Source organism: Camelus dromedarius, chromosome 11, assembly GCF_036321535.1.
Source record: "Camelus dromedarius isolate mCamDro1 chromosome 11, mCamDro1.pat, whole genome shotgun sequence".
NCBI lineage: Eukaryota > Metazoa > Chordata > Mammalia > Artiodactyla > Camelidae > Camelus > Camelus dromedarius.
The window spans coordinates 55213742-55351331 of NC_087446.1; the positions used below are offsets into that span (position 1 = coordinate 55213742).

The following is a 137590-nucleotide window of genomic DNA, read 5'->3' on the forward strand; positions in this document are numbered from 1 at the left end:
AACTGTGAGCAGAGGATGATTTAGTAGATTCCCCTACCATGGCAGGCCTGGGCTTTGTCTTTGGTCCCCTGTATCCTGCTCACCTTCAGAACACCAAAGTTCAAGTTCTCAAGGTGAAAGCCAGCTTTGGCACTCCATTTTCCTCTCTCCGTTCCCTAGTTTTTGAGTTGAGTATTCACTTTCTTGCTGGATTACTGAGCATTTTGAGTTGTTTCTTTAGCAGCAGATCTGTTCAGGGAACCTGGCCTATCATTCTGAAGGAAATCCCAACCCATCCTCCTCCCATCACAGTCAAGTTCATTTAAAGAATAGGTGGCAGGCTTTCTAAGCCTTCACCTCCCATTCATTTTTTGGCCCCTGAAGTTAGACCACCACCTCATCTTCCATTGAACCTGCTTGAGTAAATGTCACCACTGGGCTTCAAGTTATCAAATCCTAGACATTCTTTGTTCCTTAGCTTACTTGTCTCCTTCTCCACATTAGAAACTACTGATCTCTTGAAATCCTCTCCTGCCCTGGTTTTCATGATTCTATTTTTTCCAGGTTCTTTTCCTATTTCTCAGACAGTTCCTTCTCTGTCCGTTTCCTGACAGTGTTATTGTCATACCCCTGATCTGTTTGAACAACTATGATAAACTACTGACTTCCAAATCCATATCTCTGTGACTCCAGGTACCTACAGGAGGCCCTTTAAACTCACAATGCCCAATGGGGAGCTCATTATCTTTCTCCTAGACTGGCTCTTGCTCATCTGCTGAATGAAGCCACCAAGCAGCCAGTCACCCAAGTTAGATTATACTGGAAATATCTGGGCCTCTCCCCATTTCCTCCTCATTTCCCACATCCCATCAGTCTTACAGTTTTTACCTCTTTAAAATCTTTTGAATGTAATTTTCTTTCTCATCTCCATAGCTGCTGCCTAGGGTCAGGTCCTCCAGCTTTGTCTTAGCTACTAGAATTGCCTTTTCTTTGGTTTTCTTACCACCAATCTTGCCTTCCTTCAACCATCTGCATAAAGTTCAAGTTCATTTGGTTGAACAAAGTAGTCCTTCTAAAGCACAAATATGATCAGTTTACCCCCTGCTTAGAACCCTTCTAAGAGTACCAGAGAAAAGGACACTGCCAAGCGGATTTCTGTCTATCTCTCCAAAATCACCTTTCAGCTCCACCACCAGCCCCCTTCACCCTGCACCCTCTGGGTGTGCTGCCATGCCTAAACGCCGGGCAATTTCACCTCAGTGTCTTGCTCATACTGCTCCCTCTGCCAGAAACAATCTCCTTCCTTCCCCTGCCCACACGAGCCTATCTAAGGAACATTCTTAGATCTCCCAGGAGTCAGCTGGAGCCTGGCCTCTTCGTGAAGGCCTCCCCACCTCCTTAGCCCTGCAGAGCTGAATCATCCATGCCCTCCTGAGTGTCCCCGCTGACCCTTTACAGAAGTGTTAGATAACATGTTGTTGCTTTTTTTTTTTTTTTAATGCTTCTCTCTACTAGAGTGTAAGTTCCTTGATGGCAAGGACTATGACTTATCCTTGTTTATATGTTGTGCCAGGTACACTGCAGGTGCTCAGTATGCCCTTGCAGAGTGGATGAAGATGAGCTATTGCCTTCTTGGCATTAATGAGCTTGCTACTTACAGAGGCAGATTGTGCTGAATCCCTTAGGAAGAGGGGTGTCTTGGTGCATTGTGACCAAGACGGCAGCTGTAATACTGGGTGGTCTAGTCAGTGGAGCCTGAGGAGTAAGACTTTTTTCTGGAGAAGTGAATCCTGGTAGCTCTGGGAAATTTCATGACAAGGGGACCAAGCAGGATGGACGAGTAATTCAGATTGTGATGCGGGTCCTGTCCTAAGATTTAGGAGGCTTATAGAAATGGATACTTTGCTGAGGACTTCAGGGATGGTAGGAGAGCCAGGCTGCCACAGGGAGTGTAGGGAGACTGTGTGGTCTGTCTCTGTGCAGCTCGGGGCCTAAAAGGGAAGGTACATGCATCATCTGGTAGAGCTCTGACTTGAGGAGATGCCTTAAACTCTCCGGAATAGGGTGTGAGGACTATAACTCACCCCTGCCCCACCCCATCAAGTCTAATTTCCCACCTTCAGGTGACTGTTGAAGACAAGCCCCTAGAAAAGCATGAGATGCTGTGATGTTGACGAAGCACAGGACCGGTAGGCTGTGGCTTCAGCACTTAATTAGATGTGAGCTTGGACGAGTAGCTTACCTTCCTTAGGTCTCAACTGCTTCACCTGTAAATTGCACACACCCTGACATGCCTCAACCACTTCATAGGATTGTAGCAAAAGTCAAAATCATCATCATCATCATAAGAGCTATTCTTTTTATATCACTTCCCATGTGTCAGGGACTGTGCCAAGTTCTTTCTAGACAATATCTTCATCCATCCCCACATCTCTGAGATAGAACTATTATCAGCTCCATTTTACAGATGAAGGAATTGAGGTTTAGGGAGGCAAAATATCTTGCCCAAAGTCAAATGCTATCAAGTGAGCTAATGGAGCTGGCATTTGGTCGGTGGACCCAGTGTTCTGGTTCCCTGGGCTGCACCTTCAGGTTCGTGACTGCCCTTGCAATCTAGGAGTAAAGCAACCACAGGTCTCCTCCGAGACTCCTGGTCTTGTGGTCACAGCAGCAGCACTTAGCAAGGTATAGGGAAGGACAGACACTCCCCCTCAGCCTCAGTGATGTGCTCTTGAATGGTCAGTTTTTCTTTCCAATGGAAAGGGTTGATGAATGTACTGTATTGAATAACGCTCTCCCCCGAGTAGTTATATCCACTTGGACTCTGTGAATGTGATCTTGTTTGGAACTAGGATCTTTGCAGATGTAATCAAGCTAAAATGACTTGAACTCGTACTGGATTAGGGTGGGCCCTAAGCCAATGATTGATGTCTTTATAAGAAGAGAGAAATTTGGATACAGAGGGAAGATGGCCACCTGAAGACGGAGGCAGAGACTGAAATTATGCTTCCACAAGCCAAGAAACATCAAGAATTCTGGGAACCAGCAGAAACCAGAAGAGACAAGGAAGGATTCTTCCCTAGAGCCGTCAGAGAGAGGATGGGGCTGCTAACACCTCAGTTTCAGATTTCTAGCCTTCAGAACGGTGAGAGAATAAATTTCTCTCCTTTAAAGCCACCCAGTTCATGGTACTTTGTTAAGGCAGCCCCAGGAAACCAACGCAGTAACCAGCACTGTGTCCACTGTGGCCAGGCACTCATAAGGGTGGATGGAGCAGAGTCTGGGAGGCCAGTTAGATGGAATGAGGGGGGATGCCCATTTTGGGAGAATAAGGCAGAGCAGTATAAAAATAAAGTGTCTCATTATCCAGCTACTAACAAATGTGTAGATGGTGCCTCTGCAAGACTTTGCCCATGTGTGTTTGTGTGTAAGTTGTGTTCGGAGAGTGTGTCTGCAGTCCAGCTTTTTTGCTGGATATGAGGAGGGACGTTCTTCAAGTTGGTGATAATTTCTAAGGTGAGGATTCCATTTGAAAAGCTCTTCCCACTCCCACCTTTGGTCATCCTCTCTATCCCTAGATCTCAGATGATGAAACTGTGCTTACAGAGGTTAACAAACTTGCCCAAGTTTTCATGCCAAACAGTAAGAAAAGGAGACTTCAGATCCAGAACTCTGGGTTCCAAACCCTAACCTTTTCATGATCTCAAGCTCTTTTTCAAGCTTTTGAAAGTGAACTTTTTTCAAAAAGATGTGGGTGATTCAGTTGACCTTTTATAAGCATCTTCCCCCTAAATTTGTAAGTACAACTTACTTATTGGTAAATATTTAGAAAATACTGAAATGTTTAAAGAAAAATTATTCTGGTGATAATTACTGATAATATCGAGGGTTTTTTTCCAGTCTTCTTCCTATACAGAGACATAGTATCAACAAAATTAGAGTAATACTGTAAGCAGTTCTGTATCTTGCTTTTTCATTTAACATTATCTCATGAACATTTTCTCACGTCGTTATTTTTATTAATATAATTTTTAATTACTAAATAACTCTCCATCATATGGATGGACCATAATTTGTCTTCTGTCTTGCGTCCTTAAGTTTCCAGCTTTTTACAATAATAAACATGCAACAGTTATCATTTCTCATAAATGTTTGTCCTCATTTCTAACATTTCTTGACAGATAGGGGATAATACCGGGTCAGTGGGTATGAATATCTTAAGACATTTGATACACAATGCCAAATTGTTTACCAAGAGGGTTCTACCTATCAGCAGAATGGGAGTGCCTCACACCGCACCCTCACCAAGATCGAGTACTGGCGTTAAAAAGCCCTGGTATGTTCCGAAAAGGGTCATCCCATGATTCGATCGCACAGGTGGCTGTGCGTCCACGCGGATCACGGGGCCACACGGGGCTGGGAGACCAGTTAGGAGGCGGCTGCTACGATCCCGATGAGACGTGACGGGGGGCCTGAGGCTAAGCAGTAGAGATGAAGGGAACGGGAACACGCACGGGACTCGTAGAACATTCGATGCGGGGAGTGAGGGTCGGTGCCGATAAGATCACGCTGCGCTGCAGGGGGTGCAGGACAGGGCGGAGGCCGTGCGTCCGGTCCGGCCACCTCCGCGCGGCCCTCGGCACCCACCCGTGAGATTGGCGGAGGCGCGAACCCCTCCCACTCCTTTAACAGGGACACTCCCCTTTAAGGCGGGCGCCCGCGCGCACCCGGCCCCGCCCTTCGGGGGCGCGCGCGGCGGCCGCGGCGCCGGCTCCGCCGGGAGCGCACGTGCCGGCGCCGGGCGGAGTAGAGGGAGGCGGGAGCGGGGCGGCGGGAGGAGGGGAGGCGCCGGGGGCGCGCGCGCGCGCGCTGGGCGCTGCTGGGCTGCGGCGGCGGCGGCGGCGGCGGCGGCGGCGGCGGCGGCGGCGGCGGCGGCGGCGGCGGCGGCGGTGGTGGTGGTTACTATGGCGGAGTCGGCCGGAGCCTCCTCCTTCTTCCCCCTTGTTGTCCTCCTGCTCGCGGGCAGCAGCGGGTCCGGGCCCCGAGGGATCCAGGGTGAGTCCCGGGGGCGGGGGCCAGGATGGAGAGGGCCGGGCGAGGGCGAGGCCTCGCGCCGCGGCCCCTGGCTACAGCGCGCCCCCTCCCCACGCGCACAATATGGCCGGGCGGGGGGCCCGGGGGAGTCGCGGTGGCCCCCAGTCGGCTTCTCCCGACCCCGGAGGCGCGGCCGCCCAGCTGGGACCGAGCTCACGGCGGGCCCCTGGGGACGCGAGCCCTGTTCCAGGCGGAACTGGATTCGGGGAGCTCTCAGGGGTCGCGCTCCCAGCACCCCCATGTTCCATAGAGGAGAGTGCGGGCTTCCTTCTCCAAGATTTGGAGATCCACGTTTCTGTCTCTTAGCATGTTAAGGGGCGGGGGTCTTCATTCTCTCCCTCCAGATGCTCCTGGGGGGCGCCTTTTCTCCCGCCAAGATTGTGGGGCTCGGGCGATGGGGTCTTTGCCGCTCCGAGGTATCCTGATGTTGAGAGTCCTTGAGCACCTCAGATGAAAGGGGGAGTCTCAAACCTTTCCTTCAGATCTTGCACTTGGGGTGCCTCTTTCCCTCCCTCTCCTTCCTCCCTAATATTCTGGGAAAGCGAGTCACGTTTCCCCTCGCGCAGTGCCTAGAGTTCAGTGAGGCCAAACCCCCCACCTCGAATACACATGCCCCGCCGAAGCTCTGTGGAGGAAGTGAGACGAACAGGCCTCTAAACCCTTTTGGAGCTTGGCTTTGGAACCTCTCTAACCCTAGGAAACCCAGTTCCAGAACGGTTAATCTGCATCTAGGTGTATTTGCTTTCCACCTCGCCTCTCCTACCCCGCCCCAGGGGGCCCATTCAGTTCACCACTTAGTAGATGCCTTTCAGGTGACATCCTCCAACCTGTCTCCAACCCCCAAGATTATTTACAGACCCCACCAGTGGACCGGCTCCGGCCCTTGGTCAGGATCTATTTATCTTCCCACACAATCCCTCTTCCCAGCCCTTCCCCCCACACACTCCCCCACCCTCACACACCCCTTACCTTCCAACCCCCACAGCCTTCTGCTCCCTGATACCACCCCCACCCTTTCTGCTACAGAGGTGGTACCTTTCAGTGGGACACTCAGCTAGGTGTGTTGTTTATGAGGCTTTGGGGGCTGAGGACAGCAGATGAAATCCTATAATATTTAATTTAAGGGAGTCGTCTAAAATGTGTGTTGGCATTGGGGTAGCAGATGAAGGTTATATTTGGCCAGTTATATTGAAGTAATTATTGACCCACAGATGGATCTGGGAGAGACGATCAGGATTGTATTCACTCCCTATGTACAAAGCCTGCTGCTTTGACTTCTCAGCAGCCCCTAACCTTCCAGCAGTGGGAGATCAAGTGTGTGTTCTGTGGCTCTCTTCTCTGCACTAAAAATAATGGTTCTCAGGTGGGTTCAGTCTTCTTTAATAAACCAGACAATCAGCAGAAGACATCATCCCACTTTGGAGTCTCAAAAACAAGTTCATTATGTCCATCCAGCCTTGATATTTGTTCCCAGTGGTGCAGCCTGTGCGATGGGGTCTTTGTTCACTGGCTAATGCTTCTGTTAAGCACCTCATGTCTGTCCCTGGGTCTCACTGCTCTGTGCATAGGTAATATGCTGGGGGCAAGGGGGTCTGATAGACATGGTCAGGTGTATGAACACAGCCTGACATTGGTGGTAAGTTAATGGTTTTTGTGAATAGTGTTTGCTAGGCCTTATGGGCCATGTTTTTGGAATGTGTAACATGATGTTATTTCTCTAGTAGGATAGTAGATAAGGAGGCAGCCTCTGGGTTTGTCATTTTACATGTGTATGAATAAATCTTCAAATTCCTTCCATAGGAATTTTTATCCTGTCCCTAGTATATCTAAGATTTTTAACAGCCCTTTCCCTGTTGGTTTAGTATACTGTCTGGTGGGATTTTTCTTGTTGTGAGCCCAGTTAAGAACATTTAATTGATAATCCAGCTGGTTCTGAATGGGACAGAGTTCATTTTTTTAACCTTCTGAAAATGGGTGTTGGGGTGAGGATGGGTGGGCTTCCTAGGGAGTTGGTTTCTTTTTTTGGTGAATGGGAAATTAGGTTGTGTATCCAGCAAACAGTCTCGGAGGCCTTTAAACTTGGCCAGACACTACAGTTTTTTCCGGGACACATCTAGTTGCCAATAGTGCATGCTACAGAGACCACTGTTGCAAAAGGCTTAAAGTAAAACGTCAGTTCTGGGAAAATAGAGGCTGTGGGAGAACAAGAAGTTGATTGCTGTCCTCCCCTGCACTTCCTCTATTGCGCTCCCCTAGGTGGGCTGGAGGAGTGGCAGAGCCAAGCAGCCCTGATGCCTGGTCTTTGGTCAGGACATGAGGGCAGCAGGGGAGAGGTACTTTGTTAAATAGTGAGCTAACAGCGGCTTAGTAAAAGTCCAGTGATAAGGAGAGTGAGTTCCAGGTTATAAACAGCATCCATTTAATAGGTATACCATGTTTTAAGGCCTACCTTTGGAATTTTCTCTCTAGTATTTAAAAATGTAACATTGGATTCTTAGCAGGAGAACATGACATTCATTTCTTAAGACAAAAGTAACAAGAGAGACATTTGAGGTTCTGATAGGAATATTTTGAATTTCTGTGAATAGACTAAAAATTTAATTTCAGGCCAAGTCTTGTAATTTTGTTGAATGGACATGGATTTGAAGTACAGTGAAAGTGAACTCTTGTAGAGAAGAAGAGTCTCTGATTAGTTTTGTTAAGAGCTCCTGGAACAGATGTGATGAAAACAATAAACTGGCTACTCCGGTTAAAGGTTAGAGACAGATGAAGGGAGGAGGCTGGTTTGCAGCCCCAGAACTTTGCTCCCTTACAGGTTGTCCTTGGATAAGGCACTTAACCTTTCTGTGACTGCCTCAGTTTTGCCTCTGTAAAGTAAGGAAATAGTCCGTGTCGCTCTTATTGGGCCATTTGTGAGACTGACTTACTGATAACCAGTTGGCTGGGAGGTATTTTTAGACACAGTTTCTGACTTCAGTGAACAGGCAGTGTTGGGCTACTTTTTATCTTATGGGGCAGAATAACTCTTGGGATTGATAGAAGCACCACACATCACAGTGTGGTTAATTTCTTCTTTTTTGTGCATTTTTGTGGACCGGGTTCAGATTTCCTCGAGTTAATTTCTGTCTCTTGACAGGCCCTGACACCATAGATCAGGCAGCCTACCTGTGCTAATCAGAGACAGTCTGGAGGGAGCGACCTGCTTTAGGCTTTATTGGTTTGGCAATGTTTTAATTCTTACGCAACTCTGGGTATGTTTATGGCACTATGTAAATGTTACATAAGAACATGGAGGCTGAGAGGTGGCCGGAATGGCGCCTGTGAACACAGGAGGGTTAGACCGAGGACTTCATCCGAAAGGACCTTGGGAGTCTGCAGTCAGTGCAGGAAGAGGCCCCACTTCATTTTCCTCTGAAAACCTGTTTAGATGATCCTGTCTTTCAGGTGGACTGCTGTGTTATAAATAGGTTTGTTCTGCACCGGTGAGCTAATTGTAACCTTGCTACCAAAATATGAATCAGTAAACGAGGAGACGATGAGGCATGCTGCTGCTTCCAGCATGTCCTGTTGAAGCTGCTTGTTGCATTGGGGAACATGAGTTGAATTGCGTCGCATTCTGTTCTCATAATAACTCAGGAGTACAGAGTGTTGAGGTGGAATGGAATTCTCAGTTCATGGTGCTTGAGATCTTTATTTTTGAGGGTTGGATTAGAATACTGAAGTGGCTGTTTTGTTTTTATTTTGAAATCCTTATTGCTTATTGTTCGATTTTTGCTCAGAGCAGCTGTGAACATTAATTCTGGGATTCCCGCCTCTTTGTCTTGAGTTCTTGTGTTACTTGTCTGTTACACTAGGAGTTGATGTAAGAGGGTCTTATCTCATTTTCCTCTCTGTATTCGTAAGAAGAAAATCCTGGAGTCCTCTTGCTCCTCAGTCCCCCTGATGCTGCAAGTGCTGTAGGCATCCGGAGCCCATCAGTTCCGCCTGGACCGGGAGGGAGTGCTGAAACCTTTGAAGGGATCGGCTCCTCAAAGCCGGCAGTCCCTGCAGCCTCAGCTACCTTGCGGTCACTCTGCAGGCACAGCCTCGTGGCCAGGTTCGAGTCCTGCTCTTGGCTTTTGCTCTCCTCAGCCTCTCTCTCTCACACGTGGTATAGCCTGCGCCTAGGCCTCTGAGGCACCGGCTCTGCTCTTGTCTGTTTGCTGGCCCCTCCATCATGGGTGAACGCTCTTCCAGAGCGGAGCTGTCTTCCTTCCTGTGTGGACCTGCTCTCTAGGTTTCAGAGACAGTGCCGCCTCAGGTGTTCTTTTTGGTTTTCTTCTCTTTCCACTTAGTCTGAAGCCTGCAGTTGTCTTGCTAAATGTTTTGAATTTAACATCATGAAAGTAACTGCCTGTCCCTTTAATGTCTCACTCGTCCCTAATATTTGCGCAATTACATATAGGAGGTTTCTTTATTCATGCGATTGGGTGTGTGCCTGGAATGATTCTTGGCACGGGGAGGTAACAGGGAACAAGATGGACAAAAATCCCCAACTCATGGAACTTACGATTGCAGTGGCTCAGACTGGAAATAGATAAGTAAACACAGTTATCAGTCATGAGTGCTCTGAAGGAAATAAAATGGGATGGTGTGCTGGAGTGCACTGGGAGCTGCCACTTCACATCTCTGTCAGCTTCATTGTTTTATCTGTAATATGGGGCTAATATGGTCAGGTCTCAGTATTTGTGGTAATTATGTTCTGTGAGGCCCACTCGAAGACTGAGTTAGCAAATACTGTACCATTGCTTCTGGGAGAGACACAGGGTTTGGTTCCTGAGAGCTGCTGGTCACATTTTCATCAGCTGATCAGTACATAATCTTGTTTTGTCTGTGTTTCTACTTAAAGACACCTTATTTAATATATATTGTTGATTCCTTAACATTGAACTTAGGACCAACAGCACATGCCTGAGCGAAGCTTATTCAATATATGTATTTTCCCTGCAAGGCACGTTACTGTGTTCTTGAGCTTACAACACTAGACAGCGTTTCAGCACTACTCTTGGGGGCCATTTTAAACAGTGAAATCACCAACAAAAAAACACAAAAAGATGAAAAGCATAGTACTGAATATACCATGAGAAGGACTCATATTTACAGCCTGGGAGCTCAAACAAGAAGGCAGAGCATTGCCTTGTTCAGCTGGGATCGTGTGCAGTGGGTGGCTCAGATTTTTCACTACTCTGCACATGTCTGCAAGTGACCATGAAAGCACTGAGAGTATTGATTTGGGGGTTACAAATAAATTTTAGCAAGTAGGAAGATTCACAAATATGAATCCATGAATAATGAGGATCAACTATCTTGTTAAAGCTGTGCAAATGATTGTGGCAGAGAGAAAATTGTATCATGTGGAATTCCAAGGACTCCTAATTGGTTTCACTGAACCAGAATTTTAATGTATACAGTTAGACGTCCCGTTTCCAGCCTGTAGTAGACTAAACGTATATGTATATTGAGTACTGCTATGGTGATTTAAAGGTTCCTCTCACACACGGCTGTTGAGCACATGCCATACGCCAGGCACTGTTGTAGTGTGGGGATACAGCAGTAAACAAGAGAGACAAGATGCTTGCCTTTATGAAGCTTGCCTTCTGGCAGGTGAAACAGTACAGAAATAAAATATAAGGTGATTCTGTCTACCACAGTCCTCCCCTCAAGATTCCTAACCTTTGGTATACACACATCTTTTCCCACTTACTCAGTCAAACATGAATCTAGGTAGTACAGTTGACCCTTGAGCAACATGGGTTTGAACTGCGTGGGTCCACTTATACTCATATTTTTTCATTAAATACCTACTACAGTACTATATGATCCAAAGCTGATTGAATCTGTGGACATGGAACCACAGCTACAGAGGGAACATTGTAGTTGTCTGCGGAGTTTTGACTCTGTGGCAGTTGGTGCCCCTGAGTTGTTCAGGGGTCAACAGTATGGTGAAGGGATTAAATCAGTTGACCTTTGGATAGGGAGGCTGATGTGGTGGACCTGGCCTAATCAAGCTAGCCCTTGAAAGCAGAGAGTTGTCTCAGCTGATTGCAGAAGAGGAAGGCAGAGATGCTGCAATGGGAAGAAAGTAAACATCCATGTGTGAGCTGCCTGTGGGAGCCACGTGGCCAGGAACTGCAGGCCAGCTGGGAGCTGAGAGGCCCTGGCCATCAGTGAGGAGGGAAGCAGGGGTCCCAGTCCTTCATGCACAAGACACTGGAGTTTGCCAACAACGAGCAAGCTCGAAAGAGATCCCAGCCCTAGAGGAGGAAGCAGCCCCGGCTAACATCAGTCATGCTGTGCCTGGACTTCTGACCTACAGAAACTGTGAAATAGTAAATAGGTGTTGTTTTAGAAAGTGTGTATATGTATGGTGTGTTTATGGTGAGTCAGATGGTGATGTGAGGAGAAGGAAAGCAGGAGAGAGGAATGAGAGAAATCCCTAGATAGGCTTGACGGTGCTGGAGGCCTGGTACCCAGCCATCCTGTGGATGGACCTTGCCTGTGGAAGGCAGTCCTTTGACCACATGTGGCTTTCACCTTCTGCCTGTTACCTTTTCCTAGACATTTGTGAGTGAGTGGTGGAGAGAGGAGATTGTGGGTGCTTTGTAGATAAATTTTTTAGATGATAGTGACATTTTGAGTTGAGGAATCTGTGAATTGAAGTATATTTGTTTTAGTAAGTATTTATGTTGAACCCGCCTTGCCCTACATCTTCATGTATTGCCTTGGTGTGCATTTGTATGTTATGTTCTACACTTGTAATAGATAAGGTTGCATCAAATTCAACCAGGGCTCATTTCTAATATCCAGGAGCAAGCTGAACATTGAGAGGGATACTGAGGAAAGAATCTGTCCTTGCCAATGAGAAGTTTACTCACAAACTGACTACTTCTGCTTGTTGAAACAACCATAAAACTGCAGAGAACTCAGAGCTTTCCCATTCACTAGGATGACAGCAGTGATGAAAGCATCTGATTCACGGAATGTGTACTGTACTCAGGGATACACTGAGCACCTGTGCTACATCGCTTACTCTACTTACAACTGTTCTCTGAGGCACTCTTATCCCCATTTTACAGAAGAGAAAACTGGGGCATAGAGAGGTTAAGCAGTGGGCCTGAAGCCTGCCTGACTCCAAAGCATGTGCTCTAAGTGCTGTACTGTGTACTGTGATAACGGTAACGGTCATTTTTCTGACCAGTCTCTGACTCCAGTCTCTCACTTGTCCTCCGTCTTTCCACTGGATTCGACTTTGGAAAGTGCACTACTTTTATGTGACCTCCAAGATTGACTCCAGACCCCTTAGCCTGGCATCACAGTCCATCCACTCTGGCCTGGACTTCCTTCCTGGAACCTTGGCATTGTTGTTGCATCTGTCCGTTTACTGTGAACGTAACATGCCTTGTGCTTTTCTTGGTCTTGGCCTTCTCTTCTTAGCCAGATCCAGCATCCTCCAGTGTGGGACACCCTTTGTCCTCCTGCCATTCCCCCAGCCATTGGTTCCATCCTCTCTGCTTTTCTCTTTGGTTCATATCTGTAATGTAGAGGTTCATACTGGTTTATAGTTGTCTGCTCCTCCCACTCTCCCACCTTCTGCCCCCTAAAAATTGATGATAGGAACTGCCTTATTCTTCTTTGCATGTCCTATCACAGCCTTGCGTATTTTAAGCACTTAATAAGTTTAATTGAATTCATTCATTCCTCTCAGCAAAATCCTAGGTAAATAATTCCAATTCTGTCCTGCTGTGATTTTATTATCTCCCATATATACAGTTTTTATCCCAGTCTCTCAAAAATGCTACAAACCATTTGTGAGTTACTTGGAACATCATCATCTCAATTCCTAACTCACCTCTTCCATCTCTGTTTATTCCACTCTGTTTATTTTACCACCTACCCATTTTATTCCAGCCAGATGAACTTGGTCTCAACCTCATTATTTTTATTCTAAGTCCTGGCTGATTTTTTTTTTCCTTTCATTGTCCCAGTTGCCTGAAACAACCACTCCTATCCCTCTTCTCACTCAAAACTGGGATGTACACTGTCGCCTCTCCACACGTCCATAGTACAGTAAGTAGGTCAGGCAGCAAACACAAAATACCGCTGGTAAATACCCTTCCCTGCTCTAACGAGCCACGAGTGTGTCTGTTTAAATACAATGAAGCACGAAAACAGAATGGTTTTACATGTCAGTATAAACTGTCAGTACAGGAGAAACACCAAGTTACTGGTAGACAGTCTAGATATGACGGCTGAGTCTGTACACTTAGGTCCTGGGAACACTAGACCTGCTCCATCGTAATGATGCCACTCCTTCCAGTTTTACCGTGACCTTCTGGGCCACAGGTGGGCCCTTTCTAGATGTTCGGGTGTTTACAGTCAGCCGTAAATTAAGTCGCAATGACAGGTCTCCTTAGCATAAACATCAAACGTCTCTTTTGAGTGAGAACAAAGCTTTCATTCTCTAGACCTGAGGCTTAAGGGTGAACTTGTCTAAACAGCTCTCTGGGGTTGGGTTTGTCTCCAAATAGAATGTCAGAAAGGCAGTTTGTAGAATAGATATAGTGTGGAGCTGCCTTTTCAGACACCTTTCTCTTATGCAAACCCCACTCCGAGACCTTTTCACAGATTGGAATTAAATACCAAGCTTATCAAATGTCTTATTGTTAATTCTGTGCGGTTTTTTTTCCCCTCCTCATACAAATAGCTTCCTTTATTAAGTCAGTTATATTTTTTTCGTAAGTACTTTTTACCAGTACATTTTGGGGTTTTTTAGGTTCCACCAACTACACATGTAAAATTTGACTTTATTATGGCTCTTGGGTACTTGAGAGGTTTTGTTTTGCTTTATTTTAGTGTATTTTTACAGTCTGATTTTGATGATTGTGAAAGGTGGAAATATAATTCAAGTCTTTTGTTGCCAATGGCGTCTGATTGCTTTACTTTAATGCAGCAGGGCTTTCTGCCTGGTGCAGTGTCAGTTCCCCGACCCCACCCCCACCTTCTCCCTTCCCCGAAGAAACAAACATTGCATCTACTTTGTGATAGCTTAGTGCCAGACACCTCCATTTTTAAACCCAATTCAGAATTTTCATAAACATTTTGGCAGTTGTCTAGATCAGTAGTTACTGAACGACTTTTTTTTTTCTTTTTTCTTTCTATCTTTTCAAAGCAGTAGAACCCTTTTAAAAATGAAAATGTAGAAAGGTACATAAAGCAGATAAGAGCAGAGCCACTCTGGCAGCCCCCTTCCCGCTCAGCTTATTAAGCTGAGATCTGTTGAATAAGATTTATTAAGCATGGTGCTATTTACCGGGAGTTGTGCTAGACACCAGTGAGAAGGTGAAGAAAAGAAAGACACTGGTTCCCTCCGTGAGGAGTTCAGAGGTTCCCAGGACATCTTGGAGAGCCGAGGGACTCAGGAAGAACGCTGTACCTCCTTTTTTTGGCATGCATACATTAGGTTTTTGGTGTTTCTGTTTTATAATTGAGATTATATTATAAATGCTGTTTTACCAAAATTTGCGGTATTTTTTAAATTGTGATAAAACACATATGACAGACAATTTACCATTTTTAACCATTTTAAAGCGTATAAATCAGTGTTAAGTACATAATGTTATGTAAACCATCGCCACTATCTAGTTCCAGAACTTTTTCTTTATCCTCAAGGTAACCCAGTAACCCAGTAAGCAAGTCTTTCCTACCCCAACTCATACCCCACTAGCCCCGACAACCACTGTTATGCTTTCTGGATATTTAGTATAAATGGGATCATACAGTATATGGCTTCTTTCAATTAACATATGTTTTCAGAGTTCATCCACACTGTGGCAGTAGTTTATTCTTTTTTATAGCTGAATAATACCCTATCGTATGAATATACCACATTTTTTAAAACTTAAAAAAAAATATTTTTTTACAATTAAGAATTTATTTTAATTTTCATTTGGGGGGGAGGTAATTAGGTTTACTTATTTATTTTAATTCTTTTCTTTTTTAATGAAAGTACTGGGAGTTGAACCCCGGACCTCATGCATGCTAAGCACACGCTCTGCCACTGAGCTGCACCCTCCCCCCATCACATTATGTTTATCCAGTCTTTGCTTGGTGGACATTTGGGTTGTTTCCACCTTTTGACTGTTGTGAACAGTGCTGTTATGAACATTCCTGTCCAAGTTTTTGTTTGAACACTTGTTTTCAATCTTTTGGACATATACCTCGGAGTAGAATTGCTGGGTTATATGGTAATTCAATGTTTAACTTTTCAAGGAACCATCAAACTTTGCCACGGTGGCTGCACCATTTTATGATCCTACTGGCAGTGTGTGAGGGTTCCAGTTTCCTCTGAGTTTCCACCAACACTTTTTTATGGCCTTCCTAGTGGGTGTAAAGTGGGATCTCATTGTGGTTTTAAGTTACATTTGAATTTGAAATTCATTTGCATTTGAGGTGATGTTGAACATCTTTTTATGTACTTGTTGGCCATTTGTGTATCTTTGGAGAACCATCTACTCAAGTCCTTTGCCCATTTTAAAATTATTTTTTATTATTGTTGAGTTTTAAGAGTTCTTTACATATTCTGGCTACAAGGCCATTATTAGATACAAGATTTGCGAATATTTTCTCCCATTCTGTAGGTTGTCTTTTCATTCTCTTAATTTTGTCCTTTGAGGCTCCAAGTTTTTGATTTTGATGAAGGCCAGTTCATCTGTTTTTCCTTTGCTGCTTGTGTTTTGGGTGTGGTATTTAGGAGACTTGCCAAATCCAAGGTCATGAAGATTTGTCCCTATTTTCATTTAAAAAGTTTTAGAATATAAGCTTAAGCTCTTATATTTAGGCCTTTGAGTCATTTTGAGTTAATTTTTGTACATGGTGTGAAGTAAGGGTCCAACTTCATTCTTTTGCAGGTGTATTTCCATTGTCTGGCACTGTTTGTTGAAGACTAGTCTTCCTCCCAACCCAAATGTTCTAGACAGGCTTGTGGAAAATCAGTTGATGATAGATGTATGGATTTATTTCTGGACTTTCAATTCTATTCCATTGATTTATACGTCTGTACTTACGCCAGCGCCATACTGTTTTGATAACTGTAGCTTTGTAGTCTTGAAATCAGGAAGTGTGGGTCCTCTGACTTTATTGTCTTTCTCTCCCTTCTCCACCCCTGCACCAGGATCATCTTGGCTATTCAGGATCACAGAGTTGTGTAGAGTTGTGGTCTTTGTTCTATCCTAAAGCTGTAGGGAGTTTGGATAAGGTCCAAGGAAGAATAATTAAAATAACCATGTGTTGCAATAGGCTATTCTTATTAGTTTGGCCCATCTGATGTCATCTGAAAGGATGAGGGCTCAGAGGGACCTTCTGATCAGGTTGTAAAATCATGAAGAGCAAGGGTGGCACAGGCTGGTTTGGGCACCAAATCTTAGATCCTGTAGAACTAGAAGATTGCCCAGTGAAGTTTGGAAGAGGCAAGTTTAGTGTAACCTGAACACGACAGTCGATGTTCCACACTCATCCCAAATTAACGAAACTTCTTATCCCCTGGGAGGAATTAATATAAGCTAATAATCATAAATACTTTAGCTTTAAAACATCTGTGGACCTTAATCCCCCAGGACGTAGGGGGATGTTTTGCAGCATGTTTCCTACCTGTTGAGGTTCATGCCCCGACCCTGTGCTCTCCCATACCTTGTCCCTGATGATGTGAGCTGAGTGGCAGTGAGTCTAGCCCTGTTTGATGGTTCTTGGGAGTTTCCAGTGAGCAACAGCCTTGCAGAATGTCCTCCCAGAGTGTGCCGGTGGGCAGGAGAGAGGTGCCCCAACCCTGTGCCCGGCCCGTTGGAGGGGTCATCTTTGCTCAGACCCAGCCTGTTAGTGCCTCCCTAACACGCAGCTGGACAGAGCCCGCCCACTGCGGGACTTGTCAGCCTTCCTTTAGGCACAGCCTTGCTCTCAAATCAAATTTGCTTTGCCATCCTACCACAGACCACCTTCTAGTCATACTTTGGAAACATGTTCAAATCCTGTCAAAATGTCTTTGGTTCAGGTTTGACTAGCTTGTTCTTAGCAAAATGCTATGCTAGTGGTAATGTTATTCTCACCACTTTTCACCTTGCCTTTGTGTAGATGGGTTTTGTCCCTCTTCTGTGGTTGGCTTGTCTAGTAGTGTTATTCTATGACGTAACTCTTTGGTCATGGAACTCGGAGAGTTTTAGGTGTGTGTTGTTTATGTACACGTGTGAAGGCTGATTTAACCTGATGAGTCAATATGAACCACATCACAAAGGGCTGTTATCATTAGTCCAGATTTAATTTTTTAAGAAATCAAAGTTAGGTTTGTGATTTAGTGTCCTAGTAAAGTTTAGTAAATTCAGATGTTTTTATAATTTTATTGTCACTTTGTTTCAATGGAAAAATGAATAGCAACAGAAGACAATTTGAAGACTAGTCTGTCTTTAAAGTTCAGGAAAAGGTATATGAAATTAAAGTAGAACTTCCCTGTGTTGGATCAGTGATCCAAACAGTATGAATTTAAAAACATACCAGATTCAGATTTCAGCCGGAGGATTTTAGAGGTCATCTGGTTCAGTCCCTTCTTCCTGGTTAATCGTGAGGTAATCGAGATTCAGGAAGGTTAAATGACTTGCCCAAAACCACTCAGCTGGTTACTGGCAGAGCTAAGAGTCAAATAGCAGTTTCTTGCTGTGGTCTTGCTGTAACTTGGCACTTCCTAATTAGTTGTTAAAGAGACACATTGTGCGCGTGTGTGTTTACTTGAGTTTTACATTGAAAAGAGGGATTAAAATTGAGGGGTTGAAATTTATTCAGCATCTGTTTGCTAAACATTTTTAAAATCTACCATTGCGTGTGATTCTTACATAGTCCTATGAAGTAATTATTAACAGTCCCACTTTACAGATTAGGAAACCAGGCTGCAGGAAGATTACTAACTTGCTCAAGGTCATGTGACTGACTAGCACTGGTATTTGAGCCTTGGGTCTGTGTGACCTGTTCCTGCCATGATACCCTGCTGTGGCTCTGGTGATGGTAACCGAAACCTTCTCTGGGGTGTGGGCAGTTGTGATGGTTATCTCAAAAATACCTCTTTTGCAGACTTCTCACCCACTCTGTAAAAGTATAGACATACACAGACGTGTGCAGAGAGTGTCCTTCTGGGAGAACCCACAGCCCTTAGCAGATGTGGGCTAATCTCCATACCATCTCTGTAGCATAGATGGCTTTTTCTGGTTGGGTGGCCGAGCCCAGAGAAATTCAGGGACTTGCCCAGCCCCTTATCACAAAGCCGCATGGCCCCGCTCCCAGTTCCGTTCTTTGGCCCGTCTAGCATAGATTTCACCACTTTTGTTCTTTCCTGTCTTGCACCAAGATTGTTTAAGTACTTCCCAAAAATAATGAGCCACGTGTGGGTGTGCTCATTCTCCAGAATGAATCACTGTGAAAGAGGCCGTGAACCAGTGCAGGGAGAGTGAGGATCTGGGCTCGGAGGCTCCCGGGTCCCCTGGCTGTTAATTGACGGGCTCTGAAGTGAGCTTCTTTTCAGAAGGCGGCTGTGGGTCTGGCCCGCGCGTCCCACTGTGCTCAGAATAGCCCTCTGGGAGTTGTTCGTTTTCCCTCCTTGCTTCCCGGAATAGCCCCGAGGCTGTTCTCGGTACTGGACGTCAGGGCCGGTGTACTGAGAGGTGTGCTCGCCACGGGACCCCTTTTGTGCCTGAATGTCCCCACTGTCACGGAGAGGAATGGGTGTCAGCGGCGTTCCTGGATGAGTAGTCAGGACTCCAACCTCAGTCAAAGAGATTTGGGTCGAGTGTTCTGAGAGCTGCAGAAGTAAATTTGAGTTAGCAGGAGGAATGAAAAGAGAGGGCAAATAAGGTTATTTGGGAGGAAAAAAGTGAGGAGGTTCCTTAGTCTTTCCTTGTGTCCAAAGGGTTGGAATTGAAATTTAGGAGGAATTTACTTTTATAATTGGGATGCTAGTCTAAAGGGTACCTGCTTTAAACTTCCTGCCTTTAAAATGTAACACTACCCAAGCCCTTCAGCAGGTAGCTGCGTGTTTTGGAATTTCTCCCAGAAGAAAGGGCTCTGATCGAACGTGAAAAACTCCCACAGGCCATGTGGTGAAGATTCGTGCTGTCCAGTTACCTGTCCGTGCTCGCCCTCCCTGGCTTATGGAAAGCCTCCTTATGGAAGGAGGGGCTGGACCCTGAGATATTTAGAATGTGTCTTTAGATTTGAAAAGCCAAGAGATGCCTTCAGTGTTTTGGAGGAAGAGACAAAGATAGACTGTTAACAGCCCAAAGGGGTGAGTTACCACGGGCTAGTTTTTCATAGGACTGGTCATAAATGTCTCTTCTCTGGGGGCCATAGTTTGAATATGTTCCCTGTCAGTATCTGGATAGTGTTCACTTAGTGTCCAGTCAGGGACTCGGTGGGCCTGTCACCGCCATCTCCTGTTGGGTGAGTGCTTCGTTCAGCACCGAAAGTCCCATCCTCAGTGTTCTCGTGGCTCAGGCCACCCTCCGGCCCATCCAAGGGGTCAGGGCTGGGTTAGGCTGGTGGGAGACAGTGCTGGGGAGAACCAACTGCTGCTGTCTGTGCTATTCTTGTTGGTCGGATAAATAAAGGAGTTCAGATTCCAGGGCTGCTGAACCGGCTTCCAGAGGCACCAGATTCATTTACAGTAATTTCCTGTCAACAGTGCACATTTAGGGATAATACATACCCAGCCAGACTCATTAGTCCCAGAGGTGATTGCGTACACTACCTACTTGAAAAAAGTCTATGTATTATACTTTTTAAAGTGACATCCATGGGCCTTTCAGAGTGGGTTAGATTTATTGAGCACATTTGATGCATTAGCTCGTTTAACCCTCACAATGACTGAATGAGGTTGGCACTAATATTATCTTCTTTGGAGGGTGTTCTTTTTGCCTCTCATGAGAGGGGCACCTGCTGGGGAATGAAACGGAGAGGTGGATGTTGGACAAGTGCAGGGAAGCTTTTCAAAGGAAGTGACGTTTAAGCTGAATTTTAAAGAACTTGCAAGAATTAGCCAGGGGGATAAAGCACTGCAGCAAAAGCCTGCGTGAGAGCATGCACACTGCGTTCAGGAAACTGTGGGCATGTCTGGTGTGGAGAAAGATGGGGTTGGTGGCCCCATGGAGCCCTGGGTGGTGTTGGATGGAGTATCCGGGGGAGGATCCTCTGGTCTCCACAGAGAAGGGGCTTTCCTCTCGTCCTCAGGCTTCTAAATTTACAGGAAAACCTCTTTCCCAGCCACAAAACAATTTTTAATAAGTCTAAGGCAAAATTAAAAGGGTAGTTTCTGTTTCTTGTAGGCACAAACTAGAGCACTTAGAGGAAAATGATGGGTCCCTGAGAGCCTTGTTTGTGGGCTGAATAGACAGGTGGAAAGTTTGGGCCCCCATTGATGATACCACCTTTTTGGCCCCATCTCTATACAAGCGCCTTATTTTGGAACATCAGGAATGCTGAGGGGTTGTATTCTAAGTCTGGAGAAGGACCTAGGGTAATATCTCACCATTAATGTCAACGTCCACTCCCAAATTTCCTGCAGCTCTGCTGTGTGCATGCACCAGCTGCCTACAGACCAACTACACGTGTGAGACAGATGGGGCCTGCATGGTTTCCATTTTCAATCTGGATGGGATGGAGCACCACGTGCGCACCTGCATCCCCAAAGTGGAGCTGGTCCCCGCTGGGAAGCCCTTCTACTGCCTGAGCTCCGAGGATCTGCGCAACACGCACTGCTGCTACACCGACTTCTGCAACAAGATCGACCTGAGGGTGCCCAGCGGTGAGTGGACACCCTTGTTGGACTATTGGCTCATCGTGGAGGTAGGGCACCCCTGTCGTTTCATCCTTCTCTACTCTGCCCCAATCCCTTTGTTTGGTGATAGGTAAAGGTACCTTTTTGATGCCCCCCCACGAGGTGACATGGGATGGGATTCCTCCCAAGTCCAGTTTGTTTATGTCAAGGATGAGGGAGACATTGTCCAGTGGGTCGCAGACACAAAAGCTGCGTTTGGGGTGTGGCTGAGCAGCTGTCGCAGCCAGGGAAGAGCCAGGCAGGGGTCCCCGCGGGAGGGTCTGGGGCTGATCCCGAAGGGGGCAGCCCCATAGTGGTGAGAGGGGAGCTTCTGACGTGATGGTGACGGCAAAATGGGAAGAGGAACTAGAACTGGGAAAGAAGGACGGTAATCAAGGCCTGAAAGTATTCTGTACCACCCTTCGCAAATCTGCCATTTAGGAGGTGTGACTGGGGAAGTCAGAGGAGAAGGGGCCGTACTTGAAGAGGCCATCACACACGTGGGAGAGTAGAATCCGGCTTGTGCCTGTGGCGCTGCGGTGGGAACAGCACCACGAAGTGCTGAGAAATTATGAAGCAGGTTATGGGTTTGACAGTTGAAAAGGGCTCCTTCACTAGAGAGATTTGCATTTGAGAGCATCCAGGCAGACACTAGCCAGTCAGACCTGCAAGGTCAAAGACACCTTGAATACAGAGGGAGGAGCTGGGGGTCAGCGAGGCTGCAGCGTTCCCTTGTTTTTACTCTCTCTTCTTCCCCTCTCCTCTCTCACCTGACCCAGGTCACCTCAAGGAGCCCGAGCACCCCTCCATGTGGGGCCCCGTGGAGCTGGTGGGCATTATTGCTGGCCCGGTGTTCCTCCTGTTTCTCATCATCGTCATTGTTTTCCTTGTCATTAACTATCATCAGCGCGTCTATCACAACCGCCAGAGGCTGGACATGGAGGACCCCTCGTGTGAGATGTGTCTCTCCAAAGACAAGACGCTCCAGGACCTCGTCTACGACCTCTCCACGTCAGGGTCTGGCTCAGGTACTGCCTCCTTCAGGCCTCGTGTCTGTTGTTAGCCTTCATCCCTGTCTCCCAGCAGGATGGAGCCTGCAGGAGGAAGGCTGGCCATTTGGTTTCATGATTCCCCTTCTTTTGGAGTCTGACACGTAATAAGATAAGGTAATGGATTCACAGAAAATCTTTCCTTCTCTGGAATTCCAAAGGTCAGGTGCAGAACCCTCCATTCTACAATCCTTGCTCTCTCTGAGTCTTGTAACCGTACAGTTATTAAAATTCACCTGGTTCCACCTGAGCAGTGGCGTGCTCAGTTTCAGGGCCCCTTTGGAGAAACAGGAGTGTGCCGGGTTCCTGTGAGGTGGTGGCAGCTAATCATTGATCTGCGAGCAACCGCAAAGGGAGTTTAAGGACACAGAGTAAACCCGAGAGCCAGGGCTGGGTGAATCATTGACCTGCACCAGTTGCCCGGGGGTTTTCTGGTGGCGGTTAAAATGAAGGCAACTGGGCCTTCCAGCGTGCCATCAGCACCACTTCCGGGGCTGCCTGTTGGTACTGAGTCTTTCTTAGGTGGCGGAATTGAACAAAACACTGGACCTTGATGTGAGACTAGAATTTAGGATAAAGGGAGTTGGGTCATTCCAGTCTCAGGGTAGAGCTCAGCTGGCTGTTAGGTGTGGCTCTGGCTGCAAGAGGGTCTCTTTATGAAGATAAACAATTAGTGACAGTGAGATTTCTGTTCTTGTAGAAAAAACTCATCCACCAAGGTCATTCTTGCCACTCTAGCTAAAAGAAACAATCGTATTTGTGAGAATTTTGTGTGTGTTTGTGTATGTTTTCTTGCCAGGTGGCAAGACTATTCTGTAGGGAAATTATGCCATCAGTCATGGCCAGACATCCCTCCTTGAGCACAGGAATACTTTGAGCTCTGACATCTCCTGAATTTCCGTGGTTTTGCCTTTATTAAGCTCTGCAGTAGAGAGTGCCAAAATGATGGATATATTTAAAAGCTGCATATTTTTAGGAAGAGAGCAAATATATGGCTCGTTCTTTGCTGAAAGAGGGTAGGGCAGTGGTTAGAACTGACTGGCTCTGTGACTTGACTTGCTGCCAGAGGAGGGTAACTCAGATTTTTCAGAGTCTTTTTTAAGGTCAGGACTAGCTGAGACTAGGGAAGGCCCAGGGCAGTTGCCTAGTCATCTGGAGTAATGTGATTAATGACTCGTTCTCTCTGGATGGTTTCATCCATTCTTAATTCAGAATATGCAGAGTTTCCAAGGTGTTGGGGCTTTAATTCTGTGGACTTGCTGCTTATGTGACTTTCAGTTCACACTAATAAGTGTGAACCCTCTGGGTGATGGAGGGTAAACAAGATGGGAAAGAGGCCAAGCCAGGGTCGGATAGAAGGGGCGGGGACTGTGGGAAGGGTCTTCCAGAGGAGGTCGTGTCTCAAGGGGTCTTGAAGACTGAGTTGGAAGTTTTGAGAGCGGTAAAAGGGCAGGGAACATTCCAGGCCAAGGAAAAAACCTCAAGCAAAAGAAGGACAGAAAGGCGTGAGCGTTCACCAAGTGTTTAGCGACCAATCCTGACACCACCGAGTGTTAGGGACATGTGGTGCCCACACTGGGGGTGGGAGCCAGGGGCCCGGGTGGGAAGCACTCAGGTGCCTGCTTTACCTGGTGAGGTGAGAGGCATCTACCAAAGGTTTTCGTGTGAGACAGTGCATGTCCATGTTTTCCTGTGGAAGGAATTCTGGCGTGATATGGAGGGTGAACTCATTCATTTACCAACCTCCTGATGGGGAGAGTGGGATGAGGTGGGGCTGTGCGTGAGTGTGCAGGGCTGAAGCCCCATGAGGTAGGGTCAGAAAGAGCAGTTGGAAGTCTTCTAAAGAAGGGCTGGAGCAAGGACAGGCATGGAGGGCATGGAGGGGAGGGGGCTAATTTGAGAAACTTTGTGGTGGTTCTATGCTGTTGTAGTTAAAAGCATGAATTTAGGAGTCAGTCCTAGATTTTGATCCCGACCTTGCCATTTACCGCTTGTATGAATGAGAATGAGTTACTTGACCTTCCCCTTTGAGCCTTAGTCGTCTCATTTGTAAAATGGGGATAATAACAGTACCTACCTTTATGGGTGGTTGTGAGGAAATGAGGTAATTTATGCAGTGCCCTTAGCAGGGTGCCCAGTGCACAGTAAGCACACAGTCAGCAACTTAGGGAGTAATAACACAGTTATCTGTTTGGTCAAGGGGAGTGAGGGAGTTAAGAGCCCGTCATGATGGTGTGGGTGACCGGTTAGATAGGGAGACACTCACTGCGTGAGTCAGAGGCAGTAAATGGGTCCTATAAAGACAGTGAAATTAATCTTAGAATAAGCATGAGTAGTCCCGAGTTCTACGTCTGGAGCTCCCTCCCTGGAGCTTCCTCCTGTGTGAACAGAACTTTGATCTTTTTGGAGAGAGGTAGGAACCTTGGGTGCCCCACCAGTTTGGCTTTCATGGGCCACGCAGCACTGCCCTCTAGTGGCCAATGAGCAGAGCGGCTTCCCCATAAAGCAGATGTGGGTGGATTGGCCCACAAGAAGCTGGCTGAAGAGCTGATAAATCCTGTCAGACATTTACATTCAATCTACCATTCATACTAAATGAGAGGAGAAATTGCTTAGATGAGGACCAGCTAATTGTGTACATTTCCCTTTCTGTGTTCACTCACTGTCAGTGTTGCCCGGCTTAGTCCTCTGGTGGGTTACCTGGACATGGTACAGGGACAGCCGCAGCTTTCCGTGGTCAGTGGACCAGTGTAGAATGGAGGCACTGTGATGAGGGCTTTTCCAGTGTGGCAGTGAGAGTGGGAGTTGCAAAGTTCAGCAAATACACAATGTCAGCTTTCTTTCCATTCTTTTATCCACAGGGTTGCCCCTTTTTGTCCAACGCACAGTGGCCCGAACCATCGTTTTACAGGAGATTATTGGCAAGGGCCGGTTTGGAGAAGTGTGGCGCGGCCGCTGGAGGGGTGGTGATGTGGCCGTGAAAATATTCTCTTCTCGTGAAGAACGGTCTTGGTTCCGGGAAGCAGAGATATACCAGACAGTCATGCTGCGCCATGAAAACATCCTTGGGTTTATTGCCGCTGACAATAAAGGTAAAGGGCTAGGTCTGGATACGGGGTGTCCCTGAGTCAGCAGTTGTCCCAGATGGAGGGGTGACTGGGGAGACTAAAGAGCTGTGGGACAGCACAGCTCTGTTTGCCTTCATAGTTATCCCCCATTGAAAGAGACTCTGAATATAAGACAGTGACTGTCAAACTCTTCTGCTGCGAAAGGTTATACAGAAACCCAGGTTATTAAGCAAGTAAATAAGCAGTTATTAGATAAATAAGATAAACCCTCAGCCTACCTGCTCACTTTCCCTTTGGTGATACTCCCAAACCCACCCCTGGGGTAGTCCCTGTAGGGGCTCCAGTAAATTTACCTTGAAAACAACTGGAATGAAGAAATGCAACTTCAGGCCCTGCCAAGAAAGGCGAGCCCCAGAAAAGCATGTGGTCCTCGCTCTGCGATTGACCAGTGTCATACACACTATTGCAGTGGAGCAGGCCCTGCAGAGCAACAGCCTGCCTCCCGCCAAGGGCTCCCCCGTGGCCTTCAAGTTCAGCTTTTGGTCCTCTTGTAGCTGAGTTTCCTTCTTTCCTCCTCCCTTGCTCTGCTGACTTTGCTTTAGTTTTTGAATCACTCTTGTATGCTCGGGCATGTGCTCATTTGTCAGGACCTCGCTGACTAGCAAAGAGACGAGCAAACTGATGGTTGATTATAGGAAGTAAACAACAGCTGTTCTAGTGAACAGACTTGGGGTGAGACGGGGGTCATGGAGGTCATACCTGAGCTTGATTGAGGAGAAGGTGGCAGGAGCTGGTCAGAAAGAAAAACCAGTGAGAAGGGCACTCTGGAAACGTGCAGAGGTGAAGCGTCCTTGGGAACCTGCAAGTGCCAAAGACGTGGGTGGGGAGGCGGTGGAGGCCAGATTCGGAAGGGCCTTTTTGAGAGGATTGTTTAATTCTGAGTGAGTGAGTAGCTGAAATTTCATTCATTGGTTCAGTAATATTTATTGACTACTGCCTGGATCGTCACATGTAAGAACAAGACACGGTCCCTGCCTTACAGCACCTGGGAAGAGGGGACAGCAGACGCATGGGCAGGTAGCATACTTGAAGTCAAAAAGACTGCAAGGTGATGGCATTTACATTTTAGAAGAGTGTCTCTGGCAGTCATGACACAATTTGCTCCATGGTCCAGCGATTTTTAGAAGTTAGTGCTGATGAAGCCTGTGGACGATGCTAAGTGTTTATTTTTCCTTCCTAAAACAACAGCAGACTGTTGTTGTGGGGGTTTGTAGTGGCCTCAGCTGCCCCCAAGCTGAAGAGTCTTGGACTTTCATGCAAGGGAAGAAGGGGAAGAGAGCAGTCATTACTCCTCCTGAGTAGGCTGTTCCTTTTTAAAACAGCATCACCTTTTGATAACATTTAAATCTTAGATATGTTTTAAAGGCTCAAAAGATGTCTCCCCTTTTAACTTACTGGCAGGGTCCTCAAGACTTCAGGGCTGATTGAGTGTAAGGGGGTGTGTTTGGTGGACCCCTCATTGGTAATCAAAGAATCCAAGGTTGGTGCTGTTCCAGGAGCCACTCCCTGTGTTGATTCTGGCAGCTTGTGTGAGCAGGATCTGGCTGTTGAAACCCACATCAGGGCCAAGGAAGAGAAAGATCAGACTCCTTTGTTCTTGCCTTTTTAAAATATAGTATAGTGTCCTGGAACTAGGGCCAGCCTGGAATTTGGGAGATCTCAATCCAGTTCCCAATCTTCTTACTGCCAACAGCATAACATAATTAGATTACCAGCTTTTGGTTTTTCTTTTTCTCCCTCTCTTCCTCCCAACCTTCCTTCCCAGTGTACACGGCACCCCCCGCCTTGTACAAGAGTGTAGGCTCGCCACCTTCCGTTGCTCTTCTGGGGTAAGATGACCTCTCTGGAATATTTGGAAGTGTGGTCTTTGTGCATTGGAAAGCATTTTTGGCCTGGAATATGGTAATGCATGAAGGAGCTCCTTTCTCCTCTCACAGAGAGCCTGATAAGAGCAGTGAACTTAAATGAAACACGACACATGAGACTAGGGCTGGGCCTGGGCCCTGTTCGAAGGGGCCTGGAGCCCAGAGGCCGACCTGCCTGCAAAGCCTTCCTTCTGGGCGGGGGTGGATGCCGCCAGTCATGGTTTTGATGAGCAAGTCTTGTCAGGATCAGAAGCAGTGTTGCAGTTGAAACAGATGATTTTTGTTCCTTTCCCTAAGCACATGCTTCCTCTTCTTCTGCCTCGCATTTTAAATTTGGTGTAATAAGGGGGCGCTGTTCAGAGTCCTGCAGCCACCTACGAGAAATAAGGGAGCAGGTCTAAGAAAGAAAGGCTGTCCTCTGTCCTTTCTGGAGTCTGAAACTGTAGACAACTGTGGATAGGACAGCGCAGAGGGGTGTCAGGAGGTGTCGGGGGGAGTGTGCGAGGACCCGGATTCGGGGGTCTGACTGGGGTTTGCATCGTACAGACTCTTACTTTCCCACCTTGACCTTTTTGCTGGTGGCTGTGCCTTTCTGGAGCTTCTCTGTGGTTCTCTGCAGATAACGGCACCTGGACACAGCTGTGGCTCGTCTCGGACTATCATGAGCACGGCTCTCTGTTCGATTATCTGAACCGGTACACGGTGACGATTGAGGGGATGATTAAGCTGGCCCTGTCTGCCGCGAGTGGGCTGGCACACCTGCACATGGAGATCGTGGGGACCCAAGGTGAGTGAGCCAGCTGAGGGCTGGTCCCATCCCCAGCGAGCTCCCAGAGCTCCTCACTGAGAAAGCTGGAGCTGGGCCTCAGGAACTGTGGTCTTGTCTGGAAGAGAGGGGTTCGAGGGGAGGGTGTGGCTCAAGTGGTAGAGCACATACTTAGCATGCACGAGGTCCTGGGTTCAATCCCCAGTACCTCCTCTAAAAATAAATAAACCTAATTACCTCCCCCCCCCAGCCAAAATAAAATAATTAAATAATACAATAATAAATAAAATATTTTTAAGAAAAAGAAAAAAATGAGGAGAGGTGTTCGAGCTCCATTCGAGCAAGAACAAGAGGGGCCTATGCCTTCAGAGCTCTCCTGGGGGTGCTCTATAGTGGAAATGTTGGTTGGTTGTCCCCGATGGCCTGGTGTGGTTATTGGTTGGGGAGCTGGTGTTAACTGAGTGATCATCTCAGACGCCCAAGGTTGCAGGTAAAGAAAGGAGACTGAGAAGACTAAATAAGCTACTGTACGAGCATCAGCTTTCGGCTTAGTGACCTCACATGCTCCTCACTAGGGGCAGCCTGGGGGATTAGACACTGGGCTCCCCTGAGCTAGGAGGGTCTCCTGGGGGAAAAAGACCTTGAGCGTCCCTACTTGTTGACTGACATCAGCTCTCTGAGAGCTCCTGGCTCTTGGCACAGCGGCACGTTACTCCCTGCTGCCGGCTCAGCCAGGGCACAGCTCTTCTTGCTGTGACAGAAAACCAGCCATGCAAGGTGGACCCTGTTCCTAGGCTCTGCGGTGATAGTAGCCATCCTTACCTCCCTTGTTTGGTTCTGAGAACCTAGTCAGTGCTGGGGCTTTTCTCTGAAGGCCTCAGCAATCCCTCATGGACCGTGTTAGCTCAGGGAAGGCGAGCAGCAGTGCTAATATCGTACTGTTAGCTAATACCCAGGGCCTTCTAAGCGCCTGACTTACCTACATTAATGCATTTAATCTTCACAACATTCTCATGAAGTGAGTGCTGGTGTTTAATCTCATTTTATGGATGAGAAGACCAGTATATAGATGGGTTAAGTTGCATTTCCAGGATTACTGGGTTAGTGGGAGGCAAAGCCAGGACTCGAACCCACACAGTCTGGCTGCGGAGTCCTTGCTTTTAATGCTTCTACTGTCTTTCTTTAAAGATCCACATTTGTTTGTTTGTGTGTTTGTTTTTTCTCTCTCTCTTCCAGGGAAGCCTGGAATTGCTCATCGAGACTTAAAGTCAAAGAACATCCTGGTGAAGAAAAATGGCATGTGTGCCATCGCAGACCTGGGCCTGGCTGTCCGTCATGATGCTGTCACCGACACCATTGACATCGCCCCCAACCAGAGGGTGGGAACCAAACGGTAGGGAGGCCTTGGGCCTCTGTCCTTGCCTCACCCGTGTACGGAGTGGCCCACGTGTGCCCTTACCCATCTGCACAGGGGTGGGAGGTGTAGTCCTGGCACTCAGACAGCCAGAAGTTGAACTGAAGCCCTGCTCCCCACATTGGAAGGCCACACAGGTTGTATCGAGCAGATGTAAGAGCCAGGAGCACAGCTCCCTAGAACCACATACCCAGAAGTGTTGGTGCATTGGGCGGGGAAGGCAGTGGACGAAGAGAACTGGGAGCAAGATTTGGAGAAGGAACGGGCACCAGGCTTGGCTCGAGGAGAAGGGAAAACATTGTGGTCTGAAGGAGCAGCCTGTACAGGACCCCTGAGGAGGCAGGGGGCGTATTTTTGCTTGGGGTTTAGAGAGCAGATTTGCCAAGCTAGAGCAGAGCTAGTCCAGGATGGAGGTTAGAGGCACCCTGCAGGATCACTTCAGACAGAAGGGAAGTAAGAAGTGAGGAACAGTGGTTACAGCTTGACTTCACGAGTTGGAAATGGAACTTTTCATTGGCTGGAAGAGGAGGTCTGTTTACCTGCTGAGTCTCTGCAAATGTAATTAAAATGGTACTGCTGCTTTTTTCCCTTCCTTTTCACCGGAATGATTGCAGTTACCCAGGCCTCAGAGTGTGGGGTCTGAGGTGATCTGATTTGCCTTCCGGGGGGGAGTGGGGCGTGGCTCGGGCAGTACTAGCGAACTAACTGAGGGGGATGTTGATGACTGCCTAGAATGAGTTTTCACTTCTCTGCACAGGTAAGATAACTGAAGAGGTTCAGACTGAAATTTAAACTCAGCCCATCACTGTGGCTGCATTCAGTAAAGTCCAAGAGCCTAGTAGCAACCAGATATCATGTGCTGTTCCTGCTCTGTGAGGACACATGCCTCTGCCAAGAAATCAAAACATGCTTAAAATAAACCTTGACGGTTGAAAAACAGAGACAGAGATAAGAGTGGCCTAGTATCACCAAACCTGTGCTGTTCACATTTAGATTTGAATCCAAAACTTGGGAGTTTGCAATAACAAGGATTAACCACTTCCTTCTTCCCAAGGGGCTCTCTTGGGGTGATGCTCTCCCACATTCAGGGGGCCCTTGAATCAGCACTTTTGACTCGAGAGAAATCGTCATTTTCTGTGTGTGATCGCGTTTCCTTTGCTGCTGCAGATACATGGCCCCCGAAGTACTGGACGAAACTATCAACATGAAGCACTTCGATTCCTTTAAGTGTGCGGATATCTATGCCCTCGGGCTCGTGTACTGGGAGATTGCTCGAAGATGCAACTCTGGAGGTACCTTTCTTCTTGCGTCCTCTTGCTCCTGCCTCCCAGCCCAGCGTGCAGGACCACCCGAGGGTGCTAGTGTATTCCTGCCCCACTTCTTCTCACAGCCTGTCAGAGGCCTAGTGCCAGAGCCCGTGACACTCTGAGTTCTCATCAAAGCGGGTCAGCAGTGGGGCCTGGAGCAGCCTTGCTGAGGGTGTGTGTTTACTCTTGGGACCAGCTTGTTGAATAGTGTTTTATGTTGTGACCATTCCAGAGGCTCATTTAGCTTTTTTTTTTTTTTTTTAAACACATTGTCTGTATTGGTCTGTGGAGACTGGGAAAGCCCTGGGCAGGAATAGCACAGGACTAATACAAGGGTCTCCTTTGCACAGGAGGCAGGGTATTCTAACACTGGCTCTCAAGCTCTCTCAGAACATGGTGTCTCATAGATAAAATAGTAGTGGTAGTTTTGCAGTTTGTGGGAGAAAGCTTACTAATGCATGGAATTTTCTCATGACATGATGAATTTTTTCCTCTGTAGTTTTTTCCTTAACTCTTTGGCTTTTGCAACTGCTCAACCATGTCAGAACCCCATGAAAGGTAGTATCCGATTTAGCAGAAAACATTTTTTTATCATTAGCTTAGTACATCAGAATTTAACAGTGACTTTCCAAGTGTTCTGCCACGTGATTGAGTTCTCGCTACCCTAGAACCCTGCCTTCAGCCACTTGTCTCTGATGTCACAGATTCCAGGTCAGTGGAAGCGAATTAAATTTAATTAATTAATTAAGAAGAGCTGGTGAGCGCTCCCGCAGAGCCCTTTCCTGTGCTGCTGCCTTTCTCCATCTCTGGTGTGTCTTGTAAGATCCAAAGTATGGAGGAGCAGCCAGGTACTTTCCATGGAATTGTACATCTTAAATTTTGATCATTGTATACAGATAAGACAGATCAAGATCAACCTGGCCACACAGGTCTTAAACTGTGAGCAAGTTAATTTTTTCTTTCTCTGTGCTATCTAGAAATTGGGGCTGAGTGCATACTAATAGTACTAATATTTATTCACCACTTGCCATGTATAAACTCATTTAATCTTTACTGCAAAGCTATGAAGTGGGTCCTCTTATTGTCACCATTTTGCAGATGAAGAAAAAGAATCACAGAGAGAATGAGTGATTTGTCCAAGGTCACACAGCTAATGAACTAGGATTGAGACTCTGGCAGACTGAGGCCAGAGTTTAAGCTAACTACTCCTTAGATAATTACCAAGTTCGACTCTATTTAAAAATTTGTCCCAAAAAAGTCCTGAGAAAGTTACATTGGATTTTTTAAATTAACTTTTTATTGTGGAAAATATTTCAGTTTGTAGCTCCAAAAGATAAGGACTTCAAAAATATCCTTTTATCACACTTTTAAAAAGGGACAATAATTTTTAATGTCGTTTAATATTAGCCAGCGTCTCCTAATTTGTTTAAAAACAGCTTGTTAAATCAGCGTTCAGATAATATCCACCCACTGCAGCTGATTGATAGACCTCTTAAGTCTCTTATAATCTACCGGTTCCCCCTCCATTGTGTTTTATCTTCAGCATTTTTTTGGTTTGTTTGTTTGTTTGTTCATTTTTTAATTGGAGAATCCAGGTTCTTTGTCCTGTAAGGTTCTCCTGTCTGGATTTCCTGAGTGCCTCTTCGTGGAGTTCACATGTCCTACTGTTTTGTGAATTTCTTATATAAGAGTTACATCTGAAGACTAGAATCATATTCCCCCCTCCCCCCAGATCCTTATGTTACAAGGCACATGTAAATGCAGTTGTCTCTTTTTGTGATGTTAGCAGCCATCGCTGGTCATTGTCTAAATCCAAATTTATTAGAGGTTGGAAAATGCTAATGTTCCAATTCTGTCAGATTTTATGTACTTGCTAGATTTCTTCTTTAAAGAGGAATTTCCCCTAATTGTTTGGTTACCAAGATGTGTAGTTTGAATAGGAAAGGCAGGAAAAATATTTCATTCTTTCTATGTATTTACCATTATTTAAAATAATGAGTTTATTCTGTATCATCCTACAGAAGTGGCTGAGGTTTTGGCTTATTTGTTTTCAGTGTCTTCATGAACTGGTGGACTTAAAATACTTGTTTCCACTGAAGTTATGTTTTCCTGTTGCTTAAATGTTCTCATCCTTGGTCAGTCGGGAGTTTTTCAGGTTGCTGCTTTCTGACATGACTGCAGTAGTCATTGATGGTTTCCTTGTTTTTTGGTGTGAGGAAGATTCCTGGCTAATCTTGGGTGTCTCTGGTCCCATACCTGGAGTTGCCCAAGCTCCGCCGGGAGCCCTCGTTCCTCTTACTGGGAAGCGGTACTTACAGATCACAACATGGGTGTTGTCGCTGGCTTTTGAGTAATCTCTTCCTTCTCTCAGTAACTCCGGTGGGTATTCTCTGTTCTCCCAGGAGTCCACGAAGAATATCAGCTCCCATATTATGATTTAGTGCCCTCTGACCCTTCCATCGAGGAGATGCGGAAGGTCGTGTGTGACCAGAAGCTACGTCCCAACATCCCCAACTGGTGGCAGAGTTATGAGGTAAGGAGCGCCCTCTCTCCTGTGGCTTTCCCACCTGCCTGATTTCTCTACCTTGGAAAAACATTTCCTGACCATGGGGCCAACCCCCAGGGGCCTCCCTGAGTGTGTCAATTACTACATACTGTTATGTGCTGTTGTGTTACATACGGATCCCCGAGGGACTGCAGCCCTTCTCTTGGACACTGTAGGATCCCCTTTGGAATTGACAGCCTAAAAAAAGAAAATGGCTTGGTCCCGGGACACAGATGATGAGAGGCAAAACAAAAAGAGACAGACTAATGCTGGGCATTGGTGGTTCAGTGGTAGAATTTCTCTCCTGTCAGAAAGAGACAGACTGAGTGGGAGCCGTTAAACCTGTCCAACTAGAAAAACAGCCCTGGAGCCACAGGGGTGAGCTGAGCTCTGTGGAAGAGTTACAGAGATGTCCACAGAGTGCGTGGAAGAATGAGGGTGGGACTCAGTGAAAAGATGGCTGTGAGGGAACTGGTCTTTCTGGAAACTCAGAAGTGAGGTGGGTATGGAGAATTTGGATTCGGGAGCCATGGCAGATGAAGTGGGGAGGGGGCGACATTCAGTGGAAGTAAGAGAAATAAGGACACATTTCTGATGTAGAATCCTAATAAACATGGAGTTGCAGGTGCTGGGGACGGGCCATCCCGCTTGCAGAGAAGGACCCCCCACCTCTGCAGGCTGCGGAATCTGGTGGGGGCGGGCAGGGAACAGGGTTTGCTTAAACTGGTGTGCGTGGGCCTCCTTTTCACTCATGGCTCTGCTTTAAGGAGTGTAACCACTAGGGGGCAGGTCTGCATTGAAGAACAAAACTACTTAGCTCGCATTTTAGCGATGCCTTCTCTTTGCATAACAGAGCAGCATTTTTCAAAATGTTGCTTGGAACCCTCAGTTAGAGTTTATTTACTTCAGAGGGTGAAAGAGGCCGAAAGAGCCGCCCCCGCCCCACTCCCTCTTCAGTCAGTTTGAATGTTGGGACTCTGCTTAGGAAAATGTGGGCCCACTGCTGAAAGGAATCTGGAAATACTGGCCTGAGGCAGCTGTCAGGGGACTTGTAACCCACAGTAACCAGTAGCATCCACAGGTGACCGTCCAGGTCAGCCGCCTGGCCTGCCACGGTGGTGGCCTGTGCACTCAGGCCGTGGCGGTGAGCTGCTGCCTCTGGTGGGCCTGCCTCTCGGGGTCCACCCCTCCTCCCTCAGCGCCCTTCCTGCCACTGGGCCACAGCCGCCTGCACAGCCCCAGTGCGCCCCTGCTGGTCCTGGTTCATTGGCTGCTTTTGAAAATAGTCAGTAAACAGTCATAAACGTGGGTACTCCAACCTTACTGAAAGGATTTTCTGGTCACAAGTGGTTGCGGGGGTCTCTCAGGATTTCCCAGGCACTGGGGACCGCCGCCTGCTTGCAGAGAAGCCCCCCTGAAGGGAGGGAGAGACAAGGGGAGGGGGAGGCTCGCAGTGTTTCCCTGGGATCCGGAGTAGGGCGGGTAGGGGGTGCGTTATGACAGACTTCACACCAAGAAATAAAGAGGGGCCTGGGGTCTGACAGGCAGGCTGCATTGACACCCCCATCTGGTCTGTGTGTGCAGGCGTTGCGGGTGATGGGGAAGATGATGCGGGAGTGTTGGTACGCCAACGGCGCGGCCCGCCTGACTGCGCTGCGCATTAAGAAGACCCTGTCCCAGCTCAGCGTGCAGGAGGACGTGAAGATCTAGCTGCCCCGTCCTCGACACGTGGCCCTGGGCAGCGGGAACTGCGCGCCAAGCTGCCGTGCTCGCGTACGATGGAGGCCTACCTCTCGTTCCTGCCCAGCCCTCTGTGGCCAGGAGCCTGGCCCGCAAGAGGGACAGAGCCCGGGAGACTCGCTCGCTCCCACGTTGGGTTTGAGACCCAGACCTTTTATATTTACCTCCTAGTGGCACGGAGCCTCTGAGAGCGAATGGTGTGGAGAACTCAGTGCCACAACTCGGACCGGCTGTGGTGGGAAGCCCCGCAAAGCCCGGTGCCCCTGGCGAGTAGCCGAGTAGCCAGGCGTGGTGGCGGGTGGGCGGCCTGGGAGGGCCGGGAGGAGCTGGGCGCTGGTGCTAGGGCTTTCCTCCGGGACCAAGCCCGGCGCAGCGAGGCGGCCCAGAGGAACCAGAGGACGGCCCCTCCTCCCGCGCGACATCTGGAGGGACTGCCAGCAGAGGCAGAGTGCCGCCCGTCTGTCCAGCCCTGTGTGCATGTGCCGAGGTGCGTCCCCTGTCGTGCCTGGTCTGTGCCACGCCCTTACACATACGTGTGTGTGTGTGTGTGTCTGTAGGTGCGCACTTACCTGCTTGAGCTTTCTGTGCATGTGCAGGTCGGGGGTGTGGTCGTCATGCCGTCTCTGCGTGCTGGTGCCTCTGTTCAGTAGTGAGCAGTGTCTAGTTTCCCTGGTGCCCTTCCCAGAGGTCTCCCTTCCCTCCCCTCCTTCCGGAACCCCCACACCGCGGTGGTACTCCCTCCCCGGCAGGCTGCTCCACCCGCCCCTGTGTCAGCCCGGCCCTCCTCCATTTCAGACTGTGGAACCAAAGCTGGCCCAGTTGTCCGTGGCAGGCGAGGCTTTTGGGTCCAGATGTGAGGGAGGCGGGTGGGATGGGCAGGGCAAGAATCTGGGTGGAAGTCTCGGGTGTTGTGGTCAGCGGCCACCGTGGGAAATGAGCCAGCCTAAGGGCATCGTCCTCAGCAGCGTCAAGGAAGGGCCAAGGTATTTGAAGCCCAGATCTTGGGACTTGGATTGGAATGTCACAACTGTCTTTCATATCCCAGATTCTGGAAACAGCAGTGTATATTTTTGGTGGTGGTGGGTTTAGGGTGGGGAAGGGAAGGGAGGACAAGGAGTGGGGAGGGAGTCTGGGGCGGGAGGGAGGCATCTGCATGGGTCTTTTACTGGATTATCTGATCACGGTGGAGGGAAGATGTGAGACTTGCATCTACTTCAGGGGCTTTACTAAAGGGAACAGCCCGAGCTGAACCTGTTATTTAACCTGAGTGTAGTATTTAACGACGTCTAGAAGCAAGGTTGTGGGTGGTGGTTTGGTCAGCATATCTTAGGTGTATAATAACTTTGAAGCCATAACTTAACTGGAGTGGTTTGGTTTTCTTTTTTTTCTTTCTTTTTTTTTTTTTAATTTTATTGGGAGGGTCTGGATTTTAACTTTTTTTTAAATATTGTTAAGTTTTTATAAAAGGAAAACCATCTCTATGTGATTATTACCTCTCAGTCTATTTGTTTTTAAGGAAATCCCTGAAAAAATAACCACAAAAAAAAAATACTACAATCGAACGCACATAGCTCAATCACACTGGAAACGTCTGTCTCTGTACCTGAGCCTGTTCCCCCTACTCAGCATCACAAGTTCCTCTGCCCTGGGGGTTAGTCTCTCTTGCATTCTGCCTCCCCTCCCAGTTCCGTAAGTGGGTTTGCACTGGGGCCCTAGCCTTTTGTGCGTGGTCCAGTGGGCTGCACCTTCTCCAGGCATTGATTCAACAAACATTTGTTGGGTACCTGCTGGGAGATGGGAGCTGCCCTGGGCGTTGGGAATGCATTTATGAACAAGATAGGCTTGGGTCTGACTCTTGGAGCACTGACGATGGAACTGATGCGAGTTAGTGGGTGCTTATTTTGAGACCAGCAGTTTTGTAGTTGGTTCTGAGAGCCTTTTGAGCCTGGAGTGATTGCTCTTACTAGACCACTGAGGAACAAGGAAGCCCCTCTGTACCCAACCAAAGAGGCTGGTGATGGCAGTGAGACACCCCCCCCACCGAGTCACCGCATTCATCCTGAGCCCCTTCTCACCCCCAGGGGAGGCACAGTATATGTGCAGCCTCAGAGCATCCCTGCCTCGTGCCCAGCGATTCTCTGCCAAAGCTTTTGGAGGAGGGGGAGAGCCCTCTCCCCGCTTACATCGGTCTCCCCGGTACTCATGACCTTCCTATTTATTTTCCTGATGCATTGCTTCTTTCCTTGCATTAGAGATCTTTCCCTAACTCTTTGGGCCAATTTACTGGCTACTGACGAAATTTCCCTCGAATACCAATTGTGTAGTTAGGGGGACTTTCTTCCCCACCCCTGCTGACGCCCACCTGTCCGCCCTGCAGCAGAACTTGGCGGGTTATAGGAGACAATGGAACTCAGACTCCTCTCCCCCAGCCACAGCCAGCCTCTGGGATCTGCCAACACTCCTCAACCCGGGACTCCCAAGCCACTCTCCCACTCTCCCACTCCCCAGGTGGCCCTGCTGTCCCCACCACACACTCCTCCTCCACCTCTGGGGAAGACTGAGCAGCGTTTTGGGAAGCTCCCAGCCCCACCACCGCCACTCTTAACCTAAAAGTTAGGAATTAAGAGAGTTGGGGAGAACCTGAAGCTGTGGTTTTGGCCCCCTGAGGCTAACCCTGATCCATAGGGCTACCTGCACCTCTGGATTCTGGATTCACAGACCAAGTCCAAGCCCGTTCTTATGTCGCCATTAAGGCCCCCGAACGGCATTCTCGGTACTTCTGTTTGTTTTTGTACATTTTATTAGAAAGGACTGTAAAATAGCCACTTAGACACTTTACCTCTTCAGTATGCAAATGTAAATACGTTGTAATATAGGAAATCTTTTGTTTTAATATAAGAATGAGCCTGTCCAATTTCTGCTGTACATTATTAAAGTTTTATTCACAGAGCTTTCCTGGTGCTGTCTGTTTTACATCTGTACACTAACTGCCCATCCTCGTCAGGGGAGTTGGGCACGGGCTGATGTTCTGAGGTAGCCTCTCTCCCCGCCACTGGCCAGGGTTCGATGTTAACACCAGCTGCGGCAGATCACATCAGGAGAGGACCAGGTCGGAACATCTGGGGTCTTCCTGAGGCTGTTCCTCTGTGCTTCACAGAGGGAGGGCCTGCCGTGTGAGGGAGCAGAAGACAAACTCAGCGCCTTTTCTTGGGCTTTGTCTTTGTCTTTGAGCGTTTTTCTCTTTATTCAAAAGAGGGTCTTGATCTTGGTTAAGTCACAAACCACCTCTTCTCAAAGGCAGTCTGAGCTCAGTTTTAAGCTTTCCCTTCCTAAATGGGAGTAGAAATGAGTTTGGGTAAGCTGAGGCAACTGAGATGGAGTCTCCAGTGCTTACTCTGGGACTTCCAGTGTGTGGGTGGCTGTGAATGTTCTTATGTCTCTAGGCCAAGGAACCCAAAAGAGAAAGTCCTAGAGTCATAGACTCTCTCAAGTTTAGATGGGACTCCAGAGGTCGCTTGATCCACGACCCATCAGGCACTTGACTCCTGCACAGCATCCCTGCCGAGTGGTCTGGGGCCTCATGCCGTGACACTCTGGACCACGACCTCCACCTGCAGGCCATCTACTCAGTGGACAGCTCTTCCTTACGTAGAACTGGGCAGCCTCCCTGTGACCTCCATCCATAGGTGGTTCAGAGCACTTATTCTGTTTTCTGTATAAGATCCCTTAAAATACTTAAAGGCAGCTGTCATGTTATCATGAATCTGGCAAAGCTTAGAGTTTCTTCAGTTAATATTAGCAAATACTTATTAAAAACTTGCTGTGTGCTAAGCAATGTGCCAGAATAATTGGCTGTACATACATGAACTGCTTTTATCCTCAAAACAACACATGAGGTGGCCATTATTATCCTCTCTTTATGGATTAGATGATTAGAGAAGACAAATAAATTGCCCATGTAACTCACAAGGGTGGAAAAAATCTGGGGTCCAGGATGTCTGAGCACAGACAGCAGCCTCTCAGCCTCTGCACCTCCTGCCTGCATCGTGCCGTGTTCTTCCCCGATGCAGGCTGCTCTCTGCAGAACCTGGCTCAAACCTGGGGCCACAAAGGGCATGTAACATTCCATCCTGGCGTTCACTGACAGCACAGACTGAAATGAGAGTCCTAGACTGTTTGACACCTTCAGGTCACATCCCAGGACTGCACCTCTTGTCTTGGGTTGAGTAAAATCCAGCCCCCTTCCTCCATCCTGTATATGAGAAGTTGGTATTTTGAACTCAAGTGTGGGACTTCATATATTCACCCAGTTAAATTTTACCACAGAATTTGCCCATTGCTCTAGCCCATCAATATTTTAAAATTCTGATTGACCCAGAGTTTTCCATTGTCCTCCCATCTGAGACTGTTGGGCTGGAGAAAATCAAGTAACTCACCTCTAGAAGTTGTCTTTTAAGTTTGGCAAATATCCAAGTAACCCCAATTAGCTGCTAATTAAGTTGTCCTTGTACCCTGCCACAATTCTGTTTTGGACAAAGATAACAGAAGTTCAAGTACCTTGCTGAAGTGGCAAGGTTTCCTTGTGGCTGCTGCATCTCTGATCTGTCTGTGGGAAGGAAAGGTAAAGTGACTTGTAGTGGATTCCAACCCAGCTCAAAAGCCATCCTCTGAATAACCAGTCATCTTGCCAGATGTGGACCTAAAATTGACTAGGCTATGGATTACAGATTTAGCTTTAACATTCTGAAAATCAGAAAGGCAACTGTTCTGGGACCTCTTCGTGTGCCCTTGAAGGCTACTAACAACATTTCATCTTTGTAAGGCCCATGACACAGGTGACCTGAATTCCTTTGAATGGTGTATCACTGGGCGGTTTGTTTCACACGTTTTAAATTTCTGTCCCCCTCCTCAGGCCATGTCTTCTTATCTTTACAGTCTGGAGAACATGCTTGCTAAATACAACCAAAACAAAATGAGGGGTAGAGGAGGAGAGTCCAAGAGACTTGCAGGAACATATGAGGGTTACATCATGAAGGTGGGAGGAGGGGAGAAAGCTTTGGATCAAGACAGGAGTGATTTATCAGGGTTCACCAGAGAAATGGAACTAATAGGGTGGATGGATAGATGAGATAGATATATTTTAAGGAGTCGACTCACACGACTGTGGGGACTGGCAGGTCTGAAATTTACAGGGCAGGCTGACAGGCTGGAGATCTGGGGAAGAACTGATGTTGCAGTCTTGAGTCAGAGGGCAGTCTGGAAGCAGACCTTCCTCTTCTTCAGGAGACCTCAGTCTTTTAAGGCCTTCAGCTGATTAGATGAAGCCCACTACTCTATGGAGGGTACTCTGCTTTACTCCAAGTCTACTGATTTAAGTGTTAATCACCTCTAAAGCGTACCTTCACAGTAACATCCAGACTGGTTTGGCCAAAGCACTGGCACCATACTCTGAAAGGTGTTGGCCATCCCATGGCCAGACAGGATGGGACTCAAGGAATACGGCAGATAGGCCTGGGTCCACCCAGGAATGCTCCTTGGAGGCCAAGGATGGGGGCTCACTGGGATAAGAAGGTTTAAGGAACAATTGGATGGACTGGGCTCTAAATAGATTATCATTAAATAATAAGCATTTGTTAAGCAACCTTAGTGTGTAAAGCAGTAGGCAGAATACAAAGACGAGCAATCTGTGGTCCCTGCCTTTCAAGATGGAGAGAAAGGATTTGTACAGACAACATTAGGGCCGATTTTAGCAAGTCCCATTAGAGAGAGGTACCTAATGTGTCACGAAAGCGCAGGTGAGGTGCCTGGAGGAACAATGCCCTCCAGGGCTCCCTTGCTGGTGGGATGGACGAGTTAGTGAACAGATAATTACAGTGAAGTAAGTGCTGTGATAGGGGTAGACACAGAATGCTCTGGAAACACAGGACAGACAGGTGGAGGGGGCAAGAGAGGTGACATCTATTTTGGGGTAGGCCCTGGCCTGCTGACTGGGGAGGGAGGGGGTTTTGGTCAAAAAGAATGTGTCGCTATTTGAGAACCACAGGAGTTCCCAGGCTAGAGTGAGGGAGCCGGGGGTGCACAGAGGAAATCTCTTAGACCTGTCATGTGCTGAGAAGTCAAGACTGTCCTGGGGGCCACCAGTGCCATCACTTCCCCTGTGACAGCTACCTCAGACTGTGCTAATCAGTAATTTTTCCTCTTGGGTCTGAACTTGATCTCCAGGTTTTCCCCAAGAGCATCCTTATGTGGAGTTGTCCCGTAAGTGAGCCCCTCTTTGCCCTTCCTGATGCAGGGAATGGGCCGTTGACAGGTTTCGAGAAGGGGAGTGATGTGATCTTACCTGTGTTTGGGGAAGAACACAGTGCTGACTTGAGAAGGCGATTGCCGAGGTGGGAGAGCAGGAAAAGCTGGAGGAAAGGGAGAGACAGTGGGCAGGGTGCACAGGTTTGGGGCATGGACAGGTGCAAACAGTGAGGGAAAGAGAGCCACGACTTCAGTTTGGAGTGAACGGGAGAATCTTGGCCTGGTGCAAGTCCCCTGGGAGAAGGAGCCAGAGCAGCTGTGTTTGCCAAGAGGGAGGAGATCTGGGGAGTCTGGGGCCCTAAAAGCTGTCATTTTCTGTCCTAGCTCATCTGGACCTGTCTGAAATGAGGTGGGGTAAAATAATACATGCCCTGTGTCCTAGGAGTGGTGTGTGGATTCTGTAAGGAAAACTAGATAGCGAACCCTTTCTCCCTTCTGCCAGTCTCACCTGTTCAAGCTGGGGATACCTTCCTATCCCACCCAGGAGGCAAGATGGTCCCTGGCTTCTGGCTGGGACTAGGCTCAGAGGCCACCCATATCCAACACAAACTGCCATATCCACCTTGCCCCTACTCTCAGACCCCCCAGAATTAGGTCTTTGGGCTGTGATGGACCCCCCCCCCACCCTTGCTGGGCCCCAGTGCCACACACAGACACTACCCTGTGGAAACTGTCGGGCAATAGGAACCATTAAGGAAAACAACCACTCCCTGCCCCATCAGCTGCCCACCAGCTGCCCAGGCCTGCCTCCGCGTCACGCAGCTGGGGCCCAGCCCCTCATTCCTGCCCAGAGAGCCAGCTGAGTTCCAGGCCCTCGCCCTCCCCCCTCCCACTCAGAAGCAGTGGCAACCCCAGAGAGGAGCCCCAGGGAACCGGTTAACCCCTACCCCCTGCAACCCCTAGTCCTGGGATGAAATGACTGAGCTAGAACTCTGACATTGACTTAGTTACCAGAGGGGCCTGGGCTTCCGGACCTCCTGCCCCAGGCGCGCCCCTACCTCCTGATGGAAGCCCAGAGCTTGAGCAGCTGGGTGAGGACAGGACTCAGGGGACCAGTGACTTAGGTATCTGGGCAAGGGCTTGTCTGAAAGCAAGGGGATCTTACCAGGCCTTGTCCATTAGTCGAGCACCCCCTGTCTGTGCCCCCGCCACTGGCCAAGCCCTGCCTACCCTGAGAGCTAGGAACCAGGGCAGCTGGAATAAAAGGAATCAGAGTCTGGGGAGCTCATTCTGAAAGCTGGGGACTTGCTCAGGAATAAGGCACAGATTGAGTGCAGATGTCTGAGGAGCCAGAGTGATGGGGCTTTTGCAAGGAGGCTTCCGGGGGGAGGAGAACAGAGGGGGAGGTGTCCCAGTCTGAGACTGCAGGCAGCGTGCAGCATGCTTCCCCTACCGCCTGAGCCTGAAGAAGCTACAGAAGATGGGATGAGGAGAACAGATGCTAGACAGGAGACTCGGGCTAGGGAGGAAGTCGTGGAGGGTTGGAAAAGGCAAAGCTTCAGGGGCCTTGTGTACTGTCAGGCTTGTGAAGGTTCCTGCATGGAGGAAGCCCACCAGCTGTCTGCCGTCTCCCTGAGTTTCACCTGCAGCAAGGCCGCACCGGCTTAGATCAAAAATACAACTTCCAAACAGGCATGAAGTTCCAGAACTCAGTGACCGAAGTGGAGCTTGGTGTCTCAGCTGAACACAGACCCTCTCGGGCAGGAGAGGAGCTCTAGGAGGGGGTCTTTAAACCCAGCTGGGATTCCAGATGGAGTCTGACACCAGCCAGACAGCCCTTCAGAGTCTGGTCTGAAGATTTTCTGAGAAACTCCCGGCCACCAGAGGGCATCCCCACCCCACAGTGTGGTGTCCCAGGCTCCCCATCACCTCCCTGGAGAAACTAGGGACATTGAGGGGAGGAAGCAGACACGGATTTCTGAGCTCTCAGGGGAGCTACCAGCAGCTGAACTAGTCTCCAGAGCCAGGAGACCTGGGCTTTAGGGGGTTCTAGTGGGTTCTAGCGCCTGTTCTGCCATCGTCTTTCCCTTCCTGGCTGGCCTCATTTGACCTCCTCTGTTAAATGAGGGCTTGGACCACACGGTGTCCTTTCCGGACCACAGGCTCTTTCTGGCTCTGAAATTCTAGGATTTGAGGAAACCGTGCAATAAGCCTGACAGAAATTGCATCTCCTGGGCCCACCTTTACTCTGGGGTTCTCTAGGGCTCCCTCCCTGGCAGGAGGAGGAAACGTGTGCGGACTTCAGCTCTTTGGGGCTGTTCTCTCCTTTGGAGGCGGGGAGGCAGGCCAGCCTGGATACTGAGGGGAAGCCTCTCTCTCCACATCAGCCTGAAGGAGGAATGTCTCAACAGGGCTGGCAGACACAGGTGCTGGGACACCCTGGAGGATTACCTAAGGGACACCTTAGGTAACTCTCTGGGATAGGTGGGGTGGTGGTACAGAAGAGGCTGTACATGATGCCCTTTGGAGGGTCCCTTCAGGGAAAAATAAGCATTGGAGAGAAGAGAAGAGAAGAGAAGAGAAGAGAAGAGAAGAGAAGAGAAGAGAAGAGAAGAGAAGAGAAGAGAAACCATTGCCTCTCCTTCATTTGCTCATCTCCCCATCCCCACCCCCACCACAGATGCCGTCTGTCAGGAACAGGCAGCAGACGGTCCAGGGGTCCATCTGTGCTAATGCTTCACAATAGAGTCCCATGTTTCCCCACCAACACCCCCTCGGCCCCTCAGCTGATGGCCACTTGGTGGTGCCAAGGGAAAAGGTGGGAGGAGGGAGAGGAAGGCACTAAGGGAGCCAGCAGTCTGTTCCTGGCCGTCCCCAACCACCCCCTGTCCCCCACCTGACAGGCATCCTGCAATCTGGACTTGGTGTAATCACTGCGGGGTAGAGAAGCACCCCCTCCCACCCACACCTCCTGTAGGGGCTGAGGCTCCAAGGGTCTGGGGGTGGGGAAGAGACAGAGTCAAGGGGACAGGGAAGAAAGGAGACGGAGACAGACCCATGGACTAAGAGAGGCAGGAGACAGAAAGCCTTTCCTGGCCTCCTCCCCAGGTTGATGGGCCACTAGCCCCTCTGTACTCTGCAGGCCACACATCTAACACAGTACATGTATGTGCACCACTCCCTACCTACCATGAGCCTCTGTAACCCAGTGAGTACCTGGCCCAGAGCAGGGCTTAAACGTAGGGTGAATGAAGAAGGGCATCACAGTGGTTAGATTGCAGGCTCTGCGCCCGGGCTGCTCAGATTTGAATTAGCTCTGCCACTGAGTGGCCTGGAGTAAGTTACTTAACTTCTCTGGGCCTCAGTTTCCTCTTCTGTAGGGGTGATAATGGTACCTGTTTCATAGCATTGTTAGGAAAACCAAATAAGCTCATTTATGTACGTAAGAGCACACATAGAGCAGTGTGCATCACATGGTAAATGCTCAATAAATGTCAGCTATGAAGGCATAACACAGATTTGGGAACACTGGAGGAGGGGACAGATGAGGACAGTGCATTCCTGGCTTCTGTTCAGTGGCAGACAACAGGATGTGGAGCCCCCAGCTTGTGCTGACGCCCTGTGGTGGCTGGACCATCTTTAGACGCCAGGCCTGGCTTTCCACTTCCTCCTCTTACTTCTTATTCAGGTGCCACTGACGACAGAGACTTCAGCTGGGCCATTCCCACCTCTCCCATGGCCTGGCAGCCACGGACACCATCCCCCAACTCTGACTACCCACTCAGCGTAGTCACATCCCCTTGTCATGAGTCAACCCCATAGTGAGGATCTGTCTGCTGGGAAAAGGGTACCTGAGCCCCGAACATCAGGAGCTGAGGAAAGGTTTACCCAGGAGAGACCATTCCTGACCTTCTGAGGGGACAGGCCAGAATTGTCCACTACTTTCTGGGTTTCCACCTCTTCTCTTTCCTCTTGACATGGGAAAGGGAGGCATGTCAAGCCTCTTCAAGTCTTCTGGGACAGCTTTGTGAAGGGGAAATCCTGGGCCCTTTCACTCCCTAGTGGCTTCTGCCCAGTCAGTTAAGACCATCTCTTCCCTCCCATCAGGGACCTCAAGCCTCTCCCTGCCTCCCTCTCCTTGCCTAAAGTCTCCTGTAGCCCCCTGGATCTCCTAGAATCTTACTCTAGGCCCTCAACCCTCCTTACAAGGACTCCTTACTGCCAGACTCCATGAATTTCCAAAGCCATCTATCCCTAAATCTTCTAATCTTGTGCACCAGCCCCTTCACAAGTATCGCCCCTCACGCCCGCCCTCAGGTATCACGGAGACACCTATCCTGCCCGGTGATGCCCTGGGCCCCCCTCCCCTCTGCAGCTAGCTTTTTCCCCTATTGAGTGCTGGGTGTCCAAGAGTTTCCTCAGCCTGGCCAGGCGTCCGGAGCTGTGGGCGGGACTCCAGGGCATTGGCCACCCCCCAGGGGGCGGGGCCTGCCGCGCTGGGGGCGAGTCCCTGAGAGGCCGCTCCCCTCCCGCCCCCAGAGCCCGCCCGGCTCTCCGAGCCTATAAAGGGAGGGGACCCACCACCCGCCCGGCTGGGATCCTCCCGCAGGCGCCAGATCTGCCGCGTGGAGCGAGCGCCGCCTTCGAGGGGCGCCGGACGCAGGAGTCATGACCCTCCGCCGACTCAGGAAGCTGCAGCAGAAAGAGGAGGCGGCGGCCGCCCCGGACCCCGCCGCCCGGGCTCCCGACTCGGAAGCCGCTCCGATTCCGACCCCGACCGCGGCCCCCCCTGCTGCAGCCGCCAGCCCTGGGACCTCCGGGGACGAGCTGTACGCGGCGCTGGAGGACTATCACCCGGCCGAGCTGTATCGCGCGCTCGCCGTGTCCGGGGGCACTCTGCCCCGCCGAAAGGTGCGTCCCCCCATCTCCCGGGGGCCCTGGCCCTCGGTACCCTCCGGTGTCTCTTCCTCAGGACCCGCGTAACCCGCAACAGCCCCCATCCCTGCCTGCCGACCCCTATACCATTCTCCTGGGGTCTCATGCCTTCTCGCCTGGGAAGTGCGTGAGGAGCCGCGGACTCCGAAAGCTCACCCTTCCGAGTCCTCCTATTTCTCCCCAGCCCGCTGACCCCACGGACACGTTCAGATCCTGCTGGGTCCGCAAGTCTCCCCACCCGCGGCCCCGGCTCCACCTAGCCCCCGACCTGAGCGGCTCTCCACTCCCCACATCCCCCCGCCGGGTCTCGCCCCTCTCCTTCCTGCACCCCGCCCCCCGCTCCGGTCCCCTTCCCCTTGCCGCATCTAGTCTTCAGCACCCCAGCCCCGCCACTCCCGCGTTCAGATGTCTCGGGGTCCCCTGGGCCCCTCGACAGGGGTTCTCGTCCGAGGAGGCCTCGGACTGGGGGTCTCTCCGCTCGCCCAGTCAAGTTGAGGGTCCGCGGGGCCGGGAAGGGGAGGAGGGCGGCCGGTGCGCCGCGTGCGTTCTCGCCTGGGAAGTGCGTGAGGAGCCACGGACTCCAAGAGCTCACCCTTCCGAGGGGACGCCGGGATTCCTGGGCCCGGGGCCTGCACCTTGCCCGGTGTCTGAGGTGCGGGGTGAGAAGCCACCGCTCCCTGGAAGTCTGCCGCGACCGGACGCGGTGGGAGGGTCGCAGGGCGCCCGCGGGGCAGGAAGGATGCGGGCCGCGCCCGCCCTCCGAGGGGCTCTTCCTCTGGCCTGAGAGGGACCCGGGCGCTCAGAAAGGGGAACTCAAGACCCAGGTTAAAGAGAGGGGGCTGGTGGCCTTTCCCTACTCATCACCCCCTCCTCTTCCCCTGGCCCCTGGCTCCCCCCACACACAATGAACAGCTTGTTGAGAATTTGCATTTTATGAAAATCGCGTGGAAAGACAAAGGGGTCTCTCTATGCTGCCCAGTCCTTCCTCCCTGGCCCATTTGGGAACTGTCCCCACCCCTGACGCCAGTCTTTGGTTTTGGAGAAAGAGGGGCTCCCTTCTCTTCCTGATCTTGGGGCAGGGTTAACAAGGGCACTGCCACAAAGGCCCTGGGCTGTTTGGGGCACATGGGACAAAGGCTGATCTGGGACCTGGCTTCTTCCAAGGATCAATAATTTAGGGAAGAAGAGAGACTGCTTTAGTTTCTCAAGGACTCAAAGAGGTAGGAACACTCAGCTCTGCATGGTATCTCCCACACCAGCAAACAAACAGCAGCAAAACAAACAAACAAAAACCTCCCAATCTCTTTCCTTAAGCATAGTGAGAGATTTAAGGACAAGTTTGAGATCTAAGGGTTTTTTTCATTTTTTGTCCCAGAAAGCGACAAAGTATATGGCAATGTTGAGAGACCCAGCTGGATCTGGGCACAGCTGGCCACTTGCAGCTGGAATCCACAGTTGGTCCCTGAAACAGCCTGTACTCTGAGGGAGGAGGCTTGGCCCCTCTGTCCCCTGCCTTTCCATGTTCAGGCCGAGATTGCCAGCCCCACAGACTGGGGTCAGCTCCCCCAAGCTACTCTCTGTGGCTGAGAAATTAGGAAGAGAGACCCAGCTGGCCCCGGGAGGGCTCTGGAGTGTCTTGACAGGCAAACACAGGGCCCCTCTCTGCGCTTCTTTGAATAACATCTGGGAAGAGCCCCTGCTTCAGCTTGTTGAGGTCTGAGGGACCTGAGCCCCTGCAGACATGCACCCTGGGGGTGGAAACTATTCTATCTAAAGTAATGAAACCCTCCACTCTCCAGCCTGGCAACCAACACAGGACTTAGAGATTCATGCATCTCGAACCCAGGAAAATGGTTGTGTCCCTGCAGTCCCAGTTGTGGGGGTAAAGCTTAGGGAGAAAGCTATGGAGTGATACTGATAGTGGCACTCGGCAAGTAGTTACCCCAGCACCAGAGCAGGTGTGGAGCTGGGGCCGGTCAGACAGGCAACAGGAAGTGAGGTGCTGGGTCTGGGGCTGAGGCCCAAGCAAGGAACCTCCCAAAGGAGGGCTCGCAGCATCTGCTCCAGGACAGCTCCTCTCACCTGCCCCTTCCTGACTCTCCTTCTTCCCACCCAGGGCTCAGGGTTCCACTGGAAGAATCTCAGCCAAAGTCCTGAACAGCAGCGGTGAGTCACCATTACCCCAACCCCTGCTCTTGTCCAAAAGGGTGAGGTGCTGGGGTGGGAAAAACACGATACAGCATCTCAGCCCAGCCAGGGGAAGTCATTCTCCTACCCTTTCAGCATGGCTCCCTTGCCGGGAGTGAGGGGCAGGTGGGGGTGTGGGCTGTGTGAAGGGGGTGGCAGACGAAGGAGGTAGGGACTTTTGAGTCATCAGGTGCTCTTCAACCCACCCCCAGTCCCTGCCAGTTACCCATCCCTGGAGAGATCTGGATCTGGGAGGGGGAAGTAGGAGAAATCTTCGGGACTCCCTTGAGCCCTCTTAGTCCCAACAAACCCCAGGAGCCCAAACCATGGACAAGCTGCGTCCAGCTGCTCGAGACCTGGCTGCCCCTGCGTCTAGAACCTCAGTCTTCTGCTGGCCCCATCCTGTGGTGGCCTCTTAGGAAGGATCTGAGGTGAGGGCAGAAGTAGGTGCTGACTTGGGCCCCACTCTGCCCATGTCCCATCCTGATTTAGGCCTGGCTTCTTCTAAAATGGATCAGCAGCCTATGGCCTCTTGGCCAGACTGGACTGTTTGATCCTTGAGCTGAGAGTTGTTTTTATATTTCTAAAGGGTTGTAAAAGTAAAAACAAAGAACAATATATACAGAGGCTGTCAAATATTTTAGGTCTCGGAAAGAAAGGCTTAAATATTTACTGTCTGACCCGTTGCAGAAGGCAAAAGAAAATCCGAGAGCACTGGAGTAGACACAGAAGTCACCCTGCTCCCTGTCCCAGTACATACAGAGGGGGAAAAGGCCTGTGTTCAGAACAGGGAGGAGCTCAGGCTGGAGCTGGGAGTTGCTGCTCAGCATTTGGGGAGTACATGGGTCGGGTTGCACTCAGAGAGGCCTGGGTCTCCAGAGCCAGTCTGAGGCCATGAGGCTTGAAGGGGCCTTCAGAGGCTGCTTTAACTCTGCCTCTGGCTGAGCGGGAAGGAAGGGGGTGGGGTGGGCAGAGGAAACTCTGGGCTCCCCCAGCAGGCGAGGATCTGGAGCAGCTCCAGACCATTGTGTCCAGTGGGCAGGCCTTCAGTGCGGGAAGGGGCGGCCTCGAGGCTCCCCTCCCCACCAGCCCTCACATCTGGTGGGCTGGCCCCACCGCAGCTGGGAGGAGCAGCTGTGGTCTGGGCTGAGCCTCGTGACTGGCCTCTTGGGGTGGGGCTAGCCCTCTCCCCAAGGCTCTGGAACTGAAGACGCTCCAGGCTGGGGCTGAATTTGGAGTCTTAGCTAGTCAGTGGTCTTCTGGGGCTCACTAGAAAGCTGGGGTGTGGCTGCAGAACTCAGCTAATCCACCCACGCTGAAGGCCAGCCATCCCAGTGCCTCCCCAGCAAGAGGCTGGATGGATCATGCGGCTCAATGAAGCTGATTTCAGCTGCCTGTGGGGAAGGACATTCCGACAACCTGCGATGAATGTGACTAGTCACTGGAGGCTCTGAGCCCCTGCCTGGATGTCCCAGAGCAGAGTCCAGCATCAGTGGGGGGCCACGCTAAGGAACCACCAAGCTCCTTTTAATCCTGACAGTCTTGGTGAGATGGCCCCTGTGTCTCCTGCAGGAAAGTGCTGACTTTGGAGAAGGAGGAGAACCAGACCTTCGGCTTTGAGATCCAGGTGGGAGAAGCTGGGTGCAGAGGGCAGGGAGGGGTTGGGAGGCCATTCTGAAGGATGGATGGACCCTGTCCCAACTCTGGGCTGAGGGTCCCCTTGTCTGTTATAGACTTACGGCCTTCACCACCGGGAGGAGCAGCGAGTGGAGATGGTGACTTTTGTCTGCCGAGTTCATGAGTCCAGCCCTGCCCAGCTGGCTGGGCTCACACCAGGTGGGGCCTGAGCTCAGGACACAGGGCTCTGGGAAGGGAGTATAACCTTACTCCCAAACAGAGGGAGCAAGATATCTCTTCTGAAATCAATTCCATTTCTCCGTCTATTTTGGGAAGGCTAGAAAGAATGGGTTGGCTCCAGGTAGATTTGCCATCTTCTGTGGGATCCTGAGTAGTTGCGTCTGCAAATTGGGAGAAATACCATGTCCTCACATCAGCGTGGTGAGGGGATTCCCTGTCACAGAGCAGGGCCTGGGGAAGGGTATCTGTTGCTGCTGCTCTTCTGCCTCCTCCTGGCAGTCTGGCAATCCAGCAGGGGCAGGAGCGGGGCAGGAACTACGTTTCATTAGATCTGCTTGATATTGGGGATCGGGGCCTATCCTGCCCCCGACCTGGGCCCCGCTACTTCCTCCAACAATGAAATGGAACCTCCAGTAGGAGACTCTGGGGACCGACCAAATCAAAAGCACCAAGTCCCAGGAAGGGGCAGCCTGAGACTGCATGAGTTGACCAGTTCTGTCTATCCGGTCCTCTCACCATTTTCTTCTCTAAGCCCTCACCTCCTTGCCCATTTACCAGCAGCCCCTGGTAGCTAAGTGGTGTATTACAACTTTGCAAAGTAGTTTCCCGTCCATTCTCCCTCCTGATCCCGCAGTAGCCATGGCAGGGGTCCACACACCCTTTTCCAGGTGGGAAATGAGCCCTCAGAGATGGTGGCTTGCCTTGCCTGAGGTCAGGAGGCTCTGCTGAGGCCCAGGGTATCAGAAGCTGAGGCCTCTTATGCCTCGGCCCGTGTCAGTACCAGCTCTGTGGTACACACCCTGCCCCCCTTCCTGTCTGAGCTGGGTCTCATGACAACCTGTGGGCTGGACCAAAATAACCAGCTCTGGGGCAGCCCAGGCTTGCTAGGAGGGCTCAGCCTTTGGGGACAGAGCTTCCTGAGGGTGAGGTGAGGGTGTGGGTGTCCGAGGGCCCTAGCCCCTATGCTGGGATGCTGGGCCTTGGACATGATCCACCAGAATCATGACTCGGAGTAAGGAGTTCAGGAGAATTCTCTAGGGTTATTACTCCTACCCTCCCCGGCGAAGGTAGGGGGCTGGACTTCTCCCACATGCCCTGTGGAACAGATGCTGATCCCCACTTTGCCTGGCAGGGGACACCATCGCCAGCGTCAACGGCCTGAACGTGGAGGGCATCCGGCATCGGGAGATTGTTGACATCATTAAGGCGTCTGGCAATGTTCTCAGGTACGTCCAGGTGCCACGGTCCCAGAGGGGTCCCTGAGCTCAGCCTCTCAGTGTTTCCCCACCCTGTGGGCTCACTCAGCCTTTGACTCTCCAACCTCCTCAGACTGGAAACTCTGTACGGGACATCAATTCGGAAGGCTGAACTGGAGGCTCGTCTGCAATACCTGAAGGTAAAGCAGCCCAGGTGACATCCAGCCTCCACTCTCTTCCCACACCCCTGCCCCTGACAGCCCCAGTCTTTTTAGGGGTCATTCATCTGTCTGGACCCCCTTATAACCTTAAGGTTTCTTCTGTGTATTCCCTGATACCTCAGTCTGTAGCCACCTCCTGCTAGCTTCTTGCTTGCTCCTAACAGTGAGGTGGGGGATGTCTCTTGCAGCAAACCCTATATGAGAAGTGGGGAGAATACAGGTCTCTAATGGTGCAGGAGCAGCGGCTGGTGCACGGTGAGTAGATGAGGAGTATGAAGGGCCACTTGCGCCCCTACTCCTACCCCCATTTATGCCTCCTCTTCAGAACTAGTTGGTTTACGTCCTCCTCCAGAGTCAAGAAAGTTTCGTTGAGCTACTACTTTGGGTACAATACTGCCCCCAGGGCTGATGAACACGCATTTTTAGCTTATTCTCACAATAGTCCTCTGAAGGACGTATTAGAGTGCCATCTCTATTTTACAGATGGGCACACCAAGGCCCAAAGAGCTTGTTTCCGAGCCCCTCCGTGTCTCCTCCGTCATAAATGGTCCTCATAAGGATTTGGGTGTACAGTTCCTGTTTTACAGACAGGGAAGTAGGGCTGAAGGTTGTGACTTGTCCAAGGGCCACAGAGACGGTCAACAGGAAGGAGCTGAGGTCTCCTACCCATGCCCTCTGACGGCCCCGCCTCGTGTCTTCCGCCCCGGCAGGCCTCGTGGTGAAGGACCCGAGCATCTACGACACGCTGGAGTCGGTGCGCTCCTGCCTGTACGGGGCGGGCCTGCTCCCGGGCTCGCTGCCCTTCGGGCCTCTGCTGGCCGCCCCCGGGGGCTCCCGCGGGGGCGCACGGCGGGCCGGGGGCGACGCGGACGACGCCGTCTACCACACGTGCTTCTTCGGGGGCGCCGAGCCGCCCGCGCCCCCGCCGCCGCCGCCGCCCCCCGCGCGCGCGCACGGTCCCGGCCCCGCCGACGCCCTGGCCCCGGGGCCCCGCGCCGGGCTGAGCCGCAGCGCCAGCGTGCGGTGCGCGGGCCCCGCGGGCGGCGGCGGCGGGGGCGCTCCGGGCGCGCTCTGGACTGAGGCCCGCGAGCAGGCCCTGTGCGGCCCCGGGCTGCGCAAAACCAAGTACCGCAGCTTCCGCCGGCGGCTGCTCAAGTTCATCCCCGGACTCAACCGCTCCCTGGAGGAGGAGGAGAGCCAGCTGTAGGGGCGCGGGCGGGCGGGGGAAGGTATTTATTTATTTATTCGTTCCAGCCAGTGCAAAAAGGGGGCGGGGCGGTCGCCCGGCTGAGGGGACCCCAGGAGCCCAGAGCAGCGGGAGAGGGCCCTTGCCAGCCCCAGCTGGCCTGCCTGGTTCCTGGCTTGTCTCTGCCAAGTGGTGAACCCGGGCCCCAGGCCCCTTTACTCCTCCTCCCCAAAACCACCATGGGAGGTGGTGCAGGGCAGAACCAAGCGAGTTCGCTCAGGGTTGGGAGAGGTTCCGGGGCCAAAGATGGGGCGTGCCGTCTATCATCTGGGTCAGTAGTGCCTTGTGGGGTGTCCAGGAAAACCCCTCCTCCGAGTGGGGGGACCCTGTCCCACGAAGCCCTCTCCTCAGCTTTACTTGCTCCCCACCCTTGGCGTTGGGGAGAAATGGCCAATGCCGGGTCATTCCCCCACCCTCCACACACACGCACACAGTTCCAGTTAACCAGTGGGCCCCTGAGAGGTCCTAAGGTGCTGGTCCCCCTCCCTCCTGGCCTTGACCCCTAAGGGCTTGGCCCCTCCCAGGGGCCTGTAACTAAGTGGGGTCCTGCCAGGCATGGGTCCTGGGTTCTTTGCCCCTTGGGGGACAGGAATGGGAATGTCCTAGTGGGGTGGGGGCAGCTCAGACTGTTCCACCATTTTGCATATTGTTGCTTCTGAACCACAAACTATAAAATTGACTTTTTTTGCATCGGTGTCAATGTGGTGACTGCCTGAGGGGGAGGATTGGGCTGGGGCAAGCTCTGACTCCACCACGCACCCGCCCTCTAACACACACACACACACACACACACACACACACACACACACACACACACACACACACACACAATATATATTGTACATCTCATTTCTTGGAGCCTGCAGCCAGGGAAATAGACTGGGGGATTTTAACTTACATGTATGGGCCTGACCTAGAGGCCCCACATCCACACACACACACACACACACACACAATATATATTGTACATCTCATTTCTTGGAGCCTGCAGCCAGGGAAATAGACTGGGGGATTTTAACTTACATGTATGGGCCTGACCTAGAGGCCCCACATCCCTTCAGAACTTGGGCTTCTTGTTTAATGTATCTTGAGCCTCCCTCCCCAGATACCACAACAGGTGGGGTCAAGGCTCCTCTAAAGTCCTTAACTATCCCTGTGTAAATAACTGCTCGGCACCCTCTCCCCCAGGAGAACTTAGTCATCAACCATCTAACCTGTGACAGGCTCAATCACTGTCACTCCACTGTTCTAGAACTCCTTGGAGGCTTCCCATTACTCCCAGAATAAGATTCCAACTCCCATGCAGGGCTGTCTGACCCCTGCCTGCCTCATTTTCGTGCCTCCCCTGCCGCTCCCTGCTCTGGCAGTCTGGCCCACAGTGCACCTCAGATGCCCTGCCATCACCCTTGCTCCACCCTTAGCGGGCTCCTTCAGGACTCAGCTCTGCCTCCACTAGGCCTCCTCGTCCTGTCTAAAGGACCGTCACGCCCTCTGCTGTGACGGTGCCTTATTTTATCTCCATCATACTACTCATTCCCATCTGAAATTGTCTTTACTGTGATGGGTTTTGGTTTTTGTCTGTCTCCCCTCCCCATTAGGAGGGGCACTCCTTGCAGCAGGATTCAGGGACCTCTCCTGTCTTACTCACTGCTTTACTTCTTATCCAACACCAGCACATAGTAGAACCTCAATAAACACAGTGTGTGCTCAAAGCATCTCCAAGAGGTGGTCACTACCTTCTCTGAGGTGACTTGGGGAAAGTAATCTGTCCAGGGTCACACAGAAAGTAAGTGGCAGAGTTGGGCCCAAGACTTGAGACTCCAATGCCAGTGTTCCTCCCTGGCAGTAATCAGCACACACACGGTGGCTTTAAGAGGTCTAAGTGGCACCCCCCACCCCGCCAAGGCAGGCCACCTCCTATCCCCTCCCCCCTGCACTTGCCCCCTGAATGGGCTTCCCGCTTCCTCTCTCACCCCTGGACCATCCTTCACACAGCTGTTAGGGCACTCTTTCCAAAAAGGAAATTGGATCACAACCCCCCTCTGCTTAAAACCCATTATGGCTTCCCCTGGAATAAAAGAATAAAATCCAAACTCTTTATCATGGCTTATCCATAATGTGTTGTCCCTCTGGGCAGACAAATTACAAAAAGGCATCCCTTCCTGTGGATTGACAGCAGCCATGCTGGCCCAACAATTTGGCAACTAGGAGCCTTTGTGCAGTGCGCAATCTCTGCAACTAAACTGGGATGCCCTGCCATCTCTTCAAGCTCAAACTTTCTCCTTTCACACGTCACTTATCACATTTAAACCACACTATTCTTTCTAGTCCTAATCTCAAATATGGCAAGCTTTCCTGCCTCTGGCCTTTGCCCATACTGTTCCCTCTGCCTGGAATAGCCTTTGCAAGACTGATTTCTCCATCCTCAGGTATCAGCTTAAACATCCCTTCCTTAAAGAGGTTTCCAGGATCTGATCTGAAGTATTTCCCTGTCCCCATTATTTTTTATCTTGAGCCCTCTATTTTTCTTTCTTTATAGCATTTACTCCCAATTGGTAATTATACTGACTTCTTTTCTATGTCTTTTGCATTTCTAAGGCAGGAAACTCAGCCTTGTTTACACCGTACCTCCATGACTTAATACAGCCTGGCACAAAACAGGTGCTTAACATACAGGAATGCCTCCTTGGGGCCAGCCCTACACAGGGATGGCCACCACCTCCCCACCCCTCAGCCCTCGAGGGCAGGATGGCGAGGCCCCTCTCCTGCTCCATCTGTGGGTCCCTCTCACAAAATCCCTTCGGGGCTGGGTGTCAGCTCAAGTCTGGGCACCTGCACCTGGCTGCCCTGCCCTCCCGGGTCCTGGGGAGGGAGGACATTTGATTAAGAAAATGGAGCTTCCCCAAGCTCCCTGTTTGAACAGCTGCTCTGCCGTGATGACAAACAGCAGCTCCCAGGAGCTCAGGTCTAGGGGAGGAGCCCTCACGCACCTTTGTTCCCAGAGCCCAGGGCTGCCAGGAGACCAGCTGCCCGGGCACAGCCGAGCACCTTCCTGGGGTTGGGGGTCTGCCAGGGCCTCCCTGGCTTTCTCCTCTCGGAATGGAGTCCCCGCCCCTCTCCTACCAGCCTGTTCCTCCCCTCCCCCACCAGGCAGCTAGCGTTGGGAGTGATGTCAGTACCCCTCACCCAGGCTGAAAGGGGCTCCTGGCTGGCCGTGTGCACTCCGAGGAGGGTGAGGGGGTGCCCAGGGCGGGGCTGGATCCCACCTCTCAGCTGATGGGATGACGGCACCAGCACAGCAGCCTCCTGCCGTGTAGGTGGGTGACAGGGAGTGACTAATGTGCGAGCTGCGATGCTAAAAATTAACCCAGGGATCGTGTTTGGTGGAGGGGTGGGGGTGGATGGGAAAGGAGCAGGGACTCGGAATACTGTGTGGTCGGTATTCCCTCTGCCCTGCCTCCCCTCCCACCCCTCCTACCCTTCCCACCAGCCTTCTGGTCCTCTCAAAGCCTCAGGGGACTCTGTGGGGGCCCTTCTCCCTCCCCAGGCCAGAAGGGGCCCCCAATAATTCCAGGGAGGAGGAGAATGGACCCCACTCCAGGTCTCGTGCATGGTAGAGTGAGGACACAGCCCTGCAGATGGAGTTCGGATTTGAGGTCCCCACAGAGCCCTGCATCTGTCCCCATCCCCTTAGTATGGTGCCTGCATATCCCCAAGTCCCTCTCTGCCTGGGCCAGAGCTCTGCCCAGGGGCGGTGGGGGGAGCAGAAGCAGCCACTGCACAGAGACAAGGGCAGGTTCCTATCAGCAGGCTGCAGTTGGGGGATAGTGGGGGTGGCAGCGGTTCTGAAGGAAAGGACACAGGAATATCTCCCAGAGCACCTCCTAGGTACTGGCACTGTGCTAAGCATGTCCACATCCATCACCTCACTTGGGCTTCACAGCATATCTGAGAGCCCATTCTACAGATTAAGAAACTGAGGATCAGAGAGGATAAGGTAGCATAGCTGGTACTGGCCAAACCAGCATTCTCTCAGATCTGTTTTCCTCTAGAGTCCAGACTGGGGAGTGGGAACTATTCTTGGAGGAATGAGTGTGAGGACAGGGCCAAGATGGTAGGAACTGAACTTCCAAAGCTGTGGGACTCACTTGCAGGGAGTAAAGTGGGAGCATGGAGGGTAAGTGAAAGGTGGGACCTGAGGGAGCAGGGCCTGAGATGTTCCAGAAAGCAAAAGGAGGAGATCAGGTCCAGAGGGATCAAGGTTTCATGGATGTGGGTGCTGTCTGGAGTAAGGTGGGAACATTCCCATCAAAATGAGAGGGTGCCCTTGGGACTGGGTTCCAGGAGCCACAAAAGGGCTTGGAGAAGAGCTTTGTGAACATATGTAAGAAAACCTGTTAGGAGGGAACCCCCAAACACTCCTGTTTTGCCTGGAGACAAAAACCAGAGAACTTGAGCTGGATGGCAGCAGGAGGAGAAAAGGTGAGACAGTAGAAGACGTTTTCTGCTCACCAGCCAGTCATTCGTGGAGCTGGGGAAGTGAGAGAGGCTGTGGACTCTCCAAGTGTCAGGAGAAACGTCAGGCTGTCGAGTTGGGACGTTCCCTGTCCTGCAGTGACGGCTGGATGGGATGACCTAAAGGAGGGAGTGATGGGCTGACACAAGTGAGAGAGAGGAACTTGGGGTTGTGGAGAGGACATGGGACCAAGGAAGGTTCCTCATAGACTAAAACAGCCAAAAGATGAGACAGACACTGGAGAGTAGAGCAGGTGCGCCTGACCCCTGGTGGTGACCTGAGAACACTGCACCTCTTGGCCCTGAGCTTGCCAGGAGTGGGACAGAAGTAGGATTCCTCCCCTCAGCCAACAAGCTGTGCAGGCAGCTCTCCCTGCCTTAGAGCCCACCTCTTCAGCTCTGCCCTTGCACCCTTACGAAGTGGAGCCTCTTCTGAACCACGCAACCCATCTGAAGCTCTCGGACACCCTTGCTGGGCCTGGCACGGAGTGGGCATTCAAACAACATTGATTGAAGGCAGGTATGTCTGAACAGTGAACGGTGAATTCAGAACGTGTAAGTGATCCCTCTTAATTGATTTCAACCACCTTACCGTCTGTGTGTGGAACTCCACATGGTCTGGGAGCTCTGGACTGCGGTGAGAGGGGGGGAGGAGGAGGAGGAGGAGGCACAGGTGCTGGCCTGCAAGACACAGAACTGTGGCTCGTAAGGGAGACCTCCTGAACCTTAGCGAATTTTCTGTTCCTGGAGGTTAACCTTTCAGTAGAGAACACACAAATCTATGAAAAGTAAAAGTTATGCAAATATTGCCCCTCGGGGCCTCTTTCCCCACAGCTTCCCTACAGTCACTTAACAGCCCCTCCCCACCAGCCCTGCACAGACACACAGCTGGCTGGTCCATTCTGCAACCCCTCCCTCCACCAGAGTGACTGCTCACCCAGGTCCCTCTTTCAGCTCCTTCTTCAAATCTCATTCTGATTGAAGGCCCAGATCAAGCCACATTATCTGCGAGGAACGTGGTCTCTGGTTACGTGAATGCAAGACCAGTGGTTACCAACGTCAGCAACAACTCGCCTGGGGGACATTCAACAGTAGGTAGGACCCTATGCCTCCCCATAAGATTCTGATTCCGGAGTTCTGGGGTGGGCTGGAGGACTAGCATTTTTTAAAAACACCCCAGACTCTTGATAAGAATTTACTGACTGGATGTTGAATGAAGATGGTTCTAGAGACCGCTGAGCTCCCCACCTAGAACCACAGAGGTCTTCTCATCCGTGTCATCCTCCAGGAGCTGAGGACCTGTACCTCCCACTGGCACAGACCCACTTTCTGCTTCGTGGTCAAAGTTTTGGTATGTGTGGTGGCCACTACCCACAGACTGGGAGCTCTCAGAGGGCAAGGAGATCCCACTGGACACAACTGTGTCCCCACCTTGGTTGGACTAGGGCATAGGGACACAACACGGGTATCCAGGACCTGCTGGCTGAGTGGGTGTAGTCATTTCTGGGGGGTGGCAGGGAGGGAAGTGAGGGGAGGGAAGAGGAGGCTGGGGCTGAGCAGTTCATGTCTAGACCAGTGGTTGGAGTCAGCAGAGCGCGATCAGACTGGCGGTGCTGCTGGCGGGGAACAGCCCCATGAGCTGCCCAGGGGCTTCAGGACTGACTTTCAAGTTCTGGGCTTGAAAAGGAGTGGGAGTGGGGGTGCCTCTGGTGCACGAATTGGAGTCAGCTGGGCTTCCCCGCCACCACCTGCACTCAGCCTGAGGCTGGAGGCTGAGTGAGGGCTGAGCTGCGGAGGCAGGTCCCAGCCTGGGGGTGCAGCCGCCATTAGCTGGGGCTGGGGGTGGAGATGGGGACTCTGGGTTTCGTTTGGCTGGGAGCTGGCAGGGAAGCAGGTGGCAAAGCCTGAGTGAGTGAGTAACCGCCTCCCCGGAGCAGTCAATCTTGCCGCCCCAGGAAGTCCCACAGACACGCTGCACACCCCCCCCCCCGCCCACGCCGAGACCTTCTCTCTGCACACGCCCACCCCCGCTCTGCCTCCAGCTCGCTCTCCGGGCCGCGGCGCCCCGGCACCCTTGACCCCATCGTGGAAGCCCACACCGGCCCCCCGGCCCCCAGGCCCCCAGGCCCCCCTCTCCTGTCGGTCCTCCCTTCATCCCTTGCCCCACCGCGTCAGCCGCCCCTCCATCCCCACCGCCGGCAGACCCTTCAGAATCCGGGAAGAAGCTCCCAGCGCTCCGCCCAGCTCCCTGGGTGTCGGGAGGGGCGGTCCCGGAGGGGGAGTTGCCCGGGTGAGTTTGCGGAGTTTGGAGCGGCGTCGCCCTCTGCTGGGCAGATCCGGGAACTGCTTCGCCTCCGCCGTCCCGTCCATTTCCCTGCCCCTAGACCGCCTGCTTTCGGACCCTCCTTCACTTTTCTGCCTTCTCCCTTTTTCCCACGACCTGACCCCTGCAAGATTCCGACTATATAGACAGATGTCGGTCCTGGTTCCAGCTATGTTACAGGCTGTCTGCAGCAGAGTCGCAGCATCCCTGAGATTTGGCTTCCTTCCCTGTGAAATAGCAGTCATGAAGTCCAAATGCCTCACAGTGAAAGAAGACACTTTGTAAACTGAAAGGGAGCATCTGAAGATGAGGTGTGGTGGTGGTTAATGCTAAAGGCGTTCTCTCCAGCCTTCTCCCTGGCCCTGGCCCACAGCCGGAGGAGAGGAATAATTCATCCCTTGGGATCACCACATTTTGATGCATTGCCTTTCAGTCTTTTAAAAAAATTATATTTATATGTATGTATTTATATATATTTAATACAAATGTGACCATACTCTGCATGCTGTTTTATGTCCTTTCTTTTTTTTTTTTTTTTTTTCTTTCCAAGTGAACAAATCATGGTAAAAGCCTGGCTTCTGGAATCAGACAAATCTGGATTCAAGTCCTTGCTCTGTGACTGCATTTCCATCCTTGGGCACACCACATACCCTTCACTTTTCTCAGCCTCAGTTTTCTCCTCTGCACAATGGTGATCATGTCAGGAATACCCACTTCACAGGCTTGTGGTAAAGCCCTGGGCAGAGCCAGCTCAGAACCTGTTAGATCTCTTTTCCAGCTTCCTGTGTTTTGAGCAGGACTACACTCCAGCCACCTGATTCTCCGAGCGTGTATGGCATTCTCCCTCTACACATGCCCTAATGGTAAGAAAGAGAGAGATCTCCATCTCTGAGCTTGCCCCACCCCACCTCTTGGCCACGTGGGTCTCATTATTCCTCAAGCCCACCTAGAATTTCCCCTTTGAGGGCCTTCCAATTCATCCTCTGCCTTTTTGGCCTTTTCCCCAGAAAAGGGCTCCCTTATCACTTCCCTGAGTTCCCTGCTACCTTGCTGCCTCCTCAGAGAAGCCTCTATGACTGTTCCTTCATCATTAGCAGCCTTGGTTATTCTCATTTACCTGCTCTATTTTTCTTCTTAGCATGTCTCATTATATGGCATTATGTTACAGATGTTTTTGTCTGTATCTCCCCATCCAACGCCTCTCCCTGGAAGGTGGGGACTTTTTGAGTTTTTTCTCCACCTCTGTGGTTCCTAGAAGACTGCCTGGCACACAGTAGGCCCTGGACTTATTTTTTGTGTGAATGTGAATAAATCTACCACTCGCCACTTCTGTCCGGTAGAGGGCACCACCACACAGCATTTTGGGGTCTCCCTGGCTGGTGCGAGGACGGAGATATTTATAAAGCCCACAGGCCTCTCTCCTCCCACTCTGTGGGTGCTGGGTCGGGCTGGGATCGGAAGCAGGAGGGCCCCCTGTGCTAATCTGCCCTGGCAGCGGGGAGCTGGCATGCCCTGGCCGCCTGAGCCGCCGAGCTCCGGTGCCCGAGGTCGGAATACCCTGCCTGGCGTCCTGGACACACCCCTTAGCAGCTGGGGGTTCTGGACAGATCACACCCTGTCCCTGGCTCTGCAAAATGAGGGCAATGACATAAGCTGCGCTGCTCGCTCTGGGGTTTGCTGTGAGGCCCAGACAGGAATGTGTGTGAAACGTTTTGTGAATATAAACACCGCGGGGAATACAATTTACACAGGCCTTTATTGGTAGTGGCAGCAGATTAGCAACAAAAGAGGAGAGATTAGAGGGCACTTGTAAGGCTAAGAGAAGGTAGGTTTATGAAGGAGATTAAAATAGTGAAGGAGAAAGAAGTTAAAAATAACAACTACCTTTCACCAAGAGCTTATTAGGAGCCACGCTAAGGAAAGTGATCCCTAAACATTGTCTAATTATAGCCAACACTTACATGGTGCTGCCCTGTGCTGGGCACTGTTTAAGTGCTTTATGCATAGAAACTCCTGGGACCCTTACAATTCAGGGAGCTGGTGTGTGTGACTGTCTCCATTCTGCACAAGGAAACCAAGGCCTGGAGAGCTTAAATAACTTGCCCAAATCCACAGTGATAGGGCTGGGATTCAGACTGGAGCAGGATGTGCTCCTAAGCCCTCCTTGTCACAACCACAGTGAAAAGGAGATACTATTGTCCCATTTCCTGTATGGGCTCAGCAAGCTGACAATTCTGCCCAAAGCCATGATGCAAATACAAGTATTTGAAACCTGCTTAACCTCCAAGGGCTACTTCCCAGTCCCCACCTCCCCACTGCCCCAGGAAAGGGGCTTTGGGGATGGATACAGGTGCCAGCAGCAAACACACCTGCTTCTTCCTCTGGGTGTCAGGGGAGGATGAGTGAACAGAGGCTGTGCAGGGCTGAAGCGTGAAGAGGCTGTTCAGTGGTCTCAAATTCGTGGGAGGAAGGAGGCTGGGTCATCTTTTGGGCCAGGTTGGGAGGGAGGAATAAAAACGTGCTGATGGACACCAGGTTGTCCACAGTGATGCCACCCAAGCCTGTGAGCACCTCCACACACACCTCCACCCATGGAACAGGAGCTCCAACGGGGCTGGCCTGACAGTGGGAGGAGGAAGTAGCCCCATCCCTTACGACAAGCGCCCCCAGCCCAGCCCCTGGCTTCCAGCTGGTTACATAAGCCGTTCCATACCGAGGGACTGGAAATAGCCGTGGTGGTGCTGGGCTGGGCTGGGGGCATGATGAATGGTCTTCAGGAACATTATCTGACCTCTCCTGAAGTGACCTGAGGGCCTGCCGGTGGTTCAGGTTACCCAGCCCTCCCTGGGAGGAGGCCCTGCCTGTCCTCTGTGACTCTGGGTCTGGACATTTATGGTGTGAGTGTCTGAGGGATTGTTCCACTCACAAGCTTGAGTGGCTGAAGGAGCTCGCAGCCACACCACGCCCACTGTGGCCTCCCTGGGTGCTGGGAGCCAGAACCTTGCCCGGAGAAAGGGTTTGGGGTCTCTGCAGTCAGCACCAGGGAGAGCTGGGCGCTGTGCTCCTGGGTGGGGGGTGTGGTCCTCTGCTAAAGGCCCCGAGGGAAGAGCAAGAGAAGCCAGAGCCGTTGAGGGTGGGATGGCGGCTGCTGGAGGCTGGAGGCTCCATTATTCCAAGGCTGTACTCCACTTCCAAACCCATGCTTCTGTGTCACAGCCCACCCTGCCACCCGACTCACAGCCCTTGGATCCAAGGAGGTGCCCATACTCTGATGGCCACTGGAGAGGACAGCACCACACGCCCCCTCCAGGCACAAGGCACACACATCTGGACTCCCAAGAGCACCTTAGACTGTCAAAGACCATCTGGGGTGTGGGAGGGTGTTCTCCCAATGCAGGGTGATCATCCGGTGAGAATTATGAGTATGCCTATTCCAATTCTGTGCCTTTAAGATACCTACTCCTCAAAAAAAGAAAACAGAACAAAACCCTTTCCCTAAAAATGTAAGTCATGCTTTCAATTACTTAACAGTTAAATTGCCTAATTATTCCCTTTCAAATCTTTCAGTGGAATGGGCACTCCCAGGGAGTTAAGACCCCTTTACTCCATGACTTCATGACTCCAGAACCCTCTGACAGGTCAGCCGGAACCCCCTAGTTGGAGAAGTGTGGGAAATCTTACAAAGGAGCAATGGAAGTTTCACTTTCTTGATGACAGATTCTCTGCTCAATGGTCAGACACACACACACACACACACACACACACACACACACACACACACACACACACACACACACACACACACACACTGCTCTTCTTGGTGCTCAGGTGTGGGGGCAGGGCCTCCTCCCCAAACTCCTATAGCAGCCCTCCCTGGAAGGGCTTGCCCGAGCCAAGGCACTGCCCATGCCTCTGCCACCTTTCTGTGTGCCTGTGGGGCCTGAATTTCTGAGCCCATGGCAGAGGAGACAGACCCAAAGTTCTCCAGAGAGCTAAGGAATACCCACCCCACTGCTGGGTAAGCGTGTATAGGGACAGGTGCCCCCCCCCGCCCCCGCGTTCTCCGGCCTGCCTTCCTGTCTCTCCAGGCCCTCCCCCGGGAGTTGTCACCGGTAACCAGAGCTGGATCATCTGGTGAGAGCCGGAGGAGTGGCGTTGCTTGGCAACCTGGATGGCGCAGAAGATCCAGCTAATCCGGGCTGCTCTAGCAGGCCAGGCCCCTCACAGCCTCCAGGGCAGCTGCCTGCGGGCTAGTAGCAGACCTTCAGAGGAAGATGCTTAAAAACTTCTACCTATTTTTACCTATTACCGCTTCGGCAAATCCCAAGTTATAGGCAAGTTCTAGAAGACCCCAAGGTCTGAGCAGGAAGAACCCTTTCTATCCCCACCCTTCCTCCCCTCCCTCCCTATTCCTCTCCCTCTTCTTGAGCCCTGTCTTCCTTCGCAGCACAGTGAAAAATCTGCAGACCTTTCTGGGGGGCCCTAGCTCTGCTGCAAGCCATGAAATTTAGGGCAAATCGCTTCTCCTCTCTGTGCTTCAGCCTCTAATCCGGGAGGCAGTAACTAGTGGTTCAGCGCATAGATTTGAGTCCACACCAGCCTGGATACAAATCCACATTCTTCTATTTCTCAGACATCAGGCATATTATTTAATCTCCTGGAGCCTCAGTTCCCTCAATACTAAATAGTACCAATCTGAGAGGGCGTAGAAAGAAGGAAGAGGAGATAAAACAAGGAAAGTGCCCAGCACAGCGTCTGGCACACGGTCCTACACGATGCTAATTCCCACCTCTGCGCTTTCCCACTGTCTCCTCTCCCTGGAACACTTGGCCCTCCCCCACCTCATAAATATTCCTCAGTTGAAAACTCACTTCCTGAGGAAGAAGAAAAATTACTTCCCTTACCCACCACCTCCTTCTGAATTACAGCTTCTCATTAAATATCTCATTGGCACCCTGCAATTCGTTTTCTCTTTACGGCGCTAATTACTTATTTGCAAGATAGTTTAACATCAGTCTTCCCTACTGGGCTGTAAGTAGGGGCGGGGGCAGGGGTTGTGCCTGTTTTGTTCTTTACTGAGTCCCCAGCGAGAGGGTTTGGCCTAGATGTTCTCCAAAGGTCCAGCTTTCTGTATCTCTGTATTTCTTATTTCATCCTTCTCTTGGTTTCCAATTTGACCTAAATAATTTTTGCATCATTTTTTAGGTTCCCTGAATCTCCAAGAAGCAGGGTCTAACCGGAAAGATAGCTCAAGAATCAAGGGCGCCTATCCCTAACTACATTGCATTCCCCACAGAAGTGGCTGGACCAGATTTGGGGTGTAAAGTCCCAAACAAGCTTCCCTCGAATTTCGGATTTCGGACCCCTCTTCTTCCTCAGCCCGGGGCAGGGGGGCATCCTGGCAAAGAGGTCTATTTGCACACACCAGATTCAAAGGAAGCGAACGCCCAATGACTGATTTGCATACTCTCGTACTATTGGTTGGAAGGGAGGCACACTAGCCAATGCTTTGCAGCGGTGTTTACCGAGCGGCGGCTGAGCGCCGCCGGGTGATGTAATGGAATCCTGGCTGGACCCAGCACGGACTCCCTCCGGTCCGCCTTGTGACGTACCCAGCGGCTTCCCCGGGCTCCACCCGGCCCAGCCTGGCCTGGCGCGGGGCAGCGCGGCCGCCCCCGGGAACGCGGCGTGGGGCGCAGCCGAGGCCGCAGCGCTGCAGTGGGGCCCGGCCCTGTTCCTTCCGGCCCGGCGTTCCGGTCCTGGCCCCTCGGGGAGGGCCCGCGGGGCCAGATCTGATCTCTGGCGACGTGGAGAAAGAAATCTTGAAGCCGACAGCAGAGGATTACCAAACTCAACTCTTCTAGGGGTGGATTACCGTCCTCTCACTTCGTAAATCACACAGTTCTATAACTTTTTGCATTTGTTTACAGCGAGCCTGTTGATTTTGTAATTAAAACAAAAAGTTACAAAGAATTTCTGTTTGTTTTTAGTAAAGAGCCTGGCTTGGATTTAGGAGAAATCTTGTCATTAATTTCAGTTCTGTCACTTCCAGCCTGGTGACTTAGGCCACTTTTCGTGCTGGCCCTCACAGCCTTCCATGGCAACCAGGGAAAAGCGAATGTAGAAGCACCTCGAAAAGCACTCAGTTGGGCCCCTCATGGTCCCTATGTAATTCAGAGCATGTAATCCCATCCGGATGGTGTCCATGGAAGGCCCATGATCCTTGGGACAGCCCAAAGAAGGCCCTGTCTTTGTGCCCCCATTTTTTTTTTTTTGCTTTTGCCCTTTGATTGATCCTAATCCTGGGGAAGTGTAGGGGGACCCCAGCAGTGTATTTCTCCATCCTCAGGACCAGGAAGGGAACCACTAAGGGAATCCCCACCATAGCCCCTCTCCTCATGGAAGGCTGGGGCCTGGACAGGGGAACCCCTTTGAAGCCCAAATGGGCTGGGGAACCCCCTTGACATCCTTTTACCTCCATCCCCAGTGGGATGGAGGTGGGGTGGAATGGTGTCTCCCTGACTAGGTGGAGTTGGATCATGGGTTTCTGTTACTTTGAGATGGAAGGGCACGTGAGGAAGAGCGAGGGTGTGGCGGATTGTCCTGGGTCCTGAGACTCTCCACTCCCAGGATCTCAACCCTGCCCCCAACCCATACCTATGAGCTTTGAGGTCAGTCTTTCTCCTGCATGGGATGCCCTCACTTCTTTCTGCCTTGCCCAGTCCTGTGTTTCCCTTCACACTGTGCCCCTGTTCTCTTCTTCTGGGGGTGGGGGTGGGGGTCTCTCAGATTAACCCTTTAGATTCTACCCTAATGCTAGCTCGAGGCCTCTTAGAGGCTGCCTCTTGGAACTTCTGGCAATGTTTTCATAGCTATTCTTGTGTCCTGCCTCCTCTCCATCAGACTAGGAGCCAGCTTTCTGTGGCAAGATCTTGTCCTTCTCCCTTAGGGATTTCCCAGAATGTGGGACAGCACTGGTCAGAGGGTCTGTTATCTCCTCTAGTCCTAGCTCCTGAGCCATCCAAGTAGTTGACCTTCTCTCCCCTCAGTTTTCCCATCTGTCACACGGACTGTGTGGTGGTTCCTGGAATCTGTGTAGAAAGAGGAGGGGCTAAACTATGAAGGAACAAGAGGATGGGTAGAAATTAGAGCACTGGTCTGGGAGTCAGAAGACCAGGGCTGTGGTCCTTGCTTGGCCACTAACAAATTGGGTCAAGGAGACAAGGGGGCTGGAATTTTAACATCTGTCATGACATAATGAGGTGACATTGCCCTCATCTGTGCAGCTCCTCAAGCCCCCAGATGAACATACCAGCTGGACAAAGCCAGGGTGAGTACTTTGCATGTTCAGCTTCAAGACAAAGTCCCCAGCCTTGCCTTCCCCCTAGTCTTTTGTGTGGAAACTGCAGGTCTGCTACTATGTGCCAGGCTCCTTGCCGCATTCTTCTATCTACTATCAAAGATGTGCTCCTCATGACAACTCTGCGAGAGAAGGATATGCTGTCATCCTCATGTTTTAAATGAAGAGACTGAAGCCAGAGAAGTTGAGTAACTTCCCTGAAGTCACACGGTCAGTAATAGTTGGAACCAGTATCAGTCCCAGGCCTCTTGAGCCTCTGTTCCTTCCACCTCTGACTCTGCCTCCACAAGCCACACCGAGGTGTGTGTTTTAGTGGTACATATTTTAGTATATATTTTATTTCATTATAAAATAGGAGGGTATATAATAAAGCCAAGTTGTGCTAAAGTATTTATAGAAGGGAGAGACCTCTGTGGGCTGGAAGCCTTTATGGAAAAACTGGTAACTGGGCCTTTTTAAAAATGTTATCCTTCCTGTCCAAATAAATGTATTTCTCCTACACAGGCAAATATTTTTAAAACGTATTTCAAAAGTTAGATTTCTGGAAAAAGAAAAAGAGGAGGTGGGGGCAGTGGCTTCTTTAAAAAAGTCCATTTGGAAGGAACTCTTGGGGCAGGAAGAGGGGAGGTAAGGTGAGGAAAAAGCCAGACTTGTGGGTCCCCCTTGACCTCGCCATTGTTGAAGTCTTGATTTCTTTATCTCTATATTGGCCTAATATTTGAATCTGGGAAAGAAAGAAAAAGGTTCTGAGAAGGTGATTTTTGAGACAAACCAGATTCTTGGCATTGTTTTGAAGAATGAGAGAAAGGGGCTTCTGAGCTGCAGCTGGAGTTTAGGCCAGGTCCAGGAAAGGATTTCTGGGGGTGGGCAGCAGGGTGGGGAGAGGAATGTGGCCCCTGGAATGAGGGCTGAGTGGGGGTGTGGGGCCTCTTTTGGAGAGTTTTGAATGCAGAAGAGATTCTTTGCTGCGTGGGGGCTGGACTGGGTGATTAGCATGCTCATAATTTAAGGCAGCTCCCCAAATGAGTAGGGGCCTGCGTGGCTGGGGCCACAGAGCACAGGACTGGGTCCTGCCTGAAGGGTATTCCCCAAGGGTCTTGCCTGCCGAGCGGTACAGGAGCAGATACTGTCACCTAAACCCCACCCAGCCAGACCCTAGCCCCACTGCTCCGGCCTTGGCCTGGCCTCCCTGAAGCAGCCACTCCTAAGTGGGCTGCTGTTGTGGAAGAAGGATTTATTTGCTCGGGACAAGTATAGTTCTCCCACTTCCAAAGAGTGTGCCAGTGAGGTGGTGGGGAGGCGACTATGGTCAGAAGCGGGTTGCCCACTCAGGGCTTGCTGGCCACTGTGATGCATGTCTGTATTTCCTACACTAAGCAGTCCTGTGGATGGAGAAAGTCAGATTCCTAAAGGAAAGCAAGGAGGAGAAAGTAACTGAGTGCCTACTGTGTACAAGGCATCTCTACAGTTGTTCTATCCTCCCCACTCCCGATAACCAAAAAAGGTGGATAATATTATCACACTCAATTTATAGCTAAGGAAACTGAGGCCCAGAGAGGTGAACTGACTTGTGCTAGTTCACACAGTAGTACAAGATCCTCTGGAATGCTTCTCTCCAGGAGAAATTTCACTCGCCCAGGAAGTTCTCTTTCTCTGCCTAAGCCTTTTTGTGTGAAAGCTGGACACCCTGCTGGCTGGGCTCCGAGCCCTCGTGGTGGCATGTAAGGCCAAGTGATGCTGGTGGGGGTGTCCAGGGTTCAGAGGGCTGGAGGCCTGTCCTCTCAAAGCAGCCTAATTGCTGTGTGACTTTGGGCAGCTGCCGAGCCTCTCTGGGCCTCACTTTTTCCATCTCTTCGTGGGGAGGGGGGAAGCCCCGGGTAAATTTCGTTATAACCCAGCTCCAGGTCTGCTTGCCTCGGAAGGTGTTAGCAAGGCCACAGACGCCTCACCTGAAAAAAAGCTCCCCAACCCCGGCCGCAGCGGGGAGGATTATGTAACAGGGTGTGCGGCGAGGCTTGGGGAGAGGGGCCCGTGGGGCGGGGCGCTCGCGGCTATTCCGGGCGCCGCTATTTTTAGCCCCATTGATGAGGCTGCGTCGGCAGCCGCCGCCGGGATTCCGGAGACGTCAATGGGCGCGCGTCACGGTCCCCGCCCGCCCGCCCGCCGGGGGAGGCGCGCCCGGGGCCTGGGACGGCAGCGCGGGCGGCCGCGGGCTGCAGGGGCGGGGGGCGCGGCCGCAGCCGGAACTGGGAGGCGGGGGGCTGCCCCGGGGCGGGGGGCGCGGGGCCGCGGCGGCGCGGCAACAGGAGCGCGAGGCGGCGGCGGCTCCACGGTGGGGGCCCCCGCGACCCCCGGCTGCCCGGCCATGGGCGCCCTGGCGCTGCCGAGCCGCCACCCGCCGGCGGGGGCGCGACCCCGGAAGGCGGGGGCGGAGAGGCGAGCAGGGTTTGCCGGGCCAGGTGAGGGGGCTGGGGAGGGGACGCGGAGGACCCCGGGAGAGGCCCGGGAAGAGTGGGGTCTGCACAGGTGCGTGGCGGCGGTTCGGGACTGCACTGGGAGTTCTGCTTGGAGATCGCGGGGCGGGGGGCGGGGGGCAGGGACTGGATTCCCGGCGGAACCGGCTACTCCGAGTCAGCCCCCGAGCGCGGCGGCCAGCGCTTTCTCGCCCAGCCCGCCAAGGGTGGGGTTTGGCCCGCGAGGGATGCTGGAGGTGGCCAGGCCGGAGAAATTCCTTCCATTTCCCCACTGGCTGCGGGGAATGAGTCTCAGGAGTTTGGGAGGTCGGCTACCAGGACTGGGAGTCGGGAAGGACCAGGATTGCCCGGTGCAACCCCTTCGTGGGATTGAGCCGAGAAACCGAGCCTGGAAGCCGTCTCGTGGAGTCAGGAGTGGACCTGGGATTAGAAATGCTGCAGAGGTGGCATTTACAGTGGTTTCCAGTGGAGTATTAATTTGGGTTTGGGGCTAGTACTAGGGGCGTGCTGGGAAAAGAAAGGCTGGGCAGAGGTAGGGGGGTGCTGATGGATTAGGGTACTGATAACAGCCTGGCTGGAAGGCTCCAGTGGTGGCTTCAGGCTTGGTGCTAGACCTGCTCCTAGTGACTTGGATGATGACTTGAAAGGAAAGCCAGCTGACTCTTTGTAGTGACCTAGAGCTGAGAGGAATGACAATGCCAAGTGTATAGTATGATAAAGCCAAGATTTCAAGCGACGGCAGCCAAGCAGAAGGATGGACCAAGGCTACCAGGGTGAATGTGACTGATTATAAATGTTGAGGCCTGTGCTAGAGTTAAGAAAATTAGCTGAGAAGTTCAACCCAGCTACCCAGGTCCTGGAGTTTCCCACTTACTCTCTGGTGTTGGCTGTCAAACTGCTTGGTGCCCACTAAGCAGGTCCAAGGAGGGAAGGGTGATGCCTGGCCCTGCGCTCCCTGGTTGGGCTCCCTGGGTTCTAATCCCAGCTTTGTCACTTGCCGGCTGTGTGGCCTTGGGCAGGTTGCTTAACATTGCTGTGCCTTAGTTTCCTCTTTGGTAAAATGTTCATCATAATAATCCCTTCCTCAGAGTGTGGTGAGGCTAAAATGAGAACATGCATGTAAAGTGCTTAGTAATACATCTTTAGCATGTGATGTTCAACAAATATTAGCTTTTGTTGTTGTTGTTGATAATAGTAATACGCTTATTTCTGGGTGAGGACATTGGCCAGTGCAGAGTTTATATGCCATCAGGAAGCTATCAGGGCTGCAGAGGGTCTGTCAGCAATGTCCTGCTGCAAGGAGTTTAGTTAAGAAAAGACTCACATACCTGATAGGAAGAGAAGAAGGAGGTTTCAGGGGGGCCCTGGGCTGGAGGCTCTTGAGTCAGTTGTGACTCAGCATAGGGAAGAACCCTCAGACTGGTTCTGTCCTGGAATGAAGGGACAGCTCTTTAGCTGCATGTCCTCCCCACCTTCTTTCAAGCCACTGACTGACCCTCCTCCCAGCCCGGTTCTGATGCAGGCATGTGTGAGTGCTCCTCTCCTCTATTCCACCGGTACTTACTGAGTACCTGCTAGTGTTAAGCTCTAGTTTAGAGACGGAACTCTGCAGCGATTGAGACAGACAAGTGAACAAATGAACACTGGTCCTATGGAGACGATAAAAATAGGTTAATGTGGCAGGGTGGGAGTGGAGGTGAAGTCGGAGTGGAAACCTGACTGATGAGAAGGAACTCACCATATGGACATTGTGGACAGTGACTTTCCTGGCTGAGGGAACAGCCAATGTGAAAGGCTCTGAGTTGGGAAAGAAAGCCCATAGGACTGGAGCACGGTGAGAAGGAGGCTCAGGAAGGGTTCAGTACTGAAGTCTGGCCTGTTGCTCCCACTCCATTTGGAGGCTACCATTTTCTCCTTCTCCACTCCCACTCAGCCAGTTTGCCTTCTGCACAGTGCTGACTGTAATTGACCTGGATTTGGGCCCCCAGTGTTACCTCCTGGGGCCCAGGGATCTTGGGTTGCTCCTTCTGGGGTCTCCCACTGTTCATGGCTCACAGTCTGGCTCACAGTAGGCCCTCAGTAAATGACAGGAAATGGGATCAGATACCTGCTTTAAGATGTTATGAATCATTTTCTGGTCTCCAACTGGATCCCCGACTCTGGCCTCCTTTTCAGATGCAGGTGAGGAAGACCGGACACTCAGGTTGGGCCTGACTGTGGTAGGATGTGTTTAGCCCCCGTTACCCTTCTTGCTCAGCTGTGGGCTGGTAGGGAGAATAGGGAAGGTTGGGGGGTTGGGGGGTTGGGGGTGGGGGCTAGGGCCTGACTGCAGACCCTGTGTCTGGGGTATGGAGAGATGGGGAGATGACTGTGTCATTCTGGGAAACAGGTGTAGCCTGTGGGTCTGGCCAGGTTTGAAGCTTAGTTTTGCCTTCTCTGTGGGATTGGAAGCCCTCCAGATGATCCAGACTGCCTTCCCCTTCTTCACTCCTTGCTCCCCATTATACCCACAGGGGCATTGGGTACTGGGAGCTCTGTAAGAGGAGCTGGGTACCATGGGCCAGAGGAGCTCCTCTTAGCCTGTGGACCCTGGGTTAAGAGTCAGGAGCCCATCATCCACCACCTGGGGCCTCCTCCTCTGTACTCCCTCTACCTCCCAGTGTGGAAGCATCTACTTCTCTTTCACCAGACCTCATCTCAACCTGAAGGGCAGCCCAATAACCAAGGAAGACCAAGCCTTGGCTGTTCTGCCCTCACCGTGGGGCCCTGTCAAGATAGGAGAGTGCTGAGGAGGGGTGGGGAAAGGGAAGGAGACCCCAGTCAGGGGTCTGGATTGCCCTGACTGAAGGCTTTGACACTGGCAGGGTTGGGAGGAGAGCTTGAAGAGGCTAGAGGGGTGGCACACACAGGTGGCTCTGCAAGTAGAGGCCAGGTGCCCAGAAGTGGTTTGGAATAGGGACCAGGGTCTGGGATTAGCTTTTATTAGCCATTTCTCCTAATAACGATACCACATCTACATATCCAGCACTGTTGTAAGTCCTTTACACACATTAACACATTTTAAGCCTGATGATAACCTTATGGTTGTTAATTATAGAGATGTCGATTACAGATTGCCATTTTTCTAGTTGAGGAACAGAGAGGCTATGTAATTTGCCCCAGGTTACAAGTGATGGAGTCAGGATTTGATCTCAGGCAACAGTGATCCAGCATCCATGCTCTTAGCCACTCCTCCAGGCTGGACCTTCCTGTTTTGTGACTGGAGTCCCTTCAAAGATTTTCTGCAAGTTTCCATTGTTCTGGTTAGAAGGCTGGGCTGCCTGGAGATGGGGGCATGGAGCCCCTGCCCTGTGGGGGCCTCTGAGGCTTTGGGGGTCAGGTTGGAGCCCCTTAAGGAGAGAGGGGTATTCTGTTCTGTCCTCACAATGGCTCTCTTTTCTCTGTGTACAACATGCCCTTTTGTGCACATCAGGGGGCTGGGAGCTGGAATGAGACACCCCTTACCCCACCCAGAAGTGGGGTGTGAGGCTAAGGGGCTGGACACTAGCATGTGTCTCCATGGCTCTGAGATGCCCAGATGCTGTCGGCTGCTCCTGGCCGCACCCTACATCCCCAGGAGCTGTTCACTTGGGACATGGGCCCCCAGCCTCCGACGCCCAGCTCAGGGAGGTCCTTGGGCTGGCTTTATCACCCCGGTGCCCTGAGTCCTGCCTCTGTTCCCACTCCTGTGTTTTCTGGCTGTGCTGTCTCCAGGGAATGTCCCTGCTGGCTGGTTTCTCTCCACTCACATTGACTTTCCCTTTGTAGGCCTCCACCATGGACAGAGGCCAGCCCCAGCCCCTCCCTGGTGTCAGCTCCTTCTGCCAGGCCCTGAAGGCCCAAGGGATGGCTGAGTGTTGTTCAAGGTCTGTCAGTCCATCCAGAGTGGTAAGTGCCCTGCTGTTGCCCTTTGTGCACCCTTGGGGCCCTGAGCAGGTGGGGTTGGGGGGCAGAGGTGGATGTGGAGCTGCCTGAAGCGGATGTGGTTTGGGGGATGGAGGGGGAAACCCTGCAGAGGTGGCAGGCAAGGTGCTGCTCAGCGACACGGGGAGATCTGATTTCTTCAATGGTGGGGGTGGTGCGGGGGTGGGGAAGGGGGAAGCCTGACTTTATGAGCAGGACAGGTTGGGGGCTCTGGGGCTGGGTGACAGGGGGCTGTGGGGGATGACAGCTGCTCCCGGAACAGCATGTCCCTGGTTTCAGGAAGCTGCTGGGGTGGGGTTGGGTAACTCAAGGCCAGGCTGGGAGTAGAGTGGGGCAGACCTGGGGCATGGAAGGCTGGCTTGTTCCTAGGGTTTAGACACTACACCAGGGAGTGCATGAAGGGAAGGCTGGGACCACCCCATCCCTCCCTGGTAGGGTGATGACGACCCTGTTGCCATTGTGGCAGGCCAGTAGGTCCTGTGGAGTCTGGTGTGGGGAGGTGCCTCTATGTATGGGGAGGGTCTTGCTAACAAAGGGCAGGGACAGACCTTCTACTGTTCATCCAGCACCTGTGAGAGGGAAAATCTCAGGCCTGGGGCCACTGCTAGAGAGATCCTTGGCCATCTAGCTCCCCTCCTCCTCCTGGGGAAGAAGAAACTGAGTTAGAGAGGGGAGAAGGGACTTTTCAAGGTCCTACATGGAGGACGTCTGGAGCCAAGCTTAGAGTGCAGGTCTCCTGGATTTGGGCAAGCCCAGAAGCCTGGTCAGCTTGGACATACCTTCCTTGTCTGAGGATGTTCCAGAGAAGGCACAAGCTGTCTGTGGGTGAGGGGTGGAGTGTGGAAATGGGATTTCCACCAGGCCTTTTCCTGGGGACTTGAGCTAATGGAGGTGAGGCAAGGGCACCATAGTCCTGATTACCGTGTTTACCCGAGAGAGCTAGAGTTCAGCTTGGCGCCCTGCACAGGGACCCTTCTTCCTTCCCCAGAGCAGAGGGCCATCTCTGAGCAACAGCCTCCTTCGGACCTTGAGAAATCCCCAGATAAAACAGGATCTGGCTCAGTATCCCCCCCGACCCCCAAACACTATTGCTTCATGTGGAGTTGGTGTTCAGACTACAGAGAGTCCCAGAAAGGTGGCCAGGGTGGGGAGGGCGGGGTGTCCAGCCCTCTGAGCCTGGAGGGAAGGAGGGGAAGCCCTGGGTAGCATGGCCTCCTGTTCCGGGGCCTGGGCTGGGTATGCACCTGGCCTCCTGCTGGCTGCAGGCTCTGTGCCACCAACCTTGGGCTGGGGCAGGAAGAGGATCACTGTAAGAGGGAGAGGCAGGTGTCCTTGGTCGGCCGGAGATCTGGACTTGAGAAGCACGTGAGTGAAGATGACAGCATCAGGCCAGGTGTCTTTCCCTCTGCTCGGCCCCCACCTCTACCCTCAGCTCAGACCCGGCCTCCTGAGCACCCAGCCTTCCCTCTGGGTACGCAGTGGCTCGGGCCAGAATTGCTCGTGTTCAGTCCGTTGTCTGGGTGATGCTGGTGGTTGGGTGGAATTCCCATGACAGATCTGCTGCCAAGGCCACCCCGAGGGGCTGCCAACAGGGGCCCCGTGAGCGCTAGAGCTGCTGGTCTTGTGACGTGGGCACCTGTCTGCCAGGCCCGGGCATGGACCCAGGGTCACGCTCACGCCGGGTCTCCCGTCAGCTGACTATTTTGGGCTCTTGCTGACCTGAGCCAAAGTCAGGCCTCAGCCAAGAGGGCTCCAAGGCAGCTCCCCCTGTCCCCAGAGCCCGGCTCGTTTCAGCTATATAAACAGGGGAGGATGCACTGGCTTGGAGACAGCTCCACGTCCTGAGCCCACTCAGCTGGTGCACAGCCTCGGCCGGCAGGACAGGCTGAGTGGGCAGTCATATCTCTTCCCACAGGGCTCCCTGAGGCCACCAGGAAGAGTCCCCAACCAACACCGGGATTCTCCCTTGGTGCAGTTGTCTAGGACCTCTGAGAGTCAAAGCAGATCGTGTGGAAGAAACTGGTGAGTCTTAGGGCTGGGGAAATCGAAGTATCAGGGCTGGGCTGTTGGGTCTTTTTCCACTGTGACTGTCTGCATTGTGGTTCCTTTGGCCTTAAGAAGAGGAGGGGCAGAGGAGGAAGCAAGGGCGGCTGACCCTCTACAGGAATGAGAGTAAAGACTTGACTGCACTTGGATGATGGGAGTTGGACGTGGACCATTTTGTACTTGAGAACCAAGAGATGTGGAAATAGGTGATAAAAATCATGCCATCTCTCTCCTTCCTCAGAGATTTGCAGCAGTGTCTCAATCCTCCTCTCCCATCGACCCAGCTTGGACAAGGTCTGCTCAGGCTAGGGAGGGATGCTGAAGTGAGCTGGGTGTCAGTCAGGAACCTGGGCACTGGTCCCTGAGTAGGATCCCTGGGCCCCCAGCTGGTTGGGACTGGGGGTCCAAACCCTCAGCCTGACTTCCCGGAGCCCTCAGCCCCTGCCCTGCCCTCCTTGCCTGGCTTCCCAGCTGGTTTGGTGCCTGAGAAGCAGGGCTGGAGCAAGGTCTGGCAAGTCTGCCAACCAGCTTGCCACAAACACGCTCCCTGGGAGCTGGGCCAGGGCTTTGGCCAGTGTGGAATAAGTGGAGCTCCTTACGTGGGAGGCTCTGTGCTCTCCTTGTCGGTTCTCGAAAAAATATTTTTCCCCTTTCTGAACGTGAGTCTCTAAATGAATCCAGAGCCTGTGACTAAAAATACTTTAACAATAGGAAAATGCATCAGTTTTTCCGGCTGGGGCTCGTTATCAGAGGGTTTTTATTTTGGAATTTGAAATTTTGCCCAGTAAGGCTGGGTGGAGACCTTGGGCAGGGGCAGGAGAATTTGATGGGTTGTTGATGTTCTGCAAGGTGGTGGGAGACCCTCCAAGGGTGGAGGAGAGTGGAGCTGGCCAGGAGCTGAGCAGGCTGAGGGGTACAGAAGGAGATTTGAGGAGGGTGCAAATGAGGCGCGAGCCACCCTTTCCCCAAGGAACTCCGTGATCTTGTCTGCATCTTCCAGCTCTGTCTGGATGTTCTTCCTGAAGTCTAATCCTATTCTTTTCTGCTGTATCTGGATTTCTCCTGGCCTGAGAGGGGGTTGGGGGTTGAGAAATCACCAGGCTGAAGATAACCTCTGTGGAGAGAGGCCTGACTTCCTTAATTAACCAGCTTTCTTTAGAGTATCAATTGAGCACTTGCTGCATACAGTCTGGAGTTTCCCTGGTGCTGAAGGGAGCCACATGTCTGGACATGCTCTCTCAGCCCTGGAGACGGAGAGGTGGGGATGGGGTTACTATTTATCTCTAGTTCTTGAAGAAGGTTGGGGCAGTGCCGGCTCCCCAGTCGAGCTGGCAACCCTGGCATCTCCTTTCCCTGCCCACTCCCCAGCCCCCAGACAATGCTCCTGTTTCAATGTTGAGCCTCCCCCTTCTCTTAGCAAATTGAATTCTCCCAGCACTGGGACTTGTGTGTGATGCTGTCAGCATTGGGCAGATGAGGAAACGATCTCAGAGAGGGCAAGGGACTGGCCCTGGGTCACACACCAGCCTTGCTGGCTTCTGGTCAGAGATGTCTCTGACAGTTCCTGTATCTTTTGCTTCTGTTGGGGGCTGGGGTGAGAAGTGGAGGGTGGTAGCTGACTGGCCCATGTCCTTGGGTGCCTGTTTTTGGGGAGGTGACGACACATGTGGTCATGGCGGGGCCTGGGCACGGGTCAGGAGATCAGGCCTGGCCTGACCCTACACCTCCAGTTCCCAAAGCTGTCCATGGAAGCCCCCTGGGGCAGTAGGCAGAGCTTCCCTGCCTGCAGCACAAATCCCCCTGCCAACTGCCAGGGCAGGAAGAGGAAGTGGCTGGGTCAGGGCCGGTGATAGGTCCTGGGGCTAAGGAGGGGAAGCTCCCGGGGCCACTTCTCAGGGGGAGGAGGCAGAGCTCATTCCCTCTGCCCACCCCGCGGGAAGGGTGTGGAGGCCCATGGGTGGGGATTCTCTTGGTGAAAGTAGGGCAAGTTCCTGCCCTCTGCTCAGCAGAGGTGGGGGCCAGCCTGGGGGGGGGAGCGTGAGAAAGGGGCTGTGCAGTTCCACTTCCTCCATCTCCTATTTACCCACTTCCACGCCCACTGTCTTGGCTAGGGGACGATGGTGCACTTTGGCTGCCCATTTGGGTCCTGCCCTGGGCTATTTACTGTCAAAGATACATGAAGGAACCCCCCCTTATGAGCACATAAGTCCTTGGGTCCCATCAGATTTGACAAGCAGGGGCCAGGGCCTAGTGAGTGGTTCAGAAAACACACTGCGAGAGGACCCCTTTCTAACATCAGATACGCAGCCTCCCTTTAACTGGAGCTGTGCTCGGAGTATGTGTTGATAGAACCAATACGTAATGAGAAACAGCCACTGTTTCTCTGTGATTTCAGGAGCACACATTTGAATGAGTTTGTACCCCGTAAATTCCAGCAGCATCTGCATCTATTTGAATAAATATGCTTGGCGATTCTGTAAATAAACTTTTATTTCTGAAAGTGTAACATACATAAAAATCATAGGTGTGAAATCTTAAGAGTATATAATTTGATGACTTTTCCATAGGGAACACACCCAGGCAACCATTGTCCCACTGGAATGTTTCTAGTCCCCCCAAAGACCCCCTCGTAGGCACTGCTGTTTTCAACTTACAGGTCATATGTGTACCTGTCTCTGTGGCGCACTTGTAAGGATCAAGGCTCTCGGGGCCAGAAGCCACAGCTCTGGAGTTCAGAGTCAAGGGCAGTAGGTCCAGCACAGAACTGGGAGTTAGGGCACCTGAGTCTGAGTCCTGTCCCGAAGCTGCCATCTCCTCATTTATAAAATGTGAGTGGTAATTCCAAACTTGGAAAGTTAGGGAGAAGATTAAGTGGAAGAATCCATGTGAAGTGCCTGGGCTGAGGTCTGACCTGTGATTGGTATTCCCTCTCCCCCTGCCCCCAAACCCTCCAGTGAAAAGGTGTTAATTTTTGAGTTAGGCTGGTCCAGGAGGGTGGAATATGAATCTAATGGGTCTTAGAGGATCAATAGGATTAGAGTAGAAGGAAGAGGAACAATGTGCCCAATGGGTGGTGGGACCATTTAGCCCAGGGTCCTGATACTTGGGCAGCAGGGAGCTGGGGATGATGAGGGCAGATTGGTGGGCTGTGCTGTGCAGTGGGAGCCTGACCTTGAGCAGCTGTCTCTTGTCTCCAATACAGCATCTTTCCTAGCCTTTCCTGTGTTATCACCGCCCTGCCTTACCTTCTGGTCCTTGCCTCTAGTTTTGGACACCTCTCCCATCATTACCTGTCCCTGCCTGCCTCCTACCTCTTCCTCAACGAGCTGTTTACTCTGGCCTTGCTATTAAAGGCTGGGGTTGAAGGGGTGTCTCCTTGGATTCTCCATCCAGCCTTGGACCAGCTTATGTACTAAGCCTCCCAAAGTCTGCATCAGTTATGGCTTTTCAAGAGTTCCACCTTAGCTGGATCCCACCTCCCTCAGAGCCCCAGGCCACCCTCCCTGGAGGGCCAGCAGGGATGAGGCCCGGGGTCCCCAAGCCCCTCTCCCTCCCTCCCCTCTGTCTTAGGCTAGGTTCTCTCTGGCTGTGTTCCCAAGAGGAACTCTGCCCTTTTCTCCTTATTTCCTTATTTTCAGAGTGTAGTGTGCTCAGAGCCGCCAGCATCCCCTGGCTCCACAAGCATGGCCAGGTGGCAGCTGCAGTTGCCCTCTCTCCCTCTGCTTCTGGGGCAGCAGGCTGAAGCCTCCAAACCTGCAGCCTCATGGGGACATGGGGCCAGGGTTGCTGGCACAGATCTGAAGGCTAGATGCTGAGATGTGGAAATTTAGGCTGGGGGCCTGGACAGCTCCTCATCACACTTGAGTTCCCTGGGGTTCCTGGGTGGGCCTCCCATGAGAGGGTAGGGATGGTCTGTGTTGCTTTTTACAAATGGAAAGTGGTGGGGGAGAAAGGGGGTGCTAGGGCTCAAGGTGGGCTCAGCTCTCAAAGAGCCATTAAGGGTGCAGCTAATATACCTATTTTTGCTGGTGAGGATAAGCAGGAAGAACACTGACCTGGCTAATCACCTTTTGCTAACATATCAGAATTATTTTTATTTTCTGAGAAAGGCCCCGCTGGGGTTGGGGAGGCATCGCAGGGTCGGGTGGGAGGCTAGGTGAGGAAATCAACCCAGACTTGCTTGTGCTTCTGAGCAAAGTGCAGCTCCTCTGGGCTCTAATCTGGAAAATGGGAGAGCATGAATTATATTATATATATATATATATATTTGAAATATATATATATTTGATATATCTGATATATATATCTATCTACCTATACTTCTCTATATCCCTATGTATCTATTCCTGAAACCATCCTTTTTCCCCCCAAGTATAATCCTATGCAAAAGCCCAAGACAAAGAAAAACAAAACTTTGGATGAAGTAGGGTAGGGATCCTGGACGGGTCCCTTCACATCATCCTGCCCACGCTTGCCCTTCACCCAGGTGATCTTGAAGGATCTTCGGAAGATGGTTAGGAAAGTCCGGAGCTCTCTGAAGACCAATCCTTGCTGAGACTGTACGCTGAGATGGGGGAGCTATGCTAGGTCCTGACGGGATCACTGAATGAGACTGGTGTTACATGAAGACTGCTCCATCCGTGGTGGACAGTAGGGTTTGGAAAGGGGAGAAAGCTGGTTAAGGGGCAGTATCTTAATGGGCGTGGGCAAGGAGGGGAGTAAGTCACTGGCCTCACTCAGCTGGTCTGCTGCCTTCAGGCACCAGTGGGGCATGGGCTATGGCTGGCAATAGGAACAGGGATCCAAGATAGGTTCCAGAATAGAATTTCAGAAACAAATGGAAAGTTGCATGTGGGGCATCAGGAGCAGAGATGGGGTGGCGGACAGGGAGTTCAGACATGGCAGGCTCTGTCTGGAATGGGTGAAGTTTGAGGTGCTGGTGGGACCTTTGAGTGGGCAGAAGTAAAAGTTGGAGACCAGGGGGTGGGAAAACTGAGATGCGGGTGAGAGGAGAAGTGAGGAGCAGGAAGTGCCTCAAGGGTAAAGGGAAGTGCTGGAGGGTGACCGGATGACCTGAGTGGGGTCCGTGGGTGCAGGCTCAGTGTGCGCTTGCCGGGGAGCTGAGGTGGGGTGGGTGGAGGGGCTCTCTTCTCCTAAATAGTAGCCTTTCTCTCTTATCTAGCAGGTGAGAGCTCCCCAGACTTCGGGCAGAAAGTGGGGAGGGGTGCCAGCCAGCCTGGGGAAGGCTGCAGATGCCCGGATGCAGCCCTGCCAGGGCGCTCCCGGGGGCAGGTGACTCTCTTCACTGGTGTTGGCGACGAGGTGGGAGGGTGCGTACTCCCTGATCATAGACGGGGAGGGTGTGAAGAGATGCCCCCTAGAGATGTAGTTAGTGGCGGAGTTCCACCCCAGTGTGCCACCACCTTGCTGTGTGACCTTGAGCAAATGCCATTATTTTTCTGAGCCTGTTTACTTATAAAATGGGGAAGAGTCGGCACAAATTTGAAAATATTTCTCAGGCTCCACCCGGTTCTGAAATTCGGTAATTTCCCAACCAGAGTGCTCTCACTCTGTCAGGGACTGGCGAGCGTAGTGGTGAGAAATCAAGTTCACCGTGTGAAGCACGGCCCATTGGCCTATCTTGGGTTTAGCGAATCCCTGCCCTCCGGAAGGTACTTTGCATGAGAAACTGAGGGGAGGGAATAAGGGGGGGGGGTGCGGGGGTTGGGGGGAGTAGTGTGGTGTCTGACGTCCCTGGGGCAACCTCTCAGCCCGAGACCTTGCTGGGGCAGACGGGTCAAGTGCACTGGCAGCGCTGGGGCTGAGGTGGGGGCGCAGGTTCCCCGGGGTGCGTCCCTGAGTTACCAGTCCCAGCGCTAGGCCTGCCCGGGCCGCCCAGCAGGGCAGTGGACACCCTAGGCTAGCGGGAAGGGCTGAGGTGGGTGCAAAGGCGGAGCCGGACACGGTTGTGGCTCCCGGGAGCAGTCGGAGATCCTCGTCGGGGGAAGCCCCGCGGCCGGCCGCGCGCTAGAGCGCCCCCTTCTCCGGCTCTGGCCCTCTGGTCAGTTATTTCGGCCGCTGCGGCCCCCGGGCCGGGTCCTGGGTCTGGGGGGAGCCTTGCAAGTCCGCGAACTGCTATTTTTAGCCGGCGCGGCGGGCGCGAGGGGACTATTTATAGATCAAACAATCCGCGCTCCCTGCGTCAATGGAACCCCGCGTGCGTCACGCGCGCAGACATTCCAGGCCCCCCCTCTCGCCCCGCCCCCTCGGGCTCCCCGTCCCCGCGCCTCCCCCTGGCCGCCTCCCGCCGGAACCGCGCCGCCCCCCGCGCCCTTGTATGGCCAAAGCTCGCCGGGCCGCGTGCGTCAGTGGCGCCCCCGCCCCTCCCCATGCGTCACGGAGCGCTTAAGAGCTGGGTCCTGCGCGGCCGGGAGTCCCAGTGGTGGAGGCTGCGAAAGTTGGGGGAGTGTGCAGAATCGCAGGAGCGCACGCGGGACCAGGCTGCGACTTGGGGCGCTGGTCCCGGGCAGGGGGAGCAGGAGCCGACGGGTAGGTGCCCTACGGAGAGCGTGCACCTCAGCAGGGCTCTCTATTTTGTTTTCTGGGGGTTGTTGCGTGAAGGAGATGGATGTTCGCACGGGCAGAAAGGATGTTTTAGGGTCAGCGTGAAGGAGGGCGGGTATAGGATGCAGCTCTGGCGTTGGGGGTTAGTGGTTGGAACGGAATGAGGACCCAGATCGGACTGGAGTCTGCTGGGTGCGGGGGGTGTCTGTGCAAGGTGAAAGCCACAGAGGGTTAGGTTGTTGCTAGCTGTGGGGACTTGTTCAGTAGTAGGCTGGCTGGAGTTCAGTCTCCTAGGGTCCATTAGTAGGCACAGAGCGCCGGGGACTTAAGTGCTGATGGGGGTCTGAGTAGTGGGTGGGGGAGAAGGTGCACAGAACTTGGGCTGCTGAGATCTGACTCCTACAAGGATTAGATTTCCAAAAGGGACTCCTTCCTAGCTTGTCCCTGGCCCTAGTTGTTTTCTTAACACTTTAGAGGCTGTCGCTTAGTTTGTAGGGATCCTCAGGCCAAAGTTTCTGCCTGAACTATCTTAGGAGAAGTCTGGATTGCCGAAGCAAATGGCCAGTATTGGTGGCTGAACTGTGGAGGGACGTTGCTACTGTGTGTTGGAATAGAGGAGTCTTCTTAGGGGCAGGGTCTCTGGAAGCACTGGGAATATTGTTTTTGCTGTAGCTTGGTGATGTGTGTGTGTGTGTGTGTGTGTGTGTGTTTGTGTGTGTGTCAGTAGGGGGCGGGGGGGGAGAGAGAGGTGGAAACCCTGGTTGTGTGTGTGTTTGTGTGTGTGTGTGTGTGTGTGTGTGTGTGTGTGTAAGAGAGGGAGAGGGAGAGGGAGAGAGAGGGTGGAAACCCTGGTCCTCAGGGATCCCGGATAGGAGTTGCTAATGTTTCAGTCTCTGGTGTAGTACCACCTAGAGGATACACCCTCCCCCATAGTCTCTGTTGGATCATACAGGTAGGGTGCAGCCTGAGGCTTGTTCAGCATAACAGGTGCAAACCACGTTGTTGCCAGGACCTGCCTGAAGCCGGATTCTCCTTGCCCCCTCCTTCAACCCCGCCTCTTCCTCCTCCTTGCCGCTCCCCCCACCACAAGGCTAGACGTAGGTCCATATCTTGTGTCATTAAGTACCTGCAGGAAGCCAGGAGTCAGGGGTAGTTTGGCGGGGGGGGGGGGCGTTGATCCGGGTGTGGGACGTCCAAGTGGAGAAACGGGATTTGAATAAGGCTGGAACACCCAGCCCTGCTTAGCTGCTGCCTCTCCTTCTCCACCCCAAATCCATCCCTTGCCCAGGCTGTCCTAGTGCAGGCAGACGTGGCCACCCTTATCTCTTGCAGGTGCTATATGCCTGTGGACAGGTGCCACTGAGTGGGTGGGGCCAGAGTTTCTAGGGGCTCTGTTGTCTGGGACGGTAGTGGGAGTGTCAGGCCAGGGGTGGAGCTGTCCTGTCTAGGGCCAAGGAGGTGGGAGAAAGGCTAGAATCAGAGAACTCCCTGGGATCTTGGCCAGGAAATGATGCCAGCCTTTGCCCCCTCCTGTTATCCCCCCTGATTATGGCACTCTTTGTTCCAACTTGCTTTCTTACTCAGCCTCCCTCCCTGACCCATGAGCCCTGGGGTCATGTAGACCCCAGGCTAGGAGTTAGGATGGGAAACTGTTCCAGAGCCCCCTCTGTGTTAGTTTTTGACTGATCTGTGAACTTAAGGATCCCCCCGAATGATGCTCTGTCTGCTTCTTCAGGCTTCTCAGGATTGGAGGGTGCAACCCTCTTCGCCTGAACTCATGGACTCATCAGGGCACAGACACTCTTTAGTGGAGGGACCCAGGGTTCCATCCGCCCATGAACAGGCTCCTTCTCCCTGCTGCATAGCCACATCAAGTCTTCTGCTGGCCTCTGCATTCTCTTATGGAAATAACAGGGATAAATACTTTGGGGGTAGCAGAGAAATTTTTCTTCAGGACTGCCCATTCTCCTGGAAGTCCACGGGGCTGCTGTCTTCTCCCTTATGCTCCCCTTTCCAGGCATATGGCCTTTAAGGGTCTGAAGCCAGGTTACCCGATCCCTTGGGGAGCTGGGGACTGAGTGAGGAGACTGGGCTCCCGCCCTCTTTGCTTCTGGGAGCATCCCAGGCAGCGCAGAGTGGGTACCCATCCCCAGATGGCAGGACTGGGGTGAGCGTGGGATCTACAGCCTTTGCTCAGTATGTAAGGGGGGGCGGGGATGGAGGGGACAGGCTCATCACTGCATAGGCTGCTTTCTTAGGCAGCTGGAACTTCACTCCCAGCTCCTCTTCCATTTTCAGGATGTCCTTCTGCCCAGGCACTGTGTGGGGAGGAGGAAAGGAGGTTTTGCAGAGGCTGGGCCCCTGCCTGGGAGTATTCCCAGAAGTGCCAGGTTAGAGGAACAGCATATCTGCTCCCTGGGCTCAGACTTTGCCTGTCTGCCTCTCCCACCCACCCTTCTCCCAGCCCCGACCCGTGCTTTACCCAGTGAGGGAGGGGCAGGGGGCTGGAGGAACACAGCTTTCCCCTGTTCCAGCAGAGAAATGCTGGCCAGATGCCTTCTCTAGGGTTCCCAGGCTGCTGGGGTGTGGCTGGCCTTCCGACTGAGCCCACTCTTGCTGGGCCATTGCCCGGGGGCTTTATGACATGGAGGTTGAGATGGTGCTCTGGTTTGGGGCCAGGATTCCTGAGTTCCATGGTGGGCCGTGGCCCTAATGCCTCAGTGTCCCATGTCTGGCTGGGATTCCTGCCACCTGGCTGCTCAGGGGCCTATACTTAGAGGTCAGGCTTCAGGCTTCTCTTACTGACTCCCCCCTCCCTCCCTTTGGTCTCCTCCCTCTCCAGAGATGCCCTGTATCCAAGCCCAATATGGGACACCAGCACCAAGCCCAGGAGCCCGTGACCACCTGGCAAGCGACCCCCTGACCCCTGAGCTCAGCAAGCCCAACATGGACCTGGCTAGCCCCGAGGCGGCCCCCGCTGTCCCCACTGCCTTGCCCAGCTTCAGCACCTTCATGGACGGCTACACAGGGGAGTTTGACACCTTCCTCTACCAGCTGCCGGGAACAGCCCAGCCGTGCTCCTCGGCTTCCTCCTCGGCCTCCTCTACATCCTCATCGTCGGCCACCTCCCCCGCCTCTGCTTCCTTCAAGTTCGAGGACTTCCAGGTGTACGGCTGCTATCCTGGCACCCTGAGTGGCCCCCTGGATGAGACCCTGTCCTCCAGCGGCTCTGACTACTATGGCAGTCCCTGCTCAGCTCCGTCACCGTCCACGCCTAGCTTCCAGCCACCCCAGCTCTCTCCCTGGGACGGCTCCTTCGGCCCCTTCTCACCCAGCCAGACTTATGAAGGCCTGCGGGCATGGACAGAGCAGCTGCCCAAGGCTTCTGGGCACCCCCAGCCACCGGCCTTCTTTTCCTTCAGCCCTCCAGCTGGTCCCAGTCCCAGCCTGGCCCAAAGCCCCCTGAAGCTGTTCCCCTCACAGGCTGCCCACCAGCTGGGAGAGGGAGAGAGCTATTCCATGCCAACAGCTTTCCCAGGCCTGGTGCCCACTTCTCCACACCTTGATGGCTCGGGGATGCTGGATGCACCCGTGAGCTCAGCCAAGGCCCGGAGTGGGGCTCCAGGTGGAAGCGAGGGCCGCTGTGCTGTGTGTGGGGACAACGCTTCATGCCAGCATTATGGCGTCCGCACCTGCGAGGGCTGCAAGGGCTTCTTCAAGGTACTGGGCTGCCCTGGGTGTCACTTTTTATGAAAAGTGGGCCAGGCTGTTCTCTTACCCCAGTGGGGTCTGTGGTAGCATCCCTTGGGTTCTCCTCCCAACAAGTCCTGCCCTTTAGGAAGAGGGCAGGTCTGCCAGGTGGGCCACTGTCCTGGGGACCCATAGATGGCAGGGGGCTGGGACTGAGGCATGCAGGGCCAGTGGGACTGTAGAAAGATGGAGGGAGGGGTGAGATTTGGGCAGAAGGTGCAGGCTGCAGGGGTACCCAGGAGGGGAAGTTCTGTTGACCAGCCTCTGGTTCTCCCCTGCCTGGCCTACCCCCACTCAAGGTCCTGGTGGGAAGGGGGCCCCAGGCACTCGTGTTCCTGGCACAAGATGAAAGGATCTGGGAAGAGGGCTTGGTGCTTGAGGGCTGGGGGTGGACTTGGGAACAGGCTGTGTGTTTGTCCCGACTCTGGGTGCCTGCTTAGCTTCCTGTCCCCACCCCCAGCCCTTCCTCAGCCCTCCTGAGTCTGCCCCAGGGAAGGGGCTGGTGGACACAGGCATTTTAAGAAATATAGGTGTCTGGGCTGCCGAGGAGCCCCTTGCCCCTAATCTTGTGTTCTGAGGGTCTTCCTTCTGAGGCAGAACCCTCACCCAATGTCCCCAAGACTTTTTTCTTCCTCCCCCCACCCCTCCATCACTCCCTCCCCTGCCACCCAAATGTTAGAAAAATAGCTGTGAACAGAGAGCGCTTTTGTCTGCGATGGCAGTAGGATCTGGACGGTCCCCTCCCCTGGGCTCCCCCCACCCCACCCCATTCTCTGACAGCCTGTTCCGTGTTGCCCCCCCTCCAGCGCACAGTGCAGAAAAATGCCAAGTACATCTGCCTGGCTAACAAGGACTGCCCTGTGGACAAGAGGCGGCGAAACCGCTGCCAGTTCTGCCGCTTCCAGAAGTGCCTGGCTGTGGGCATGGTGAAGGAAGGTGGGTGGCTGGGACCCACTCGGCGGGAGAGAGGTGGGCCTGAGCCGGGTGGGGCAGGCAGAGCTCCCCAGACATCTGTGCTCGTGGGCCACAGGTGGGAGCACGGCTGGACCTTATCTCCACCCCCACCTCCACTCCACCTGCCTGCCTTGTGGTGGGGGAGGTCCCTGAAGGGCCCCTTCAATCTTGGAGGCTCTAGGTCCTTGGACTTGGGGTACTTCCCAGCATGGGTGTGCACAGCCGGGGCTGAGTCCCTTCCTCCCTCACGTCTACCCATTTCTCTGCAGTTGTCCGGACAGACAGCCTGAAGGGGCGGCGGGGACGGCTCCCTTCAAAGCCCAAGCAGCCCCCAGACGCCTCCCCTGCCCATCTCCTCACCTCCCTGGTCCGGGCACACCTGGACTCAGGGCCCAGCACTTCCAAACTGGACTACTCCAAGGTGAGGCCCCACCCACCCCACATTCAGTGCCTTCCTACATATTAGAACCCTCTCCACCCCAAGTTCCACACATTGAAAAAAGAGGAGGCCCCTCTGGGCTGACCAGATGGAAAAATGTACCCCTTTGGGTGGTGGCCAATTAGAAAAATGTGCTCCTTCCAGCAGCCACAGCCCTGGGTTAATAGGCAAGAATTGGCAACTGCGCGTGGGCGGAATCTCAGCTCCGCTCACCCTGGGACCTGGCATCCGAGGGCATGACATGGCTGTATGTGGAGGCCTTGGTGCGGGGCTTTTCCCTGGGGTGCTGACCCCCCGGGGACTGCCCCCTAGTTCCAGGAGCTGGTCCTGCCCCACTTCGGGAAGGAGGATGCCGGGGACGTGCAGCAGTTCTACGACCTGCTCTCCGGTTCCCTGGAGGTTATCCGCAAGTGGGCCGAGAAGATCCCGGGCTTTGCCGAGCTGTCCCCGGGTGACCAGGACCTGCTGCTGGACTCAGCCTTCCTGGAGCTCTTCATCCTGCGCCTGGCCTACCGGTGAGCCTCCCGCTGTCCGCTCAGCCCTCGCCCTGCCACCCTGCTGCCCTGCCCTCGAGCCTCGCTGACTGTCACCTGTGTTCCTGCCTGCCAGGTCTAAGCCAGCTGAGGGGAAGCTCATCTTCTGCTCAGGCCTGGTGCTACACCGGCTGCAGTGCGCCCGAGGCTTCGGGGACTGGATCGACAGCATCCTGGCCTTCTCTCGGTCCCTGCACAGCTTGGTTGTCGACATCCCTGCCTTCGCCTGCCTCTCTGCACTTGTCCTCATCACAGGTGAGTGCCCAGACTGGGGAGATGGGGAGGGCTTAAGGGCCTGGCCCTGGGTGGGCTGGCATCTGGAGCTTCCTGGGCCCCCACACTGTGAAGTGAGGCTGACCAGGTGCAGAGCGGGGCCAGCACAGCTCCGGGCAACACAGCTGGTAGGCAGCAGAGCCAGGGCGAGGGCTGAGCTGCAGCTGCTGCAAAGCCCAGCCAGCCTGTGAATTAGCCCAGACTACCCAGGATCCTAACTGTAAGTGTCATGTGTGGCCTAAAGTTTGGGTTTGTTTTTAAAATCTTAATTATGTTACCTACAGGGAATTTTCACAAACCCAGCGCAGGCACATAAACAGCGCCTAGATCAAGAAACAGATGTGACCAGTACCCCAGAACCCCTCCTTGTGCCCCTTCCAGCCATCAGCTCCCCCAAGGGTAACTGTTACCCTGACTCCTAACAGGACAGATGAGCCATACTTGCTGTGTACTTTATGGCAATATAATTATGCAGGATAGACTTTTTGGTGTTAAATGTGGAGGTTTTCAGATCTCCTTATTCTTTAAAGCACCAGAACCTGCCCCCATCTCTTTTTCACTGAATTTTTAAAATTTAAATTCCATAGGCTACATAGGACAAAAAACTGTAGGACAAAATCTAAGGTACTGTAGGCCGCAGACAGAGTGGAGGGTTCTGAGGGCTGTTCACCCTGATGGTGGTGTCTGCAACACTGCTGCTCAAACCTGGGACTTCTCACAACAGCCTGGGGGAAAAACCCAAAAAACAATAAAACAACACTGGCCCAGTCAGAAAGCCTGCTTAGAGTTTTTTTTAATGACCTTAGGCAAGTCATTTAACCTCTCTGGGCCTCAGTTTCTCACTTGGGAGATGAGGCTAATGAGCATTACTGCCTTCCTGGGCCCCTGATGGGGTGCAGAAATGGGCTCACGTGTGTGAACGTGCTTTTGCAAAGTGCAGAGGGGTGTGGGAGATGGTCAGTGACAGCAGTTTGGGGGCCCTGGGGGAGGCTGGGTCTTCAGGGGTGTCTGGTCCTCAGCTGTGTGGCTAATTCTGCACCGTTCCCGCAGACCGGCACGGGCTGCAGGAGCCGCGGCGCGTGGAGGAGCTGCAGAACCGCATCGCCAGCTGCCTGAAGGAGCACGTCTCGGCCGAGGCCGGTGAGCCCCAGCCGGCCAGCTGCCTGTCGCGCCTGCTGGGCAAGCTGCCTGAGCTGCGGACCCTGTGCACCCAGGGCCTGCAGCGCATCTTCTACCTCAAGCTGGAGGACTTGGTGCCCCCTCCACCCATTGTGGACAAGATCTTTATGGACACACTGCCCTTCTGACCCCAACCCGGGAACACGCGTGCACTGTGTATGTACGCTCGGACGCCACCCCACGTGCCTTTTAGCCCATGGCCCACGGACCTCTGGAGCACCACCCCAGGCCCGGGCCTGAGCTGCAGACTGGCCGGCTCTCCCCGGCTTGCCCTGGGAGGTCGGCAGGGAGCTCACGCCCTGGGGGAGGGGAATGCATTCACGGGGTGACCCCTACTATTTGTCTTACTCCCCCAGCCCAGCCCTGGCCTTCATGTTTTTGTAAGATAAACCGTTTTTAACACACACACACCGCCATGCTGTAAATAAGCCGAATGCTGCTGTAAATACAGGAAGGAAGAGGTTGAGGTGGGAGTAGGGGCTGGGAGGGGAGGGAGGGGGCCCCCACCGGCCTGGGCCCGCCTGTCCCAGCCTCCTCCTACTTGCTCTCTCTTCCCAGCCTCCTTCCACATGTACATAAACTCACTCTAAGAGGAAGACAAATGACAGATTCTGACATTTATATTTGTGTATTTTCCTGAATTTATAGTATGTGACTTTTCTGATTAATATATTTAATATATTGAATAAAAAATAGACATGTAGCTGAAGCTGGGATCCTGTCTCCCTCTCTGGCACCCTCCCCCACACCACACCCCATAATTACATAAGCGACAGAGGTGGCTCCCCATAAATCGTGGATGTTACCAACCTGAGCTAACAGGCCTCAGTTTACTCAGCTCATTTCCCGGGGGTGAGAGCACTGGCTTTGGCTCTAAGTTCTTAACCTGGGGCGATGGGCTCTAATTCGACTTCCACGTCTGTAAAATGGGGTGGGACCCCCCCCACCCCTCGGGCTGCTGGGATTGTGGGAGTGCTGGGTGGTGCTCAGTTTAGGACTGGGGACCGGGCAGCCCAGAATGACGGTAGCAGCTGTAGTTCCTCATTGTAGGTTTTTCCATCCCCATTTTCAGCATTCCTCCCCACGTGCCTAGCACCCCAGCAACAGGATCCAGGTTGATGGTGGCCCTTGCCCTCTTAGGAGGAAAATTGTTCCGAGGCTACTATGTGTGCCAAGGTGCCCCCTCGTAGGTTCTCCGACCCCCCAAGCTCATCAGATGCTCAGGTGTCTTAAAGTGCAGGTTCCTAGGCTCTACCACAGAGACTTGGACTTGAAGAGGGGTGGGGCGCATGGGTCTCTACTCTTACCAAGCACCCACTCTTGAGAAACATGAGCATAAATTAACCCTCTGAGGTCCAAGGTGGCTGGTGGCCAGGCAGGGTCTGGCCCCTCACTGTGCTCAGTGCCCTCGCAGCCTCATCTTGTACTCAAGGACCCTGTAGGAGACTTGGAGCAGTGTCCCTCGCACCCATTCCTCACAACCTTTGGCCCAGGGCCCCTGATCCTCCACCTCCACGGCCCTTGGGAACTGGTTGGACGAGGGCAGCACTTCTTGGATGGAAGTTCAACAAAATAGGCTCTGCTCTGAAGCAGGACAGGATCCAGGCCCTTCCCCGAGGCTCCGGCCCCAGCCTGCAGGTTCTCCCAGGGAGTCCCAAACACCTGCCGTCCTGGAGTTCTGGGAAGACAGTCCAGCCCCAGGTCTTCTGAAGGGTCCATGTGTGGTTAGGCTGGGGAGTCCTGGGCCCTTGCATGGTGACCACCCCCCCAACACCCCCAATGTGGACTTCTAAGCATGTGTCCCGGCACCCTCTGCCCTGGGACCCTGAAACAGCCTTTGTCACAGCAGTGGCACCTGGCAAGGTGGGGGTGGGGTGGGGTGGTTGGGCGATCAGCTTCTGTTCTCCGCCCTGCCTCCAACTCCATGCAGCTCTCTGAGGTACCCCTTTTCCTCACTGAGCCTTGGTTTCCCTGTCTGTCTCGTGGGGAGGTGAGCCTGGAGGCAGTACTCTGGCCAGGAGCAGAGCTTGCTGGGAAATCTCCCACCAGCTGTGGCTGGTCAGAGTCCCTCTTTCTTTGGGTTGCAGACGGATGTGGAACACAGGGCAAGCCCCTGGGGAAGGAGAAAGGTGCAGGGGTCAGGAAGGAGAGGGCAGTGGAGAAATTTGGTCCCTATAGGTATCTAGGCCCCATAGTCATGATGGTAGCTACCACATATCATGACCCATCACCCACTAGGTTGTTTTCATATGATGCTTGTTACTCCTAGCCCTCAATACCACCATATGAGGAAAGCGTGATTACCCCACTTTCCAGGCGGGCAACACAGCAGAGTGGCAGAGAGCAAGGACTTGACAACCAGACTGCCTGGCATTAAATCTTGGCTCCAGCTTTTACTGGCTGTGGAATCGGGTACGTTACTTAACCTTTCTGTGCCTCAGTGTCTTGGTCTATAAATGGGGAAAATAGTGGTACCTATTTCACAAAGTTACTACAGTGACCACATTAATGAATGTATACAAAGTGTTTCCAACAGTGCCTGCCATGTAGCAAGCACTCGATAAATAACAGCTATTGTTTTCACCAAAGAGGAGAATTTATTTCAGAGGAAAGGAAATGACTTTCCCAAGGTCACTTGACTTCTAAGTGGCTGAACTGGGTGTGTCTAACTACTTACCATCAGGTATCCCTGCCCAGGGTCTTGTAAATAAAAGACACTCCATGCATGGTGGCTCCTCTCCAGGACCCTGGCTATTGGGGTACAGGGTTGGGGGGCTGATTTCTCCAGTACCGCCCTGCCCCACCCAAGGGCTGGAGCCTGGAGGCAGGCCCTTTCTTCTCAACTGGAAGAACTGGCCTTCGAGTCTTGCTAGGGGCCGGGAGGGCGAACAAGGGGGCATTGAGCCTGGTGGGGCCTCACAATGGCGGCTCTGTCCCTGTGGCCCGGGGGCTGGGCCGTTTCCGTCGGGGACAATAGTCAAAAGGCAGTGACGCCGGCAGAGCCTGGAATCCCGGGCGGGATTTTCCAAGGCCTCAAAGCCCGCTGTTTGTCTTCACAGGAGACCCAGGAAGCCTGACTCCCTGTCTCCCCCCAACCCCACCCACGCTAGGTCCAGGCCCAGAGGCCCAGCCCGGAGGTGCTATTGTGACTGGGGATGGTGGCTCTGAGGTCTAGGGTCTGAGTGGGAGCTCTACACCCCAGGGGTCTGTGCCTGATGGCCCTTCCTTGGGCCCTGGGACAGAGGAAGCTGCCCCACACCTGGACGTGGTTATGGAAGGACGTGGCCTGGGTCGGCCTCAAGGAGGCGGAGAAGCTTCTGAAGGGCACAGGCAACTACCTGATAATTGAGCCTTACGGTTGGTTCTGGGTGTCCAGTGCACTGGGCTGTGCGGTAGCCAGCTCTGGCTGCAGAGGGGAGCCTGTGAGAGAGCCTGTCCGAGGTGGGAGGCCACTGTGTGGTGGGTGGCTGGACAGTCCATGGTGATGTTCTTCCATGTCCATGGGATAGCTTTGTTGGGCCTGTTCTGGTTGAGGGCAGGGCTGGGTCCCCCTCGTGTGAGAGCTGGGCCTGGGAATTCCCATGGTGTTTTAGCTTAAATCTGGATGAGCCCTAGACCCACCAAGCCCCTGACTTTAGCAGTGAGCCCAGGACGGCTGGGCCTTCTCAGCACATGAGGCTGAAGGGGTGAGCCTCAGTCCATCCATCTTGCCACCCTGTCAGGCCTGGCCTTGAAGCACCACATCACAGCCGGCAGCTGCTCTGTGCTCCCTGGAACAGCCAGAACGGTCCCAAAGCTCTGCTCCAACCCACTCCAGGCTCAGGCCGCTGCCAGCCTTGCCCTGGCCCCAGGCTGGGGGGTTGTTTGGTTAAGGCCGAGACTGCGTGGTGGGACTCGACTCGGAAGCCTCTAGCCCGCGGTGGTAAGGGCAGGGAGGACCCAGTGCAAGGCTGAGGAAACCCTCCTCCACTCCCCCAGTATGTCCTTCCCCACACAGCTGGGGACATTCTGAGGGCAGGAGGTACGTTTGGTGCATTCCAGGGTCCCCAGCTGGACTCAGAGCTGCCTGAGGGCAATGGGGCCCTGGGGGCTCTGGCCTTGACGTCTACCTCCCGCCCCCCTACCCCTAAGCCCATGCTGCAGTCGTCCTGCCCACTGCCCTAGCTCCCCTTTGCCTTCTGCTGGGCCCTGACCCTGCTAGGCCGGCGGGGGGGTGCCATTTGAGGTCTCTTCAAGGTCTCACCCAGGTGCTGGCTCAGGACCATAAATCATGCCAGCATGGCTGTGGGGGCTGGGGTGGCAGCTGGACCGGGGAGGGGAGTGCGGGGGGTGGGGCCCGTCCCAGGACATGCTGCGTTAGCAGGAAGCAATGCCCAACTGCGAGCCGGGCTGGGTGCTGACTGTTGCTGCCCTAGTCCAGGCACATCAGAGGGAAAGGCTCCCACCCAGGGAGTCCAGCCTTGGGGGAGACCAAGCAGGAGACCTGGACCCCATCCCAGGTAACTGGGATACCATGAGGATAGATACAGAGGTGATCCCCGCCCGACAGGAAACTGAGGACAGAAAAGCAGCCCCCCAGGAGTAGGTGGAGAGACTCCCTCACCAGGGGTGGGGTAAATAGCCCTCTCCTTTAGCAAGGAGAGTCACACAGAATCCTCTGCCCCAAAGAACAACAGACACTCACACACCATCCAGAGGAACAGAGACTCAGACCTTGCAGGAAGGAGAGATTGACCCTTTCTTCCCCCGGGACAGACATAGAAATAAAGCCCCACCCCAACTTGGCCAGAGAGACAAATGCGTAGATCTTCTCAGAGAAAGTGACACACCACCCTTCCCCAACATGGAAGGACAGAGCCCCGTGTATTCCAGGGGGACAGGTAGCAGATATGCCACCTCCCGCCCAGTCCAGGTCTAGAGGCCGCCTGATGGCTGGGAGGCACCTCTTTCTCACGCTCTCTGCCACTCTCTCGTCCGCCCAGCCATTTCCTCTGCCTTGGAGATGGAGCGGGGGGAGGCTGGGAGTGACATCCCAGAAAGGATGAGAGGTGGAGGAGCCCCTGCCCAGGATTCCAGGGGGCAGATGTCAGAAGGGATCAGCTGGTCCTCACCACCCCCAGCGCCTGGTTCGGGTGAGAGGGTCAGCAGGCAGGGTGCCGGTGACCCAGCCAAGCTGGCCGCTGTCAGGAGCCCCCGGCCTGACGTCAGGCCTACTCATTGTTGCTGCTGGGGCTTGAGTCATTCCCTGTGACGCACTGGGGTCAGCCCTGGAGCGGCTGGGGGTGGCCTGCAGGGCCAGCTTCAGGGCTCAGCTCTCCCCTGGGTACACTAGGATGGGGTGGGGCCATCCGAGGCCACATTCACTATGCAAAGCCAGCTGCCTACTCCCAAGGTCTTGGGTTGGCCTTCAAGGTCCCTCCAAAGGCCTTCACTGCAGGCAGGCCTCAGAGGGCCTTCGCTGGTCGCCTTGCCTGCCTGGCTGGCCATGGCTTTGGCTGAGAAGTCAGCTCCTTCTGTCCTGGCCTCTCCTGCCTCAGAACTCCCAGTATCCACCCTCGGCCCTCAATAAGACCTCTCCCTCCAGCTCCTTTCTTTCCCCTTTCCAGAAATCCTCCCCAGAATAATTCCCTGAAGCTCCACTTCTTCCTGGAATCGCCAGCCCCTCTTCCTGTCCATCTCCTCAGGTTGGAGTCTTGTGTTCTCTGCAGCAGTCCCGGTTTTCTGCTGGTGCCCAGTCACCGCCCACCTTGCTGAGAGCAGGCCTTGGGACTCCTCTTCACTCTGAATGTGTCACTTTCTATTCCAGGCCACGGGCATCTCTCTGGGATGACAGCTGTCCCTTCCATCCTGGCCCCCTTTGGCCCCTGCAAAACCTGCTGCCATTCTCCATACCATTTATCATGTTTTCTTGCCGGCCCATCTCCTGTGTGAGACTCTGAGCTCCCAGAGGGCCAGACTGTGGCTTGTCCACCTTGGTAGGACACAGGCCTGTCATGCAGACAACTACACACGTGTGACCTGAATGAATGATTACATCTTGGTCATCATGAGTAGTGGCACAGGATGGGAGAATTCATTCCACACAGCCTCATTTTAAAAAAATTGAAATATCATTGATTTACGATGTTGTGTTAGTTTCTCGTATACAGCATAGTGATTCAGTTACACATATACATTTTTTTCATATTCTTTTTCATTATGGGTTATTACAAGCTATTGAATATAGTTTCCTGTGCTACACAGTAGGACCTTGTTGTTTCAGCCTGTTTTTTTTTTTTTTTTTTGGCCAAGACCCTCCCTCCCTGACAGGACCACCCAGATGGGTGTAGAACTCAGGGTCAGAGTTGCAATGAGAATGGCCCTGTAAGGATTCAGGGGGGCATGGAGAGGCAAGGATTGGCCAGCATCTGGGCCCCAGATAAGGGAGATGAGAGAGATCAACCTCACCCTCAGGCAGGAAAGGCTCCATGGACAGGGAGAGGTTTTGGAGGGAGGAGAGTGGGTAAAAGGATTGGTAGAAGGAGGAAAGAGTAGCCACGTGGTCTTGGCAAGTACTAGTCAGGGTTCTCTGGAGAAATAGAACCAATTGGAAGTATATATACAGAAAGAGATTTATTATGAGGATATAGCCTATGTGATTGTGGAAGCAGACAGGTCCCAAGATCTGCAGTCAGCAAGCCAGAGGTCCCAGAGGGCTGATGGTGTGGTTCCAAATGCCACCAGGCAGGCTCGAGGCCCAGGAGGAACGGATGTTTCAATTCAAGTCTGAAGGCAGGAAAAAGCTAGTATCCCAATTTGAAAGCAGTCAGGGTCAGAACTTTTTCTTCTATTCAGGCCTTCAACTGATTGGAGGGGGCTGCCCTCACTAGGGAAGGCAATCTGCTTTACTATGTCTATGATTCAAGTGTTAATCTCTTCCAGAAACGCCTGTCCAGACATCACTCAGAATAATGTTTGACCAAATGCCTGGGCACTTTTGTGGCACAGTCAAGTTGACGTATAAAATGAGCCACTACAGCACATCACTACATATCACTGAGCTTCAGTTTCATTATCTGTAGATTGGGGGCAAACTGTATTTACTGTCAAAGGTCAGTTGGAGGAATCAACTCACTAATACATGTGAAGTGCAGGTGTTGTGCCTCAGGGGACAGAGAGAGGTCAGACACTCCCCTCTCTCACTGGCACTCACTGGGAGTTGGGCTGTTTCCTCCCCCTCCAGGGCTGGTTTTAACCTCTCTGGGTCCCTCTCCTTTGACTCCTTACAGATCTTCCCCTCTCAATATTTTATCTTGATTCCCTTCTGGTTTAGTCCAGGCTCCAGAAAAGGATGCTGGTCTGTAAGGCAGGCAGCTTCTTCCTCCCTCAGGCCTGGAGGTACTCTGCCTGGGGAGAGGTACCTACAACTGGGACAGAGATGAACCAGAGACCAGGGCTGCACAAGGGCGGAACTATGGGGAGGAAAGAAGAGGTTGGGAACAGATGGGAGGGTGTGTAGCCTGGTGGAAGAAGGGATTGTGTAGGGGTTTTGGAAGAACTGGGTGGGAGAGGGGATGCCTAAATGGTGGGTGGGTGATAGTGATATGCTGGGGTCACCCAGTACTGGTATTTGACACCCGACTGTACCTCTGATGATCAAAATGTAATCCTTCATTCATTCTGGACTCTGCATTCAGTAATCATCCTGTAGCTGGAAATTGGACACAGTAAAAAATTGGCAAATGCTACTAGTCAAGGCACTTTCCCACCAGAGAGTAGGTGTTGGGTGGGGAGGGTGAGGAAACCAGAAAGAGAACTTCTGTCATGGTAAGGAATCCTGTATTTGAGCCCCAGCCTCTACCACTTACTGAGTGATCTTGTGCAAGTTTCTTAACCTCTCTCAGTGTCAATTTCTTTATCTACCTTGTAGGATTGATTGGTATTAGGCTTAAATTAATTAATATACATAAAGCACATAGAATCATGCCCTTTCCAGTCCACTCAGTAAATGTTATCTATTATGATTTTGGGAGAGGAAGTGTGTGTTAGGAAAATGAGCATCTTAATCCACAAGTAAACTACACAGGAGTGTCTCCTGTTGGTGATGGGGGCATGCCAAGCTCTGTGGGCATTAACAGAGAAACTGACAAATCCTTGGCTGCCCTGGTCTTATAGTCTACATGGAGAACCAAATATGCTCCCAGAAAGTTACACAGCACAAATATGTACTCATATTTGTATAATAATTTGGGGGTGGAGGGATGGGTTAGAGTGCTTAGCATGCACGAGGTTCTGGGTTCAATCCTCAGTATGTCCGTTAAAAACATACAAACAAACAAACAAAAAAAACCAGTTTACAATTCACAAAGGCTTTTCAATGAATTATCTCTTGTGATCCTCACAACAGCTTCCCATTTATAGAGGAGGAAATCAGAACAGATGAATGATGTCAAGAGATACAGAGGCAAAGGCAGAATTACAAGCTTTACAAGAATTGTCACCAGATCGGTCATGGCAGAGCACCAAGAAGTGCTCCTGTGTGAAAATAACACAGAGTAAGTTTAAGACCCTTTATCCAGCATCTTTGTCCGGCCAGGGATCTTGTCTATTACGCATATTGAACAAACTAAAGTTTTGCCGACCACTCAGCATAATGCACAGAACACTGGCCTAAGCTCATCTCCAGGGCACCTCTCCGAATGGCATGCCCTTCATCTTGGGGGATCGGTGCCCCTTCCAGGCCTCTGAGTCTAGAGTAGGGGACCACGTCTCCGTCCCAGGAGTGGCTCGCCGCCGATGACTCCTCTCAGCCTTAGGGAGGCAGCACAGAGCCCATCAGGCCTCTCCTTCCTTCATCTCTATGGCGGAAGTGAGTTGTTCCGGCCGAAACACAACAACATTCTCGGTGATGGGAGTTAATGGACTCGTCCACATGAGGGGGATATTTCTCACCATCAAATCTTAAAATCCGAAAGATAGTCAAGAAAAAGTCAGCATTCAAACAATAAAGCAGCATAGGTCTCTGTTTGTCCGCTTGTGTGGCGGTAAGACGACTTGGGCGGCCGCACTGGTGTCAGGGCTCGGCCAGCCGTGCCGGCGCCCCCGCCGGAGGCCCATGGGGCGGTGGGACCGGCCGGGCTCGCTGAGGCGGGCAGGTCTTCCGGCGCCGGCACCGCCTCCTGCCGAGGGGATCTGGCGTCTGCCGGGAGGGCGGCTGCGTGGCCCGCGGGTCCCGGACCGGGATTCCGGCAGGTAGGGGACCGTTCTGGCCGCTTGCCTCCCTTTTCCGTGCGAGGGCGGGCGCGCCTCGATCTCCTGGGCCCTGCCAGGCTGGGCGCGGGGCGCCGCTTCCGAGACCTGGAGGAGTCCGCTCCTCCCGCGTCCTGGCACCGTGGGGGTTCGCGGGGAGCGGCGGTAGGAGAAACCCGACCCGGGCGGGAAGGCCTTCCTTCGTCCCGCCGGGGTCTCTTGATGCGGAGCCGAATAACTTTGTGTTTTTTGCTTTCAGCTCATCTCTTGCGGTTCATCGCGCACGCGGAGGTTGGCGTACCTGCGGGGATCGCACCTGCGGAGGGCGTAGCTGGGCGTGAGGAGGAGGAAGGGCGAGATCCAGCCTGAGTGACCGGCGCTCCAGCCTGCCCTCGTAAGGTGAGAATGGGGGTGCTCTGGGCTCCAGCCTGGCTCAGAGAAGGCGTCAGCCTCTCCTGTTGTGCTCTGCAGACCTGGGCCTTGGGGGGACCAAAGGGACGAGACTGCCCAGGCCCTGCCTCGGAGAATTCCCCTGCTCATCGGGGGCGGGCGTGAGGGAGCAGATGAACTCATCACAGACCAAAGATGGCTGCGTTGGGAAGGAGGCTGGATTTGGTTAGTACTGACTTCTTGGAGTAGTGGAGTCTAGCATAGCGCTGAGAATGAGGGAAGAGCCTGGGTTTGGGGCAAAAGTGAAGAGATGTGTGGCTTGTTTGGGAATTATTGGGACACGAGAGGGGGAAGTTGTGGAAGAAAGGGGAGCCGGACCAGAGCTAGAAGTTTTTAGTTGGGAAACAGCTAGACTGAGTTTAACTAGAGGGCAGAAATGAGCAAGAGCGCCCTGCTCAGCCTAAGAGTGTAGGAGAAACCAATCCAGCAACCATTCCTGGGTCAGGATGAATTGAGCAGTTACTTTGTACTAGGAACCAGGTACTGAGATTCCAGCAATGAATAGGATACGCTCCCTGCCCTCAAGGGCTTGTCTGCCTAGTTGGAGACTCTGGACAAGATTAACATATGTGAAAAGCTAACTGATAGTACAGGTAGCTCTGGGCCGATTGCCAAGTGACAGGCAGAGCCAGCTTGATTTCTGAGCAATCTGAGGACAGTTGCCCTGTGTTTAGGGGCACAGAGACAAACAAATACACTTCCAAGAGAGCTGCCAGATCCTGAGGAGATAAGATGTGATGTCAAGCTGGCCTGTTTATGGGGACTGGAGACTCTTAACCAGTAGAAGAGGTAAGGGGGTGATGGAAGAGTTGCCTCTAACTATCTGAAAGGCTTGTTTATGGAAAAGAGATGAGATTTATTCTTTGTGACTTTTTTGTTTGTTTTGGGGGGAGGTAATTAGGTTTATTTATTTGCTTATTTGTTTTAATGGAGGTACTGGGGATTGAACGTATGCTAAGCACGCACTCTTCCACTAGGCTATATATACTCTTCCCCCTTATTTTGTGTGACTCTTGATAGCAAAACTAAGACTAATGTTTTGAAGCACTAAGAGACAGATTCCTTCAGTAAAAAGGATAACTGAATTGAGCTGTTTAAAGATGAAGTGGCCTGCTATGAGAGGTAGTGAGTTCTCTGTCAGAGGAGGTGTGTTAGCTGAACCCTCTCCCTCTGGGCTCCTACTCAGTTACTTCTGAAGGTCTGATTCTTAAGTCTGTTCTTTCCTTCTCACTCTCTCCACCAGTCCTGTCCTGTAGCCTTGCATCATCTCTCAGCAAAAAAGATGTCATAATTATAGCAACTAATACTGAGTGTTTACTGCTTGTCAGGAACTGCTTTAAGTGCTTTACAGATGTAATTCATCCCATCCTCCAGATGACCCTTTCAAGGTAGCTATTGTTAACGTCCCCTTTTTATAGATTGGGGAAACTGAGACATGTAGGGTTAGGCAGCTTGCCGAAGATCACACAGTGAGCAGTTGGCAGAGGTGGAATTCCAGCCCAGGCTGTCTGGCTTTCAAGTCACTGCTCTTAACCCCTATTCCACTGTGTTTTACATGTGTTATTTTATTTAATCCTCACAGCGATCCAAATTTATAGATAAGGAAATAGACTTAGAGAGGTTGAGAGATTTGCTTAAGGTCACAGAGCAAGATGTAGGGGAGCCTGGATTCAAACCCAGCACGGTTGGACGAGAAAACCCCCACACTCTGCACTTCACTCTCCCACAACCCACTGTGCCATCTCGATAATGGTCACTGCTGTAGGGGCCTCTCACTGAATTCCTTGCCCAGCCCTTTCTATCTTAGATTGACAAATTTTTAGCAAGAGCCTGTGAATGGCCCTGGAAATGTGCGAGATTTGGTGTGTACATGTGTCAGTCAGATGTTAAAGTCTAGTCTTCTTAGCTTTTCCTGACTTCTCAAAGCAGTTTGTGACCCCAAAATAGTGAAGAGTTATTCTTTGCCCATCAGCCAGAGTTAATTTTCAGATGCACAAATTTGATCTTGGACAGTGATGCACTGACCCTTCACTGCCTGCAGGACAGAGTCCAAATGCCTTAATTTGGTCATTCAGGGTCCCAGGGAATCAAATTCCAATCTTCCTTTTCTTCTTAGTCCCACTGTGTAGTCTCACCACTCTGGTAATGTTTACCTGCCTATCTCTCCTCTATCCTGGAGTCTTCTTAAGGGTAGAAGCTGACAGGTGTTGCATGGTGTGCAGGTGCTGTAAAATGCACTGAATACCGTCACGGAATTCAAGCCCTGGCTGGTTGTTTGCATTGATAACTTTGAAGCTCTCCTCCATGCTTACTTTGGCAGCACATATACTAAAATTGAAGCTCTCCTTTCTGACCCCGAGAGTCTAGGATTGTTGATTGTTGGCTGGCACGTGCTGCTGCAGCGCAGGGAAGGGTGTGGAGGCGAGGTGAGGCGGGGCCGGGCCTGGAGGGGAGTGAACAGGTAACACACAGATTGTTCAGAAGGTGTTGGCATTCTGACCTGGCTCCTCTTGCAGGGTGGCCCCTGGGTAGGGTGAAGCTCTCCCATCTTTACTCTCGTCCCCATCCCAGTGTGGGCCACTGGCTACAAGATGAACTGTCGCTCGGAGGTGCTGGAGGTGTCGGTGGAGGGGCGGCAGGTGGAGGAGGCCATGCTGGCCGTGCTGCACACGGTGCTTCTGCACCGCAGCACAGGCAAGTTCCACTACAAGAAGGAGGGCACCTACTCCATTGGCACCGTGGGCACCCAGGATGTTGACTGCGACTTTATCGACTTCACCTACGTGCGTGTCTCCTCTGAGGAGCTGGACCGTGCCCTGCGCAAGGTCGTCGGGGAGTTCAGGGTAAGGGGGTGGAATGGTGGGCTGCGGGTGTTCCCTGGGTGCTGTCCCCCTGGCTTGCTGTCAGACCAACTTCCCCTTCCTGGGTGTGCAGGTCAGGTTCTTTCAGGAAGGTGCATTCAGAGCTCCTCTGGGTGGGGAGAGCTTGGTGGGGGGCAGTGAGGGGGCCTTGTAAAAATACTGAGGAAGAAGGAGAGCAGGAGGCCTTGGTGGCCAGGTCTCCTGGGGCGATCATTGCCCCTGTGCTCTTGACCCTGTCTCTGACTCCACAGCCCTCTCTGCTGACACCTTCTCTTTTCCTCTGCTTCCACTTGGGCCTTTCCCATATGAAACTCCCAGAGAGGGAGGGTTGCTGGGCTGAGGCACTTGTCATCCAAGTGGAGCATCCCTTGGGGAGCTTGGTGCGTGTTTGTGTGTGCCTGTGTGGGTGCAGAGAAGGTGGAAGGGGCACACCAGGCTGCTAAGGTTGGTCGCCTCAGAAGGTGGGACCAGGGGTGTGGTTTTTAATTTTATCTTCATTTGAGGTTTCAGTGTTTCACTGTTTCAGTGAATGTGTCATTTTAGATTTTCAAGTAACCAAGGGAATTTCTTTTAAGGTGCCCTGCCTGGGGTCAGACAGAGATGGAGGGTTGTCTGTCATGAGTTGAGAGAGCCCCTACCTTGTGCTGGGCACTGCACGCTCCTTGCAGGGGGTGACCCCTCTCCCAGGCCACAGTATTGCTCACCCCTCAGCCCCCCGGTCCCTTGGAGCTTGGAGAGAGCTTCCCATCCCCCTGCAAAGGAGGCAGCGGTTCTCAGCCCTCTGTCCTCCAGATGCCCGTGAGAGGCGCGTGGAGCATAGTGGTTAAGAGAACACACTCTGGAGCCAGGCTCTACCACCCAGCAAGGGTGTGACCTTGGGCAAGTTACTCCACTCCTCTGGGCCTCAGATTCACTGTGTGTAAAATTAGAATGATAATTATACCCACTTCATAGGGCGTATCCACCGGGAGGATTAAATGAGCCACATCTGTCAAGTGCCTGAGGCCGGCATGCAGGAAGCTTATAGAAGTCATAGCCAGTATTGCTGTCAGTGGGGTCATGTGAGCTTGGTTTGTCCATGAAGAAGAGTCTCCTTCCTTGATGGGCAGTTTAGGACTTGAGAGAGGCTTCCTTACCCTCTGGGTTGGCCCGCAGATGGAAAGGTGCTTTAGGGTCTCGGCTGTACTAGGAGGAGTGTGTGGCCACCACACCCTATGGGGGGGACAGGCAGAGGTACTGGACCAGGTGGTCCCACCTGCTTCTCAGAGGAGAGAGGGAGAAGCAGGCCAGTCTGGTCTGTCCTTCCCCTCACGTCCCACTTCTGCTCCTTGGCTTCTGTCTTTCTAATCAGGGATCACTGGGCTTTTCTTTAAGAGACTGTGAGTTAAGGTTGTCATTGAGTGAATGAAGTAGGACTGGGCTTAACTGGGCACGGAGAAGGCAGATAATGTTTGCCTGGAGAGGAGGAAATTTTGGAGAGAAGGTGATTTTGGAGGAAAAAAAAAACGTTTTGAAGGATGGGGGCCAAAGGAGTGGGGTTGTGGAAGGAGAAAGAGGTCCCTTCTTGTAAAGTGAAAAGCAAGAATTTAAAGTCAGATAGTCTGGATTCAAACCCTGGTGCAGTCATCATCCACTGGCCTGTGACTTTAGCAAAGTAACTTGCCAGGACTCTGAGCCTCATTCTGCCTCAGAGAAACGGAGGTTCTGTACCTGCCCCCCGGAGTTGTGGAGAGGAAGGGGCTGGACTGTATGTGTAGAGTGGCCCAGAATACGGGTTTAAAGACATCAATTCTGAGCAAAGCTGGAGGAGTGGGGTGAGCAGATTTCATTGGTTTGCTTGAACCACTCCATTTTAGGCCAGCAGTTTGCTATATCACTTCACACAAATCCTTTACTCTCTGGGTCTCATTCCCCGCCCTCTCTGAAGGACTAATGAATCCAGGAGAGCACTTCCCTGGGGCATAGGAAGCAGGCCCTCACGGGGCGAGAGCCCCTCAGAGGCCTTGGCCTGCTCGTGTCTTGCTCCTCCTTCCCCAGGATGCTCTGCGCAACTCCGGGGGCGACGGGCTGGGGCAGATGTCCTTGGAGTTCTATCAGAAGAAGAAGTCTCGCTGGCCTTTCTCAGATGAGTGCATCCCCTGGGAGGTGTGGACCGTCAAGGTGCATGTGGTGGCCCTGGCCACGGAGCAGGAGCGGCAGATCTGCCGGGAGAAGGTGGGCGAGAAGCTCTGTGAGAAGATCATCAACATCGTGGAGGTGATGAACCGGCACGAGTACCTGCCCAAGATGCCCACGCAGTCCGAGCTGGACAATGTGTTTGACACAGGCCTGCGGGACGTGCAGCCCTACCTCTACAAGATCTCCTTCCAGATCACCGACGCCCTGGGCTCCTCTGTCACCACCACCATGCGCAGGCTCATCAAAGACACCCTAGCCCTCTAGGCCTTGCTGGGGCCTTGCGTGCGCCTTGATGGCTTGTGGACCTTGGCTTCTGAGGACCATACTGTTAGGCCCTTAGGGGCTCTGGAACCCGCTCTGGGTCCTTGATGAGACTTGGAAGGGCCACTGCTGGCTTCCTTGTTTTGTGGTTGCCAGTCTCTGGCCATCCTCTTAACCTTCACTGTGGGTCAAGTCTGGCCTCCATGGTCTCTCTGCTCCCCTGGTGGGGGGGTCCCCTTTCCTTCGCTGTACAGAGGAGTCGTCACTAGGATGGTGAATAAAATTGAGAATGTGAATTTAGGTTGAGCCATATGTCCCTTGGCTGGCGTTCTGCCCTGAAACATGAACACTTCTGGCAGACCTATGAGGACATGGGGGTATGTGGAGGGCAGCATTCCAAGATGAGAGGAGTGGGTGGATGGGATTAAAGACATATTAAAGCTGACTGATTTCGTATTTTGTTGGACATTCACAGAAGCAGTGTGACCACAGTCAGTCCCATGAATGAGGACACAGATCAGGATCTGCTGCTTTGGGATATGATTGTGGTATTTCTCCTCCCTTCCTAAGGACGCTATGACATCCTTGTCCTTTATATTATCTGGTCTTGCTTCAGGCACCCCCAAAGATCTCTCCTCTCTATTCATTGAGCACACCCAGACCCCACTTGAACCAGAAAGCTCATTTGATTTGGTCTCTCTCTCTCGATTGGCCAGCTCTCACGTGTCCAGTGTCCAGTGACCCTTCCAGTTTGAGCTGGCCCTCGCCGTTGTTAGGACATTGCTTTAATAAGTCACACTTGTGTGCTTTTTATTGTTCCATATTTTAGAATGCTTTTTTGTGGGGGGGGTGGTGGTGGTTAAAGGAGGTCCTGGGGATTGAACCCAGCACCTTGTGCATGCTAAGCATGTGCTCTACCACTGAGCTATACCCTCCCACCCCCTACAATGCTTTTTGGTTACATCTGGGCCAGTTCTAACCAGATTGAATGAACTGGGTGTAAGCAGGGATGCTAAGGGAGAAGTGGATTGGGGGTCTTGTCCTTTGTCCTGGAGCATGTAGGTGCAGGGATGGCCAGGAGGTGTTGGCATATTTTTTCTCATTCCAGGCTGCTCTTGGCTGTGTGCTATTTCATGACAGGTTTTGTAATGTCCTACCTTTGACCTCTGGGGCACTGGGGAGTTGGAGAACTCCGGAGGTCCTCAGGGGTTAAGAGATGGGAAGCAAGTCCTTGATGAGCAGAGGGGTGGGGGTAGGTCTTAAAGTGCCCCCTGCCCTCCATCTTCCTGCTCCCGAGGGGATGGTGGATGAGAAAGGCCACGCATCACTAAGGTTCTGGAGGCTGCTCTTTCGCCTCCTGTCCAAGTGGCCACCTAGGCCACCTAGCAGTATTGGTCTTTGGCCCAGGGATAGGGAGCCCAGGATTGAAGATGGTCCTGTGTCCCACTCAGCGGGGGCAGCACCCTAGCCAGCATTTGGGGTGCGGTCTGGAAGATCTTTTCAGGGTTTTGAGGGAAGGTCTGCTCCTTTTGCCAAGCGGGAGGGAGAGCCCTGGGGACAGGACTCCTGGGTTTGGCTGGTTGGGTGCATGCGCCAGATTTGCATGCGTTGGTCTGTGAGCCTTTGGGCCGAGAAGCACAGCAGCGCCCGCCGTGACTGTGGGCCATAGCTGCACTGGAGGAGCCCTTTGTCTAGGAAGGGCCCCAGCGCTCTGCTCAAGGGGTGGGGGCCCAGAGCGCCTGGGATCCGCCCCTCGGGTCCCTCCCCGACGCAGTCGCAGCCTGTCCGCCCGTCCGCCTGCCAGCCGGGACTCTCGCACATCTGGCGATCCCGAGCACAGCTGGGCAGCCGGCACCGAAGCATGAACGGCTCACAGGCGGGCATCGCAGCCCAAGCCGCCTGGCTGAGCTCCTGCTGCAACCAGTCGGGGGTGCAGCCGGAGCCCCCCGAGGGGCCGCGCGCCGTGCAGGCAGCGGTGCTGGGCGTGCTGTCGCTCCTCGTGCTCTGCGGGGTCCTGTTCCTGGGCGGCGGCCTTCTGCTCCGCGCGCAGGGCCTGACGGCGCTGCTGGCCCGAGAGCTGCTCGCGTCCCGGGAGGCCGAGCCCAGCGGCGCCAGCGGAGGCGACGACGACTCTTAGACGCCCGGCTGCGCTCGGGGGTCGCAGCCTCCAGGCGACCCGCGGACTCCGCGCCTTACTGCGAGGGAGCGGCCCGGGCGCCCGACGGCTGCGGCGGACGGAGCCCCGGCGCCCCCACCCCGCGATGCTGGCGCGCACGCGCAGGTGAGAGCCCTCGCTGGCGAGAGCCGCAGCGCCGGACTCGGGGCGCAGGAGGCCGTAGCCTTCGTATTGGCTCGGCTCTCTGGGCGCAGCCACAGAGCCCCCAGCTTTTCAGCGACTCCGGTTTTGCCTCTGGAAGCCCACGGAGTGGGGCCTGCAGCTACCCCAGGTGTGCCGGATCTGAGCGAAGAGGCTGCCCCTCCCTCCCTCTCCCATTCTCTCTCCTGTAGCAGCGGCGCCCCAACCCAAGGCTTTTTTTTCTAGATCACTGTTACTATGGGAGCGGGGGAGGCAGGACAGACCATGGAGCAGGGAGGCCGGAGGGGCCACAGTGTGCTGTGAGGCCCTTCTTCCCTGCAGCCACGCCACCCAACTTTGCTCCAGCCCCACCTAGTACTAAGGCCCAACTTGGTGTCACCCCAGCACTGCCCATCCCACTGGAAGGCTGAGGAGAGACACCTCCACAGAAACTCAGACAATCCAGGCCTCTGGCTTCTGCTTCCTTCTCTTCTTCTGGAAGCCTTTTCCCTGGAGGGGATTTGAGTAAGATTCCTCACTGTGGCCTCCCTCTTGAGGCAGGGATGGGAGTGAATTTCAGTGCAGAGCCTGGGGCCTGGATGACCCTGGGGGATGGGGCCTCCTCCCCCAGCCCCTGCGCAAGTTGGCAGGATGCATGTAGCCCAGAGCAAGGAGCTTTGGGTTTTGTGTGTGTGTGTGTGTGGGGGGGGGGGGGGGGTAGGTGACAAGGCTCCTAACAGCTGAGGGGCCTCAGGAGCACGTTGCTCCAGGAAGCTGGGGCTGAGGAGTCCCAGCTGTGGGGTGTCCATCTGGCCCTCTTGCCTCTGTCTCTCCAAGGACAGGAGCCATCTGGAGGGAAGGGCCTGGGTGGCCAAAAGACAAGGTAATTCTAGGCCAAGGCTGCCTTGGGCAGAGCCACAGGGGTTGGTGAGGGAAGTCTTCTCTGTCCCTCCTCTCTGTTCCGGGTTGTACCTAGGGGGTCCCACGAGGTTTCTGTGGGTGGGGCTGTTCATTGGAGGTGCCTCTGACCTCTCTTGCCCCTCCTACTCTCGAGCCCCTCCCTTGCCTACAAGCGGCAGGCAGAGGCAGGGTCCCAGCTTCCCTCTGGCCGAGACCAGAGTGAGCGCAAGGGAGTGAGTGCGTGTGAGGAGGGGCTGAGGAGGGGCAAGGGGCCGGAGTGGGGAGGGTGCAGCTAAGCAGCTGTGAAGCTGACGACGACGTGTGATCTCTGCTCAGAGCAGCCCAGGATCTGGTGCTAATCCTGGGCAGCTGTGCCACACTGGCCTTGCTGAGCTGTGGACTTCTCACCTCAGGCACACCGCCCCCACCCCCTTGGAGAAAGGGCTGGCCAGGGCAGTGAGAGGTGTGTGTGTGGGTGTGTGTGTGAGTGACTGCTCCCAGCACAAGGACAGCAGGCAGGACCCAGGGACAGTCCCCACCTCACTTTGCTGTGTCCTCAATTCCCCCTCTTTATTGTACCTGGGTTCACCCACCACCTTGCCCCATACCTTCTGCTGCTTTTCCATCCTTTCTCCCATCTCCATCCTGTGCTCTTTTCTCCTTCCCCAGCTGACAGTCTCCATGTCCGCCGTGAACCCTTCATTTTACAAATGGGAAAGCTCAGAGAGAAGAAAGTAACATGACGTGAATGACAGAGCTGGAAATGGTCCCTGGGGCTCCTGATTGATTCTGAGCTCAGTGGGTGGGGGCGGCATCCCTGAGTGAGAAGGACTCCTTGGGTGGCCCCTTTTGCTCTGTCCTCCCTTTCCCTGATTTCTCACCACTCTTTGAGATGCTGATGCAAAATATAGACTCTCTTCCCAAAAGAATGACCCTTCACACGTATTTGGCATATGGCTTCTGGGGCTGGAACCCCTACTTCCCCCACCTCCATGTCCTCCCTCTTGTTCTTACTTCTTAGTGGCCTTGCTAGATACCTTCTTGCTGCTGGGAATGGCCTTCCAGATGCCACAGCAACTCCTCAGCCAGCTGGGCTCAGTTTTCCTGGCTGAGGGAGGGGGTGAACTCAGAGGGTCAGCTGGAATATACATCTATGGAGAAGAATCCAAGTGGAATGAGCAGAGGGATCAGAGGTCAGGGTGATGACTTGGATTGGCCTTTGGGTTCAAGTCTGGGTGGTGTCAGGGATGTAAAGAGATTTGCTGGAGGGAAGGGTTGTGCCCCAGTATCATTTTTACTCAGGCACTCAGGCAGGGCTGGGGGTGTTGGGGTGGAGGGAAGAGAAGAAGGGGCAGGTAAAGGCTTTCTTCATCCAACTTCCTGCCTTTAGTCTCCCTTTCAGCTCAGTGCTTGTAGAGTCAGCCTGTGGCATGTGCTAGGGACCTCAGTGTTCCTGAGGGAAGATACTGAGATACTTGCCATGGAACTCTGACCCTGGTCAAGGCTGTCAGACTGAGTGGGGAGGAAAAGAATTTAGAAAATTGAGAAATGGGCGCTGCTGTCCCGCCATCTCAGGCTCTCAGGCTGACAGTGAGTGGTGGGGGAATGGCTGCAAGTCTGAGTGCCATGGAGGGAGGCCAGGCATCTGGACCCCAGCAAGCTCCAGTAGCCTGCACTTTCCTTGACAGAAAGGCTGGGGCCACAGATGGGAGGACATCTTGCCTTAACCTTCCTGCAGCCCCTGGATCTCACCCTGAGCTGGAAAGGGCCGTTATTCCTTGGCTTCCACATGGTGCAGCTCCCTTCCCAGCAAAGATGGGGGCGGCTATCTGTTACAGATTCCGGAGCCTTGCCTGGTCTGTTTCCCAAAGAGCTCTCCCTCCAGCCCTCTGGCCCATGGGGAACGCCTGCTGCCTTGATCCATGTGTGGTGCAGACAACAGCCTGGGAGAAACCTGGGTTGTGGTGAGACCTAAACCTGGGATGCTTGCCGTTAGCTGCTTTCTCTGATCTGCCCCATCCAACCTCCTGAAGTGCTCATGGTGTGGGTCTGGGAGGTTGGCGCTCCAGGAATGAATGGGCCCTCTGGACACTGAAGAGGCCACACCCCCCGGATGCTCAGTGCGGCAAATGCTGGCCACGCCCCCTGTCTGCCAGGCCTCTGAGGACACCTGTCCCGTCTCTGGTGCAGGGCAGCTATGGTCTTACAGGCCACTGACTTGTCCCTGCTGAGGGCTGTGGGTCATTGTCCCCCATTTGGAGGTCTTGGGTGCCCCTGCAATGTCCCATCACTTCCTGTGGCTTGTTATTAAATATGCTGATAATGCAAGTTTGGAGTATACAGTCAACGTTTCCGGCTCCTGACTCTTGGTATTAGTGGTACCCCTGGGACATCCTCCAGTTTGGAATGTTTCTGGCAGATCCTGAAATAGCAACCGCAGCCCATCTCCCCTGGTCTCTTCTCAGTGCTGGCTATTCCCCTTCCATACCCAGATCCAAATCCTTCCAAGAGTGGGTGGGTAGGAGGTGGGGTAGTGACTCACACGCCAGCACTTGGCTGCCCCCCTGTGGCCAGTGAGGGCAAGAACACCGCTCCACTCAGTTGATACTTGGGGGGCTCTGATCACAGTCTTAACAGAGCTTGTGCCTCAAAATGAGGGGATTTTGTGGGCGTGTGCACTGAATTCTACATTGTGAACTTTCCTGAACCTCAGTCTTTTAATCCATGAAATGGAGGTAACAATGTCATGAGAATCAAATATGGAGTACGCTTGTCTGTAGACAAAAGGCTTTCTACACTGTAATTATCATGTAACGTTGTTACTGTTAGCTTTTTCTCCAAAGGTGGCCATCCCCAGAGGAGAGGTGTAGAACCACCCACCCTGTTCCTGGGAACGCTTCGTTTATTCATCTTTTCCATGAGTGTTTAGTGAGTGACTGCTCTGTGCTGGGCAGGTCCCTGGGGCTGGGGATGAGATGAATATGACAGAGGTCCTGCCCTCAGGGAGCTCACAGTCCTGTAAAGAGCACTGTTCACAAGACTGAAGTTAACACAGACAATAAGAAGTGTCCAGCGTTGACAGAGCCAAGAGTAAGGAGTGACTGGCTTGGCTTGTAGAGGTGGTGGCCATACTGAACGGGCATTTATGGGGCAAAGAAGGGGAGGAAGAATGTTCTGGGCAGAGGTACAGAAGGGTGTAGGGTTGGAGGTGCCCTTGAAGCAGGTAGGTAGAATGGAGTGTGAATGGATGTGAGACCAGAGGGGTAGCAGCCTGGTAGGGAGTGGAATTTACCCTGGGGGCAGTGAGGTGTCTGGAGGGTTTTAAGCCAGGAATTGACATGGTAAGATCTGAATTTTAGGGAATTAGGGGTAAATCTGTGGGTGGGAGTAGGCTAGAGGTAGAGAGACAGCCAGGAGGCTGTGGTCCAAACCCAGCAAAGATGATGGTGGCCTGGACTAGGATGGAAAGAAAGGGAACAGATCCAAACGATGTTTGGGATTCAGGCTTTTGGTCACTAGTTGGGTGTGAGAGATGAGGGAGAGGGAAGCGGGAGGAGAACAAAGCCCTAGTTCCTGTCCTGAATTAGTGAGGGGGTGGTGATGCCTGCCACCCAGTGAGGGGCTGTGTTATCAGTTAGGATTTTTTTGGTCTGAATTTACAGGAAACTCAAAAGATAGTTGGCTTGAACAGAAGGGAATTTATTGGCCCACATAACTGCAAAGCCCAGTGGTAGTTCTGGCCTCAGGCCTGCTTTGACTCAGGTCTGACAGTGAGAGCAAGCCTGGCCCCTCTGCCTCCCGTGGCTGGGTCTGCAGCCTGTGTCAGCTTCTGGCAGGGTAGTCTGGTGGTTGGAGCAAGGACTTGACATCACCGGCTGGATTTGTGCTGGCACACCCTTCCCTGGCTATGTGACCTGGGCAAAGTGCTTGACTCCTCTGTGGCTCAAGTCCCTCCTCTTTTGAGTGGGGAAAAGCAGTGCCAAGCTACTGCGTCTTTCCTTAGGACGAAATGAGATCCACCCGTGTAGAGAGCCTGGCGCAGAGCCTGGTGCAATAAATGTGCGTGTTGTTAGTCTCAGCCTCCACGTGAGGCAGGGTGTCGGCTTCAGATCTATCAGGAAGGCGGGGCCCCTCTCCCAGGTCCCTCGGGCCAAACCACAGGAGCGGCTGTAAACTGTCCTAACCTTGACGAACTTGCTGCGAGCACGGAATATTCTAGATCTCGATCACATTCTCTACTCAGACACCCCAAACCACGGGGCCCAAAGGATGGAGACTGTCTCCTCACCAGATCTAAGCCCGTTTCTGTCCTGGAGAGAACAGAACAGAAGGTGGGCATAAACAGATACATGGCTGTTGCAGACGGTGGGGGGAGGGGGCGGGGTCGCAGGCAGAGACGGTGGCCAATAAGTCCAGTTCTGATGTGTTGAGTTTGAAGCACATCGGGGACATCCAAGGTGGACAATTAGTGTATAAGGCTGGGGCTCAGCACAGAGACTTCTGGGCAGTGGTGTTGCTAGAGACAGAAAATGGAACTGTGGGAAGGGACCAGGCTGGGGGGAGAAAGGAGGAGGTTGAGGGGGCCACCCTGGCAGGCCACCACTAAAAGGCAGAGCAGAAGCAGAAGAGGAGCTAGCAAGGCCCTCCTGGTGGAACCTCAGCCCTGGATGGCTGCTGAGTGCCCCCAGAGAACATTTCACCCCTGGGTGGACTGGTGGCACCAAGAATGGTCACCAGACCCTGCAGGACCCTCTCTGAGTCTGGCCAGCTCCCTCTTCCGATGCTGATTACTGCCAACCATGCCCTCTCAACCCTGCCTCTGCCCCCACCTGCCCCCATCTCCCACACTCTGCTCAGATACCCTCACCTCCTACTTCTCACAGAAAGGAGATGCCATCGGACAAACTCCCTCCACTCTGTCCCCAGACCTCCTCTGGAGCCAGGGGCTTTTCCCATGTGTCCCCGGAGAGGCGCCTCCCCCAGCCCCCATAGATGCACTGTCCTCCTCGGCACCCCCACCCTTTCACTTTTGATTCTTTAATGCTCCTTTAACTGCTCCTTCCCTGCTGGCTCCAACTTCAAAACACTCAGGTTTCTTGCATCTTAAAATAGCCCTCCTCTGCACCCAGGGCTCCTCCAGTTACTACCCTGTGTCTGGCTTCGTCTTTACAGCTAAACTGCTCTAAAGTCACCCATTCTGCTGTGCATCCCCCATCCTCCTTCCGTCTTGGCCTCCTGCTCACTCCTCATTCCTCTGCAGCCTGCCTTCTGTCTACACTGGCTCTGGCGGGTCAAGATCTACCTCTGGATGCTTGCTTGAACCTGCTTTTCTGTTCTTATCTCAGCTGCTCTCCTGGCACCTCTCCCTCCTCTTCACAGCCATCCCCATGGCTTCTGGGGCAGCTCTGAAAGAAGCTCCGGGACGTGGAGAGGGGAGGCTGAGACTGTAGGCTCCAGAGTGATACTGGGTTCACACCCTGGGTCCGCCACTCACTGGGTAACTGAAATCCTCTCTGTCATTCGTGAAATGGGATCTCAGAAACTCCTGAGATGGTGTGGACTTCAGCGTGTGGGAGGCTGGGCCCTGGAGTGCCTGCCTGTCTGAATCCAGGCTCCCCAGCTCCCAGCTCTGCATGCCCTTGGCAAGACTTGCTGTCCCTTGTCCCTGTCTCACCTCTGTCTGGGGGTCCTGGCCAGCACCTCCTCTCTCATTGCCCAGGGCTCACATGCCTCAGGACTGTTGGAAGCCTTCCTCTTGCCCTGCCCTCTTGCCCTGGGTGCTCTCCCCCTCTCCTGGAGCTGAAATCACTATCTCTATGCATGCCTCTGAGAGCTGCAGCCCCACCCTCACCCAGGTCCTGAATCCGGCATTAATACATTGGCCCATTCTGCCGTGATTTACTCAGCAGCCTCTCTGGCAGCCACAGGAGAATACATGGTAAATGAGACAGGCCCCTGCTCTCAGAGCCTCCGTTGTTCTGGTGGGAGGGGACGTTTAATGAATGTGTGAACAAATATACGAGGTAACTGCGGGCAGTAATACAACAGGGCAAGGGGGTGGAGACCTGTGGGTTGTTTAGGTGGAGGTAGTCATGGGAAGCTTCCCGGAGGAGGCGGCATCTGAGTCAAACCCTGGCCAGTGAGGAGGATCCAGCCAGAATAAGGGCTGGAGCAGAGTGTTCCTGCCAGAGGGACAGTGGGTCAAAAGGTCCTACCGTGGGAATGAGACTGGTGCGTCTGAGGAACCAAAAGGAGGCTGGTGCGTCAGGAGCTTAATGAGCTAGAGGGGCGGCAAGTCATGGAGGAAGACCTTTGCTCCTGGCGCACCATCTTCACTCCTAGCCTGTCTGGCTCCCAGGGCATGGTACCACCTCCTTCCCAGCAGCTGTCCTCCCCTCTCCTTCTTTGCACATCACCAAATGTGGTCCATTTTGCCTTTTAGAGAGCTTTGCTCCATCTCTAGCCGCCAGTCTCACCTCTCACGCAGCCCCCATGTCCATTGGTGCTTCTTGGCTCACCCTGCTCCACGGGCCCCAGAGGGGTCTTGTAAAAAGGAGTAGCCTGTCAAGCTCCTCCCTGTCTAATGCCCCCACCCCAGCCCTCAAAATGGATTCTCACTGGTCGTAGACGGAGTCCAAAATGTGGTCCCCAGGCTCCTACTTGGGCTTCTGCTCCCTCTCTTCGTCGTCTCTGTCCAGCTCCATCATGTCCTCCAGGCCTCTGAGAAGCTGTCTCCACCCCTCCTTCCATTTCTCGGCTGGCCCCTTGCCCTCCTTAAGGCCTGGGGATCCCTGTCAGGCATTTCCACAGCCCCTGGGAGTCTCCATCCACATGTCCAGTTACACGTCTCGTGTCTCTCCTCGGACATCTCGTAAGCTCCGAGAGAACAGGGCCAAATGTGTTTGTTCCCTGCTGCTTCTCCAGTGACTGTCGTAGTGCCTGGCACATAGTAGGTGCTCAGTAAATATGTGTTGAATGAATGAAGGGTCGAGTTCTACAGAGAGGCTGCGGGAGGGGAGGTTGGAGAGGAGTCTCCTGGACCGCCCCCCGCCCCTTGAAGCTGCCCACCCACCCAAACCTCCCACAACCCTCAGCCTCACCCAACAGCATGAGCCCCGGCCACTTGTCATCCTTACAGCCTCTGTCCTGACCATTTGACCCTGATCCCCTCTGGCTCTGATTCCCATTCTGCTCCTCCTATCCCCAGGCTCAGCCTCTGCCCCCTCAGATCTTCTGGTGAAGCAGGTGGTTCCCTGCCCCCAGGCCCTGGGCTCTTTCTTTTTTACTTTTATTTTTGCTTTTTTGGGGGGTGGGGCAGGTAATTGATTGATTGACTTATTGACTTACGTATTTATTTATTCAGTGGAGGTACTGAGGATTGAACCCAGGACATTGTGCTTGCTAAGCACACACTCTTCCACTGAGCTATACCCTCCCCACGAAGATATATTTTTGTGAGGGATCATGTTAGGGTTCCAAGCTGTGCGGTGACTTAATTAACTTGGTGCCTTTTACCACAAGAGGGTGCCTAATGTTTGCTCTTTACTGTCCCCTCTGTTCCTCTTGCAGTCACTGTGCCTTGTGCAGATCTGCTCCCCCATGCTTCAGAGGGCCATCATGGTGGTGCCTCTGCTGTCCAGGGGGAGATCCTGGGGCTCCAGGCCCACCCCATTTCTCTGCAGAGTCTCTTTCCCCCGCGGCAGCCTAACTCCTTTACCCCCGTGACAGCATCTCTTTACTCACAGTGGATAGTTCATGTGAACCTACCTGTTTTCATGACTTTGAACCTCTTCCTTGCAAAACAACGACCCAGCTAAAGGTAGATATACCTCCTTTTTGGACTGGCTTTCATGACAAACCACCATATTAGCTGGAAACGTCTCTGGCTGAGCCATCTGCTCAAATGTCAGCTCCAACAGGATAGGGGTTCTTGCTATTTCATTCACCGCACACAGAGGGCTGCGAGGAAACAGATTTTTAAATGCAGAGCATCGTCCCTTAAATTTCATCTTTGATCACGGAGTGGGGAGGAGGCAGAAACTATAAATGCATCATAGCCCCTCAGTTCTCTCGAGTGAAAAAAATGTGTTAACTCCCAGAGACATGCTAGAACCTAGTTGAGGCACCTTGGAGTTTGATCCTATAACAGGCTGCCGGTGTGAATGGAACCTTTAGAGAAATGATAGCAAAGTTTAAGAGGGTTAGTCGGTAGACTTTCAGATACTGTCAGGCTCATCTTTTAGATTTTGCCACATACTGTCAGTTCTTTAGACATCACTCTTCATGCGTTCGCAAAAACAAACAAACAAAAAAACAGATTAGCACATTTTTCCCCCACTGTGTGCAAGCTGGGTGGAGAGGGCAGAGCTGTGTGGTTGGCTGAAGATTGGAACAGCACACTCCAGCACCTGGGAGGGCGGGCCAGAGGTTGTGGAATCAGTGCGAGCAGAAACCGCTTCAAATGCACAGGTGGCAGGCGGATGGAACATCTCGCTGCCTGTTGGTTCCCAAATCTGAATGTATCTTTTCATTTCAAATGTCTCTATCAGATACCAAATGTTACAGGAACTGTAGGGGAATGAATTAAAAGTAGAAACAATATTTCGTTCTTTGCCATTTGAGAGAAATGATGAATATTTCAAAACCATTTGGTAGAAAGCAGGGGGCGATGTCTCCCTTTCCCTCCCCCAATGTCTAAGGCAGTGTTCCTGTTTCCTTTTTCCTTTTTTTTTTCAATGTTTAAATTATATTTATTTATTTATTTAATTAAAATTTTTTTTATTGAAATATAGTTGATTTATAAAGTTAGTTTCAGGTGTACAGCAAAGTGATTGAGTTATAATGCAGTGTTTCTTAAAAGTGGGTTCCATGGTCCTCCAGCCTCAAGGGACTTTAATGGAAACATCTCTGGCTGCAACTTGAATAAAGGTCTTGTGTTACTTGAATAAAGGGTTCTGTGGTCATAAATATGGGAAACTTTGTGTTAAGTAAAGTTAAAGAGGTTTCTCTATTGCAGTTCTTGTAAGAAGCATTAATATGCCAATATTATGATGTATCAGAGAGAAGCACAGAGCACTTCCCAGCAGATCTGACCAAAGAATTATTTTTCCCCCTCCTTCTCCTTTTTTGAAAGGAGCATCCCACGGGACCACCATTCCAACCAACATGCTTTGGGGAATCCTTTAAAACCTTCTCTTTGGAAGAGAAGAACAATTTTGGAAAAAAAAAAACAACAAAACCAAAACTTAGCTCATGTCTCTTCAGACAACGCATTTCCTTTGCTTTGTCAGAACAACAGTATAAAATTAATTTTATTTCCAAGGACTGTAATGCCACATTACTAAATTTAAATTCACTTTTTTCCCCAAAGAGGGTTTTAAAAAACACATTTCGGAACTACTACTTATGTGAAACAAATCTCTGCATGGAGAAATGGCCAAATATGTACAAGAATTTTATACAGGTTGCAAATGTGATTTCAGAATTTCCATTTTGCCACAATTATTTTACCCAAAGTTCACCATACCCTGTGGTTCCTAAGACGCAACAGATCTTGGGTGGTTTCCCTTTAGCATGGCTGTGACAAAGGAAGCCCTTTCCCTGAACAGCTATTTTGCTTGCTTTGCTTTTACCAATCTCTACAGCCGGTCCACAGCCTTGTTGCCTAAAATGAACTGACCTAGACACTAGGGTCAGTGGCCTGCGCTATTGGCTGAGGAGTGGGGACCAAGTGGCCAAGGTGTGGAAGTTGGCTGCATTGGCTGAAAGACCGGTCATGTTTTACTAGACTAATCTGAGTTTATCATGTTATACATGCTGAACTTTAATTGTAACTCTGCTGCGATTATGGCTGGAGGTTGTCATGTTGGCTCCATGGCTGCACCAAAATAGTGGAAATTCAAAGACTCTTGATGAAAGGAGTGGCAAAGTCATGTTGTAAAGGGGCCTGAGGGATGGAGATGGTTGTGAGTTTCTTTTGAAACAATCTACCGTAGGGTGGTCAAATACAGTGCCCACCAGGGCTGGGCAGGAAACGTAGGGTCCCCCTCTAAGGAAGGGGGGCTACGCAACTTGAGATGACTGTTACATGAGGAGATTCAGGCCTGATGGTGTCAGGTCTTCTGATTGTTCAAGAGGAGATGGAAATCCAGATTTTTTATAAATTCTACTGATCTGTTTTTACATTTTTTATTGAAGTATAGTTGATTTACAATATTGGTTTCAGGTGTACAGCAAAGTGATTCAGTTATACATATGCATACATATATATTTGTATTTGCTTTTCAGATTATTTTCCATTGTATGTTATTACAAGAAATTGAATATAGTTCCCTGTGTTACACAGTAGGTCCTTGTCGTCCATCTATTTTATACACAGAAATGTATGCCTGTTAATCCTCAACCCCTAATTTATCCCTGCCTTTGGTAACCATAGTTTATTTTCTATGTCCATGAATCTGTTTTTGGCTTGTAAATAGAATTTGTATCCTTTTTTTTAGAGTCCACGTATAAGTGATACCATATGATATTTGTCTTCCTCTGTCTGATTTCATTCAATATGATAATCTCTAGGTCCATCCATGTTGCTGCAAATGGCATTATTTTATTCTTTTTTTTTATGGCTAATATTCCATTGTATTTATACACCACATCTTCTTTATCCAGTCGTCTGTTGATGGACATTTAGGCTGTTTCCATGTCTTGGCTGCTGTAAATAGTGCTGCTATGAACATTGGGGTGCACATGCCTTTTCAAATTAGAGTTTTCTCCAGATATATGCCCAGGAGTGGGATTGCTGGATCATATGGTATAAATTCTACTGATTTTTAAATGTAGGCTCTATTGAAAAATAGTGTGAGCCAATCCCAACTTCCATCTGTGGTGAAAGCTGGCCCATGGGCTGCCAGTTTGTGACCGCTAGTGATTGACAGTCTCTATCTCCAGCTTGAATTCTTTCCTGAGCACCAGAGCGACATACAGATGTGCCTCCTAGATGCCCAGACAGCTGGAGGTCCCAGGCATCTCAATTTCCACTTGTCCAAAATTGAACTTGTCATCTCCTCCATGTCTGTTCACCCTGGGTTCCTGTTCTCAGGGATGATACAGCAAGCATCCAATCACCCAGGCCACCTTGGGAGTCCTCCCAGGTGCTCCCGCCTTCTGTCCCCCCTTGCAGTTCATCACAACTTACTTTCTGGTTCTAGTTACTAACTATCTCTAGCATCCTTGTCCTACTCTCCATTTCCTTGCCACTGTCTTCAGGACCTTATCCTCTCTTACCTGGACCATTTCCACAGCCTCCTAACTGGTGTCCCTGCCTCCAAATTGTCTTCCTTCCAGTCCTTCCTCTGGAGCTGCACTGATCAATATTGTAGCCACTAGCTACATGGCTAGTATGGCTATTTAAATTAATTAAAATTAAATAGAATTTAAAAATTCAATTCTTTAGTCTTAGTACCCACATTTCCAAGTGCTCAACAGACACATGTGGCTGGTGGCTTCCATACTGGACAGTGCAGTTATAGAACATTCCCATCACTGGATGCTTTGTGATCACATTACCACCTAAAACCTCCCTGGTTGTCCATTTCTCTCTGGATAAAGTCCAGTCTCCTTAACCTAGTTTACATCTCCTCCCCACCCCTGTCTAGCTGTCCAGCTGCACCTCCCATCTTGTCACCATACCAGCTCCTGCCTGTGACTCGCCTGCCTTCATGGGGCAGCCCGGAGCCCCTTGTTTACCTACATCACCCCATGCTTAGTGTTCAAACACTGCTTTTTCTTTTAACATTTAATGATTTTAAAAAACTTTTTATTAGTTTTTAAGGTTTTCTTTTTTCTTTGCGTGTTCTACTTTATTTATTAATGGATTGAACCCAGGAACTCATGCATGCTAAACAAGCACTCTGTGCCACTGAGTTATACCCTCCTCCCCTCCCTCGAGCACTGCTCTTGTTTGGGGCTTTGTAGCACCCACCCCAGGCCCCCACACCTGCCGGCACCACACACACACTACCCTTAGCACAGCTGGACATAGCGCTTAGCACTCTGGTGACAGTCTGTCTCCCTCTCTGTGAGTGCAGCTGTGCTTCCCTCCTGTCTGCAGTCCCCCCTCCCCCCACAACACACCGGTCTAGCCCAGTAGGTTGCCCAGGGGCCGAGGCTGGGGGTGTGTCTGGAGAGACTGGGGAACACAATCCTGGGAAGCATCCTGGAGTTAGCAGGAGACTTCCATTTGCAAGGGCGCACCTCACTCCCACGGGGCTGAGCAGTCAAGGGGGGGTTCTCAGCTCAACCAGCTGGACAGTGAAGAGGGAGACTGGCCCCCAGGGCTGGTTTGATGGGGCCTCAGCCTCTCAAGGCCTGGGGGAGTCTGGTCTCTCTCCAGGCAGGTGGGGTGCAGCATCTGCCTGAGATAGCGCCCCCGTGTGGCCCAAGAGGGCATAGCAGCTCCCAGGGCTGTAGCTTCCCTCTCCAGATCCTGGGAGAGAGTGAGGGTGAGAGAGAGGACACACGTTTGGGAGGCTCTCCTAGGAGGGCGAGGAAACGACTTTCTAAGGAGACCACAGCAAAACTCTCCTCTCCCGTGTTCCCTTTACCATGTTTCCCCCACCCCAGCCACACCCCTTAGGCAATGGTCGGAGTGAGGGAGGGTCATCTGTCTCAGTTTAAATTCCCTCCTCTAAGATCCCAAGGCACCCTGAAAGTATGCCAGGGGAGTTGAAAGACCCCTCATTTCTTCACAGGGAAGCTCTGAATCAAAGAAAGTAATCCAGGCCAGACCCCTTCTCTTCTGATGCCAGTGGGCCCTGGGGGACCAGGAAGAAATGAAGGATTCTGGACAGAATAATGGGGACCTGATGACCTCTGGAGCATGACAGGTGCCTTGCAAATGTGGAAATGCTCTTCCTGTGAATCTCATTCGTCTGAACTTCTTGTCCCTGGGAGATGCGGATGTTTCTCTAGGCTGGAGCCACCTGGAAGGGACTGGTGGGTGTCTAGCTCCCTCTAGTGGGAGTCCTGAAATGGAATTGAATGGGAAGATTGGCGTCAAGGGAGGTCAGTCGGGACTGCACCTTACGTCCTCCAAGTATTCCCATCACCTCCACGCCCTCCGCAGGACGCGTAGGGATAGGCAGCGAAGTGTAGCGTCCTCTCCCCGCCCCACTGAAGGTGGGGACGCTGTTTAGGCTCCAGGTCTGGGACCTGCAGCCTAAGGAAGGAAGGCACAGCAGGGAGGCTCTTGAGGGAGATGCTCCATGTTGGGAGGGAGAGGGAGGGAGAGGGAGAGGGAGAGAGGGAAAGACGGAGGGAGGGAGAGGCGGGGAGGTGGGGGGACTCTGTGTGGGGAAGTTCCATCCTTGGAAAGGCCCGCGTCTTAAGTACCTTCCTTAGTGAGCCACAAGGGAAAGTCCAAGTCAGTTGGAGAGTTAACCATTTTCTCTTAGAAGAGGTAATTCCCTTTTATGCAAAAAGAAAAAGAAATTTGTATATGGAATAAATGGGCCTTTGGGGGATATTAATGGGAAAGGAAGCCAGCCACCCCATCTCCTTCCACTTCCCAACAGAGAGGACGTCAACCTGCTGAGGCCAGGAAGTCCACGGGGCGATTGATGGCTCTAGAGGTGGCACAACAATGGAAAGAAAAATAAACCAGAGGACACATGCTGGGAGTGAGAGACCCAAACTTCTGACGGCAGCAGGGGTGTGGAGGGGGGAGACACCAACTCCTACCATGTCATCTGCGCTGCATACTGTGCACTGGATCTCAGCTTCCACTCGGTCCTCCTTCAGTGTGGCTTTTGCAGTGCGGAGGCCAGAAGGCCAGAAACCACCCTTCTTGGACTCCCTTGCAGCTAGAGTGCATTAGGTGCAGCCAGACAGATGCGCTTGTGTAGGATTTGGAAGGCGGAGGTGCGATGGGGACTGTCTTCCTGCTGCTGTCTCTGCTGAGAACAAGGTTGTGGGAAGGTGGTGGTCAGGTCTGGTCTCTCTGTCCCAGTGTCCAGTCATGACAGTCCTGGGCACCGGATAGTAGTCATGGTGGTGGCAGTGTCAGCCACAGCAAATCATTTTTTTTTTTAATTCATCAGAGAAGCTTGGAAAACACTGCTTTTTTATATACTCAACTTTTCTGTTCTTTTTCACACCCTACTCATGTAGACCTACTAAATATTAACATGCTCTTTTTTTTTTAATTGAAGTATAGTCAATTTACCTTGTCATGTTAATTTCTAGTGTATGGCATAGTGATTCATTTATACATATATGTATTCCTTTTCATATTCTTTGTCGTTATAGGCCATTACAAGGTATTGAATATAGTTCCCTGTGCTATGCAGTAAGATCTTTTTGCTTATCTGTTTTATATATAGCAGTTAGTATCTGCAAATTCAAATTCCCAGTTTATCCCTCTCCACCCCCTTTCCCCCAGGTAACCATAAGTTTCTTTCCTATGTCTGTGAATCTGCCTCTCTTTTATAAATGAGTAAGTTCATTTGTAACTTTCCTTTTTAGATTCCATGTATAAGTGGTGTCATATGGTATTTTTCTGTCTGATTTACTTCACTTAGTATGATGATCTCCAGGTCTGTCCACATTGCTGCAAATAACATTATTGTATTCTTTTTTATGGCTGAGTAGTATTCCATTGTGTGTGTTTGTGTGTGTGTGTGTGTGTACCACAATCTAGTCATCTGTGGATGGTGACACAGTGGTGTGTTGGTATGTCCTTGAACTCAGCAATTCCACTGGAAGCCTCCTGCCTCTCCAGCTGCCACCTGTTCCACCCATGATTTAATAAGCACCTAATTCCCTGAATTCCCCCAGACCCTCTTTTATTAACCCAGATTGGCTTGTTTCTGCAGTGCTGGCACAGTAGGCATACAGAGGAGGCTGGTTTGAATGGAAAACAGAATGTTCAATCAACTTCTAAAACAGATATTTGGCTCTAAAAGAGAGAGGGCCACAGCAGATTAGGGGATAGGAGGTGGGAAGGGACCCTCAGAGCTACAAGGCTGGACGGGAGTCCTGTTCTCAGAAGCCCGTGGGATAGTGGGGGCGGTGGGGGGATAGTCAGAAGCTCGCGGGAGGACCAGCCTCTGACTGAATGGTGATATTGCCAAGTTTACCCCCCCCCCCCGATCTTAGACCTCCCTTCTCTCCTTACCCCCTTTCCCAGGCATCCAGTCAGGATGGACTTTTAGGGAAACACAATGGCCCAGGTGCTCCCTCCTCCTCTCTTAGCTACTGCCGTTCTCTGAAAAGATCTGGTGAGCCCACCCACGGACACTAAAGCACAAGAAGTGTCAAGTCTAGAGTACAGTGCTGGGGCCAGAGGACTTGTTTTAGGATAAAGTCCCTTCAGGGTCAAAGACTAAACTCTCCTGGGGAATTTCAGGCATCAGCTGTGGGAAGGGGAGTTTTTTTTTTTTCCTCCAACTTCCATTCTTTCCTTTTTTTAAAAAAATATGTTTTTATTAAAGTACAGTCAGTTTACAATGTTGTGCCAGTTTCTGGTGTACAGCACAGTGCTTCAGTCACATAAGAACATACATACATTCGTTCTCATGTTCTTCACCATAGGCTAGTACAAGACATTGACTATAGTTCCCTGTGCTATACAAGTATACACTTGTTGTTTATCTGTTTTCTATATATTAGTTAATATCTGCAGATCTCAAACTCCCAATTTATCCCGTCCCCCCCACTTCCCACTCTGCTAACCATAAGTTTGTTTTCTATGTCTATGAGGGGGAGTTAATTTTTGATGTTAAAACACCCTGAAATCATACAGGTAAGCCGTGGAGGAGGTACCCTCAGATGTTATGGGATGTGGCAGTTTAAAATTCTTTGACCCTCCTCCCGTTGAAGTGGGATCTGTGTCCCCTCCCCTTTGCTGGGCTTGAGAGCGCTTTACCAATAGACACAGAGGGCACAATGCCACGTGCCCTCTAAGGTTAGGTCCTGAAAGCCAGGCAGTGCTGGCCTGGGTCCCTGGGAATGGCGCTTTCCCGATGTCGCTCTCTGGACACTTCCTCTTGGGACCCAGCTAGCATGCTGTGAGAAGCCACGGGGAGAGGCCCGTGTAGATCCTGCAGCCGAGGCCAGCTTTTGAATCATCCAGTCCAGATATGTGAGGAAAGAAGCTGGAGTGATGATGATTCCAGCCCCAGACGTCCTTCTGAGCCACCCTCCTGGCCGCTAGAATCCTCCCAACCAATGTCCCAGCCTCTGTCCCCAACACACACCATGTCTGAAAGCCCTGACCCACGGACTCTGCTAACACAATAAACTGGATGCTGTTTATGCTACTAAGTTGGAAGTGGTGTGAAACATTGCAGCAGCTAACGGTAGCCTGGGGTCACTGCCCATGCAAAGGCCCTTCTTCCAGGGGTCCCTGCCGCGTCCCACACTCAGTGTTGTTGGGGGAACAAGGGCCCAGTAGCGCTGCAAAGCCCAGATGCACGTTGTGAGACCTGCTGACTGTCACAACTGTCACCCAGACCTGGGGGTCGGAGCTCAGACCCCAGGGAGCTAACCAAGGCATCTGGCACAGACATGGGTTTCTCCTGCTAAAGGAATAGTCGGTCTGCATCGGTTCAGTGGTGACAATTCTCATTTCTGTCAGGGGAGCAAGGACTCTGGGACAGGTAGACCTGGATTTGAGGCGACTCCACCCACCACTTACTGTCTCTGGGCAGTAAGGGTGCCCATGTGCCCAACGACAGATCAGGGCCCCACTGCATACAGAAGGGGAGAGCAGACACTGGGGGACACAGGAAGTGCCTGCCCCACTGGGTGAGGGGCGTGGGCGCTGGCCCCTGCCATCCACCTGCCCACCCTGCCAACCAGCTCAGCTGTTAAGGGCACCGAGCTGGGAGCAGATTTGCAGACACAGGAGTGGACTCTGCCCTGGGGACCAAAAGCCAGCAGTGGGTGTTTCAGGCATGGCTTTGAAGGGCTGAGCCATCCATCCAGGTCGGGTCTCTGAGTTCTGCCCCTGTCATGGGAGAGTCTATCCTTGGACCACCCTGGTCTCCCTCCTGGAGGACCCTCCCTGAGTGCCCTCAGTGTCCTTGACGTTGGCCAACAGTCACATTAAATATGCTTTCCTTTTGCTCCAAAAATGGTTTTTCAGGACATAGTCATATCACTCAGCGTTCCCTATACCAAGGGCCATGTGAGCAATTTTCACTAGAGTTTATTATAAGGGAAAAAGTCTGTTCCCATGAGAAAAGTGTCTGCTTCCTGCAGATAGTAACAGGTCAGAGTTCCTCTTCCACCCTGGCGGCCTTGAGGCTTAATCACAGCCTCTGTGGTGGCTCGGCCAGCCTTTTACAATCTCTGTTTCCTGTGAACCCAGCATTTTAGTCCTCTGTGTTGCTCTGACTGTTACGTCTTTAATACATGCTGCCTCCCATGTTCTCTCTAGAAAGAAGCAGGCTCTTATTAAAGATAAAATAGAAGATGAGGGCCCCTTTTCTTACCTCGGGAGGAAAACAAAACTGGAGGCCATGAAGGGTCATCCACTGCTGTACTTGAGTGTCAGTGTTGACTCGAGTTTCCCCGCAGCTGGGGCAGAAAGGGGTGGTTACAAGGCTGTCTTCAGAAGGAAGGAAGTGGAGCAAAGTTTTGAGAGAAGCAAAGCAGGGTGCCCTTAGCCCTGATGGGAGGGGCCCCTGCAATGATCCAGGGCTCCGGTGGGAACCTTGGCACTGATCTCAGATCCACCACTCAGAAGCTGTGTGACCTTGGACAAGTCACTTAACCTCTCTGTGCATCATAATAATAATAATAATGGCTGGCTTGTGGCTGCATCACTTCAATCTCTGCTTCCACTTCCACACCGCCTACTCCTTCTCCTTTTCTATATCTGATCATGCCTCCTTTTCTGTATCTGATCAGAACACTTGCCCTTGAGTTTAGGGTCCACCTGGATAATCCAGGATGGTCTCACTTCAAGATCCTTAACTTAATCTTATTTGCAAAGACACTTTTGCCAAACAAGGTCGGATTCACAGGTTCTGGGGTGTGAGCATAATTTTGAGGGCTACCATTCAATCCACTAGAAAGACTAAAGTTTTGGACCTAATCAATGCGTCTCTTTAACGGTGAGACCAGTCCTGAGTGAGTAGATGGGTGGGGGGATTTTTTTTTGGGTGGGAGGAGAGGGCTCTGTGGCTCCTAAAAGCTCTACCTTGTAGAGGCAGCTTTCCTATGGAGCCCCTCCTGGCCTGGAGATGTAAGCTCCTGCGGGGGTGGGGAGGGGAGAGGGGGCTTGGGCTTCTTGTCCTGTGTCTCTTGTGGCCCCTCAAGGTCCAGTGGGTGTTGTGCACACACCAGGTGCTCAGTGCATGCTGAGATGTCTGCCTCCCTCAGCGTGTGCTTGGAAGACTGAAGGTGGCATGGGGCTGAGAATGCAGGGAAGATGTTAACAGGAGGACCGAGTGGGGTGAATGGAGTCAGGCAGGAAAGGGTTGGGCAGCCTTGGCTTTGGGCTAGTTAATTCCCACCTCCTCTGGCCAGGGAAGGTCTGCCACGTGACTCCTCACCTACGGCAGACTCACTGACAGAGACAGACCCGAGGGGCACTCCTTTCTCCCTCTGCTCACTCCTCCCTGCTCAGGCTCACTGGTCAGCTTTAGTGCTCTTCCTGCCTCCAGTTGCTCCCTGATCCCACCACCCAGGACACAGCTGCAACTCTCCTGCTCAAATATCTGCCATGGCTCCCCACTCCCCCTGAGTCAGGTCTAAACTCCTTCCAGGCCTGTCACCATGGGAACTTTGCTACCTGTCCAGCCTGAGAATCCAGGATTTCTTTTTTAAAATCCATCTCCTTCTTGCTGTTCCCTAAACCTACCCTTGGATCCTCTCCCTCTGGGCTTTTCCTGACCCTTTTCCCTTCTTCCAGAATAAGTGTCTTCCTCTCAAAAAATTCAATCTCTAGTGCTCTTAAAGGCCCAGCTCTATGCCTCTTCCTTCTAGCAGCCTTCCCAGATTTTCCAAGGAGAAAGTGATCATTTCGTCCCCATGTCTCTCGTACAGCATCTCCCACTCTTTATCTTATCCCATTGTCTTTTATGGTCAGGACTCGTTTCTGACAGAGTCACCTCTCTGCTGGAAGGAGCCACATCCAGCTCACTTTTGGACTCCCAGCACTTCACACAGTGCTTAGCACATAGTAAGTACTTACTGATGACTTTTCAAATGAGTGAAATACACCTTGTAGTTCTTGCATATTAAACTTTGGTAGCTCAAGGGTTAGCGTTCTCAGGATAGAGCTGCATGCAGCTTCCTGAACTTGGGGCTTGGTTTTATTCTCTGGGTGGCTGGGGTGGGGCCAAAAACTGAGATTTCCCTGCCAGCCTTGCCTCCAGGGCTGCTTGGGGTTCATTGTGGGTCCTCTGTACAACTGGGTGATAACAGAGTTAGCCTCAAACACTGGGAAGTTTGTCTAAAAGAATGAATACATTTTAAATAAAGGATTTCATATCTGTAAAAAATTACATACAAAGTTTAACAGATGATAAAATGAACATCCATGTACCTACTACTCCAAGCAAAAGAATATTGCCAACATTGTGAGTGACGCCCCCTCACATGCATCCCCCATAACGCCTCCGTTTCAAGCCTACCTAACTCCAGACACATGGACAATTTAACAGTGCTCAGGGACTGTATGAAGCCATCTGTCAGAGCATCAGGTTTAAGAACACTTAAAGTCACCTGTGTTCCTACAAAAAAGGGCTTGGGACCCCTGAAGAAATAACCATGTTTTAGGGACACAGTTCCATAGCGAGCCGTCTCCTGATGAGCAACTTGATCAGAAGTGCAGTCATCACTACAGCACCGATGACACACCGATGGTGGGAGGTGGTTGGTGCTTGACATTCTAGTATGATCTTTTTCCCAGTTAGTTCCTCTAAGTCCCTACAAGAGGGCTGGGGTCCCCTTCGACTGCACTTAAACTTCTGCAATTCATATTTATGCCCCTAGATGGCGCTACAGGACTGTGCCCCTTCCTAACTGTTCAGGCCATTTTGGGGAGAAGAGAGCATTTTGTGTTTTGGAGATGATGGAAGAGAGAAATCCTTTAAACTGAGAAGGGAAACTCTGGCCGACACTTAAAACAGGCAATTAGTTGCAGATTCCAGCTTCCTGCTTCCCTGAGCGTAAACTCTGGTTTACCATAGTGTCTGCAGGACTGTGGGCCCATGCATATGTGCAGATAATGAACAGAGCCCAGTTTTGAAGACAGAATGATTTTATTTCACATAAAGTGCCTGGAACAGTGTCTGGCACATAGCAAGTGCTTGATAAAATTCGCTATTCTTTTTCTTTTCAGTTTGTATTGCAAGGTCTTGTTATGACCCTTGTGCACAGGGATCCCGGCTTGTGGCTCACCTTTCACCCCAGACGCCTGCATAGAGCAGGTGCTTAGTAAGCGATTTCTCCCTCCACTTGCCCCCATGTCACAGAAGAGGGAGCCACTGTGTTCCATGTGGCTTCAGAAAAGACCAGGCGGGGCCTTCCAGGGAGGTGGACCGTGGCTGGTTGAGCTGTCTAAGCATGGGCAGGCTTCCTAGGGAGACAGCGAGCTCCTGGGCCCCAGAGGTGTGCAAGCTGATGGCACCTGCCACACCGGATGCTGCAGAGGGGACTTTTTTTGAAGGCTAGACTAGGCAGCCCTGCCTGGTGGTCGCATTTCCAAGTGAAATGCAGATTAACTATTGCTGGAGCCCTCATCTCCCTGAGGTCCTGAGAGGAGGTGTGAGGGGACTGGGAGGAGAAGGTAGCGTCTAGGAATGGATGAGCTTGAGGGTGGTTGTGGTGTGGGTATCTGTAGTGGACCCTGACCCTGGCTGGGCTTGCGGTCAGCTTCTTAGATGAAAGTTGCGGTCGCGGTCCCTCATCTCCCCTCCTCCCCTCGCCCTCTTCCGGTGGTCCCTGTCTTGGTTTGTGGAATAGTTCCTCTGCTCACCTGGCTACCCAAACCAGACACTTGGGCATCACCCCTGATGCCTCTACTCTCCCTCCTCACCCCCAGTCCACCAGGTCTACTGGGGAAAAAAGAAAGTCACAGGGATGCCAAGCAAGCATTAGAGTGGTCTTCCCGCCTCTGCCCTTGCCTGGCAGGCTCTCCTCAACGCGGATCTGGGAGGCTCCTGGTGAGTCCTCAAGTCAGATCACTTCAGCTCCCTGGTCACCAGTCTCCTGTATCTCCCTGTCTCTCTTACAGTAAATCCCAGTCCTGACACTGCCTCCGGGGCCCGGGTGACTCCGCCTCCCCTTTTACCAGCCTTCTGTCCATCACCCACTCTGGCCACCCTGGCCTCCTTCCTCTCCGCCTCTCCCCCTACACCAGCCAGGCTCCCACCCCAGCCCTCTGCCCTTGCCCTGTCCTCAGCCATGATGGCCAAATAGCTGGGCGGCCGGCGCTCTTACCTCACTCAAGTCTTCACTAAACATCACCTTCTGATGAAATCTTTCCTGATCTTCCTACTGAAATGTATAATCTCTCCTCCTTGTCACCCCCATTCTCCTTTCCTGTTTTATTTTTCTCCACAGTGACTATCATCTAACACACTCTGTTTAAGACTGGCTATGTAATTTGCAGGCTCAATGCCAAATGAACAGGAGGGCCCCTTGTTAAAAAAGTTTTGAGAATTCCAAGACAGGGACAGCAGAGCAGGAACCCAAGCGCGGCTTCCTTCTGAGAGTGGGGCCCGGGGCGCCTGCAGGGGTTTCACCCCCATGAAATGGCCCCAACAGTGTTGTACATATTTGTTTAATGTCCACCGCGCCCTGCCCCCACCAATGGAAGGTAAGCTCCATGAGGAGAGAGATCCTGGGCTTGCCCACAGAGGTAATCCAGTGTCAAGAACATTGTAGATGGTGATTATTTAGTAAATGAATGAATGAAAAGTGTCATATTTGTCAGCACATAGAAGGAGCATCTCACTCAGCCAAGTGGGTAGGAAAAAGCTTCACTGAGAAGGCACGTTGGAGCCAGGTCTGGAAAGGCCAGCAGGCAGGAGTCAGCTCACAAAGGGCCTCGTACTATGCCAGGCATATGGTTGCGGTTGGACGTGCCTCTGTTCCAATCTATCTGTTTGACCTTGGGCAGGTTACTTAACCTCTCTGACCCTTACAGGTCTTATGTGCTCAGCAAACGGGACTTAACACTGAGTGCTCAGTGTGTTCTCAGGAGGGCTCTGCAGGGCACTGAGGCCCAGGCGGAGAGAGGCTGGGTGGGTAATGACACATACAAGGGCAGGAAGGGACCCTCGGAGCAGCTAATGCACACCAAGCCCATCTTGAGAAGAGACTTCTGACCCAAGGATAGGTCAGAAACCGGAGAGGGGAGCAGCGCTGGGATGGGTGTCCCTGCCCCCATGCATGTCCACAGACCCTCTAGAGCTTCAGACTGTCCATGTCCTGCTGGTCTCCATTGGACGTCCCTCAGGTCGCTCCAGGTCTACATGTCTAAGATGGGTCCTTCAGCTGCCACCCCAGACCTGTCCTCACCTGCGTCTCCATCATCATCCTCCTGGTGCCAGGAATCTGGGAGGCCCATTCTATTCTCCCTTCTCCAGCCCGGCTAATCCATCACCAATTCCAAGGTGGAAACCTATGCTCCAGCCATCCATCTGCCTCGGCTTTGCTGTTCCTCCCTTCCCTGTTTGTGCTCTTGTGGTCCTCAGGGCTGCCCTTTCCTCTCCTCTGCTCGTGGCCCACTCCTCCTGACTTGGCCCTGGGTGCTCAAGGAGGTCAAGGAATGGTGGGAGGGCAGGGACCAGGGGGCACACAAGACTCTTCTTACTAGCCTGGGGTCTGGATTGGGCCCCTGTGCCCTGCCTTTCCCACACTGGTCAGCTGGGGGCGCTCCTGCCCCACGGAATCCCTTCAACCTGGCTCCAAGTGGGGGCGGGGAGCCTCTGGAGCCTCTCTGGGAGGCGGCAGGGCTGGCCCAGCCGGTCGGGACGGTCTGGGTGTGTACGGCGGGGGCGGAAGTGGGGGCGGGGAGGAGGTGCGTGGGTGCATTCCGCGGTGGAGGGGCTGCGGTGCTGGGTTTGCACACGCGGCTTGGAATGTGCATGTAGGGGCAGGGGCGGGACGGGGCGCGGGGCTGGGCATCAGTCACCTAATGGGCTGCGGTGGAGGTGGCCTGGGGTCCTGGCTGCCCCCGACCAGGCCTGAGGATCCTGCTGTAGGGTTACAAGGACTTAGGTGAAAGTCTGGCCTTGGCCCTGCCACCTTCCCTGCCCTTCCCCAGGGTACTTCACCTCCACACCCGCTTGGGACAGGTCCTCAGTTCTTTGGAGGGTGGGCTTTGAGGTCTAAATCCCGTTCTGCCACTTGGGCAGTCACCCTGTGGTAGCCTCAGTGACCCCGTAAGTAAAATGGGGACAATAACACCACTGTCACAAGACTGTCATGAGAACTGGAGCTCCAGCTGAGACCCCTCCCTCCTCCCCTCCCCTCTCCCTTTGGCCCCCTCCAGTTGCCTGAAGCTGGTTGGGGTGGGATGGAGGTGGCAGAGAAGATCACAGCGTTGTCTCCTGCCTACCACGCCAGGGAGGGAGGGTTGTGATAGGATAGTCTGTTCCCTCAGGAAGCTGGAGATTGGGGGTGGCAAAGACCCACCAGAAAGCTGCAGGACGGGAGGTGGATGTGCCATCAGAAAGAGTGCAGTTCTGGGCTTCCGAGAGAGGGAATCCTCTTGGGGATAGTGGGGAGCACCCTTGTGCTATGCTTGAGAGACAGGCAGGATTTGCTCTCTACATGAAAGCGGAGAGGAGGGTGCTCCAGGCCATGGGGCAGCCCAGCAAAGCTGGGAGGCTGAAACTGCAGGGCCTCTCTGGGGACCATCAGGGGCCCTGGTGACCCCTCCGGGAAGGGTCAGGTGGAGGGCAGTGGGGGTCTGGTTGCTGGGATGGGTTGACGTGTTGCAGAGGTCCTTAACTGCTAGTGACAGTCTCGTGGTGAATTCCACAGGCAGCAGGGAGCTTCTGGTAGACTCTGGGCAGCCCAGACACCTGGAGCAGGGAGGCCCAGAGCCCTCTGCTAAGCATGGGGGCTGGGGTGGGGGACAGGGCCAGAGCCAGGGAGACCAGCAGGGGTTGGGTGGAGCGGAGTGGGCACCAGGCCAGAGACCTAGCTGGTACCTGGAGGGATGGAGAGGAGGAAAAGCTCCTTCTCCCTTTGGACTGCCTTGTAGGGAATCAGGTTGCATGCCTGCAAGAACTTGCAGGCCTGAAGTCTGGGGAGGCCCTGGCCCTGCCTTATGCATCCCGAGTCCCCTGCCTCTCTCTAGCTCCCCCTGCCTCCAGATGCCCTAGACACTTAGCCAGGCTTCTGGGGTGAATCTTAGTCTGGGGGACAAGGGAATTTGCGTCCTAACCCTCCTATATGATGTGTGATGAGTTACGACCACAGTGGTGGGGGTCGTGGGGCTGCAGCCCCTGACTGTCCCGCTCTGGGCTGGGTCTGCTGGACTGGCAGGCTAATGAGAGGACCCACTCCGGAGTGGATTGTCCTGCCACCGTGGGTGCGGGGTCTCTGGGGCACAGGGCTGAGGGGTGAGAGAAGGCTGTGCAGGCTGGAGGAGTTTGGGGTGCTTGGGCCTGCCTGAGAAGGGTCATGGGGAGTCTTGTGGTAGAGACTGCAGCTCAGGCTAGAGCTGACAGAGAGACCTGCTCATGGAGCTGCAGTGGCCCCCTCGGAGGCTGGGAGGATGGTGGAGGAGGGTGCTGAGCTCGCGTGTTTACCTGAGTGGCAGGTCCTGGCTTGCAGGGAATGCAGTCTGGGCCTGGGGGAGGGAGGTGGGGGCTGATGCCAGCCAGGCAGCCCTGCTCCCTCTTCCCCAGACTGCAGAGGGAGGGCCTCAAACTCAGCCTGCTGTGCCTAGAGACCAGGCGCGGTGGGTAGGAGTGCTAGGAGGGGGTGCTGGGGCTGCCTGGGGGACATTGGCACAATCCCAGGGGCCTGGGTTTGACTCCCCTCCCCTGAGGCACGGGGACCCTGGACCCTGGACCTTGGACCCTGGAGTCTGGGGTAGTGGGCTGGGGGCTGTGCTGCTGTGGCCGGGCACGATGGGCACCAGGACTGTTCTGAGTAGACCCCCATCCCTGCTGGGAGGCCAGGCATGCCAGGCCAGGCTCAGAGTCTGGAGGACCCCCACTCCCCATACAAGTTCTAACAGGGGGTCACTGGGTGCCTGGGCTCACGGTGCTAGCTGAGTACTTGCTGTTCTTACTGGGGGGTACGTCCTGTCCCCAGCCCCTGCCCTTCCAACTCAACTCCCAGCCTGGGCCTGTGGGATCTGACACAGGCAGAGTTAGGTTGGGGTCAGGATTTCCATGTTAGGGCCAGGCATGGTCACAGCCTAGTCAGGGTTTTGGGGATCTGGTTGTCTGCCCTGGGGTGTCCTGCTGAGTCTGTCTGCCCTCTTCTTGATGGGCTGCTCTCAGCTATGGCCTTGGCTGAAGACTGGGTCCTCTGGCCCCAGATGGTGGCAGGACCCCCTCCTCCCTCTGCGCCCAGGCTGGGGCCTGGTGAGACAGCATTCTGCAGCTGAGCCCCACTCTAGAGCCTGGTATCGGCTGAAACAGGGACCCCATTTCACACTGGACTGGGCCTGGGGTTTGGGGTTCCTCCCTGCCAGTTAATGCAGTTCTCCTGCCCCCTACCAGCTCCCTGTCTCCCTGCCTGGGCCTCCTCTCTCACTCTGGACCCTTTTCTGGGAGCCTCGATTCCTTCTTTGAGTCACTGCTGGTTGGGGAGATGGCAGGGTCTTAGCAGGGTGAGCCCTGGCCCCTCTCCTGCCAACCCTGACTCCCAGGCTCAGCCTGGGAAACCACTCCTCATTTGGCCTTAACCAGAGTGGTAACTGGAAGACCTGGCATCCCCACCTTGTCACAATTCTCACCCATTTCAGGACCAGACTTGGGGGCCGGGGTCGGGGCTGTGTCCACAGATTGTCCCTGACCCAGACTGATCGGGGCCCACGGCCCTCGTGGAAAGCATCTCCCCTCTCCTCCCTTATCTTCCCTTCCAGTTTTGCTTCCCAGGAAGTTGGCCTCCTGGGCCCCAGGCCTGTGGCTTTGCTCCCTACGGCAAGTGGAGTCTGGGGGCCAGAGGTGGGCTGGTGGTCCTGGTCTGGGCCTGAGAACTCCTGGCTTCCCTGGGCCCAGCTCCTGACTCTCAGGCAGCTGCACCCAGGCATGCCCCCAGCTCTAGTCCTAACCCCATCCCCTCTCATCAGTGTGAGGGGCTGCCTCTGCTCATCTACAGCAGATCCCTTGGGGTGGGACCCTGGGGGCACCTGGCTGGGTGTGTTCACTCTGACTCAGCCTGGATGCCGAGGCCCTGAGTTGGTGGCTTTGTTCTCCCACTGCTGGGTAGGATGCATGCCACAGCCCTGAGTCACCAGGGTGTGGCCCAGTGGGCCTGGCGGCACTTCGGACACACACAGCTGCCTGCACCGGAGACACTGGGGCCAGGATGTGGCAACCTGGGGGCAGAGGGGTCTGCCTGGCATGGGTACTGTCCTCAGGGCCTTTTCCTTGGTGGTGTTGGGAGCCCCTCTCAAGGTGTTCCTCAGTGTCTAAGGGCCCTGTGTCCCTGGAGGGGCTGGAATGGAGTTGGTACCCACAAACATAGCTGGAGACCCTGTGGGCACCCTGACACTTCCCCTGCCACCCATTAAAGGCCATTTGCAGGCTATTGTGTGTTACTATCTAAATTGTCAACCCAGTGGGCCCTGAAACAACTCCAGGAGGAGGAAACTGTCACTCCCATTTTACAGAGAGGAAGCCAGGGCTTCAGGAGGCTCGTGGCTGCCCAGCTACACAGCTAGTGAGTGGCCGGCCAGCCTGAAACCTCCTCATAGGGCGTTCGCTGTGGCCTGCCGTGTGCCAGCTGTGGGACCCCAGGCCCTCCGCTTCAGTCCAGCCCACCACTGGGACCCCCTTGACACCTCCCCTGACTCAGAGTCAGGGTGAATGAACAGTCCCGCTGCCCCTCCCAGCCACTGGGTCTGGGTCCTAGGCCCTTCCATGCCTCTGAGGATGGAGACAGACATGGCCCTGCCGGACTCCCGGGCAGTGCCCAGCCTGCTTTCTCTGGGCAAGGGGCAAGAGGCCTTGGGGCCCCTCCTTGGAGAGCCAGGCTCACTGCCCCCAGGGAAGGGCAGTAGGTAAACCTCCAGGCTCCCATGCCGAGGCCAGGCCCCCCAGGCTGCTGTGTGTATGTCTGTGTGTGAGTGTGAGGGGGCAGGAGAGCCAGGCTGGCTGTAAATCTGGGGTGAGAGGGAGACGGTGCAGGTTAAGGGCAGGTGGACGACCCCCTCCCACAGGGGCGAGGGAACCCAGGGGTCCTGGCTCCCAGGCCAGGCTGGCGTCCTCAGACAGGCCTGCATGTTGGCTGACTTTCTCTGACAGGCTGGGGGGGGGGGTGGCTGCTTTGGATCCTGCCCTCCCAGGGAGGGCGACTCAGGCAGTTGAGTGGGTGAGCAGAGCGCTGCTCCAAGAACGGGCCCTGCCCCCTCCGCCCACAGCCTCACCTGGTTCTGTCAGAGGCTGTTTGAGGGAGAGAAGAAAGCACCTTATAAGGTAACAAATGCTGTCTGCCAGGTAGAGGACAGGCTACCTCCCTGCCTCCAGGCTTCCCCGTCCTGCTAAGGCAGAAACTGCCTTCTGTGGTATCCCAGGCCTGGCCTTGAGCCCAGCAATGCCCCCACCCCCCACCCATGGAGCCCCTGATACCTGCCCCAGACCTGGGCAGGGGCCTCTGGCATGGGGAGGCTGGCCCTCCCCACTTGGGAGGCAGGGAGGCAGCTTGGCGCTGTGTGACCTTGATTAAGTGACTACTTTTTTCCAAGCCTCCGTTTCCCCTTCTGCACATTAAGGGGTGTGGGCTGGGGGCCATGGATTCCCCTGAGGGTCTTAAGCCCCATGGAGTGCCCTTTCCCTTACAGACATTTAACAGGCCCAGGCCATACCAGACACACCGGGCACAGCCCCAGCCCCTTCCCCAAGCCCAGGAGCTGCCCTCTTTGCCCTGTGGGGCTCCCTTGGTGAGGGTCACCTCTGCTCCAACGGAGCTGGGGGTCCAGGGCAGTTTTCCTGGCCAGGTCTCCAGGTGGGACAGCCTGGCTCAGCCTGCCTACTTCCCAGCAAGGGGGCCCGGTGGAGACGGCCTGAGGAAGCAGGCGCCCCATCCTTAGACCTGTATCCCTACCTGGAATGCCCCTGTCTCCAGCCCTCAACGAGTGCCTCCCTTGAGAGGCTGACCTTCCCCAGAGGCCCCCAGCCCAGCCCTGGCCATGCTCTCCCCAGCCCTTGGGTGCAGTGTTTTGTATCTTCCTACGTCAGTCCTGTGTGCACCAAGATGCGCCATCTTGGAATCTCACCTTGGAGATGAAAGCACTGACTCCACACTCCCAGAGCACTTCCCAAGCATCTAATTGGACCCTTGTGACAGCGCCTGTAGCAGGACACTTGGGTGAGTGAATTTAACAGAGAGGGTAAACAGCACGGGAGGGGCAGAGCTGGACCTGCTCTGGCCTTGGACCCCTTGTGGGCACCGTCCTGTTGGCCTAAAACTGTCAGAGCTGGCAGTCTCCTTGGATATTGTTGAGTTCAGCCCCTCACTGTAGAGCTTGGGGGGACTGAGGCCCAGAGCTGGGACGAGAGCCCAGGACACCTGACCCCCAGTCCTGCCCGGTTTCCTGGGGGGGCAGGCTGTGTGCTCCCTCCTCCCTCCCCGTCTGGCTGGGCCTGGGCCCGAGGGGCGCTGGATTCTGCTCAGTGAGTGCGCCTCGATGGCCCAGCTGGGAGGGGCCAGGGTGGGGGCCAGTTCCCAAGCCTGCGCTGGGAGTGGGCTGGTCTGTGCTCCTGCCCGGAACAGAGGGCCAAGGGAGAGAGGCCCGGGGCAGGGCTCTCCATCAGTGACGGCACAGAGGTTTTCCAGGGAGCTGACGAAGCAGCTTTTGCTGTGTGAAGAAAACAAGGCCAAACACGTGAGAATGGCTGAGCCGTCCTCTCTCATTCCCGCCTCCCCTGTGTGGAGCGGCCCTGAGAAGCCTGACCCCAGCCCCCTGTTTTGGTACAGAAAGGACCCTTCTGAAGCCCCTTGGTGGCACCTTTTCTTTAAAGCCTTGGGGGTCAGGGAATCCCTCAGTCTCTTGCCAGTTTGGAATTCAGACAGTCCTAGCGGGAAGTTCTGCCTGGTGCCTGGCTCTGGTCTCTCCTGCTGTGTTGAACCCCCCCTCTCTTCTTGCCCTGTTCACTGGACGATGTGACTGTCTAGTGCTCAGGCCACAGTGAGCTGGCGGTCAGGACTGCGAGTGCTCTCTCCTCCCCTCCACCTGTGGGGTTCGAGGAAGCCCCAGGCTCTGTTTCGAATTCCCACGGCCTTGCCCCGCCCCAGCCGCCTGGCCCTGGCCTGGCCTTCCATGCCTCACCTACACTTCCCTCTCTGGGAAGAGAACCTGCCACCCCAGGTTCTGTCCTTGACTCTGTGAGCTGGTTTCCAGCATCTTCTCTGTGTCCCGCACTGTGTTTCCGGTGCCTCAGGCAGCGCCTGACACCAGTCAGTGCCCAGTAAGTGTTTGTTACGGGCTTGTTAAGGGCAGCCCCTCAAGTACAGGCTGAAAGCCATGGTCAGCTGGCTCTCCCTGGCTTTCCAAATTGGATCTTTGGTTCACAGCACTCTAATGGGGGCACCTGAGCACGTGTGAACTTGGACTATCTTTCTCTCGTGGCCTGTAGGCGGGTGCCAGGCCCTGCAGAGGTTAGAGAGTGGAGACTGCCGGGCCTGTTCACAGATCAACACCCTCCTCGTGTCACTGACTGCCCTGGGCCTGGACCAGGATCTCTCAGGAGGTTCTTGAAGCCAGGAAGGCCAGGAATGTATTTCTTCCCAGGTCCTAGGCTCAAAGTGGGGATGAGAGCAGGGTCACAATCTGTGAACAACTGTCCATGCTTTAGTGAGCACTTACTATATACAAAGCTCCAAGACCCTGGGAAGTGGAGAGAGAGTACACTGACGTGAACAAGCCCAGGCCCACCCTGGGTCCCGCATGGGCAGGTCTGATGTGGCCTTAGAAATGGCCTCTTTCCACAGCTTGGATCCCTGGGGCTTAGAGAGGGTCCTGTGCTGCTCTGGGTTACACAGCTGCATGGTGGCCAGGGCTAGAGTCCCGGTTCCTTCTCCAGCACCTGCTGCCCACAGAGCTGCCTGAGTATGGGGCCCAATGCGGGGAACGGGGCTCCAGCTCAGGGAAGGCCATGCAGCGTCTGGTGTCCTGAATCACATCGACGGAGGTTGGGTGGGGGGTTGGAAGGGAGGTGTGTGGAGGGGTGGCCCACAGGAAATCCAC

The 137590-nt window shown here is 52.9% G+C and overlaps 5 protein-coding genes and 1 long non-coding RNA gene across 22 annotated transcripts; all 6 read left to right on the forward strand.

The window, feature by feature from the left end:
• The first annotated feature begins 4906 nt into the window (after positions 1-4906).
• On the forward strand, positions 4907-37719 carry ACVR1B (activin A receptor type 1B). 4 transcript variants are annotated; one of them, XM_064491005.1, is made up of 9 exons: positions 4907-5034; positions 20705-20985; positions 21864-21984; positions 24867-25097; positions 27618-27785; positions 29001-29157; positions 30346-30470; positions 32888-33018; positions 34615-37719. In XM_064491005.1, the coding sequence occupies exons 1-9, from the start codon at positions 4944-4946 to the stop codon at positions 34738-34740; spliced, it is 1431 nt and encodes a 476-aa protein (XP_064347075.1). In that variant the 5' UTR covers positions 4907-4943; the 3' UTR covers positions 34741-37719. The 4 variants fall into 4 exon arrangements, with proteins under 4 accessions (XP_064347075.1, XP_031318387.1, XP_064347076.1 ...); XM_031462527.2 differs by having other exon boundaries at positions 20705-20944; positions 21736-21984; XM_064491006.1 differs by lacking the exon at positions 4907-5034 and having other exon boundaries at positions 20851-20985; positions 21736-21984.
• A 7889-nt stretch (positions 37720-45608) lies between these two features.
• On the forward strand, positions 45609-53345 carry TAMALIN (trafficking regulator and scaffold protein tamalin). Its single transcript, XM_064491008.1, has 8 exons — positions 45609-45924; positions 48065-48114; positions 49708-49762; positions 49869-49971; positions 51125-51218; positions 51322-51388; positions 51598-51664; positions 52120-53345. Exons 1-8 carry the CDS (start codon positions 45682-45684, stop codon positions 52614-52616), a joined length of 1176 nt encoding a protein of 391 aa, XP_064347078.1. The 5' UTR covers positions 45609-45681; the 3' UTR covers positions 52617-53345.
• A 4319-nt stretch (positions 53346-57664) lies between these two features.
• Positions 57665-65553, forward strand: LOC116156345 (uncharacterized). 3 transcript variants are annotated; one of them, XR_010382912.1, is made up of 4 exons: positions 57665-57690; positions 58155-58265; positions 58459-60356; positions 62710-63300. It is a non-coding gene; the product is annotated as an uncharacterized LOC116156345 (long non-coding RNA). The 3 variants fall into 3 exon arrangements; XR_010382913.1 differs by lacking the exons at positions 57665-57690; positions 62710-63300 and adding an exon at positions 64699-65553 and having other exon boundaries at positions 57843-58265; XR_004140102.2 differs by lacking the exon at positions 57665-57690 and having other exon boundaries at positions 57843-58265.
• A 3809-nt stretch (positions 65554-69362) lies between these two features.
• Positions 69363-89737, forward strand: NR4A1 (nuclear receptor subfamily 4 group A member 1). Of its 5 annotated transcripts, none has more exons than XM_064491011.1 (9): positions 69363-69379; positions 73135-73254; positions 75206-75312; positions 84743-85620; positions 86457-86586; positions 86874-87025; positions 87356-87558; positions 87653-87831; positions 88900-89737. In XM_064491011.1, the coding sequence occupies exons 4-9, from the start codon at positions 84745-84747 to the stop codon at positions 89154-89156; spliced, it is 1797 nt and encodes a 598-aa protein (XP_064347081.1). In that variant the 5' UTR covers positions 69363-69379; positions 73135-73254; positions 75206-75312; positions 84743-84744; the 3' UTR covers positions 89157-89737. The 5 variants fall into 5 exon arrangements, with proteins under 5 accessions (XP_064347081.1, XP_064347080.1, XP_031318383.1 ...); XM_064491010.1 differs by lacking the exon at positions 69363-69379 and adding an exon at positions 69511-71508; XM_031462523.2 differs by lacking the exon at positions 69363-69379 and having other exon boundaries at positions 71685-73254.
• An 8403-nt stretch (positions 89738-98140) lies between these two features.
• On the forward strand, positions 98141-104302 carry ATG101 (autophagy related 101). 5 transcript variants are annotated; one of them, XM_064491013.1, is made up of 6 exons: positions 98141-98259; positions 98516-98655; positions 98728-98871; positions 99381-99495; positions 101278-101549; positions 103605-104302. In XM_064491013.1, exons 4-6 carry the CDS (start codon positions 99444-99446, stop codon positions 104007-104009), a joined length of 729 nt encoding a protein of 242 aa, XP_064347083.1. In that variant the 5' UTR covers positions 98141-98259; positions 98516-98655; positions 98728-98871; positions 99381-99443; the 3' UTR covers positions 104010-104302. The 5 variants fall into 5 exon arrangements, with proteins under 5 accessions (XP_064347083.1, XP_031318384.1, XP_031318385.1 ...); XM_031462524.2 differs by lacking the exon at positions 98728-98871; XM_031462525.2 differs by lacking the exons at positions 98728-98871; positions 99381-99495 and having other exon boundaries at positions 101223-101549.
• A 1302-nt stretch (positions 104303-105604) lies between these two features.
• On the forward strand, positions 105605-120907 carry SMIM41 (small integral membrane protein 41). Of its 4 annotated transcripts, none has more exons than XM_031462519.2 (3): positions 105605-106287; positions 119949-120192; positions 120771-120907. In XM_031462519.2, exon 1 carries the CDS (start codon positions 105868-105870, stop codon positions 106141-106143), a length of 276 nt encoding a protein of 91 aa, XP_031318379.1. In that variant the 5' UTR covers positions 105605-105867; the 3' UTR covers positions 106144-106287; positions 119949-120192; positions 120771-120907. The 4 variants fall into 4 exon arrangements, with proteins under 4 accessions (XP_031318379.1, XP_064347085.1, XP_031318380.1 ...); XM_064491015.1 differs by having other exon boundaries at positions 119949-120261; positions 120771-120834; XM_031462520.2 differs by having other exon boundaries at positions 119949-120083; positions 120771-120828.
• The last annotated feature ends 16683 nt before the right edge of the window (positions 120908-137590 follow it).

What these genes read in the sequence shown, in the direction of transcription:
- ACVR1B (XM_031462527.2), top strand. Translation starts at nt 4,944, where the DNA reads ATGGCGGAGTCGGCCGGAGCCTCCTCCTTCTTCCCCCTTGTTGTCCTC. An exon ending in CGGGCCCCGAGGGATCCAGG is followed by an intron (nt 5,035 to 20,704) that starts GTGAGTCCCGGG and finishes AATTTCCTGCAG; the next exon opens with CTCTGCTGTGTGCATGCACC. An exon ending in GGAGATCGTGGGGACCCAAG is followed by an intron (nt 27,786 to 29,000) that starts GTGAGTGAGCCA and finishes TCTCTCTTCCAG; the next exon opens with GGAAGCCTGGAATTGCTCAT.
- TAMALIN (XM_064491008.1), top strand. Translation starts at nt 45,682, where the DNA reads ATGACCCTCCGCCGACTCAGGAAGCTGCAGCAGAAAGAGGAGGCGGCG. An exon ending in GCGTCTGGCAATGTTCTCAG is followed by an intron (nt 51,219 to 51,321) that starts GTACGTCCAGGT and finishes CAACCTCCTCAG; the next exon opens with ACTGGAAACTCTGTACGGGA. An exon ending in GGAGCAGCGGCTGGTGCACG is followed by an intron (nt 51,665 to 52,119) that starts GTGAGTAGATGA and finishes CCGCCCCGGCAG; the next exon opens with GCCTCGTGGTGAAGGACCCG.
- NR4A1 (XM_064491011.1), top strand. Translation starts at nt 84,745, where the DNA reads ATGCCCTGTATCCAAGCCCAATATGGGACACCAGCACCAAGCCCAGGA. An exon ending in GCTGCAAGGGCTTCTTCAAG is followed by an intron (nt 85,621 to 86,456) that starts GTACTGGGCTGC and finishes CCCCCCCTCCAG; the next exon opens with CGCACAGTGCAGAAAAATGC. An exon ending in TGCACTTGTCCTCATCACAG is followed by an intron (nt 87,832 to 88,899) that starts GTGAGTGCCCAG and finishes CCGTTCCCGCAG; the next exon opens with ACCGGCACGGGCTGCAGGAG.
- ATG101 (XM_064491013.1), top strand. Translation starts at nt 99,444, where the DNA reads ATGTCAAGCTGGCCTGTTTATGGGGACTGGAGACTCTTAACCAGTAGA. An exon ending in ACTCTTAACCAGTAGAAGAG is followed by an intron (nt 99,496 to 101,277) that starts GTAAGGGGGTGA and finishes TCCCCATCCCAG; the next exon opens with TGTGGGCCACTGGCTACAAG. An exon ending in AGGTCGTCGGGGAGTTCAGG is followed by an intron (nt 101,550 to 103,604) that starts GTAAGGGGGTGG and finishes CTCCTTCCCCAG; the next exon opens with GATGCTCTGCGCAACTCCGG.
- SMIM41 (XM_031462519.2), top strand. Translation starts at nt 105,868, where the DNA reads ATGAACGGCTCACAGGCGGGCATCGCAGCCCAAGCCGCCTGGCTGAGC.